This window comes from Falco cherrug, chromosome 1, assembly GCF_023634085.1.
Source record: "Falco cherrug isolate bFalChe1 chromosome 1, bFalChe1.pri, whole genome shotgun sequence".
NCBI classification, from domain to species: domain Eukaryota; kingdom Metazoa; phylum Chordata; class Aves; order Falconiformes; family Falconidae; genus Falco; species Falco cherrug.
Window position 1 is genome coordinate 95,161,494 of NC_073697.1, and position 135,483 is coordinate 95,296,976.

At 48.8% G+C, this 135,483-nt stretch overlaps 3 protein-coding genes across 10 annotated transcripts; 1 reads left to right on the top strand and 2 right to left on the bottom strand.

Annotated features, from left to right (window-relative positions):
* Positions 1 to 17,188: 17,188 nt before the first annotated feature.
* On the bottom strand, positions 17,189 to 53,335 carry RPH3A (rabphilin 3A). 6 transcript variants are annotated; one of them, XM_055696445.1, is made up of 21 exons: positions 53,225 to 53,335; positions 43,978 to 44,209; positions 43,432 to 43,446; positions 42,470 to 42,613; positions 33,451 to 33,580; positions 33,088 to 33,174; positions 32,399 to 32,564; positions 31,930 to 31,971; positions 29,542 to 29,694; positions 28,100 to 28,192; positions 27,870 to 27,929; positions 27,596 to 27,799; positions 26,469 to 26,548; positions 26,036 to 26,110; positions 24,748 to 24,857; positions 24,005 to 24,131; positions 23,420 to 23,476; positions 23,052 to 23,203; positions 21,090 to 21,171; positions 20,479 to 20,575; positions 17,189 to 20,108 (listed from the first exon to the last, which is right to left on the bottom strand). In XM_055696445.1, exons 2-21 carry the CDS (start codon positions 44,052 to 44,054, stop codon positions 19,978 to 19,980), a joined length of 2,082 nt encoding a protein of 693 aa, XP_055552420.1. In that variant the 5' UTR covers positions 44,055 to 44,209; positions 53,225 to 53,335; the 3' UTR covers positions 17,189 to 19,977. The 6 variants fall into 6 exon arrangements, with proteins under 6 accessions (XP_055552420.1, XP_055552426.1, XP_055552410.1 ...); XM_055696451.1 differs by having other exon boundaries at positions 43,978 to 44,177; positions 53,225 to 53,328; XM_055696435.1 differs by lacking the exon at positions 53,225 to 53,335 and adding an exon at positions 50,093 to 53,166.
* Positions 53,336 to 88,178: 34,843 nt separating this feature from the next.
* On the bottom strand, positions 88,179 to 118,957 carry PTPN11 (protein tyrosine phosphatase non-receptor type 11). Of its 3 annotated transcripts, XM_055708768.1 has the most exons (17): positions 118,829 to 118,957; positions 113,646 to 113,768; positions 112,591 to 112,693; positions 112,286 to 112,480; positions 110,904 to 111,096; positions 109,561 to 109,677; positions 108,957 to 109,070; positions 103,850 to 103,946; positions 103,156 to 103,235; positions 102,871 to 103,029; positions 99,498 to 99,629; positions 98,447 to 98,601; positions 97,656 to 97,723; positions 96,823 to 96,974; positions 93,099 to 93,211; positions 92,771 to 92,872; positions 88,179 to 91,720 (listed from the first exon to the last, which is right to left on the bottom strand). In XM_055708768.1, exons 3-16 carry the CDS (start codon positions 112,596 to 112,598, stop codon positions 92,803 to 92,805), a joined length of 1,653 nt encoding a protein of 550 aa, XP_055564743.1. In that variant the 5' UTR covers positions 112,599 to 112,693; positions 113,646 to 113,768; positions 118,829 to 118,957; the 3' UTR covers positions 88,179 to 91,720; positions 92,771 to 92,802. The 3 variants fall into 3 exon arrangements, with proteins under 3 accessions (XP_055564743.1, XP_055564733.1, XP_055564723.1); XM_055708758.1 differs by lacking the exons at positions 112,591 to 112,693; positions 118,829 to 118,957 and adding an exon at positions 118,441 to 118,635 and having other exon boundaries at positions 92,775 to 92,872; XM_055708748.1 differs by lacking the exons at positions 112,591 to 112,693; positions 118,829 to 118,957 and adding an exon at positions 118,441 to 118,635.
* Positions 118,650 to 123,206, top strand: RPL6 (ribosomal protein L6). Its single transcript, XM_055708777.1, has 7 exons — positions 118,650 to 119,103; positions 119,820 to 120,086; positions 120,180 to 120,278; positions 120,720 to 120,863; positions 121,880 to 121,928; positions 122,327 to 122,511; positions 123,011 to 123,206. Exons 2-7 carry the CDS (start codon positions 119,820 to 119,822, stop codon positions 123,161 to 123,163), a joined length of 897 nt encoding a protein of 298 aa, XP_055564752.1. The 5' UTR covers positions 118,650 to 119,103; the 3' UTR covers positions 123,164 to 123,206.
* Positions 123,207 to 135,483: the final 12,277 nt, after the last annotated feature.

Below are 135,483 nucleotides of genomic sequence, written 5' to 3' on the forward strand. Positions count from 1 at the left end.
CTTCGTTGAGCGCTGGCTGATAAATGAGCTGGCTGCTCCCCCGTGCTGTGCCAGGCCATGCCAAGCACTGCTGTGTCAGAGCAGCAGAAGCTGGAGATGGTCCTTGCCCTCCCTGGGTGTGATTTGCACTCAGGATGTCGCTAGATGGGGAAAAGATGGGGCAGAGCAAGGCAAGCCCAGCCTTGTTCCTGCTTGGAATAGAGAAACCCATGAAAACCTTCAAAAATCCTCATTTTCACCTCGTTTCACCATCCTACCCTGACAGCTCCTGGGGCACCGCTGGTTCGGGGATGGAAGCAGAGCCAGGACAACACCATCATGGGCAGATAGTGGCTCCATCAGAACCAGGATGGTTCTGGTGATGGTCAGTGATTGCTGCTGGCAGAGTGATTTGCTTTGACCTCCTCTTCACTGGCAAGGAGCATCTGAGGGCTGGGACAAGGACAGAGGGATGGCTCCCGTGGGCCCCGTTTTGGAAATTAGGGCTGCCACAGGGATGGAGCAGCCACTCAGCAGAAGCGCAGCTCTCCTCTCCTTCCCTGCAAAAGAAACAAGCCTTGCCTGTGCCGTCCAGAACCATTCCCCTTATCTCAAAGGTGGCCATCGTATTTTATCTTTATTGTTATTATTTTTATTATTATTACTACTACTACTACTATGCACCTGGCTGGCAGCAAAGCTCGGCAAGGGCTGCCCTCCTCAAAATAACGCCTGGGAGACTTCTGCGGGTAATTTCCATCAATGATAATGCATTGAAGGGAGAATAAAGTCCATAAAGTCCAGATCTGCTTGTTCCTGTCCAAAAGAAAATTACTATTTCAGCCATTCCCCAGCATGATGAAAGCCAAGGGTAGATCACAAATTAACCCCTGGTAAAATGCCCAGTGCCGGCGCTGGAGAGGCGAGGTGGCTTTCGAGGGTGGCCAGGCTGGCAGCAAGGTGTGTGCTGGGGTTGAAGACTAGCACAGGGGCAGGACAGGGCAAGGGACAGCATGAGGTCCCCAGCATGCACACAACACTGCCGCGGGGCCGCATCCTGCCCCAGGCTGGGCAGCCATCCTGGTTCTGAGGGAGCCACTATCTGCCCATGATGGTGTTGTCCTGGCTCTGCTTCCATCCCCAAACCAGCGGTGCCCCAGAGCTGTCTGCTGCAGGCTGCTCACACCTGCCTAAGACCCGGCACAGCCAGGTACTGGTCCTGATCCCAGTCCTGCTCCTGCTCCTAGTCTTGGTCTTGCCCCTGGTCCTGCCTTTGGTTCTAGTTCTGTCCTAATCTTGGTCCTGGCCCTGGTCCCAGTCCCATGAGTGTCCCACCTTGGAACCCACAGGGGAAGCAGCTCTAGACATTGCAGCAGGAAATTCCCATTGGATATATGGAAGAGACCTCATCCCCATGAGAGCCCTGCAGCCCTAGGATGGGGACGCTGAGGGCAGCTGAAACGCTGTGATTTTGGGGCTGGAAGGCTTTTTTGGGGCTGATGCGCGGCAGAGCTTGGAGCCACTCACAGCTTTGCTTTACACCAGCCCATCCCCCAGTGCCCATCACAGCCCGAGCTTCTCCCCACATCATCTGCCGTTATTATCGCTTTCTGCCGTTCCTGTTTCCTTGTCGGTGTGTTACGGACGAGCTGTGCATACGCTGGCAGCTGGGTATGCTTCTCCCCGCCAGTAAGAGTGAATTAATTGCTAGTTTAAAAAAGAAAGGAAGGAAAAGAGAAAGAACTTCCCAGGCAAAGCAGAGCCCACTGACCAGTGGAAACAGGGCTTGTAAGGGAAAGAAACACCTAGATCGAAGGATGGATGTATTCTATATATATGTATATAGATAAATGTGTGAGGGCCAGAAGCTCTGTGGTGATGGCACCAGTGGCTCCCTGCTGTCTAGTAAGGGCTGGACTCATGCCACAGCCTTGCTTTCCTACCTACACTTATTTTCAGGAAAAAAACCTGGATTTGAGCTGCCTGCCCCTCTGCTGAGCTGGCTGGCACGGCGGGTGGGAGGGAGGGACACATGGCCACCACTGCCCCATGGTCCCCAGGCATGGCAGCATCGCTGCGGGGGCCTGCAGAGCCCCACAGCTCTACGAACAGGATGAGGTCCCAGGGGCTCCCCGGGGGGGGGGCGTCCCCTCCAGCCTCCCCTCGCCACCACTGGGCTGCTGGCAGTGCCGGATCCGGAGCCCACGGTGTGCTCTCCAGCAAACCTGCGCCTGCTGCTCCCTGGCCAGAGGGCTGGCAGCATGCAGCCTCCCTGGCCCCAGCCGATGGCAGGAGATTACTGTAGCTTTGGAGCAGACACGTGTAATGGCTGTGTCCTAGTTTTTGAAAGCAGAATCCAGCATTAAAAAAAAAAAAAAAGAAAAAAAAAAAGCCACAGTTGTGGTGAGAGCAAATATAGTAACTCGCTCTCACACCGGCTCTTCTGGAGTGTTACTAGCTGTAAAGCCATACCAGGGTCACATCCTCTCAGGCTGCTATGTCCCCGAGGAAAATGGAAAATTATTTGTTTGTTACTACTTGAGAGACCCGACTCTCTGGCAGCAGAGGCTCCCAGGAAGGCACAGGGGGGCTGCGCTCTCATTTTGGCATATCTTACCCAGGTTGCCCACCCCAGCTGGGTACCGAACACGTACCGTGGTGGCTAAATCCAACATCCTCACCAGGATGCCAAAACCAAAAGAATCAATAAAAGCCACTTAATAACCAGCTGGCAAAAGGGAGCCAGGCTGGCGAGGACTGGCAAATGCTGCTGGGTGCAGCCACTGTCTCCCCAGCATCACCCCCCGGGATGCTGTAACTCAGCCGAATGTGGATTTACTGCCTCTGCTCCATTATCACCAATCAATGTAACAGTTATTAGTTAATAGGCTAAAATTGTCGTTCTAATGTCCCAGATCTGCATGTTACAGCGTGGCTAATTGGTACAGAACTGATTTGGGGGGGGCTTAATGAAAATGTAAATTCAGGCACATTAATCAAACAATTACTTCATAACCACGAGACAGACGGTGCTAAACCTAATTAAGAAATAAACAAAGTTAATCAGTGAACAGAAAACATTTACTAATCATATAGATACATTGCAAGAAAGAAATAATAGACAATAATTTATTAAAGATTCCCAAACCTGCTCCTTTTCTTAATAACCCAGTGCTCCGGCTTCCAGGAAGCACCACCTCGGTTTTATTAAAGCATTTGTTCTGCTTTAAGGTCTACTGGGCACCAGAGAACAAAAAATATATTACCCTGCAAGATGAATAATTGCATCAATTTAAAAATAATAGGGCTGGGGACTGAACGGGGGTGTGTGGGTGACACCTAACGTCGAGACCGATGCATTTTGGGCTTAATTATCAGCAGTTAGTGCTTTTCCAGCTCAGAAGTTAATTCCGATTCAGACATAAGAATTGCAAAAAGACATAAAGATGAAAGCCGGTGGCATTTCTCTTTCCACTGCCTGTTCATAGCTTCTTGTCAAAACCTGCTTGTCTGGCACAATTTCTGTACGTAAATGGGAATATTTCTCCCCAAACTTCCTTCTGCCCCATGCTGATTCCTACTGCAAAGTGATCTGAATGGCTTGTGGCATCGCTGTGCTTCCCACAGCCTTGCAAGACCGTGCTGACCTTGCAGGGCTCCCACTGCTGACCATCCCAGGGTCCAGCTTCGCTCTCGGCAGGAGGGGACCACCCTGTCTCCCCCCAGCCCCCCATGTGTGCCAGGGAGATGGGACGGGAGCCACCGGCACTTGCATCCTAGCGGGATGGAGGGATCCGTCCCAGTCCCCACATGGGAGCAGGGCTGCTGTGACGTTTATCAAAGCTCTTCCTCGAAGGGGGGGGGGGGGGGGGGGGGCAGAGGAACACAGGGAGCTGTGGGTGTGATTTCACGCCCCATGCAACATCGCTGCTGTCACGCTGGGGCTGGGGAGAGGGTTTATAGGTTTTCACAGCAAACTGAAAAGGAAGGAAATCTGTGAAATATCACTGTTTCCCAGCCAATTGCTGCTCGCAGGATGCATGGGGCTGCCCCGGTTGGGATTCATCACACCCACCAGTGCCACCCAGGGGGTCCCCAGGGCCCTGCTTTCAGCAGCCATCTACCCAAGGGAAAGAGGAGGGCCTGACCCACACCCCAGCACTGCTTTTTGGGGTGATCCAGTCTTTCTGGGGCTGCCCCATGCTGGATGCACACAAGCCTTGCTTCTTAAGGCAAGGTGAAGCCTGCCTGGGAAAACCTCTCAGCTCTGCCAAAACCACTTCTGCATTTTCTTTGGCCAAAATTTTTCCCAAACTTCAATATTTGTGGTCCCAAAGCTGCTTTTTACTTTCCCCTTTGGCCCTGGAGCAGTGCAGGGATGTGGTCCTGAGGTTTTATCCATGAATCCCTGGGTTGGGCAGGATTCTGGTGTTCACACCCTATTCCTGCTCCCTGGGATGAAGGAGAAGGGTGGGATGGGGTTGAGCCCTGGGCTCGGGGGGGGCTGTTAGCAGACCCCAGCACTGCTTTTGGTGCCCCCCTGACCCCACCACCACTCCTTCCACTTGCTTATTTTGTGTCTCTCTCCAGAGCCATTATTAAGCCAGTTTCCCCCACAACCAGGTTAAGCTGTTTATCAAAAGCCTCCATCATTAGGTTAATGATTCTCAGCAAATTTCATACACAGCCCGGTTCATCCAGAAAATGGAGCCAGTGACACTGACAGCTCAATCAGCTGCAGGAGGGATGGCTCCGGAGCTGCGGGGTGCTCGGCACTGTTACACCCCCATTTGACACCTCACCACATGCAACGCACCCATGTGTCGCTCAGGACACCAGTTCCAGCTCCATCAGCACATCTTTGCCGTGCAGAAACAGACCCACTGAGGAGCAGGGATGGTTTCTGTCCCCTCCATCCCAGCCTGGCACTGGGAATTTTACTCTGGCACATGACTTATCAGATTCGGAGGCATCCCACTCTGTTTGATGCCACGGGGATGGCTGTGAGTGAGGGTTTTTGACCCCACCACCCCTGCAACTTCAAAGGAGCATTGTAACATGGCAGGCGTGGGGGGGGTACCGCTAAATGGGGGGCATGAAGCAGCTTTGCTTCAGCTGCAACCTCTATACTCTTGCTTTCTTGCTTCCCAGGCTCTCCCACAGCCGCTGCCTCCTCACAGGGATGTGACTCCTGCCTCTGCACCGCATGATATTAGGAGCATCCCCCCCCCCAAAGCCCCGGGCCGGGAGGAGCCCTGGAAGAGCAGGAGGTGGCAAAGGGCAGGGATGCTGCAAGGACAACCCAGGGCGGCTCAGCTCTCCTCCATCACTGGGGGCACCTCTTGGGCTGCAGTGACCAGGAACTGGGGACAAGGTCTATTTGCCCACCCTGAGTGCTCCTTGTCGTTCCACCACCTCATGCATCATGTCCCTGAGGCCACACCATCAATTACATCTCATAGCAGGCAGCCAGGAGCAGATTTGCTGTGCCAGCACCTCATCCTGAACCATGCAACTTGGCTCCCAGGGCTTCAAAATGCAGTTCAGTTCTTCTGGGAAGGGGACATGCCCTGGGGGTCAGGGTGGCATCCGTTGGGTGGGGGGCAAGGATTCAGTGTTCAGCTTTCTGGCCCCAAACAGCAGCTGCTGTTGCTGCTCTGCAGCGCTGGCCTCATTGGCATTCTCCAGCGATGCTGCACACCCGGCGGGACCGGCAGCCGCTGCAGAGCCTGAATTATTCAGCTCAAGCAGGGCCCATTTGCTGATGGAGCAAGGGAGGACTCGTGAGCAGGACTGAGTGCTCAGTTCCGTCGGGAAGCCGTTCCGTTCCTTGGGCAAGGGGGCTGGCACCCATCCCCGTCCCTGACCTCCGAGCAGATCCGTGGCTGGATGCTGCTGTCATGATCTCAGCAGCAATAGATCCAGGGCACCGGTCACACCTTGCCCTGTCAAGTATCTGTTTAAAAAATAGAAATAAAAAGCTGGAGGGGAAAAAAAGACATAAATAAATTGCTAGGTTTAAAAATGTCCCTTTCCAGGCTAAGGAAAAACAACATAAATAAGTTGCTATGTTTAAACATGACCCTTTCCACACTCATGTAAAAAACTCCCCTGGTACAGATGTTTGCCTTCTTCCACATCACAAATTCATCAGCATTTAAGGAGGTGGTTTAGGTCACCACGGTCCCAATCGGGCGAGGGCTGCCCTTTCCATCCACCAAAGCAGAGACATGGGTTTCCACCCCACCATAGGTCTTGTCCCTTGGTCTCTCCTCCATCCTCTGTGTCTGGGAAGGGGTCTAAGAAGTCCCATGTCTCTGCCAGCCCCCAGACAAGGTGTGGGTCTGCCAGCAGCGCTGCCAACAACAGCATCACCACCCGGCCTCAGGGCTGCAGCATCCAGGGACTGACACATCGCTGTGTCCTGGGGAACAGAGCAGCAGCCACCAACCCAACCCCATAACCATCATCTTCACCCTGGCAGCCCAGACCTGCTGCTGCCTGGAGAAGAGGGACTCTGGCACTGGCTTCCTGCCACCTCTGTGACATTTCAAGTGGCAACCATGAGTTCAAGTGGCCTTGGTGGCATCTGGGCACATACCGGGTGGCCAAACCCCAGTGCTGCTAGAAGTGTTCTCAGCCATCTGATGGGATTTACTGGGACATGCTCATGATGGATGGCACAAAAGGGCTGAAAATCAATCCAGGCATCTGTCGGAGTCTGGCCTGAGCTGCTAATTCACCCTATTGCTTAAGTGCCAGGCAACATCACTCTGGCCCGATGGAGCTGGAAATGCTGCAGCTGGGAAGAGCGGCTTTTAAAACCATTTTTGTCAGCCTAATGCTATTAAAGTGCCTGGGAAGGGAAGAGATGGCAGTGGCTGAGCCTGGCCCCATCTGCCAGTGGTCCCCAATAGGACACATGTATCCCCAGCACCCTGGTTGTTCCTGAGTCCCTCAAGGTTTGGTGACCCCTGGCTTGCAGGGGCAGACAATTCCTTCATGCAAGGACATGTCCCTGAGCCTTTCTCATCATCCCCAGGAGAAGCCCACGGCGAATCTCCTGGCTCGCCTTGCTTTTACTCTTTGGAAATTGGGTTGAGGTGCTCCTGGCTTTGCACTTGTGGAGGGTCCCAGTTTGTGGATCATCTGTTGTCACCTCCGCTGTCACCCTGGGGATGCTGTCCCCTCCTCTGGGGACAGCGTGCAGACAAGGACAGACTGCTCCTCAAACCACAGGCGACACCAGAGAAACTGCACCTCCAAACATCTGCCAAAATTCAGGGGGAGCCAAGCGCTCTTGCTGGTTTTAGTCCTCACTTTTGCAGACCTCCTGCTACGGGGCCAGGGCTGAGCAAGCATAGGGAGGTCAGTGGGGAGCAGTAAAATAATTGGTGGTTTCTGATTTATGCTGCAAGGTTTTTTGAAGAAGCGTAATAAAACCACTGTGAATTGGACATCTCAGGGGCAAAAAGAAGGGAAAAAAAAAGATGACGTGGAGGGAGGGAGCCTGGCTCTTCAAGCACTGGTGGCTAAAGCAAGCTGTTAGGAGGTGTAAGTAGGGGTGATGGTGGGGTCCTCCCTGCACTGCTGGGGCAAAGCTGGAGGTGAGGGGGGGGCAAGCAGAGATGGTACAAGATGGACCATTTCAGTTCAGTCAGGGGAAGGATGTGTGACAGGCGGCCAAACAACGGCCAAGGTGACCTGCCACATCTCCACTCCCCTGCAATTTGATGATTAAACCAACCTCCTGCCAACAGCCTTCAAAGCCCCATCCTGCTGGGCGCTGAGAGGCGCTGGCCATGGGCCAGCCCCACGCTCCAGCACAGGCATGTTACTGAGCAAGGGACACATGCTAGCCCCCAGCTACGCTCCACCAAGGAGCCGCCCTGCACCCCTGGGGTGGGAAACATGTGCAAGGCTTTTTATTACGCTTTTGGCTTGACCCATACCACAATGCCTATGCCACCTTTCACTCCGTCTGTCACCAAAAAGCAGGTTCTGGTTTGGGGTCCTGTATCCCCAGGACAAATGTTCCACCCCAGCCCCAGGGACAGACCAGCATCCCCCTGAGCACAGCTCTCCCATGCCCTTGGATGCAGCTGGTTGGCACCAGAACAGTAATTTTTAACTCTATTTCGGCAAAAGCCCTTGTCTGAATTAAATGTCAGCGCACTCCACCTCCCTCTGCAAGCTGCCTTTCTCCCGAGCTCTCTGCGTAGGATGTTGACAAGTGTTTTCAGTTGATTAGGAAAAGAAGACACGGGAGATGAACTGGGACGAATAAACATTGTACCGCCACTGCTGGAGGCTGCTCCTATGGCTGAGTGGTCCTGCTGTGCCCGCTGCCTCCCCCTCCCCACACCATCCCCATCATGCTCTGCCCCAGGGACAGCCACAGCCCCATTTGCCAGTGGCCGCTTCCACGGGCACAGGAAACTTTGCAGCACTCTTGGTCGCCCCATGGCTGCTGCAGGACCATGAGATGTGGGGCACTGGGAAGGTGTGGGGTGGCCGACACCGTCCCCTGCAGCACATGGGCTCAGCATCCCCCCAGCACTGTGCAGGTCCCCAGCCTGTTGATCAGCATCTTCCCGCACTGCTGGCAGCACCATCCAACAGGTATGCAGATTGCCAGGGCACAAACGCCATCCCCGTGTCATTTTTCAAACAATTAAATATAAAAAGGCCCAAGTGCAGCTCGTATTTCAGTGTTATTGTTGCTGCCAAATATTATCACGTTGACACTGCTTGTAAAACAAAAGCAATCGATAATGTTCTATCTCCAGGAGAGCTGCTTCAGCACAGGATTATCCTCATGTGCACCAAGACATGCTGCCTGTGCCTGCCAGCTCAGCACCGGAGCTTTGCTGTGCACCCCTGTACTGAGGACCTTCTGGGGTTTGTTTTCCCTTTGCTGGGCTTTGGCTTTGCGTTTTTTTGTGGTTAATGTGCTTTGCTCCGTGCTTCTCCTTTCTAATGAGAGCTGCACCCAGCATGGCTGCAGCCCAGAGCCGTCCCTGGGTCAAGATGATTAATGAAGGAGAGCCCACCGGGTCTTTAGAAGCTCACAGGTGTTCCTTTGGCCAGGAGGAAAGGTATTTCCCCAGGCAGGGAGGAGAAGCCATCATTTGGGTGGTCCAGCCAGCAGCAAGCAGAGAGGAGCCCACCCCAGGCACTCCAAACCCCATCACATCTTGCTGCTTTGAGCAAACACAGCCACAAAAAGCAAACTGTTTGCCCATTGCCTATGAAAACTGAGCTCACATCTCTCTGAATTATTCTCGCCTGGCTCTGTTTTCGCTACTATTAAAAAGCTGCGCTTGTGGGAAACATTGTTCCTTTTTTTTCCCAGACATTGTTCCAGACGGTTCTGCTCAAGCCCTGCACCGAAGAGCACACTGGAGCTCGGTGTTCCTCTTCCCTGTGTCCACGCAGCTCAAAGAAGAGGGGGTGGGGGGGTGGGAGGGAGAGGAGGGCTAAGGAAGAGGGCCCAGAGCATGGTGAGCTCTTTCTGGTGCATGCAGCGCACGTACATGATGGACACCACAGGTCCGCTGCATGGGAAGTGTGACCTGTGTCACCGCCGCCTCCATCTCTTGTCTTTGTCCTGACCAACTCATCTTCCCTCCTGGTTGGTGTTGTGGGGAGGTGAGGACCACCTCAGGGTACACCAGAACCCCATGGCACTGACCAACACAGCAGGTCCACTGAGTAAAAGCATCACCCTGCAAGCTCAGCTTTGCAAAACCTGCCCTCCAGGCCGGCCTTAAAAATGAGGGTGGATTCAGGTCTTGTCATGCAAAACAGAGCAGGGGGCAGGAAAAACAGCCCCACATGCTGGAATCATTTTGAGTCCATCCACACACCAAGCCTGGAGAGAAATCCTGGTCTTTGGGAAGACAGCAAGGCCAAGACACCAGCCGTGGGGAGGTTTCCTGGCAAGGGAGATGCAATCTGGGGGGCCCAGCTTCTCCCCACCATGAGAGGAGAGGACCCCCCTCCTGGGATGAGCCCCTGCTCTCCTCATTGCCCATGCTTTGCTGTGCATCCCTCACTCCCCTGCATCACTCAGCGTAGTATCTCCACCAAGAAGTGAGGTATTTGGGCAGCGGAGCCTCTGCAGCAGGACAAAGGGTTGCTTCGGGATAATCCTGAGCCTCCTGCCCGGGATGCAGCAGCTCATACATTAAAAATGCCACACGTATGGATATGGGTGGAAAAAAGGCTGGTGGTTCAGGACTTGCTAGAAACTGCTGCGTGGAACAGGCTGGATTCAGGCACTTCAGGTATAAATACTATATATTCAATATATATAGCCGGTTTTGATCCACTTTCCTCTGGACTGGCAGAATAGCTTTCACTGAGGCAGGTTCTCTTGCCTAGTTTTCCTGCCTAGCTGTCTCAAAAGGCTTGTTTCTCTGAAAACTTCCCAGCTACTCAATCCTAGCAAGTTTGCAAGGCCAGGCCGTCAAATACACAGCGAGAGCAGCAAATGGCTGGGGATAAAAGCAATGCCTGGGTACCAGCTCCAGCGAGGCAAGGGCAGAGCTGGGTGCTGAAACACCATGTCCCCGGGGCCAGGCAGAGCTTTGGAGATAAGGCACAGAGCTGAGACATCCTGAATTCAGCCCCTGGAGATCACACCTGCCTTTCACAACTGAGTAGGAGTCATGCATATCTGAATAATTTGGAGTTTAAAAGGAAAATACTCTTTGTGAGCAGGGTGAATAAAACCCTGATTTGCTGAGGCTCTAGAGATCTTGGCTGTACCACCCAGGGTTTCCATGGCAGGGCTCTTATCGGGTAGATAACGATCAGCTATTCAGCTCTGCCTACCTGGCATTTAATTAATAATGCTGACCCTCATCCCAGGAACAAAGAGGACTGACAAAGACACCCATGAATTTCTTAGGCTCCTTCTCTCTCAAATTCAGCCCATTCTGTTTACAAATACCCTGAATGCTTCTCCTCAATGGCAATTCCCTTGGATCCAACAGTAGCTCTTTTTTCTGGTTGTTTTTGCTTTTCCTGTCCCAGCACTTATTTTCCAGTTTTGACCTGATCAAGATGAGACTTTTTTTGCTTTAACAGTTTTTAGAAGGAGCTAGTTTGTTGAGATTTTTTCACGGCTCTGGCAGCAAACCTGAGAAATCACTTACCTCTGCAACCCTAATGGATTCAGAGCACCTGCTCAGCTCTTTAAAAGCAGAAAACTGCAGTTCCCATCTTGACTCCAGCTCCTTAATTCAGCTCCAAGGCAGGTGCTGGGGTCCTGCTGCCCAGGATCAGATCTGCTCTCCCTGCCGGAGGAGCAGCCACAGCCAGCACCGTGGGCAGCCAGCTCTGCCCACAACCTTTGGCAAGGGGCTTCGATTCACTGCCTAGCATCCCCAAAAACATCCCCAAAAGCTGCCCACCGCATGCTGCCTATGTCACAGGGTGAGGATGCAAAAAGGGGGTTGCGTTACCCTCCCCAGCGGTGACACCCTGGCAAAGCCTCCACCACGTCCTGCTGCTTCTCAGCTCCCATCACTGTTCCTGCCCGGCCCACGTTCTGCAATAAACTGTTCCCAGCTCATAGTAACTCCACCTGGATTACAGTAAAATACAATTTTCCACCTCTGACGCAGTACAGCAGTGTGATGCCAGGGGCTGTATCAGCATGACAGGGACCGGTGTGTGGGGGTAAGCCTCTTCTCATCCCTGCAGGGGCTGTGGGCTTCTCTGGTGCCACAGCATCGATTTTAGTCTTGCAAAGGGTTCTCAGTCAGAATTCTCCCTTATTTGTTCGCTTGCTTTCTGCCAAGCCAGGCTCACTTGCAGCCAGGCATTTTAATCCAAATCTGGTCCCGGTTTTGAGAATCTTTTAAGGTTAACTGTAGTATGATTAATCTAGGCTGATTAGATTAATGGAGGTGTCACCAGGGCAAAGACCAAGTAAAAAGCCCACCTCAGCCTTTGCAGACAGATGCTTTTAGGAACAATGAGCTGAAAGCAGCGGTCTCATTTCCAGCATCACTGCAGGGGCTGTCACAGCCCGATACAGGTACCCAGTACCCTACCTCCAATGCCTGGCCATCCCACTGGGCTGCATCCCACCTGGAGGGGATCCAACCCGAACACCCATGTGAGCACACAGAAAATGCTGCTCATTGGAAATGCAGTCTCCAGGGAAAAGCTGTGGCTCCTGGTAGCTGAGATGAGCCCGGTGTGACAACCAAGCTTTGATCAAATGGTGTTGGTCGGAAAACAGCAAAGCCATGAAACTGAAGCAGGAGGACAATAAGGAAGGTCAGACTTGGATGCACGTTGCTGATTAAATGCCACTTTCCCCTCCCAGCTGGGTTGGCATTGCTCAGGTGGGCTGGGTTTGCAGTTAGCAAGTACAAAATTTTACTACGGTTGAGCCTGGCACTGATCCGGTTCCCACATGCCAGAGGTGCAGGTGCCGTGCTGGACCACCCCAAGCCATGCTAGCAGAAATACCACAACATTTAGTGCATTTGTTGTTCCGATGCTGTCAGCTGGCAGCAGGTACACCTTCTGGGGGCTCTGCCCGTACAAGAAAATAGCATTATGCCCAGTTGATATTCAAGCTGTGATTAATCAAAATACTTGATTCCCCCTTCCAGTTATGCTCACTGTTTGTCTGTACATCCGTTGCTACTTTTGTTTAAGTGCAAGCAGAGTCTATTGGATTTGGGGATTTATGATAGCTGCCAAGCACTCCGCTCTCCAATGGCAATAAGTTACGTTCCTATTATGCGGCATGCAATAAAAAAGGCTGATATTTATTCTTTGGATTTTTCTTTCCCGAGAAAGTCTCCAGAACTCACACAACCACTAAAATGTGGCTTTGTACTTCACAGGCGATGTCACTGCAGCCACCGGTGTGGCAGGGATGTGGCAGTGGCTCCGTAAGGTGGTCAGGAGGAGGTGAGCATCACCTGGGCATCTTCACTGGCCTCTCCCGCTTGGGACCCAACGTTACCCTGTCGGAATAAGACAACCCAAACCCTCAGTTTTCCCCAGGGAAAGGCTTTGTGTGGACTCTCCAGACCCCCCCGCAGACTGTCTCCAGCCCCACCGCTGCTCATAAATGGTTCTGCAGTGGGCCAGTAGCCCATGGGAGATGCTAGCCCCAGCTTTGTGCATCTGAGTGAAAGAATAACAGTTTATTTTTAGGCTGAGCACCGATGAGATGAAAGCCATTGATCTGAGCTCATAATTACATTGTTATCTGTGCCCTACAAGATAAAGAGATTTCTAGCTGCAGGCTTTTTGAAAAGCTGGGCTTGAAAGCGGATAGAAGAGGGATTTATTTAGTTGAGCTGCTCTATTTTTTAAGTGAAATGTTAAATAGTAAAAGAAGTTTGCTTTTATTTATTTTCTTTTTTTCTCCCAGAAGATGGAAAGCCGAGGAAGGTTTCTGTCCTGCTCAGTGCAGCAGGAGAGCCTCAGTGCCCTCCTGCCACCCCAGGATGATGTAGGACATGTTATGAGAGTGCCATAACATGACCTTTTTATGAATTATACCCCGAAGAGATAGGTTAGAAGAGAACACTATGGGATGCTGGCATGATTTGGGTCACTGAGTGCTGCCATGACCTTCTGGAGCGATGTGCATCTTGGAGAGGAGCTGCTTGGCCATACGCTGTATTTTGCATCTCCCACTCCAGGAGATGAGCAAGAGCCCAACGCTTTGTCAACATCTTCAGCCTGGTGCTCGTTCAGCCGGAGAGGTCTGCTCTAGTTGCCAGTCCGGCAGCTTTTCCTCTCTGACCATACTGGCCTCTCTCCAAGACCCGCAAGGGACCTGCTTCCATGTCAACTGCTTAGCGTGCCTGCTGTCACCCATGTTTTACAGCCCTCTCAATGAAGAGCAAATCTGTATTGATTTCAGAACAACTAGAGCTGTAAATTACTGGTCATGACTGGCTTGGCCAGTACTGAGATGAGAATCTATTGATTGCACCGAAGGTCTAAATCTAATTAGCACGCAAGGAAACTGGTTGGAACAGCAGAACGATTCAGATGTTCTGAGATGTAATTAAAACCGTAAAGCTACCTACAAAAGCAGAACATGCAAATAATGGTCCTGATCAAGCGCAATTTGCAATCCAAGGGCTTCCTTTTCAGAGAGGCTGAGAAGAAAATGGGAGCAGCAATATCAATCAGGGGGAACAAAGGATCCTCTCTCATCCCCATGGGTTTGCTCAAAATGCCTCTTTCTCTCTTTTGAAGCCTTTTCCATTCAGGACTTCACAGCCGACCACAGCTGGCTCTGCCTTGCCCACAATTAAACAAGGCAGCATCTTAATCACAGGGGATACAGGGGATGCCAGCTCCCGTCCTCGGCTGGAACTGGGTGGCTGCTCCACTGGGACCTCTTGGCTGGGACCCTTCCACTGGGACCTCTTTGCTGGGACATCTTCTCTCACTGCTCACTGCACCAATGCCCAGCAGCCACAGGGAGGAAAAATCGATGGGAAGTTCTCATGCTGAAAAACACTAATAAGAGGGAATTAAAGCTCGATTTTAAGGCTGCTAGACACCTCTGGGAACTATTTTTTCAGAGGACAAAGACCCAAATATTTTCTGCCACTAAAGGTTTGGAAGAGAACAAGTGTTAACCGCTTTAGCGGCAGGAAAGAGGGGGTGCACTTGGCCCCGCTGTTCTCAGCGTATCTGGTGATTACGGGGTTTTGCTCTTTCTTCCTCCCACCCCACCTGAAATACCACCACTGGCTGTCACTGGGAGCAATCATGCTTACAGCTTCACCCTTTCTGGAAAAAGACCTATTTTTCTCTGTTGAAGCCTCTTAGCATCCAGCATGACATAACCGAAGAGCTCTGTGCCCATTGTCCTCAGCGGCCATCCCTCTCCTTGCCCTCTGAAGACATGCACACGCAGCCTGCAGCTCACCAGGAGCTAGTGTCATTTCCCCCCTTTTCTTTGGAGTTTGCCCCCAAAGATGAGATCACCCCAGACAGTTGAGTCACTGCTGTGTACGTTCAAGCTCTGGTTGTTTTCCTGCCAGCATGCATGAGAACATGAGGTCTTCTCCTGAGCAGCGGGAGAGCTCAGGGTCCTCATTAAGAGCAGCGCATACAGTTGGCAGCACCCAGCAATTTTAAATATCTTGGAGATATTCCATGCCAGTCCTTGCTCCTGGCATGCAAACACAAATCCTCTTACACAAACACTCCAATTACCACAAGGAGGTATCTAACCTGCCATTTTGACCTATTTGCTCCAAGATGGGTCCAGCTGGCCACCAGTGGCTCAGGGAAGGAATGTGGACCCTGGCTTGCAGGTCTCTCCTGGGCATTTTTTTCCAAACCAACTGCAATGCACTGTGATGGCACCTCAGTGCAGACATTTCAGGAGGCTTTAACTGCCCAGAGACCTCTCCTGAAGAACCACCACTGGCCTGGCCTCAGGGCAACCGGGTTAAACCTGCAGCATATGGGAGCAGCCATGGGGATGGGGCAGCTCCTCCACCACCCCAAGACTGTCACCCATCAAGGCTCAGCCACAGCTTGCATGAAGACTGCATATGGGGGGGGGCACCACCACGATGGGTGCTACCGAAGGGGTGAGAGGTCCCACCACCAAGACGGGTGATACTGAGGGAGTCCCACCACCGGAGGGTGGTGAGGGGACACTAGGTGGTGGGCAGCCTTCCGGCACCTCCTGCCTGCGCCATACCTGGAGCATCAGTGACATCTGCTGCTGTCTCTGGGCATCGGCGCCAGACCCACGCAGCCACTCTCCAGTGCTCGGCTCGGTCCCCACGGGTCCTTCCTGGGTACATGCAGGGTGCGGGTGTCCCCAAGAGACGAGGCCACCACCCGCAACCCCCTGCCCAGGGCTGGGGCATAACCCCCATGGAGCCACGCCTGTTGCCATCCCATGGGCTCCCACCATCCCAGCGTGTCCTTCCCCAATGATCTGCTGGAAATTGAGCCTAAAAAGCAATAATAATAATAATAATTTAATAAAATATATAAATAAATATATAAATTATATATATTAAAAAAATATAAAAAGGAAAAATTTTTGCTTGGGTGGCTCAGTGGCCGGAGGGTGCGTTTTCCTGCAGTGGTGCAACAGGAGCTGCAGCTAAATGAATCCCAGCGTGGTTTGGGTTGGAAGGGACCTTAAAGACCACCTAGTTGCACCCCCCTGCCACGGGCAGGGACACCTTCCACCAGCCCAGGTTGCTCCCAGCCCCATCCAGCCCGGCCTTGAGCACCTCCAGGGATGGGGCACCCACAGCTGCGCTGGGCAGCCTGTGCCAGTGTCCCACCACCCTCACAGGAAAGAATTTCTTCCTTATATCTGATCTAAATCCGCCCTTTTCTAGTTTAAGACCACCTCCCCTTGTCCTAGGGCTACAGGACCTACTAAAAAGTCTGTTCCCACCTGCCTTACAACCGCCGAAGTACCACTGTAAGGTCTCCCCGGAGCTGCCCGTTCTGGCTGAACAAGCCCAGCTCTCAGCCTGTCCTGGTGGGAGAGGGGCTCCTCCTCCTCTAAACTGGGGAGAAGGGCTGGGGCATGAAGAAAGGCACCAGGAGGCTGGTTTCTTAAGGGGTGGGTTTGCTTTTTGAGGGGACCCACAGCACCACCAGAGAAAAGCAGCAACCACCACCATGTGCACCAGGATCTCCCCCAGCAGCGTGGTCCCACCACATTTGCACCCAACAAGGCATGAAGAGCGGGAGCTCACAGCTGCCTGGGCTGTGCACAATACCCCCACGATTTTAACCCAGACTATTCACCGACACTGACATCACCTCCCTTACCCCCAGGGGTGCAAAAGAGCCATGCTGAGCTCTGCAGAGCTGAGACCCCTCCCCACAGAGAAGGGGTTGCACCCTGCCCTCCCAAACTCCTCAACATCTTGAGACCAGCACAACCACCCAGCACCCCCAAGCCCAACACAAATTCCCACAACCAGGATGTCTGCCCACCCCCACCAGCCCACAGGGTTCACATTCCCACAGGGAATGAAAGAAGCCAAAAAATAGATTTTTTTTTTTCTTTTCCAATAGTCTCACTTTATTAGCTACCACATCAAGAGAGGATGTTGTGCTGCATGCAGCGGAAGACTGGAGTATTTCTAGTTCCTGTGTAACATTTCCTTTTTCTCTTAATAGTTGTAAACTGATATTTTGCTGTAAAATCACTGCATGCAAGTTTGAATGCAAACAGCAGTAGAAGAGGCTTTTTTTCTTTTTTTTTTTTTTTCACCATTCCCAATCCATAGTGCATGCTTTATTTACAACAAAAAGAAGTCATTCAGGGCAAAAATTACCATCAGAAAAACTGAGAAGAGGGTGGCAGAGACAAGGACTGCGGTTTGCACAATACCAGGAGGGAAATTGGCAAGTTGCACTTTATTTTATGGGTGCAAAAAGATGATTTGAGTATCAGTTGTCTGAAAGGAAAGCAGGCTGAGCAGAGAAGGTCAATACCGGACATGGGTAAAGGCAACATTAATTTAATTAGTCTGCAAACACAGAGGAGGCTGGGCTGCTGCAGGTCTGGAATAAATTAAGGGATTTCTCAGAATTTTTTTTTTTCTTTAAGGTAATTTCATCCCCAGCCACACATTTCCCCAGCACAGCTTGGCAACACACCATGCCCAGCTGCTGCTCCAAGAGATATAGGCAAGGTGCAAAGGTTTTGGCCAGGTCCATCACTCTGGAAGGGATCATAGCAGCATCCTACAGCCGAACCACCTCTGCCCAGAGCAGGGAGTTCTCAGGCGTGGCTGTGTGGGATGCAGAGGGAAACAATCCGAAAGCAGCAGGTTGTTTCAGTCTGGGTTCTCTGCACAGCCTGCACCGAGGGCAGTGTGGCTCAGGGTCTCTGGAATGTTGCACACTTACTGGTGCAGAGTCAAGAACTGCACAAAAGAACGGGGAAAATTTCCCAGAATGCCCTCTGCTATTACACTCTTCTGTGCATCATGCCCCGAGCAGCTCCCGTCTCGGTGGCCGTGCCACAGGATGGAGCCTGGGATGATAAAAGAGCTGTTCCAGCTCTGGTTGAGTAGAGCAGAGGATGCACAGGCTGGTTTAGGTTTGCTTTTCCCATCCATGGTCCAAGGATGTCTCCTGGTGGAGAGCAGGGTGCGATGAGCTGGCAGCATCCAGGCTGGGCTAGGGTGGGGAAAAACAGATTTTCTTGGATGTGCAACCCTGAGCTGGGCTGGGCAAGGGCTGCTCTGCAGCAGGAGCATTGCTGAGCAGGCAGAGAGGTTGGCATCACACAGGGACCTTAGCATCGCTCAGCACACAGCTGCAGGAACCACAGCCCTGCAGAGATGCTCGTTGCAAGTCAGCGCTCAGAGCAAGCTCTGCTGGGGGATGGGGGGGAAAGAAATATTAAAAAAAATAATATCAAGAATAGGAAAATAACTCATCCAATTCAAAAGAAACAGCTCTGTGGCACAGCTGAATTGAGAACACGCCACACGACAGCATGCCAGCAGATGACAGGAGCGGTTGCAAGGGAAGTCATGGGACAACAGCGTGAACCAAGGGGGCTGAGGTTCAGGTTTCATACAACATGCGCAGCGTGTAGCTGGCCAACAATATATTCCAGTAGTGCTTATTGTGCTACTATCAACATCGCAATGCTTGAAGTTGTCCAGAGACAGCGAATGGTACCAAACCTGATCAGCGTCAGTCTGAGAGCATTTGACGCTCTCCTGCTATCGAGAACAAAAACACCTCCAGATGATCATTATGATCCTTAAAGCGCAGGTTGAAGACAATGGTTCTTGTGCAGACTTGCAACAAAAACAAACCCCCAAACCCCCTCCCCAAACAAACAAACAAAAAAACCCGCCCAAAGTTTGGAAGACCTCTAACTGTTCCAGCTAAGTTCAGTATTTGTGGTATTTTAAAGCAATAATCCTTGCACACATCAGCTAGTTGGTGGGAAGTATTTTCTCCCTTGGCTTCCCTCCTGCATGTGGTACGGCAAAGGGTTGGCAGCAGGGTAGTCCGAGGAGGGCCCAGGGGCTGCCCTTGGGGTTCGGCTAGTCACTACTACGCAGCTGGGAGGTGAGGAGGAGGTAGTCATGAGCTCGAAACGTGGGTGGGCTCCTACAGCAACAGAGCGTGTGAGTTCCTGGGGCGAAAGGAACCGCACATGGTGGCTGGAAATGAACACAAACCAACCCCAATCTCTGGTTCCCTGTGAGCGCAGAGCGGCTCCCTATTTCACCTTCTCGTTACTGTGTTAGTGGTGGATCTTCTCAGCAAAGGATGGACCACAATATTGCTCAAGTGTACCAAATCAGAACAAAAGCTCAAGCAGGACTCACAGGATTACATCAGTGACACAGGCTTTAGCCTAATCACAACAACACAGATACCAGGCTATAGTTACGACCCACACTAAACAGCTTTTTCATTATTGCAACTGAGGTATCGATATCACACAAGCAGAACGGGCTGATGCTCCGACACCAGCACTGAACCCCCTCTAGGCTGGACGAGAGCATGGCCGGGCCGGTGGCCACACATCCCGCTGGGAGATAAAGGAGCCACAAGCCAGTGGTGATGGGACGAGCCACACGAGCGGAGGCTGGAGGAACACAGAGCATCACACATACACACACACAACGGGAATGCTATCACTGTGTGCGTGAGACTAGTGAGAAAGAGGAACAGTCAGAGGGTAAATATTGCTTGACAAAATTACACATCAGGATAATTCAATGACAACCCCCCCAAAAAACCAAACCAAACCAACCAAAACCCCAAAGGAAGATAATATAAAAGATATGGGTTAGTTTTCAGGTGGAGGTGAGGACAGGGCACAGAGGATGCTCGGAGGAGGCAGAAGTGTGCTGCTGCCCTGGGACCAGAGGCGTGTAGCAAGGCATGACTGCGCTGGAAGACGGACATCAGAGATCTACAGGGGCTTGGCAGAGGATGGGCCATTTGGGGAGGTTTGGGCAGTGGCTCCTTTTAATCACTGGCAACGTGGTTCTCGTTTTGGAGGGTGTGCCAGCGTTCAATCTTCTTGTCCTTGTTCTTCAAGCATTCGTACCAGTGTTTCAAGCGCTCCCCCTTAGCCGTAATGCCGAGCTGACAGCCGCCTGGAAGAAAGGGAGAAGAGGAGACATCTTATTCAGGGATGATGCTGATGTTCCAATAAATTACTTCCATGGGGACAGACCCCACGTTTGTAGCATTCCTTTCCACCTCCTGGATTTAAAATCTCATGGAAATGAGCAGAGGTGCTCTGCCTGCACGGAAGACCCCATGGGATGCTGGAGATGGGGCAGCACGGTGAGTGCACTGTATTTGGTGGCCTGATAACAAGCACCCAACCAACTTGCACAGTCCCATCTCAAAGCTCAGCCTGAGGCTCCTCACAGGACAGGCAACCTACGCACCCCTCCTGTACAGCCAGCACTGCATTGGGCATCAAAACCATACCACAGAGTGCAGAGACTTTCAGCTCACCGATGTAATCATTCGATTTTCCGATGTCGTAATCCCAGACAGAAATGTCCAGTGACTTCTTGGCCAGGTCGCTGTGTTTTATATCATAGAAGAACTCCTGCAGGAGGAGAACACCCACGTCACACCAAGCACCCCAGGAAAATACACCCAGAAAACTGCAGTTAAGGAATTGCAAGTGATGTCTCTGTACAGCCCAAATTCAAAATCCAGAGAGAGGATAATTAAAATACACTAACAAAGAGCAAATGCTCCTTTCCCTGGGGCACTTGTCCTCCCAGGATCACAGCATGCTGCACAAACCCCTAAGCTGAGCTCATCCCCTGTATCTAAGCGAGCACTTTGCAGGTGTCCCACCAAAGCAGCACCACCCGCAGGGACCCCCAGGGATGCTCATCCCACCCACGGCACTGGGGTGACATGGAGCCAGCAGCACCAGAGGAAAGTCCCATAGCAAAGCCATTCCCAAAACATTCCTGGGCACAGAAGGGGAAAGGAACCCAAGCAAGGATCTGAACGTCAGGGAGTTTGTCTTCAACCTCCTCCATCCAACATAGTAATTAGCTAAGCTGATTTAATAATATATATAAAAAATAAAATAGATCCATCCTTACCTCATTAAACTCAGGATTCAATGTTTTCTTCTTAATCTGTGTCTTGTGCTTGGCCTTTTTTCCCATGTCAGGTTTCAGCCAACTGGGGGCAACAGAAAACAGCTCAAAACTCAAGTTCAAGAACAGTGTGAGCTTATAAGGTAAAAAAAGTGAGGTTTGGGGCTAGAAAAAAAGCAACAGAAGATACTTATTTAAGTGAAAGAAATTGTTTACCCACCCTCTCTTCCCACTTTCTAAAATGAGCTAAAATAAATGTAAAACCAGTAAAATCCTGAATACTTTTTTTTTTTCTTTCCCCCTCTTGGATTGCCAGACAAGACATGGGAAACTAGGTGCCGAGCTCAACAGAAACCGCTCTGGGAGAGCATCTCTTGCTCAGAGCGGCTGGGTAAGCTTCAGACACCAGAAAGCAGCGAACCCTTGATGTCCTTCCAAACCACACACTGGTCCCAAGGTTTTTTCCCCACAAGCCACGCTAAAAGAAATGGTTGTAGGAGTTTTATGGAGAAAAAGTGGGTGAACTCTGCATTTTGCTGGGGAGGAACCTGCCAAGGCAGACGGCGGGGAGCAGCTGAAATGGTCAGGGCATACAGAAGATGAGCAGCTGGGCTGGACAACAGCAGACGAGGGCAATCACAGGGCCAGTCACCCAGTCTGGCCACTGGAAAAACCAGCCAAGAATGTGTGAATGCGTCCAGAGATGGGGAGAAGTATGGAAAAAAAAATAATACAAAATTAATCCATTAGTGTTTAATACCACACAGACTAGTATACTCAGCCGAGGTAGGTTCATCTAGCAAATGTGGGAAAAATTAGGGGCTCGGGCTTTGCAGCCTGGCTGCAGACCCAGAACTAAATTGTGGAGTTGGGATTAATTAGATCTGTAGTAGAAATTGATTTAAAAATGGAAAGCCACCATCTTTTGTTTGTTGAATGGAAAATATAAAAAAATAAGAGACACCCTGAGAGGGAAAACTACTCTGTTCCACTCAGCTGCAGAAGACGTGCAAAATGTTCAACGTAGGATTTATTGAATGAGTTTTAGGGAGAACAGAGGTTTTTTTCTGAAGGCAAAACAACCAGCAACAAAAACTACAACCAGGAATGGCTGCAGGGTTCTCTCCATGTCACAGTTTATGAGGTTCGAGTTCAAACAATCTTATCCCCCCACTGTTGGCAGGAGCCACCCGACAAGCGCCGCTCCCCCATCGCCTGCCTCCGCAGCCGAGCGTGCCGACGGGCGAGATGCTGCTGGAGGAGACCCGCTCCATGTCACAGTAAGGCATCGCCAGCGCCGACCGCAGCAAATACCACTGTCTGTCTTAAGCTAAATTGTTCGCAGCGGGGACACGGCATGGGACAAGGACAGGCAGGGCAGGGTGATCCCAGGTACAACCAGCACGTGTGCCTGTGGGGCAGCAAGGGGGAGCACATGCTCCTCGTCATGCGTGGAGGGACATTCAAGCCACCCCTGCCCTGCGGCCATGGTGGGTCAGAGCTGGAGAGGAGGACCTCTTGGCCTCCAGCTCCATGGGACAGGTGGGCAGGGCGATCCCAGGTACCCCAGGTACAACCAGACGTGTGCCTGTGGGGCAGCAAGTGGGGCACATGCTCCTCATCATGCGTGGAGGGACATCAAGCCACCCCTGCCCTGCAGTCAGAGCTGGGGAGAAGGACCTCTTGGCCTCCAGCTCCGCGGCTATGAGATGGCTGTTGGGTCAGTGCATTTGGGATGGACCTGAGGGCTGGGTGAGTCACTAACTTCAGCCACGGCAGGGCTGTTACCACCTCGCGCAGGCATCGCTGGTGGGCAGCTCACTCCAGCATGAAGCCTCAAAGTGCTTGGAAAACGCTGTCCTCTCTCCAGGGGTTTTGGAAGGAGATCTCAGCTACTGCTGAAGGACAGCGGGTGGCCCCACGACCACGAGTCACCGCGCTAAGCCACCCCCAGCCCTCACTTACAGTTTAACGAAAGGGTCTGAGTATCCGTTGGCATCCATAGCTGCTAAATGCACGCAGCGTACGATGCCGACAATCAAGCCGCCCTGCTGGGTGCTGTACATGAGGGACACAAGGATCTTCCCACGCTCCTCCACATCCCCACCACGGTCTACCTGCAAGGGGAAGCAACCAGAGATGGGGACGCAGGGGCTGAGCGAAGACGACCGTCAACTGCAGAGCAGATGAGGCAAGATGGACACAAAGGAACCTTGTATCCCCATAAGGGGGGTGGGGGGGTGGGGGGGAAGGAAAAAAAAAAAAAAAGGCTTGTATATGAGAGGCAATGGATGAAACATGCGTGGAGCCTGTCATCCTCCAAGGACTCTTACCTCCTCTTCGTACAATGCCATCCCACGGGATGAGCCAGTTGTTCCAGCACGCTTCATCTTGGATGGAGAAGGGAAAAAAAGAGACTGCCATGAGTTACTGCAGCTGGGAGAGGCACCGTCCCATGGCAAAAGCATCCCTGGGAGCCCAGCCCTGCTCTTTGGCTAGAGCCAGGAGTGGAAGGGGACTCAGGTACGTTCACCCGCTCCATCAACCTTCATCTCAGAAGACTCAGCACCTCACCTGCAGCACTGGGAAGCAGAGCTCAGGGATGGAGCCACCCACCCTCTCCCCCTCAGTGGACACACACATCAGCATAGCCCAGTGACACCAGCAGATCCACAGCCACCAGAGATGTCCCCAGAGTCACTTCCCCTGGCTTCCCACCACTTTCTTATCCTTGACCTTGACCTTGTCACATCAGCCCAGGCATGGGTAGGAATCCAACCCCTAAAAATACCAGTGAGGTCAGGCGCCTACAGCTCTTGGCTGGTTCCAGCTCCAATCCCATCCCTAGCTCCCTCCCATGCCATCTGTTAGCAGCCTCAACATTAATGGCAGCAGAAAGAAATTTCAGAGAAACTCACTGGTATTACTCTCTCCAAGCAGATGTTGAAGTTCTTTTTCTGATTGGCTTTGAGTTTTTTCAAGGAAACTCTAGTTTCTCCAATAAACTCATTGTGGCCAAATTTGTCTTCATCACATACGGAGATCCTGAAGGGAACAGGAGAGGTGAACATCGACCATGCTGGAACAGTACCTGACTCTAGAGCACAAACCCACTCCTGCAGGGGCACTGCTCAGGGAGTGAACAAAGCAAAGCACCACCAAAGCCTCCATCCACCTGGCTCTTCTCTGACCACAAGCAGTCAGAAAACCAAACTTCTGTTTTGTCAGAAAAACGAACATTTTTAATATACGCTCTGCGATGGGGCAAGAAATCAAAAGGTGGAAGTTTCCCGTGGACAGAAAATGCCAAAAAGTTTTAGAGACATTGAAATGTTTTGCTGGGATACTGTCAAATCAGGCATGGATACACAATACATGTATCTCTGTGCTGATAAGAATAATAGTAATGCCAATAAATTTAATATTATATGACAGGGTCAAAGCATCTTTGCTTCTCTTCTTAAAAGGAACATTAAAATCAGCATGTTCATGTGAAGCATGTTGATTTTGACCAAAAATCCTGCATTTCCAGGTGCCCTGTCAACACCTGCACTTTGTTGCCCATGCCCTCCTGAGGAAGGCTGGCTCTCGATGCTCTGGGCAAGGATGCCCACAGTCCCCATCCCACTGCACCATGGGGTACCCCAGCTCCTCTGCTTGCCTGAGGGTTTTCCTTTGCATGTCCTCATCTGTGATGCCGTGGTACACCAGGGTCTCGTTCCACACAGGGTTACGGGTGTTGCGCAGCGTCTTCGTCCTCAGCTTATTTGACTACGGCATGAAAACATGGCATAATTACACCCAGAACTCCTCCGCACCTAAATTCCAGCTCCCAGCAGTGGACTGTAAATTAGATGCTCCATCACTTCTGGCTCACAAGAGGTGGTTTGACTGGGCTCTGCAGGATGTCGCCGCTGCCTGCTGAGGCTGTCGCGCCAGTGAGCCATCAACTTCAGGTGAGCATCACCGACCCGACAAGGTGGACCTTTATGCAAACACCAGGGACTCAGCCGCCTGCAGGGGTGAGGGCAGCCTTCACCCCCGGCTTTTTACACTGTCTGGGGTCTGCTCCTTCAAGGACGCTTGTACAAGAAAAAGTTGCACAGAGCAGGCTGTGCGGGGGCTCTTGTGGTCTAAAGGAGATGCCAGCTTGGGAAAAAATGAGTTCTGTCACTTGCTCATGTTTCTTTTGCAAAACACGTGTGCAAAATACAAAAAAAAAAAAAAAAAAAAAAAAGAAAGCTCAGCAAACAAGAGGGCAATAGAAATCAAAGCAACTCCCAAGACCACAATACCTTGATTTATTCTGCACAAAACCAGAAAGTTCCTGCACATAAAGTAAACGTGTCAATGGTTTTATTATAATTTTTTCCCCTTCTTTCACCCTTAGTTCCTCTAAGCAAAACTCTGCTGCAGGAAAGAGCTCAGGGGCTGCAAAGCAAGGAGCCAGCACCCCTTGGGCACTGGGCTAGTGGTGATCATCCCCCTCCTCCAAGGTTTCCCCACTGAGATCAGCTTAGCTGGGCTGGGGAGTGAGATTTTCAGGGTTTTCTTTTAGAGGGGTTTATTCTATGGTTATTTCTTTATAACTGTAATGAGAACATGCTGCAGCTTCAAAGCAAACGGATCGTTCAAACTCTGGTAATAATTAGATATTTTTTTGGTCAGATGTTTTGTGATGCCTTAACAGTGTCACCTCCTCTTGAGCTCCCCTCCAGCCCTAAGCAGATCCCTGTCTGCAGGATGAGCTGTTCCTCAGGTATGGGAGAACATCTGCAAGCATCATCACTTTTCAGAGATACCTCCCGGGTCAAATATAGCAGCAGTGAGCAGTGGCACAGAGAAATCAAGTGGAGAAAGTCTGACACAAGGAAGGGACCTCAGGGGGCTTTGAGGAACCTCTGCTCCATCCCCAGCCCCAAACATGCCCAAACCAGGTAAAGCCTCACCTTGCTGGCTCCAGGCAAGAGGTGCAGTTTGACATAGGGATCTGCCAGGCCATTTGAGTCCATTGGTTTTAAGCCCTAAAAGATAATAAAGAAAACGTGGTGCCTGAACCCTCCTCAAGCAAAGCCAGGGAAGAGAAAAAGCTACTCGTGAAGCAACTCAGTAAAAAGAAGAATGTGTTCAGCAAGCCAAGAGCCTTGTTCTCTGCCCCAAGCAGGCATGGGTACCACGATGCATTAAAACATCAGACCCACTGGAGGAAAAGCCCCACAGACCTTCCCATCCAGGAGCAGCTGTGCCAGCGGGGCTGGGCTGGGTCTCCCAGGGGAGCAGCCTCTGCCAGCGGCCACACTGCTTCCATCCCATGGCCCCAGGGGAGCTGGGAGCCAGACAAACTTAAATTGGTGAAAGAAGGGGAAAAAGAGGACCGCTTACTTTGGCCTTGATGAGGGTGCAGTGCAGGGAGCTGTTCTCCTGGTCGTAGAGCAGGCTGAACTCCAGTGCTCCCAGCGTGGCTGGCAGCGAGAGAGAGAGGAGGAAGAGTTGGAAATAGGACCTCGTTAAAAACCCAGCCAATAACTGTGTTTAATCAGCCCTGATTAGGAATAATTAGAAAGATTTGCAGTTCAAATGTAAAAGCCATGTGAGACTGCGCTGGCATCAGCCACGCACAAGCCCAGGCAGAGTCACGAGCTGCAGCCATCGGAGCTTTGCAAAGGTGGAACTGCCCAGGGAGGGCAGCCTGGGGCTGAGCTGACTTTAATATTTGCCAGGCAAAGGAGGACGTAACCCTAAAAACCCTTCTCAGGGCAATGCCACCCCAGGACCACCCTGAGAAGGTGTTCCACCATGGGTGGCCAGCATCTCCCCAAGGCTCGGGGACTGGCCCCCGTTTTGACTTGTTGGACCCCAGTTCAGCCTTGTCTTCACGTGCTCACCAGGAAAAGATCACAGGGATGAAGAGTTAGCACAGAACCTCAGCTGAGCCCATCTGCTCCTGCCTGAGCAGGATTTCTGCACCTGCTCCCAACCCGGAGCAGCTCTTCCCACCCTGGGTGGGAACAGGCTGGACAGGCAAAGCACTGCCCTGCCACAGGCACTCGCCCTCATGCAGCAAATTCCCTTTGAGGGAAGCAGATGCCTGAGCACCAGGATCTCAACAGCATAAAGGCACTGAAGCCACCAAGCCTTTCCTACAAACAGCATTTCTTGCAGCGAACGATGCTCTGATGGAAAGAGGCAGCCGCCTCTGGGACTCAAATTTGGAAATGGGAAGGTTGTGTGAGCACAGAGCCTAAACCAGCATGCATCAGAGCTCAGTAATTTTGTGTAAAACAGACTGAAGATCCCACGAGCTGCACTGAACTGATTGAGCAGGGACAGCCTGTGAGACCCTGTCCCAGCAGCCCCACAGGGAAGGAACATCCCCCAAGGACTCTCTGCCAGAGACCCACGACCTTATGGTGCAAGTCACGGTCCTGCAGCAGCCACCTCCCTCAAAATCCCAGGTTTCCCAAAGAAACCACTCACTCCCCCTCCAGCTGAGCACCCCGGGTACATACTGCCTTCATCAGAGTCATAGCTGTTGGCATCCTCCTCCTCTTCCTCCTGGGGTGGCTGCCGCGGCGGGGCAGTGGATGCCGGCGGGATGGTGGGGGGCTGCCGGGCTGGCCTCTCCTCTCTGGCAGAGGGCACAGTGTAGCCCCCTCCTCGCTCCTCCCTGGCAGCGGCACGGGCCAGCTCCGGGGGTCCCAGTGGCGGGCTCGCTGCGAGAAGGACCCTGTTAGCCCCCGGCACGCTCTGCTCCCCAGCCCCTCGCAGGCAGCCAAACTTTACCTTGTCTCTCCGGGAACCGGCTGGCTGCCCCAGGACCCGGTCTTGCTGCTGCCGGTGGCGCTGGGGACAGACACAGCATTACCGGAGCATTCACCTGGGCCATGCCCTCCATCCCTCTCCCACCCCAGCACCAGCACTGTCCCAAGCAGGAGGGTCTCCACCCATGGCAGGGCATTGGGGTGTCCCCCCCAGGAGCTGAGCATCCTGGCCACATCCCCATTGCATCCTACCTGGGGGTGCTGCTGGACCAGGACCAGGAGCGGGGCTGGCAGCGGCTGGTGGGGGTGGCCGTGGGGCTTGCAGGGAGTTGGTCCTCTTCACGCCTGCAAGGAGAGCGGGGGGTCAGCAATGGTGTTCAGGCCCCGGGGGCTTTGGCTGTGGGTTATAGCTGGAATCAGCCAGAGGCAGCAGGGAAGAGAGAGGTTTGGCCGATGGATGGAGGTGGCCCAGATAGCAGCTCAGCCCTGCATGCTTTTGGGGAGCAGGGTGCAGCCCGGGCTGGAGTAGGGAGCATTGCACTAGGGGGACCCCGTGCTGCACCGATCCACCTGCAAAAGGGAAATGCAGGAGGATGGATGTGGTTGTGGCCAGGCACTGGTCTGAGCTGGAAGGTGAACAAACCCATGAGCATCACTGAGATGCCCATCACACCCTTGTCCCCCTGCACACCAGGACTACTGCTGCATGGCATCCCCCCGAGATGCACGCACATCCCACAGCAGCAACGGGGCACAGATGCACAAGGGTTACCCACCCAAACACGAATTAAAACACCAGCTCCCCCAGGCAGCCCCAAACGCCCCTCTCCAGCTATTACCTGACTACCCTGTCATTGAATATTCCTTTCTTCCCCGGGGAATTAAGGACAACTTGGACATTTTCCAGCTGTTTTTAGCTTCACCAGTTAAATTCACAAGCTCAGCTCCTAGATGAAGAGCGGTCTCTGCACGTGCCTCCCCTTCTAGAGACACCTGGGGAAGACTCAGGCACCACTGCACCCTGTCAGCCACCCGTTTGTGTCACAGCCATTTACAATAGCTTGCAGCACATAAAATTTTCATGAAACAAGAAATGACATCCCCAGCCAGACCCCTGCCAGCAAAGCACGGGCTCCCACTGGCGCGGCTGCTCCACATCTGCTCCTTTGGCAGCATTTTGTGGGGCACATGCCTGCCCCAGCAGCAACGGGGTGGGGTGGGGGGCACAGCAGCATGAAAAATGCTTCTGCTTCAGGTCCCAACTCAGTTGCATTTCATCTCTGCTTAAAATTGGCCTGGTAAGCACCGAGCCCACTCCTCCCTTCACTTACAGCTCTTGTATGGTGCACGGGGCTTTTCAAGCTCATGTCCTTTCACGAGCCATAAGATGCCCCTCTTAGGGAAAAGCACGCAGGATCCTGCCTCTCCTCCCTGCATGCAGGGAAAGGGATGGGGATCCCCCTCCATGCCTCCCCTTGATCCCACCAACACCCAGGACCTCCCCATCAGCAAACTCCACGGAGCAGTGTAAAACAGCAGGCGAGTGGCGTGGGAAGCAGGTGCCAAAGCATTGCAACATGAAATCCCTCAGCATCACTTCGTGCTGCTCATCGAGCGGAGACAACCCTGGTCTGGCTGCTGGCTTTGCAACCCCCAGCCCTCTCTTCCCAGGCCCGCAGAAGCACCGCTCTCACCAGGGCTCCTGCTGACCCCGCTCTCAGCAGCATAGTCGCGGCCATCGGTGTCCCCGCCAGCGTGCTCGCTGCCGCACGGGCCCGGCCTGCCCTCGGCCGGCTTGCGGCCAGGCACCACGTAGCTCCCCCGGGCAGCCGCCGTCGTGTCACTGCCTGCAGGAAGAGGGATAAAGGCAGCAGTGATGCTGGCACCCTGTCCGCCCAGTCGTCCCCTGAGCCAGCAGGGAGAGGAGCTGCTGGGGTGATGCCCAGCTTGGGTACCAGCAGGAGGAGAATGGGTATGGCCACTGCAGCATCACCCCCAGAGCACTGGGGACTGCCAGCCAGCTGCAGGAGGGCTTCACACCATCAAACCTGCACACGGTGGTCGCAAAAGCCCAAAGGACATGGCAAACCATGAGGGCACTGGGACACACGCAAGCGCCACGGGAAAACACGGCCAGAGGCATCCATCAATTGGTCCTCAGCACCCATCAAACCCCTAATGGCATTACAGCTCCATGGTCCCCAGGACACGAGGATCACATTTTCTTTTTGCTGATCATCTTCCATTTATTAGCGAGACAACGGTGACAGCTGCCTTTGCCTCTCACTTCCATCCACCCAGCAGCGGCTGTCCCAGGGTGCCAAGACCACTTCGCGGTGATAAATTGCAACCCACGGATGTGATGAAAAAGGTCTCTGTGCTCACCTGGCTTGTGCCAGAGATGCCAGGTATAAATCTTTGCTGTGACATAAATGGGATTTTTACCCTTGGCTGGGCTCTCAGGGTCGCTGAGTGCAATGAGAAAGTGAAACGCAACAGATTGCAAGTGGGGAAGAAGAGGGGGGTAAAAACGCTACGATGCTAAAGAGGGGAAAGGAGGGGAAATGAGCATCCACAACCGGGAGCCCTGTGGTGCAGAAATAGCGATGCAATAAATAATTTTCCAAAAGAGCTTTCGGAAAATCATGGGCACGTCATGAGCATGCTGATCACCAGGAGGGACCTGCGGAGCTGACAAAACTTCGCCAAATTACAGATGAGCTGGTGGCTTAATAAAAGCAGCCTGTTGCAGAGCTGGGAAGCTTAACGGCACCAGCTACCATTGTGATTAAATAGTCTTAATTAAGTTGTTTCCCCAACTGCTGCTGCACGGAAAGATGAAGATATGACTCGGCACAACCTTGCCGAGGCTCAGCCGGAGGCCCCCACTGGCACTTTGAGCTGTAGCATGGGCCGAGCCTGGGTATCCCACCATGGGCACAGGTCCATGGGGCTCCCCCCAACCCCACCCCCCCCAAGACACACAGGATGCATCCCCACTGAGATGTTGCCTGCCTGCAGCCTGACATGGAGCAAAGCCTCTGGCAGCCGAAATTGGAAAATCAAACGCAGTGCTGTTAAAACCTTCCTGCACACCAATAGCCAACTGGGTTATCACTGTCACAAGAGACCCTGGGTAAAGGAAGGGTGGGACGGAGAGGACCGCTTCAGGGGGGTTGTGTCCTCAGCCCCCCACAGCTGAGGAAGGGGAGAAGAAGGGAGGGTTTGCAGGTGCTCCCACGGTAACCATCGCCCAGCTAGGAGCAGATGGCGTTGGGTCAGGTAACCTCATCGCCTTGGCACTCCGATGTTGAACTGTGAACATGGGAGCTTCTCACTCAAAATTAACTCCCAGTGACACGGCCGGTCTGGCAGCACCCCTATCCCTGGGCTCCTGCTGGTGCTGGCAGCAGTGCCTGGGGTATACGGTCCAGAGCAACGCAGGGCATACGCGAGTTAGAAAGATGAGCCCTGGCGAGGAACGTGGCTTTGCCCCTGTAAGCAAGAGGCACCGATGCTGCTGCTTACCGCAGCCCCCTCAGCCGGCATTGGTATTAAACATGATGCAGGCAGAGCCTCAGTGGGCTGCAAGTGCTGGAGGGGACAAAGTATAACCATTCAAAATAAAAATAAATAAAAAAAAAAATAAAATTGCTGCTGCATCCTTACCTTGCTCTGCTACCCATGTACAGCACAAGCCTGGGCGCAAAGCCCCGGCACCAAGAGCTTTGGGGGGGGAAACATGGACAAGCGCCAGCCCCCCGCAAGCTGCCTAAAATTTCCACGGGAGGTTTTCCAAGGATTGCCATTAACTAAGCAGAACACCTGCCAATCAGCAGCAGGAACCACCACCTACGGAGGCAATTCTGCTCGGTGCGGCATTCCAGCCCAGGCGTGCGCGGTAGGTGGGGAAGCCCCAGAATAACTCGGTCCCCGCGCTGTGGGTGGCAGCAGCAAGGAGAGGTCCTGCTGCAGCCTCCCGCGGGAAAACACCGCAGGGGAAGGAGAGAGGGAGAAAGGGAGCTCAGCACAGGTGGCACCCAGGCAGCGGCACAGGGGAGCGTGCGAACGCTGGTGCTTACCATCGGCGTCCTGCTCAGCTGGGGGCCTGGCGTCCGCCTGGCCTTGGGGGCACAAACAGAGGGAGAAGCGGTGAAGCTGCAGCCGGCCCACCCCACCAACACCATCCCAGGATGTGCTGCCACTCTTTCCCCACGCTTCCTTTTTTATTCTGATTTTTCCAGGCTACTGCATCACCGTGTTCATACCCAGGCACTGCATGAACCCCCGGCTGGGCACCCCAGATTCCCACCCAGAGCTGCTTTGCTGGAGGATGCCCCTGCAAACCAGCCCACACTGACTGGGACAGCCTGGAGGAACCCTCAGCAGGCAGGGAGGGCAGCGGGGCAACTCCTGAGCCCTTTAGAAAACAGGCAGCAGGTCCACGACTGCTCTGGATGCTCTTTGCTAGGGTTTGCCCTTGCAAACGATGGGGAGAAGATCCAACGCCCCACCAGCAGGACCCTTGCCCTGTCACCCACTGTCACCTACCTCGGGTGGGCGTGCGGGAGGGGAGTTTCACGTCCTGGGCGGGCAGCTCCGATGGGCTGGGCTCACTCGGGGCTTGGGGGCCCTTGTTCTTGCTGACAGGCATCGGCTGGGGCAGCACTTGCTTGGGCAAACCCTTGAAGAACCAGGCACCGGAGCGCTTCCACACCTGGGGGGTACAGGCAGAGGGGTGGCACCCACGTCCTAGTGGGATGCTGGGTGCAGACCTGGCAGTCTCTGTCCCCCACTGCATCGCTTGGGTCCACCTCCAGCAGGCACCCCTGTACCCCCCTGCTCTGCAGCAGCCCCATGGCCCATCCTGCTCATTAATTAAGTCTTCAGCTTTTGCACACTGCAGGTAGCAGGGAGCTAATCTCTGGCCAAAATAGCCTCTTCAACCCCAAGACTTTGTTTTGGTTTGTGGTGGGGTTTTTTTGTTTTTTTTTTTAAATAGTATTTCATATAGGAAACAAGATCACCCTGTAAGAACCAGGCTCTGATAGCTGGGCCAGGTTTAGCAGTGTCAGAAGACAAAGCTGAAAGTCCCTGGGAGCATCCCCCAGTCTGCAGCTGGTCCCACCTCAGAGCTCTGGCATGGGGACAGTGCACAGGGTGAAACCAAGGGCAGGGACCGCATCCCTGCTCCCGTAAACCCCCCAGGGCAGGGGAAGCACAGGGGCTGCCCCACTCACCTCCCGCTGCTCGCTGCAGATCTTGCAGAGCCAGATGGCATGGGGCCGGCTGTTGGTGGTCTCCACCCCACACTTGGTGCAGACGTTCTGCAGAGAAAGGAAAGTGCTGGGTGACGGTGGGGGAGCCGTGGCCACCAAAAGCTCCTACTACACCAGCACCTTAAGGAGAGCTGGTTAACAAGAGCCCTCCCGGCACAAACATTAATGATTGCAGAACCCCCCCAGGGATGCCCCCTCGTGCGGAGGAATGCCAAGCAATTCAGGATGCACCGAAGGACCAAGGTGCCCCTTTTTGCACCAGGGAGCAAGCTGTGTGGGTCTCGGGGGGCTCACCCAGCGGTGGGGCACGGGGAGGTGCCTCACCTTCTTGCAGTCCTCGCAGACGACGCAGGCAGATCCCCGTGGCCCCAGCTGCTCCCCGCAGAGGATGCAGCGGTTCACCCCATCCCCCAGCACGCTCCGGCGCATGTCCTCCAGCCGGGTCATGAGTCGCCTGGCAGAAAGGGGACGAGGGCTGTCAGGAAAGGCACCATGTGGCCAGGACGTGGGGTTCCCACTCCCAAGGATGGCTGCTGTTTGATTATTGAATCATTGAATGGTTTGGGTTGGAAGTGGCCCTAAAGATCATCTGCCTGAAAGGAGGTTGTAGTGAGGTGGGGGTCAGGTTCTTCTCCCAGGTAACAAGTGACAGAACAAGAGGAAACAGCCTCAAGTTGCACCAAGGAAGGTTTAGATTTAATATTAGGAAAAATTTCTTCACCCAAAGGCTGGTCAAGCATTGGCACAGGCTGCCCAGGGAGGTGGTGGAGTCACCATCCCTGGGAGTGTTTAAAAAAACACGTAGATGCAGTGCTTGGGGACAGGGGTTAGTGATGGACTTGGCAGTGCCGGGTTAACAGTTGGACTTGATGATCTAAAAGGTTTTTTCCAACCTAAATGATTATATGATCTCACTCCAACGCCCTGCCACGGGCAGGGACACCTTCCACCAGCCCAGGTTGCTCCCAGCCCCATCCAGCCCGGCCTTGAGCACCTCCAGGGATGGGGCACCCACAGCTGCGCTGGGCAGCCTGTGCCAGTGTCCCACCACCCTCACAGTAAAGAATTTCTTCCTTATATCTGATCTAAATCCGCCCTTTTCTAGTTTAAGACCACCTCCCCATGTCCTAGGGCTACAGGACCTACTAAAAAGTCTGTTCCCACCTGCCTTACAACCGCCGAAGTACCACTGTAAGGTCTCCCTGGAGCTGCCCGTTCTGGCTGAACAAGCCCAGCTCTCAGCCTGTCCTGGTGGGAGAGGGGCTCCAGCCCTGTGATCGCTGCTCCTTTTCCTAGTGCAGCTTCCAGCAGAGCCTCTCCTCTTCCAGCTACAGGAACGCAACCAGGGGAAAAGACACATCCCAGGGGATATGTCAGAGTATTACATTCCCCTATAGCTTTGTAATGCATGACTATTAACTTCCGCTGGCACTGCCAGAGAGCAGATACCAGGCCCAGTGCCCGCATACACACATGCATAAAATCCATCAGAGCCAGTGCCTTCGCACAAAGTGCTTCGGCATCAGGGAAGCGGCTTTTTCCCCCCACACAGAAAGATTTCCACCCAGTCCCAGTGACTGCTCAGCGAAGAGCTGCAAAAGGAGATCTTCAAGAGCTCTGGCAGGAGGACTGAGCGAATTAATTTTCTCATTTTCTAAGGAAAAATATTGCATATAATTTACTTTATGGAAATGCTTAGCCCTTTGAGTGAAATGCAAAAAGCCCACTGGAGAGCAGGCTATAAAAGCACATCTGTTTCTTGCAAAGGTAAAAAAAAAAAACAAACCAAACAAAAAAGCCACAAAAAAACCCTCCACAGCTAAGCAACTTCTGAAAAACCAGCAGCGGCAAAAGCAGTTTGTAAAGCAGGAGCAGGAGTGAGCTGCCTGCCAAGCACCCGAGAGATGGCGGCGAGCTGAACGCTCAGTTAACCCAGAATCCTGGCCCTAAAAATAGTACTAGAAGGGAGAAAGGATGCATTATTTATGCCTTTCAGTGAGGAAGGAGAAGGAATGAAGAAGGGAAGGAGAAGACCCAAGCCCACCAGAGAGAGCAGCAGCCCCCTCGCCCGCAGGGCTGCCATCCGCTCCCACGGCAGCCTGACCCAGATCTGACAGAGCCACTAACACAGCACGTTGTAAAAACCACCCGACGTTTAAAAGACATTTTCCTACATGGCTGATGACAGCTTCAGATTTATGGCGGCTCCGCTGCCAGCACCTCTGAATTGCTCATAAACAATATATGAGCTCCCCACTACATCGGGGGCGGCTGGTCTCCAGCTGCTCACCGGACGGCCGATGTCCCATGGACTGCGCATGGAAAAGCAGCGGTGTTATTGTACACGGGTGCTTGATAAGGGAATAGCAGCAAGAGGGGAAAGAAAAATAAAAATAAAGCATCTCGAAACATGCAACTTATTACAATGCATCGTATACTCTGTTGGAAACTCACTGCAGTCAACAAGAGCATCTCGAAGCCCTTGGTCAGGCACTGAGTCAAGCCCAAAGGCAGGACGCAGCTCCATGACTCAGCGTACGTTATCCAACCAAAGCCATGTTATTACAATATCTCATTTAGGTGCAAGACATCAGCCATGCTAAAACCTGCTGGAGAATTTCCCCACTCCTCCCCACGCAGGGGCTGATCTCCTTGGGGTGGCTCCAGCATCCTCAGGGCTGCCGATGTGGAGGTGCCTCCTGACAGTTATTAACAAGCCTGCAGCCCGTTTCCAGACGGGAAAGCTGGCTGGGCAGCTAGGGGAGCCAGGCAGAGCCAGCCGTCGGGGGAAATCACTATTTTCACAGCTACAATGTCACCAGACAGCAGATGGGCGAGCTTGCAAGTCCCTTCTGTCTTCGCCACCTGAAGTTTCAGCAGCGACATGACCACGGGCTCTCTAAATAGAGCAAGTCTTCTTCTCATCCTTTTGTCGAAAAAGAACATCCTCAGACCACAGCCCTTTAATGCCTTTCCACCTCACTCTTAACGGGGAAGCTATCTGCTAGCCTAACTCCCTGCTCCAGCGTTATTCCCGAGGGATGCCACTGTCTGATCCTTGCCCTTCAGCACCTGCTCACTGCTTTGCAGATGATCCATAGGTGATTTCTTCTGACAGAATAAGTCAGTTGCTAGAGCCACCATACGCCCTCGGTGCCTTCCCAAGCTCCGCAGCCCATCCGCCCTGCTGCAAACACGGAGGTCCCAGTGATATCAAGAGAGCTGCATCATCCCATAAACATCCGGCCAGCAGCCAGCAGTATTCCAATTAAAACCTGGAAACTGGCTGTTTCTCAAACATTTCTTATTTAAACGAAATGAATCACACCACGGTTGTTCCCAGCCCACGTCCCACCACATGCCACGCAGGGTCTGCATGAAGAACCCCCAGCAGCAAATAACCAACAGCGTCCAGCTTCTGTCGCAGCATATTGCTCTCACCTCAACAGGGAAAACATTCCTGGGGCAAAAACTTTTATTTTCCTGGCAGCAAAGCACATGTACAAGCCCCAGATCTTCTGCAACTTCCCCCCGCCCCCGCTGTGCTGCAAGAGCTCTGCTCCAAGAGAAGCAGCTTCCAGTTGGAAATCTGCAAGCCCAAACAAACTTATTATAGAAACTAGAACAAATGGCACAATCAAAAGGAAAAAAAAATAAAGAAAAAAAGCCTTTGCATTTCAAGAGATTCATTATTTAGCTGCAAAATCTTTCCTAGTCTCTCATTTACCAGAAGCAGCTCCTTAAGAGATTTTTTTTTTTAAACCAGTGGAAGAGCTTCAGCAGTCAGTACACACACCTGTGGCACCGGTTTCAAAAGAAGGACATTTGCCTAATTAAAACATCCATTCAAGCCAGAGAAAGTGGGCTTTTTTTCCTGATTCAAACCCCAAAAGGACTGTATAAAAAGTTAAAATTTAAGTCCTGGCGTGAACTTGGCAGAAAGAGGGCAGGACCTGGGAAAGGGGGTATTGCACCAAAACCCATGGGCTGGGAAGCTCCCGATTAAGGTGATAACTGGGAGCAAAAAGCCCAGGTTTCTGTTTGACTCCATCCAGCACCACCCCACACACATGCCGGAGCCCCATGCACGGGCTGGCCTCCCTCTGCTAACCAGAAGGATGCTCTGCTCTACCCCAGGTAGCAGCCAGGAACAAGCTTTCTGCCTTCCCAAAACCTTTTCACTCCCTCTCCCCTATATATTGTTTGTTCCTCATTTTTATTGCACATAAAATAGCCATCCACCTCATCCCCATCCCTTGCACTCTCTAGGATGACAGCAACATCTTCCTTACCATGATGTGCACTTCAAAGTGCCCATCCCTCTGGCCTCTGTAAGACTAACTTCAAAGAGCAGGAAATATGCCTCGAATTGTTATAATTAGGGGGGGAAAAATCAAGATAGAAATAATTAAAGCCAGTGGCAGGGAGCTGGCCAAGCCCAGCGCCTGGGAGCATCGCTGCTCCCAGAGACAGCCCTGCAGGGAGGGAGAGCATCCGTCATCTGCCAAAGAAATACGTATTAGTCGCTGATGGGAGCGAGATATAAGAACTGGGTGATACACTGTATCTGAAATGCTTACCATGCACCTGAGATGATAAAAGCAATGGAACAGTCCCCTGATAATATAGCATCTGCCTGGCCCCATAAATACGATTTGGGAAAGGAAGGTGAGCAGCCCTGGGGCTGGTGGGAGACCTCCCCTGCCCAGCAGCCCTGGCACAGGCAGGGGAAGGTCTGGCATTTGCAGGAAGACCTGAAAACATCTCCCATGATTTTAGGCATGCAGAGGGTCCCACAGGGATGCAGCGAAGGCTGAGGGACCACCTCAGGCTGGGCTGAAGCCTGGGTAGCACAGGCAATCGCAGCGCTACAGCATCGGCATTTGCTCTTGTGCTAGGACCAGAGGGATGCAGAGGGACACGGAGAGTCCCTGGCGTTAAGAGCTGAGGATCTCAGGAAACAAGACTTAACAGCGGGGCAAGCACGCAAGAGCGCGTTGTGTTTAAATATTCATCGCCACTCTGCAGAAATGAATGGCTAAAGATGCGCCTAATGGGTTTTAAATCACATCGGGGAGGACATTTAATGCAGCAGACTGAACTGCTGCACCAGGGTGGGAGAAGGACCTGACCTGCGAGGAAGGACCTGATCCGGGACATCACAAGCCGGATGCTCCCCAGCCCCATGCGGGAAGAGACTCAGCCATCACTTACGTGGCAAAAAACCTAAGTAAAACACAAAGGAGGTCACAAAGTGCCTCCAGAATTAAGCCCTGACTTGGCTCCACGGGGAAATCATGTGCCTTAAAGGGCTGAATATTAAATGAGGGCTAATTTTAATGGTATAAAAGAGAGAAGAAAAGAAGCCAAGCTACAGATAAAACATAATGAAAACCAGGATGAAAAATGAGTAGCATTTTTCTTCCAAGTGCACAGGTAAATCAAAGTAAAGCATCATTTGAGCTTTTACAGGTTGACTTTCAAAGCTCATCCTCTGCTGACAGCCCTCACCATGGAGGGAAGATGCTCAAGGAGGCTACGGGGATTCATGCATCCTGAAGTATCCCACTTCATGCTAGTGCATCACTCCAGGTCCTTGATGCCTCTGATAATGTGTTAAAGGAGGGTTGGTATTTTGCAGGCTCATCCCAGTCTCAGAAATGAGAAGAGGGTGGGATTATTTTTTTTTGGGGGGGGGGGGGGGGGAGGGTGGGGTGGGGAATGGACACCAAAACCACACAAAAATTCAAGAAGCACATGAGCAGCCTTCTGGCCATGAATTAACCTCATCTGTTCTAGAAGCTGGCATCTCAGGAGACATTTCTGTCTGCCTCCAGCAGAAACCCTGCCCTTCCTGGCCCCAATTTTTATTTTTGTGTTGTCTGAAGTCGAGAAAGAAAATACGAGACTGTGGTCCCCAGAGAGCATCTCTGCTGCTGGCCACCGAGGTTAATGACTTAATCCCCTGTGACTTAAACCATCTGCTCCAGCATTATGCACGTGTCATCCCAGCAATAAGCAGCCAAATTAAAATGCAATCCTGTTTGATAGCTGGTCCTCTCTGAGGAAAGGTGAGAGGCTGTGGCCCATAGGGAGACTGTCATACCATCGCACTTTCAGGGGGGACTGGAGGGAAGGGAGTACCTGCAGCTGGACAGGGGCATGGCCAGATGCAGGAGTGATGCGTCATGTCACCCCTGGGACAACCGGCTCCGTGCCGCAAGGCTCTCTCCAGAAACAGCAATTTCTAACTTTGGATGATTTAAGATATTTCCTTCGATGCCGAGAGCACGATGGACCTCATTAGGCAGTGGAGCAGACTTGGTGGGTTATTGATGACACCCAATTATAGGTGCATAACAGAGTTAATTAGTGCCTGCAGGTGCTCCTGCATCAGCTGGGAGGAACAGGCTCCTCACGACTGCAGCCAGAGCATCGCCACCGATAGAGCTAGCACAGAGCTGCCCCAGCGACCCCCCAGGCATGAGCCCAGGCCAAGCAGGGAGGGAGAAGGGAGGAGAACGGATCCATCCCTGCTGCAGCTCTGCTCTGCCCTCCGGCTTTCAGCCCCTGTGCCCCTAAATTGGCCCAAGGGATTGTCCTAATCCCCAGGCAGTTGTAAAGCCCTTCATCAACTCAAGCTTGACATGCATTCACTGTATCACTGTCTAAGATGATTTCAGCTCCTGTTATCCTTCTCTGTGCTATGAGACAATGACCCAGCCAAAAAAAAAAAAAAAAAAAAAAAAAAAGAAACCAACAAAAAAAAAACCCCACGCCAAAGTGTCTGTGTCCTACAATCCTCATCAGCATCCAGATCACACATCCCGCAGGCCTCCATCCACCCCTGGTGCTAAAAATACTCTTTCGCTAGATTAATTTGAGCTGGGTTTGACATGAAGTCTGATTCCACAAACATCTTCTCAACAAGCAGCATCGATCTGTTCCCACCCTGCCCTGGCTGGACAAGGTAATGGGCCTGTGGGATGGTGAGTACAGGAGAGGGGACACGAGAGGGCAGGAGATGGATGGCACTAAGTCAGGAAGGACTTCAAGGCACGAGGAGGATCATTTGTAGCCAGCACCCAGCTGTAGGCTTCGTGATTGCTCAAGTATTATATCTAAAGCGCACACACATCCACTTATTAAGATGACCTCAAGTATTTACCACATGTTGCTCCTTTAGAAGGCACTTTCACTTCACAGATATTCCATATATTAACCTAAACCAGGTTTTTCATGGATTTTGCTTCTTTTTTCCCCTCCCTTACAGGAATAGATAATCCCAGAAAATCGGGCTTTCCAGGCACACCTCCCCAGGGCAGCCTGTCCGAGCAAGAGACGCTGTCACAGCCGCTGCATCCCTGCTAGAGGCCAGCCTGGCAAACCCGGATTATTTTATAATAGAAGGAACTATCCTGGATAATGTCCGAGCAGCTCCTGAACAGGCGATTCTGTACGAGACTGATATAGACGCTGTCCCATATTTCTGTAGCTGCACATCCTACAGCTCTTGTTGTGCAAGCCAACAAACACAAAGGAGTTGGCAAGGCTCCTGCTACGCCTACGCGCAGGAGGCAAATCAGCTGTGACTGCACATCCGCCAGCCTTCCCCTCCTCTACTCCGAGTACGGCACCAAGTCCTCTGCTTGGCTTTTTCATGAATGAGGATGAGGAAACCTCCTCCGGCTCGGCTAACGGAGGGAAAAGGGAGAGTTGCTGCAGGTTTGCGAACAGCTGCAGGAAGGCACAATGGAAAAAAACCACCAACAAAACAACACAAAAGACAAAAAAATAACCCAGCTCTCCCCCACTGCTAAAGCCAATTGAAGCATAATCCAAAAAGCATCACGTTTGAGAGTAATTCCTACTGGGCTGCAGATGGGCAAAGCTAGGGAAACACTGCTTGTAGGCGCTTTCAGGGAATGAATCACCACCATTCATAGCTACTTTCACCTGGTTTCCACCAGAAAGCTGGGAGAGGGAAGCATGCCACTTTGTCACACGGGGTGACATCAGCCGAGGAGCACCCTGTGCCCATATCCATGGGGCACATGCTGAGCCCGGGCAGCACAAACACCACTGGCCGGGCAATATCTGCCTAAGCTGCTCACAGACCCGCTCTTAACAAAGTCTTTCCACAAACGAGGAAATAAACCCACGACTTATGAGGCCACGTGCTGCAGCCACCAAGGGAGACTGCGTGCTGCAGCCGGAGCACCCTGTGACCCGCACTGCAAATGCACACTCAATATTTAAGGGTTATTAAGTAGCCGGGTTGATGGATTAAAGCTCGGGCTGTGGCATGAGGCTTTGCGGGCACAGGCAGAACCTCTCTGCATCTCACTGAGCAGCTGCCCTTCAGGGCCCCACGCCTGTTTGCTGAGCAAAAGTCATCCCTGAGCTATGAGAGGGGCTTTGACGTTCTGCAGGGGAGCAGAGACCCTGGTTCTGCCTGGCTTTGAGTGCATTTCCTGCCAGAAGACGGGGGGGTGGGGGAGTAGTCAATGCTTAAGCTCAGCAAGAATAAAATGCTCCTCTGCAATGAAAAGGCATGATGCCTGACAAACAGGATTATGGGGATCCCCTCTGGAAAACCATCCCCAGCAGACCAAGTCAATACCTAATGATTAGCAGTATTTCACCTGGCACGTTTGCCCAGGCAGGGCAGAAATGCAGTAAAGGCAGGCACTTCTCACCCTCTGCTCCACGCTGGGTGCATCGGCACCAGGCGTGCCCCCAGCACCCCCCATCAATCATGGGTACCCCACTATGGATGCAGCTGGGGCAGCGCCAGCCCCCCCCAGGAGCTGGTCCCAATGCAGGGCCAGCCCGGGGGCTGGGCATCACTCAGCCCTATTCAGGAGGGATTAACCACTGGGACACACGGATGGAAGGGGCGATGAATCCATCTGTGTCCTCAAAACAAGACAAAACAACTTTCGGTGAGCTGTGGCTTTGCTCGTGCTCATGGCTGCTTGGGTTCTGGACCGGGCAAGCAGCTTTATGAAATGAGATGTTATTAATGATCCCTTCTAGACTGGAAGCAGGGGGGATCAACGAGGCTGTAAATTCTTGGTCCAGAACACAGCGGCACACCAAGCAGCAGCGGCACACGGAGCAGCTCCCTCCCCTGCTCACAGGTTCCTCCTGGCCAAGGACCAACGCCAGCTCAAAAAGATCCCCCGCAGGCTCCCTTTCAGGAGAAACACTGCAGTGCAGTAGCTGCTGGCCAGGAAAGCAGCCAAGCCAGCGCTTTCCCCCGCGGGCACCGGCAAGGCTGGGGGTCCCTCCTGTCCCAGCCAGCATGGCAGTGCCAGTGCCACCACCACCGCCACCTTACCCGATGCGCTCCTGCTCCATCTCCTCCATCTTCTCGGCCCGGGCGATGACTCGGTTGATGATCTCCTTCTCCTCATCCGTCAGCTCCTCGCTCTTGCGCTGCCGCTCGGGCTGGCCGCCCCGTGCTGCCCAGCCGGTGGGGAGCCTGTGGGGAGAGGGTGGCCAGGGCTTCGTCCACAGATCACACGTGTGCATGTGCACCACACCTGTGCGTGGGCAACCGCCAGGCACCAATTCCCAAGCCAAGGAGGAAGGGGTACGATACCACCCCATCCTCCAAGCTCTCTTCTCACAGGAAGCCTGCAAACCTCCCCCACCCGCTGGGTGCAAGCTCTTTCTTCCATTTGGGGTGGGTGTGTGTCATATGGAAACACTTGTTTCATAGAAAAAACAACTCTGCTTTTCAAAAATATTCTCATTATTTCCATCTTCAGCATCAACAGACACAGTTAATTTGGCACCCTGCTCTCCACCGTGTAACACAGGCTTTGCCAGCAAGCTGTGGTACCGGGGCTGTGGCCACAGGAATGGGGGGTTTTTTGGGTACATTTTAGCAAACATGGGAGTTTTTCCTCTCCTAACGTCATTTCCAAAGATCCTTTCACACAGTGAGCACAGCCTGGGCATCAGGCAGCTTTAACCTGGTGACACGGTAACGTCTGCCACTCAGCCTTGTAAATTAGCAGGTGGCAGAGGGGCAACGCTAACGAAGGGTGCAAAAGGCAAACACTCCTCCCCCCCTCATTTTTCTGCTCATCTAAAGACCTTTCCTGGGTCTTTTTCCCTGGGCTGAGCAGACCTGCACAGTCTTAAACCTTAAGTACATTAAAACCCTGTGCAACACTTCCCAAACTTAATTACTTTTTTCCTTGCATCCAGAGCAAGGTTTTTCCTGTTCTCTCAAGACTGTCAGAGTAGCAAGTCAAGAGCAGTAGGGCAAAAAAAAGCATGCGAGATACTTACTGCTCCTTCTCGCTGCTGGGAGGCACAGGGAAAGAGAGGGAACAAAGATTAGGTGAGAGAAGGGATGAGGACAGCTCAGCCCAGGCAGTCAGTGCTCTCCCTGCCTCAGGGACAACTGTCCCCAATGGCATGTCCCTCTCCATGGACGCCTGGCGCTCCTCCAAGGCAGCGTGGAGCATCAAGCTCCAAACACGAACTTCACCCAGCCCCTGCATCGCCCAGGCACCCAAAACAAGCAGCCACCCACGGGTGCTGCCACCACCCAGCCAGTTGGGATCTGCCATGTGGTGGGATGCAGCACAGCGCTGTGTCAGAGGGTGTCAGGGCAGATGGACAGGGTTGCTCGGTGGCACTGGGATGCGTGCGCACCCATGGGTCTGTCCCTACCACCTTCTCAGGTGGCAACAGTACAACACAACCCCATCCAACCAGCACAAACCCAGTTCCCAATGTCCCCAGAGGAAGAACCGGGGTGGCTGCACCCGCATCACCTCCCACCCCCGGTGGCTCTTATTCCTCCCACAGCCCCCAGCCGCCTCCTTTCACCTGGTCCGGAGGGACATGGTCCTGTCACTGGGGCACATCCACCGGTCAGAGCTGCCACCCACCACTGCGTCGGTCATTGCTGGCTGCTGAGGGGACGCGGGGACACACGAGTGCGGGCACGCTGGTGCTCCGCCGACAGGCGCTGACTCGGCACACAGGGGATGTCAATCACTTTGCTCCGCTGCCAGATCACAGTGATGCTGATGGAGGTAACCCAGTGCTTTCAGTCAGGCTGGAAGGAAGATTAAAAAAAAAAAAAAAAACCACAAGCAAAAAAACCCAAAAATCATACCAGGCAGGGCTTCATTTTTGGCATTAAGAGGAGTGGGAGCCGGGAGAGGAACAGGAATGTCACTTCATTCTGTCTTGATATTGCACACAAGACACAGGAGCCTACAACCACCGCCCTCCCAGGAGGGCAATGCAGCCACACTCGGTGTGGATGTAATTAATGAGATACCCGACCTCACGTTAATTACAAGGCTTCAGAGCTAGGAGGGAAGAGGAAGTTTCCATTTCAGAGAAAGATCTACAAACTAGGAAACTTCCTCCCCGTAACCCAGCGTGTCTCACTATCCTCCCCCCAAACCACATTTCCTCTGGAACAAAACTCCTCTATTTTCATTTTTGTTTAATAAAGTTTTTGCAAAATGAAACTGGGAGAGGCATTGAAGGACGACGTAACAACAGGAGCCAAACACAATACTCTTTCTACCCATCTACAAAAGATTCATCAAGAAACGGACCTTTTCAGACCTTTCTTCTTTCAGCAAAACAGACTGCTTTTATTAAAAAACAAACTGATGTAAAATTCAGAGCCTGAGTGCTAGTTTATTCCCATTTTCTGGAGGTGTTTTTACCCCACCACCCCTACTCACTGCATGGGGACAGAGACTGGGCAGCAAAGCCCAAGCTGACACCCAGCATCACCCACAACACAGGGATGGATCCAGCCATCCCATCGCCTTTTCTGGAGGAAACCGGTGTTTTTACACAGGGTGAACACCGCAGGCTGAGCAGTGTCCCCAGTCAAGGGCAGGACAGGATCCATCCTCCTGTGCAGCCACTCACCCCAGCACCGCCTGTGGGGTGCAGGGAGATGCTGCCTCTACACCATGAGTCACTGTCACACCTGGACCACTCTCAGGATGGTCCCCAAGAGCAGAAAGCGCAGCTTGCGGGTCCACAGATGACATTGCCCACAAGATATCACTTGCAAAGGGAGAAGCTCAGGTTGAGCATCCCTTTACAGCCATTAAGGTGAAAATAAAAGAGAAGAGGTAATCCGTCCACAGAGGCTTGGCTTTGCTGCAGCGCTGACTAGAGCACAAGGCATTGAGGAGGATACAGATCACCCCTTCGTTACTGCTGATGGGGGAAGTTTTTGTTAGCTCAAATGCTTCCCACACATGGGATTTCCCCCTGCCCATCTTCCCCATGGAGCTGGCGTGGGGTACCCGCTGGGATCCCCCCGCAGCAGCAGCCTCATGCCTGCATCGCTCACAGCACCTGCATTTGAATTGCTTCCTCCTCCTGCAGCAGAACTTAAAAAAAATAAACCCCACAAAAACCCAAACCCCTCTGCAGAGCCTGGCCCACGGGCAACAAAGCTGCTCCCAGCCCCGGGGCCATTCATCCTCCCAAACCCGCTGCCCTGGAAAGATGCTGCCCCAGATCCCTCCCTGGGTGGAAGGGACCACTCAGCCACCCACATCCCGCTGGATCCCAGCACTGAAGCCAGAGCTGCCAGCAGGTTCCAGTGAATCCAGAGCTCAGCTCAAACCCAGCAAATCCACCTTTGCGGGGCACAGAGCAGCTCCAGCTCTCAGCAAAATTCCAATGGGGGCACCGGTGAGTTTATCCTGGGGAGAAGATGGAAAACGGCAGCTTGTAAAACTGCCCCACTGAAATCCCAGACTCCAAGCAATGAAAAAAAAGCATAACTTTCCTAGAAAGTGGGAAAAATATAATTCCCATCCTCCACTATCTTCTCTGCAATATTGCAAGGGTTTCTCCATCATTCTCTGAAGGGTTGGCAGAGGTTTTGAGACTCACCTTTACTTCACTAATAACTTCCAAAAATACATACGTACACACACAAAAAAAAGTGAAGCACACAGGGTAATTAGTACTCTTCTGGCTCCACACAGCAACTATTCCTGTGCCAAACCAGAGGGCTCTGGTTGACAAGGTCAGTTAAATAATCAAATTGTTCACTGAAGTCCCCACCGTCACCTCCACAATCTGCACTGCAGCACCAAACTCCTGCGGGGGCTGCAGGGTCCGGCTGCGGCTGGGAGCAGGGGGGCTCGCGGGGCTGGGTGCAGATTTCATGGGGTACCCAGGGAGGAGGAGCAGCACCATGCTGCCAGCAGACACTTGTGGGGAGATGCGTGTGGATAAGGGGCTCTCCCAAGGTCACACAGAGCAGGAGCAGCTGCCCCGGCTCCACAAATAAGGGGGAAATCCCTGGTTTTTTCCCCGAGCGAAGAGTGTAGGGCGCTCACCATCACATCAGCCAGCGGGAAGGAAAACTTCCACCAACTAGAACTTTCTGCTAATAATAGAGAGGCCGCAGGTGTTTCACTTTGTTAAGGATGGAGAAGAGCCCGGGGACAGCTCCTGGAGGAATACACAAGCCTTCCCAAGCCTATAAATAATAGATTTTGAAGATCTACTTTGCATTTCTTCCAGCAACTACTCTCGCTTGTCCTAAATGCTTGGTTCTACATTTTTAGTGCACAGTAAAGAACAAAATAACAGCTTACGGTGGCTTTTTCCCCCCACCAAATCCTTGCTCGCAAGCAAAAGGATGTGGCAATCCAAGTCATAATCGATGGGATGCAGCAGCATTTAGTTAATGAAATGGAAATATCCCACCCTAGGAGGATGCCAAGCCCTTCTGAGGCTTGGCTGTGCCCAGAGGGTCGCGTGACCTGCTCCCCCCAGGGCTGCCGCCAGTGGGGATGCGAGGAGCCCTTATCCCCACGCTGTGCCGGCTGCTTGAGGTTCTCCGATGGCAGGCGGAGGTCGGGAGGAGCGAGGCGGCAGCTCCCACTGGCGTGAACGCGGCGCATCCCAAGCAGAGCCAGGAATAGAAGCAAGGTCTTAATTTCTGGCCTTAAGGAAGAGCCACATGACTCTAATCACACCGCTCCATTACTTCTGTATGACGGAGCTCATGAATTTGATCATGCCTTAATAAAAAAGGGATTGAATGCCTTCCATGAATCACTCTGCCTCTCCCCAAGCCGCCGGCGCTGTCGTCCCGTGCGCAGCCACCGCTTGCTCCAAGCCAAGAGGTGCCGATTCACAGCCCCATTGCCAGCACCCAAAGTCCGGCAGACGCAGCATCAGGTCCCCCTCACCCTCCAGCAGCCCTGGGCAGGCAGGGAAAGGCAGCAGGAGCCCCATGGCACGAGCCCATCCTGCCCCATGGGCACCAGGAGGAACCCGGAGCCACCACCCACCGGGCATCTGCAAGGAGAGACCATTACAGGGCTACCCAAACACGCTGGTTTAGCCATCTGGAAAGAACATGCCAGGGTAGAAAACAGGAAAAAAGTCAGTATTTTAAAGACTCCCAGCACAATAATCAGTTTTTTTACGGTGAGCTCAACATCTTACACTTGGCGGTGCCTGCAGAGATCATCTCCGCCAGCAAAGACACTGACACAGGCAACCTATTTCTCCAGCCTTCTCAGCTCTGCAATGCAGCTTTCTTAAATATTGAATAAGTCTGCTGCTCTACACCACCTGCCAGTGCCAATGATGAGGTAATTTTTGCATTGACAAAGCCTAATGCGATTAATCTGGTTTGAAAGAGCAGGTTTTAGAGCCCGACCATTCACTCGGAGAAACACACTTGCAGAGCATTGGCAGCAGCTTGTTATTCACCACCAGTAGCTAGACCCCAAACAAATAACCCAAACTGCTGCTCGGATGCCAAGTGAGAGATTATTTCTGTGTGTCAACACCAAACAGGAGGTTTTGAACTCGAGCAGATCCAAACACCATCCTCCATCAGGCTGATGGAGTTTTCATGCCAGCTGCAAGGCCAGCCTGGCCATGGGAGCTGGCTTACACTCCGCAGCGGGGCGGTGGAGCTAGGGAGGGAAAAGTAGGGAATGAGCACCCAATTTCCTGACGGGCTTCCCCAGCCCCATGCCCAGGGAGAAGGGGATGCATATTTTCGGGTGACAAGGACCCAGTGGGACCCTCCAGCTGAGTGATGGGAAGAGAAAATGCAGGAGAGGGGATGCACCGGCAGCCCCAGGATGGGTACCGTGCCTCCCCACCCAGCATGCACACACATCCCCAAACACCATTCTCAGCTGGAACTCTCTCCCAGCTAGTGGGACCACATTTGTCACCACAAGTCCATCAGGGCCAGATCCTGCCCTCCTCCATGGCTCAGCACCAGGGCTGGTGCCTGGCACACAGGAGAGCTGTGCAAACCACAGGATACCCCAGGTCCCCACCGGACACCTGGTACAGACACTGTGCACCCCACGTCTGGCTCTGCCCCAAGCATCTCCCAACATTCTTCTTTCCTTTCCCAGGAAAAAAAGAGTTTGCCCAGCACAGGAGCCACATACACACCACAGCATCCCCTATGGTGTACATATGGCTATAGGGGCCCCAGAGAGCTGGCCCAGCAGACAGCAGGGTGCTCATTCCCTTCAGGCCAGTCAGGATTTGGTACTACTGGATTTACCTACAGAGGCGGGGGAAGGTGTAAGTAGCCCCAAAATATCTGCCGAGGCAGCTGTGTAACGCTGCTATACAATCAGCAGATCAGAGAGAGGGGCAGGAAGGCAGCCCAGTTTTGCCGGAAGGAGTTTTGGTCCCTCGAATCTCAACATCCCCCACGCAGCCAACATCCACGCTTTGTCTCATCTCACATGCAAATAATTTTAGAAAGTTCAGGCAAAATTGGGCAAGCCGCTTTACGGATGGTGCTTCAGGAAACAGCCCACATTCAAGATTTTCCTAAAAAAAAAAAAAAAAAAAAAAAGGCAGAACAGAGGTAGACCTCAGCTGGCAGAAACACACCTACATGTCAAACCGAAGCTGCTTGGCCTGGACCCCCACCCAGACAGCCGGAGAGGGGCTGGGACAGCAGGACAGCCACCCCATGACTCCAGGTGTAGCACAGAGTGACCCACAGCCACGGCAGCACCCACTGCCCATGCTTCCACAGGGACCCACATGTCCCAGCCACCCAGCAATGCTGCTCCGGTGTGAGATGGCATGAGGTGGGATCAGACTCCAGGGTGCAGAGCCCTCCAGCCACGCTGTGGCAACACAAGGGCCAGGGGTCCTGGAATTTCAGCTTTTGGGAAAGACCTGGAACCAACAAAACAAACCCGGGGTCATTGCATCCTTCAGCCCCATGCCAGACCCTTACAGGGAACCGAGCAACCTCCTGGGCCAGCTTGGCACAAGTGGGTTAATTAAGGCTAAATATGGCCCCACAGGTCACCGATGGTGAAGACCACAGTCCACAGGTGGCAGCGATCCACAGATCTGAGGCATACAAGTAACCCAAAGCAATGAAAGTCCTGGCCATCCTCTGCTGCCCCGATCCCAGCGGCTGCCCCTGGGAGCCCACCCGGCAGCACCCTGCCCGCAGCACCCATCCACCCAGCCCCATGACACACCAGGACGGGACCAGTGTGGCATGGCATGGCACACTGCTCAGTGGCACAGGACATCCCCCCCACGCAGCACAGGAGCCCACGGGGCTCTCCCAGCTCCAACACCCTCCAGTTAAACCAGGGCTGGGAGCCCTCCCGACTGCAGATGCCTTTGGTCTGGCCGATGCCTCTGCCACCTTTAAATTCACAGAAGGTGCCAAGAGATTCCTTTTTTCCCCTCCCCCTTAATTCCCAGCTCCCTGTCATCATCCAGACAAAGATCCATCCCAAGGCAGCTGAGCAGCAGTGCACAGTCAATTTTATTTAAGCAGCACATTGACATTTCCTCCAGCAGCTCCTTCACAAACTAAACACTGTTATGATGCTGTCACAAGGATTTACTCCCGTTGATTAATTGTGGGAAAGACAATGGGAGGGGGGGGGGTGAGAATCACTTCTAGATTTCTATGACTTACCCGTGGCTGCTGGAGCTGGGGGTCTCCGGCCAGGCAATGTCCAAGCGCACCCCAAGCCTACTCGATGCTATGAAATGCAGCGATGGCAATGCTGGCAATGCCATCGCTCCTCTCGCCGCTGCAGAGCTGCTCCGAAGGCTGCTTAGCAACAGATTGCTGCACCGCTCCAGCACACCGATCCGGGATTCATGGCCAGAGCCACCAGGATGACCCAGCCCCACCAGGGATGCTAGCGCAGGGACCCCCCACAACTACCCCACAACAGCGGCAACAGCTGAAGGAAGTTTAGCGATGTGAAAAGGCTGGGAAGTACCTGCCAGCTGGCTGACACACAGCGTGCTCGGAGGCAGCAGGTCCTGCTCAGTGCTGGGGGTGGTTTCCCAAAGGCAGCGACAGTCCCCACAAGATGCCCCAGCAGCGGTCAAGGACCACAGCATCGCACTGCAGGAGCGATAGCTGGGGGTGGGCACGTGCCCCATCCCCAGAACACAACCCTGGGTGGAGGATGCTCAGGGCTGCCAACCTGCCCTCCTTAGGGGTAGCAGGGATGCTCAGCCAGGGTCAGAGGAGCCACAGAGAGCCAGGCACCCTACAACAGATCTATGCGGAGGGGGTCCCCCTCAGCACCACAGCCTGACCCTCCCCAACAGCCACAGAGAGCCCAGGCACCAGCAGAGAGGAGCATGCAGCCACCCAGCTCAGCATCTGCACCACCCAGAGAGATGCTGGGCTCCCAGCTTCCCCAGTTGCTACGTGCAGCTCCTTCCTCTCCTCATACACCCCCACTAAGCATCTGGTCCCACACAGCCAGACCTGCCCCCCACCACTGAGGCACTGGACCAAAACAGGAGAGCCTATACCCACCTCCGGGTGCTGGAGGAGAGCGATGCTGCTCAGACCCATGCAGGTACAGACAGGGATGGAGGCAGGGCATCTTCTGGCATGTGAATGTTATAAACCATCAGGTCATTAGCCCCAGCCACTCCCCAGTCTCCGGCTTAATGAGGATGGGGAAATTAATCAGGCTGGCCTTGGGGGCACTGCCTTGGGGAGCAGAGCACAGCCCTTGAGTGCTCTGGGACCACCTGGAACGATTTATCACCAGTTATCAGTAACTGGCAATGACTGCAGTGACATCGTCACCTGTCTGCAGGCAGGAGGAGGGCACTGGGCCGGGGGCCACCAGTGGCACAGAGGTTCACTGCTGCCGGCACAGCCCCGGGTACCTGCAGCAGACACAGGGGACCATCTCGTTCTCAGGTCCCAAAGAAAAGTCCCTCAAAACTTAAGCACAAAAAGAGACTCTGGAGCTGCAAGTCCCCTCACCCTTTCTCAGCAGTTTTTCTTCCCTTGCCCCTTCCAAAATCAGGGAACACTTAATATCGGCACCCACCCACCCATGGAGGTGCAGCGGAGTCCCGTAATGGGCTTCTGGGTTCTACCCTCACCACAAAGGGTGCTCCACACAAAAAATATGTGCTTTTGCCCCCATTCAGCATGCTTTTTGTCTCTCCTCAGGAGCCAGGGCAGTGCAAAAGGAAGACTGCAAAGGAGGAGAAAGCAAATCAGCAAGCTGGAGACAGTGCCAAGCAAGGATTTGCACCCAGATGGGTTGCTCCTAACAGGACTGGTGGGGCCGATGCAGGAGGTCTTAGCTGGAAGCCCATCCCACAGGCCACACACACAGGTGATGCCAAACAGCCCCCACTGCATCGCCTGGATACAGCACAGCTCTGCCGGGGGCGGCTGGCGCTCGCCCAGTGGCAGGGCTGCTGCGGACAAGCATCGCCCACCCAACGCTACTTTCCTGGGGGATGCCAGAGCAACCCCCAACTTAGCATGTGGGGCTCAGACCCACGGCTCCACGTACCCCAGGCTGATCCCCATGGAAGAGCTGAACACAGATCCCCTGAGTCAGTCCCTACAGCAAAAGCAAGCAGCTCGCTAAAACCCTACCAGATGAATGATGCATCATCAAATAAAGCCCAGTATCACAACATTAACAATATTTATTTTCAGGCTAAGCTGCAGCCTGGGCTTTTGATACCAGTAATTAAAGCAAATGGTTCATCTGTTATCATCTTTGCATCCCTGGAGCCAACTGTCCGTGTTTTGAAGCCCTGTATTATCTTTTTTTTATTATTATTATTATTATTGCAGCCTCCCGGGAAGCGGGGATCAGACCGATCCGCACACACTTTTTAGATCCCAGGAGCGGTGTAGCATGGACCAAGCCCAAAGCAGAGCCACGTCCAGGGCAGCCACCTCGCTCCGAGCTTTACAGCGGCGAAACGAAGAAGTGTTAATTGCTCAGAGACAAATTGCCGCTCCAGTTTATATCTGAAACCAGAATTAACGGAAAGACACCAGCAAAAAAGATAATCAGGTCCCTGCTCTGAGACAACCTGTCCTGGGAGCAGCGGTGTGAGGCAGCCTCAGCCTATTTACCGAGGCGGCTGGGTTTGCCTCCAGGAGGTTTTGGGCCATGAGTCCAAATGGCTTTTCATGCCTTTTGCAACACTTTTGTCTGTGTTGGGAAAGGAGCAGAGAAGGCACTTGCCAAGGCCCTTGAGCCAGCCCTGAGCGGGGCAGCGATGCCCTCTCGCAGCCCTAACGGGGAGCAGAGGACCCGGAGCCCCCCCGCAGCGCATCCTCGGGGCCAGGATGCTCTCTGCATCCCACCGCTGCTCCTGCCCAGGGAAGGGGCTCGGCTCCTGCTGCCGCCGCAGCTCCCGCTCTTCCCGCTCCGGGACCAGGGACAAAAGCCCATTTCGGGGGCTTCAAACCATCCCCCAAATGCCCCAACGTGCTCCAAAGTTGCCCGCCCCCGGCAAAGTCCAAAAGCACCCCCCAGCGCGACCCCCCGCCTGCAGCGGCGCGCCGGAGGGGGCTGCCAGCTGCGGCCGCTGCCCACGGGAGGGGCGGCCGCGGGGGGGGCACCCACCGCCCGCACAGCCCCGGGGCGCCGCCAGCAACTTTCCCCGGCCGGCGAGCGGGGAAGCCGAGCACCCCCGGTCCCGCAGCCCGAGGACCCCCCAGGGCCGCCCCCCGCCCGGGGCAGAGGAGCAGCCAGCCCCCCGCCCCGCTCCCACGCGTGGCTCCAGCGCCGGGGGGGCCCCGCCAGCCCCTTACCTGGGCCGGGGTCCCGCCGGGCCGGGAGCCGCTGGGCGCTCCCCCCCGCACAGGGCTGGGCGCAGCGCGGCTCCGGCGGCAGCACTGCGGAGCGGGGAGGGGGGGGAGGGGAGGGGAGGGGGCAGGGCCGGCCCCGCGGCACCGCCCGCCCCGGGGAGCCGCCCCCGCCCCGCGCCCGGCCCCTTCGCAAAGCGCGGCGGTCCCCGGCCCCCCAGCCCCCTGCTGGGGGGAGCGGCAGCGGCACCCCCTCGCTGCCCATCCCCTCCTCTTATCCCATCCCCATCCCTCCCCTCTCCCTTCTTCCTCCACCCCAGCTCCCTCTCATCCCCATCTCCATCCCCATCCCAATCCCTCTCCCACCCCCAACCCAATCCCTTCTCCCACCACATCCCCATCCCCATCTCCCTTTCCATCCCCTCTACCATCTCCCATCCCCATCCCCTCTCCCATCCCCATCTCCATCTCCATCCCAATATCCAGCCCTTCTCCAATCCCCATGTCCAGCCCCTCTCCCATCTCCATCCTCATCTCCATCCCATGCCATCCCCATCCCCTCTCTCATCTCCATCCCCATAACCATCCCCTCTCCCATCCCCATGTCCAGCCCCTCTCTCCTCTCCCATCCCCATCTCCATCCCCCCTCCCATCCCATCTCCATCCCCTTTCCCATCTCTTATCCCCATTTCCATCCCCTCTCCCATCCACCCCATCCCTCCCCACCGCTGGGGGACACAGCACTTTTTGCCCGCCCCCCCCATACACACATTCTCTGACACTGGCCTTTGGGCATCTCCCCGTGCCCTGGCCGCAGCACCCCAGCTGCCTGTACCGACATCTCCCCACTCACATGTGGGGGCCCAAAGTGGGGCAGACTCTTCCCTCACACAGCACCTGCAGCATCACCCAAAAGCTGTAGGAGCTGCCTGCCCACCCAGGCTCCCCTGACTGGGGTTTTGGCCCCCGCACTCAGGTTTAAGCGGCACAGGGGATCCCACACTCCTTGCCCAGATTAACCCTAAAGACCCACCACAGCCCCACAGAGAAGCGGGGAACTCGCTGCCTCTGGCCAGGCTCTGCGGTGACTTCAGCACTGCTTGGACCTTCAGGAGAGCACTGATCCTACCTGCTGGAACAGTTACTGCAGGGAACAGGGGTAATCTCTGATGGAACAGGTGATTTATTGCACAGAAGGAACTCTGTTCCTGAGCTGAAGCACCCGTGGCTTCATAAGCTGCAAGGGGCAACAGCCTGAACCCACCCCCCAGCACCATGCTGCACCTCCCAGCCCGAGAGCCCTGACCTCCTTCCCCCTGCAGCAGGGACCGCATGGAGGTGGGGGGGGCTCAGCTCACAGCCAGGAGATAGAGCTGGGCTGGGACGGAGCCCAGCTTGCAAATGTGCTTTTGTACCCAGGTCATCAGCTCCAGCAGCCTCTTTTTATCCGCTCTTGATATTCCAGTGGGGAACCATAGCACCTTTGGGCTTTTGTGACTTTCCAGAAGTTCTCCTGCCAGTTGCTCCTGCATCATCTCTCACCAGGCAAAGCGAGGTGGATGGATCATCTGCCAGCAGGAGGGGATGGAAATCAGAGCTGGCCTGACACTTTGGCATCAGCAGCCAAAGAGGGAAAATTAATAAAAAAACTTGATAAAAGGATGCTGTGAGATGAAGCTGAGGGGGGTGAGACATGGCTCTGGGCTGCCCCTGCAAGCAGGAGGCTCACAGGGCTTTGAGCTACGCTAAGCCACGGCCAAGGATGCCATGCCTGAGTCGGGGCGGGGGGGGGAGGAAAGTTTCTCATTCCTATAGCTGGATGTCACTTGTATAAAAGATTTTTAACCAGTTGCAAGTAAGCTTTTCATGAAAATCCATATTTTTTTTTTAAGAAATCCCTGAAGAGACAGAAATCCTTGAAGGATGGAGCACGTTCCTGCCTTCAGCAAGGAATGTTTTCTACCACTCAAGGTTGAATGTTGATTGGCATTCATCTAGATGCTTGATGGACACCTTCTTCTCTTTCAGACTCAACTATGTATTTTTATTTAGCGAAAGTATCTCTCACTTATGCAAAGTAGTTGGAGAGATGAGCACAGTACTTTCAAGCTGATATGTCTTGTCACCTTCCTTGGAGAGTCTCAAAAAGAAGCAGAAATTTGAAAATCAGATCTAAAACTCGCTTTCCAGAAAGGAAAAAAAGCAACACCTGCACTTCTCTGTTCTGAATACCCAGCACTTTCACTCCCCTTTCTAAGCCCATTTTCTAAAATAAAAGAGACAGTCGGATTTTTGTGGAATTATAAATACATTTTGGCAGTCTGGCATCTCTGCTGCAGCAGATCAAAGCATGGAAGTTTTATTTATTTATTTCCTCGCAGGTTTATTTTTATGATCGCCAGACCTCTAATTCTCAAGAATTTGTTATATTTCCCCTTGTGATCTGACTCAGCACGCAGCAAAACGCCTGGTTCAGCCCCAGAGCCATCCTGCCTGGAGGCTGGGATGGAGCCTGTCTGCAGCGCTCGACCGCAGCACTGTGCCCCGGCAGCCCCTGCCCGCACGCTCAAGTTCAAGTGCAGAGGCAAAAATCCTGGAGGTTATTAGGGCAGCGCAGTGGTTCCCTGCTGGAGGCGGCAGAAGCCCAGGCTGGATGCCCCCAGCGCACTGCTGTATCAAGCAAGCCTCCACCCTGCGGTACCTATGGTCTTGGCTTTATTACTATCGGCAATCCCACTGATTTCAATGGGAATAATTGAGGAATAAAACCAAATTCATGGCTACAGACAGCCCCAGGCATCGAATCAGCACCAGAACTAGACATGGAGATGTCAGATCTGGGCTGTGCTTCACCTCCAGCCATCTCCCATCCTTGGCTGCAGCTGGTGCCAGGGATGGAGCTGGAGCTGGAGCCCAAGATGGAGCTGGAGAGGGATCCGGGGATGGAGCTGGAGCACTTTCCTCCAGGGCAGTGTGGCTGATGGCAGGACACAGCAAACATGGCTGCACCAGCAAATTAAAGCATCAAAAGCACAGCACGTGCCATACTGCTGACTCAGCTATTGCCACCCTTGCACTGCTGCTCAGCTGCTCCAGGAGAAAACCTCTCTCCTTCTTTTATAGCCCAATTAGTCACATCTAATTGAAGTGCTGGACAGGAGATAGGGAGTGATGAGCCAGCGCCAGGCCAGGATTATCCCTCTGATGTCTGCAGAGTTGGGCAGTCCAATGGAAAAAAAAGAATATGAGCTTTTTTTAAACATTTTTTCTTCAATATTTTTAATTAGCATTAAAAGTGTTTTAGTGGAAATCTATAAACTCTCAGAGCTCGAGCACACAACAGCTCTGAATAACAGCTGCCGTCGCTGACTCCGATACAGGGGAAAATAAACCAGGCTCACATCGAGCCCTCCCCTCACAGCCACAGCACGGCTGCAGGAGTTAAATTAGCAAGATTGATGGCAGCTCGGGCACCCAAGAGAGCATTTTTTTTTGCTTCTGTAAATCACTAAAAGCTGAGCTGCTCTCCCCACAAGCTGCCTGGCCACAGATCCCGATGGATGCTCCTAGGAGCTCCCCAGGACGTGACAGCAAGAAGTGCACACCAGCTGCATCGTAACTCACCGCCGACTGCCTCAGCCCGTGCTCTCCACCGCACTCAGCCCGAGTGGTTTGGTGCTGATTTAATTGTTTGACATGCGAGAGAGATGGGAAAGGACCCACCACCCGACACCCAAAATCCATAACCAGCTGCCCAGTGCCGCTCCTTGCTGGTAAATGATGTTTTGGAGAAAGAGCTGGAGGAGAAAAGAGGGAGAAGAGGATGGAGAAGGGGGTGATGGGCACCAGCCCGAGCTCTCCAAGCTGTAGGACAGACCCTGGCAGCTGAAACCAGGGAGTTTGTGCCCAGCACTTTGGGGAGCAGAGAGTTTGCACCTACTTTTTCAAGAAGAGAAAACACCAAGCCAAGATTCAGGCCAGAGCAGAAGAAAACCATGCCTCGGTCCCTCCCCAGGGACCTACATGGGACGCAGCCAGATCCACGCTATTTGATTTATACCTTATCCCCCTCCAGCCCACCCTCCTGCCAGCTCAGAAAATAACAAGCAAAACACAAGCCAGAGGAGACATCATCAATTAATCCCCTTGATTAAAGTGCAATAATAATAGTAATAATAATAGAAAACAAACCAAAACCCAAACGTTATAAAGGAAAGGAAAGCAAGTTTTCCCCCTTGTCGCTTGGTTCGCGTGACAGGGGGTCACAGGGAACCCAGCTGCTCCAGGAGCTGGTGATGGGATTTGTTCTTCTGCAGAAGCAGTGGCTGGAGAAATAAAGGAAGAAAAGCATCTTGTGAGGATGCTGGGACAGTTTTAACCAACATCTGTGCCTCTCCATAGCATGTCAGCCCTCGCCAGCCCTGTCCCTGCCAGGAAAGCGTCTGTACTGAGGGGACTTCAGCATTCCACTCATTCCAGGTGCCGGCAACCCTGGGAGAAAATCCCCCTCCCCAGCCCACTTACCACCTCACCCCAGAGCCATCAGGTCCTGAGGAAACCCACAGGGACCCCAAATCCCTCGCCAACACCCCCATCTCCCCTTCCCTCAGCCCCCACAGTGGCACGGGCAGGACCCAGACCCCCAGCTAAGCCCGGGGGCTTAGCCCACGGTCCCAGCAGTGATGCTCAGCCCCAAGCTCAGCAGGCCCAGCTCAACCATGGAGGCAGCTCATTACACTCCTTTAATAAGATATGTGCTAGTTTTACATTCATTTTTCAATTCTGATAACGTTCTGTCCTATAAAACTGCACTATTATCCTTGGCGAGGTGAGGGGAAGAATATATTTCCTAAAAGACTGCCTGCATTAATTTTTCAGTAAGTGCCATAAAAGATTTAATCTCCAGCTCCTCTTTTGTTAATGGGATTAGTATAACTTATTTACTGATTTAATTAATTGGCGTGCCTTCTACTCAGCTGAGTACAGCATTTCAGAAACTTACTCTTTTTGGCTGAGGATAGCTGTGCTTCATTTCATTTTAGAGACTGCAAAGAACACATACCTGTAGGCTTTGAATGATTTATATTATTTCTGATAGGGTGCATTAAAAAGAGGGGAGGAAGGAGCTTTATCTCACCTTCCACCCATGAATGCTGAGCATCGGCTCTACCACACCATTACCAATATATATTCAGTAACAACAGTTGTCACTGTTGCTAACACCCTCCGGCACCGGGATGGACACGGTCCATCCCACAGCGGTTGGAGGGACCTGCTTGCATCCCACCGGCTGCATCCCTGCATGCCCGGCTATGCTGCACCCTCACCCAACAAGGGGATTTATTCATTTACCCACCTCTCATCCCCTCTAACACCCAGGGCAATGGTGCTTGGGAGCACGGGGTGCCTGTGGAAGGGTCCCAAGCTGTAGCCCTGGGGCTGTGGGACCAGCACGCCCCTACACCTCTCCCATCGCTTTATATAGGTCACCCTGTGCTCGGCGGCACGGCAGCCACACTTGCAGCGGGGGAGGTTGGACTTCACACTCTTGCTCTCCGAGCTGCTTTTCTAGGTCACCAACCCACAGCGGTGTATTAAAATAGAGTCTCTCCACTTCCCATTTCCCACGGCCGTAGGCTGAGATGCCTGTGCTGTCGCAGCTGCCAGCCAAAGGGGAAGGGGTGCAAGAGGGTGGCTGCAAACCCAGGGGCTGTGCGCACCCCATACTTGCTCCTCCAGGCACCTGCAGCGATGCACGGTGTGGGCTGGGGGAGGCAATGCTGCACCCCCAGAATAAGCAATTCCAAGGGATTTAGGGGATGCAGCAAGATGTGCCCATGCATGGGGACACCGCCAAGGTGGGTCAGGGAGCAGGCCCAGCACCTGTCCCTGGGAGTGATGCTGTCCCCACCCTTGGCTCCCCATGGCACTGGGTCTCACCTCCGAGCCCCAGCCGGTGATGGAGGATAACCGCCCCATGCCAGGCTTTATATAAAGACATAAGGGATATCAGCCCCCAGCTCAGCCTGGGAGGTGCAGCCTCCAGCAGCAATTTTTGTTCAATCTGCAATAATTAACTCACAGCAAATAGCGACGTCCAGGCAGGCAGCCACATGCCAGCCGCACAGAGAAACCTGGAAACACTCCGTGGTGGAGAGGTAGGCTGCTCCACTTTGAAGCAGAGAAGCAGCACCCTGCTCTTATCTTGCTCCCCAGCAGCTTCCAAATGGAAATTTTACACTGGGAAAGAAAAGCCCAACCTGGCAGCAAGCAGCAGCATGCAGGTGTCTGCTCATTCCCCAGCCTGACTCCAAGAATATCTTCCCATTCTGCCAAAACACGTGGGCAGATTTCAGCTGATGGCTCCCCCATCACTCCCCAGCCAGAGGATCGCACGCAGACCAGCAGGATGGAGGCAGAAAGGCTGCTGGGGCGGTGGGGATGGCAGCGCTGGGTCACCGCAGCACTGAGACACCGCAGGCACCACGGCTGTCCTCGAGCCAGACCAATGGAATAAATAATATTTGGTCTTTTCAAGTAGTGGTGGTCATGACTGCTGGTCATTAACCTGCCCAAGAGCTCCCTGGCAGGGCACATGGGGTCTTGCTCTTTTGGGTTCATTTGTTATTATTTCTCTTCTCTTTGATTTTTAGAGGGCTCCTTTTCCTGCACCCTGGATATGCTGCCCTGCCCCTTGTTTCAAGATGTCAACCCAGGCAGAATCAGAATATTCCCTCTTATGAGAAAGGAAAACAACATTTACAATGCCCAAGGAGCCTTGCGGAGGCATTCCTATAGTGCTGCAGGACCGAGCATCATCCTCTGCCCCACCAGACCCACCATGCCCGAGGGCTGAGGTCCCTTCCCAGTGCTGGCACTGGCGCTGTGGCTGTGCAGGGCTATAGGGCAGCAGGTTTGGTGGGGACCCATCTCCATGCCATATGTGCTCCCTTTTCCATATGAATCCACAGCAAAAGCCTCGACAAGTCTGAACGCCCCCAAAGCTCTATTCTTCACATGGCAATCGAGAGGTTAAATCAGCACGTGTTACACTCACACGGGGACGGAGCAAGAGGGGACCTTTTCCAGCAAGTGCAGCTTGTTTAACAAGCTTCGAAATCAATACTGTCGTCAAGTCCTATCCAAACGACAGCCTGAGCGAGATGCCGCTGCAAAGGGATTTGGCTGTCAAGTCTTCCCAGCACGGAGCGATTTGCTGGGGCCGATCCCAGGAGCAAATCCCAGTCCGACAGGGAGCCCCAGGGGCTGTGGTTTGGGTCCCTGGGGAGCACCAGCTCAGCATCCCCTCTCACCCATGGGACACGCTCAGCCCAAAGCCACCAGCAACCATCTTATACAAAGGGCTGTTTTCCAGCCTGTTTTATTTCCCAGCAAAGTCTGCAAGATATTGATCGCTACTCGGGCCGCTGCCTGGAGGTAATGATTTGCTTTGAAAAATTAAAGCAGCAGCAGCTGAGTTTCTCATGTGACATGGAGAAGGGGTTGCAAATGGAAAGGTTGCTTGGCTGGTAGCACGAGGCTTTAACTCGGCAAACTGGCTGGTTGGAGCTCCCAGGACACACGGCCGGTGTATTTACAGCTGCTCCCGCTACCAGCGTGCCCTGCTTTGCGAAGAACCCCAGCATCCATCCCTCATCCCATGCCCAAGCCAGGCAGCAAGCTGTGCTAAAAGCAGCCTGCTGAGATGCTCCGCTCGCGCAGCGAGGACAAGCAGCTCCTTGCAGGCGGCTGCAGAGTGAGCTGGAGCCTCTGCAAATCTCCCAGCACCTGGCAAGGGTTAAACCTGGAGTATCACTGCATGAATATTCTCACCAACACCTGCATCTCATCCGAAGGGAAGGGAGAGGAGAGTTTTTGAGATCTGCCAGAACTAGTTGCTTTGATCTTTAGTGCTGTGGAATCTTACTGCTGCTGCTTAAAGGAAAAACAACCTCTGAGGGCTTTGATATTCTCGAATACACAGGCACTCAGAGAAAACAGCAGGTTGAGAAACAATGCCTAGTACTTAACGTGTTTTCATGCTCAATTCTGTTAACCTGGACAAAGAAAGTCCTAATGAAAAACACTGGGTTCAACCTGAGCCTCCCCCGCAGGAAGGTACTCGCATGATTCCTCTTCCAGGAGAAATGCGCAGAAGGTCAGAGAAAGTCACCCAGATCAGACCAATAAATACAAGTTACCCATCACTGGGCAAACTGCCATCGGTTAGTTGAGATCTATAGCTCTGAGGTTTCCTACCGAAGAGAAAATGCCGGACTCATGACCCAAGAAAGGGGCGCAGTGTGGGAGCCACGTACTGAAATCTATTGCTGGGCATCCGCCGGCCGGGCAGACACACACGGCCAACATCCCTCCCAGCCACAACAGCAAGCGATTAATTTTTGCGTTGCTTCCCAAGAAACACCTCCCACATGGGGATTTCCAGGCTTTGCCCTGACTCTGGGCAGCATCTCCTCAGTCAAGTGGCTGCTCCTGCTATAATGCTGCAAACACGGATTTTCCCAGTGCCTCGGCAGCAGGGATGATTGCAGGCAAGAGGGTTAAGGCAGGACACAGACAGTCTGAGCTCAGCACTTGGTTTGACAGATCTCAGTGGATCTCGCTCCCCAAAAGATGCTCCAGCATGATGCCACCAGCGCTGGGCTGGCCATCAGCCACGGGGTCACGGGCAGCACCTTCCCACCGTGCACCCCAATGGAACCACAAATGCACCTTCCGACCCTGACCTGAATTTCCATGCAAAACCTGACTGCAATTCACAGTTCTTTCCCGGAGGATCAGATCTGGGTGTTTTGGTGAATTCGATCTTTGCTTCAGCAGATGCAGCCAAGGTCAGAGACGGATGCTCCTGTCCAACTATAGCATTGGGAAATTAAAAGATAGAATGAACACATTCTATTTGGACCAAGAAATAATGAAGGAAGTGCAAGTGACTTGGCGATAGCTACAGCCCATGCCCAGCCACAGGGATTTGGCTGGAGGCAGTACTTGGTCCTTGGAGCAGCCGGCAGTGCTGGGAGAAGGTACCCTGTTAGTGCCAGCTGACAGATCAGGAGTGACAGCGCAGAGCCCCACTGTTATCAACCTCCGCACATCCACAGAGGCCAGTGAAGATTCATGAGCCGGTGCTTCCAGGTAAGAAGCTGACCCATCTCTGCATCCTCGTGTGCGAAGTGGGAGATACGGCACAAAGGAAGAAATTCAGCCATGAGGAGCAGCTGCCTGGGGCTCAGCAGGCAGGGCTTCCAGCGAGACCTTCAGTGCCAACAGCACCAAAGGCTGGCACCAGTGAAAGGATGGCATGGATTAGCTTTGTTGCAAGAAAAACTACCTCCATTCTGGGTTTTTTTTCCTTACAGAAAGCCAGCTTTGAGCACAGCAAGGTACCACCCAGGCTTGCACGGAGCAGGACAGAGAAGGCATCACCACCGTTCGGGAATGCTGCTTGATGCAGCTGTGGGGCTGGCTGGCCCCGGTCCCCGTGCCCGGACCACCCCATCGCCACAGTCAGGAGGGATTTCTGAAGTGCCTTCCCACACTGCCACTGGAAAAGTGACAGTCAGGGCTGGCCTCTCACTAAATTAGTAGGGACAAACGTGGTGCATGTTGCAACATGCTCAATCATCTGCCCCAGCCTCCAGCAAAGCCCACCTGAAATATGGCTCGTCTGCACCTGCAGCCACAGCTCCCTCAGGTGCCGGCCAGTAGCTGCCTCTGACCATCCAAGCACCCTCACAGCTACTCATCTCAGAAACATTTGTAAAAATTATTTCTCTTCTAGAAACAGATTAAAGCGACCTGATTTCCAAGACTGCTCAGATGCACCTGCATCCGTTAAACAGACTCTGCTATTAGTTATTCCCTGAGCTCTCCATCCATACGGCTGTGGTCCACACGGCCACTGCTGGCCATGTCCCACTGCCCTTCAGCCCACTCCTCTCTGCTTGTCCCCACAGCCAGTCTGAAAACATTTGCAGAAGGAAGAGCGGGATTCCTGGTCATGGCTGGATGCGGCTGCCTTTTGCCTGTGATCATGGGAGCAAGAGCTGAGCAACTTCTGCCCTGCTTGGGGAGCAAAGGGAGTTGCACATCCTTAATCTGCCTTCAGCCAAAAGCAGTGGCTGGCTCTCTGCGGCCGTGCTGCAGCCCGGCATCCCAATGACATCTCAGGGACACCTCTACCACAGCTCCAACACGTGGCGGATGGTGCATCCTGATGGGTGGCCTAAATCTCTCTCCACATCCCCCTTTGGCTCCAGCCCATCCTGGCCGCGGGCAGGAGGTGACCCAGTTGGGAACACACACATCCCCCCAGAGCCTCAGGGCTTTGGCAAAAGCATCCCCAGTGCCAGGTCCTGCACCCATGCCTGGCTGCCTGCAAGGTCCTGGTCAGGGCTGGAAGGGTGACAGCCACCACCTCATCACAGCAGCATGTGCCCCTGCACCTCCAGCATGGTGCCAAGTCTGCATCCAGCCAGCATCCCTGGGGCAGACACCATGCCCGAACAGAACCAGCCTGTCCCAGAGCTGCCTCCTCTTAAGACAGCAGGAAAAAAAGACCTTAAAATAACCCAGAGTGAGCTTATCCCCCTGGACAACCCCGCCGCAGCCTGAGTCCGCAGGACCGAGCCTGAACTTCCACACAAAACCTGACTGTGTTTTGGAATTCAGAGGATCTGACCTGGGTGTTTTGCTGAGTTGAAGCTTTGCTTCGGCAGCGGTGCTTTTCCTTATCCTCTCCTGCGGGCTCAGCAGGGCCATGTGCCCTGGCAGCACCCTGCGTGGCTTCCCCTCGCCATGTCCCTGGACCCCGGGGTGGTACCAGGGACAGGCAGGACTGAGCAGCACATCTGGGCTGGGTGGCTGCTGCCAGCACCGCCGGATCAATAACAGCCAGCTGCATCGTTATGTGCCTTTGCAGAGAAATCAATTGGTTGTGCAGGACACCGACCAGCCTTGCACCGTGGGACAAAACACCTCCTGATTTATCCACCCCAACAGGTCAAGGAGTGAATCCAAGCCAGCAGAAGATGGTGCACGCCCAGAACTGGAAGTCAACCCCTTCTGCAAGTTCCTCCACTTTTTTTCTGGGTTCTTCTTGTCCTTTGGCTTCTGTGACTTCTGAACCCCCATACAAAATGTGCCAGGGAGCTTTCCCCACGTGAGAAATCCCGTCTTGCTGCCGGCTTAGGAGAAGGTGCTCCCCAGCCTGTTCTTGGGTGGGCATTCAGGCACAAGAAGCCCCTGGGGTCCCTCGTGCTGTTGGAGCGGGATGGGAGGCGCTGGGCAGGTCCCCGCTCCCACCAGGCAGCAGCTGCTTGGGCAGGGGAAAACCTTCCTGCTGGGAAAACAGGGAAGGAAAGGGAAAAAAAGAGGAGAGGAGGGGGAAAGGGGAAAGGGGAGAGGGAAGAGGGGAGGAGAGGGGAGGCGAGGCGAGGCGAGGCAAGGCAAGGGGAGAGAAGAGGAAAAGAAGAGGAAAAGGAAAAGGAAAAGGAAAAGGAAAAGGAAAAGGAAAAGGAAAAGGAAAAGGAAAAGGAAAAGGAAAAGGAAAAGGAAAAGGAAAAGGAAAAGGAAAAGGAAAAGAGGGGAAGGGGAAGGGGAAGGGGAAGGGGAAGGGGAAGGGGAAGGGGAAGGGGAAGGGGAAGGGAGAGAAAGGGAAAAGCAAAGTAAAAAGAAAAAAGAAGGAGGAGAGAAGGAAGGAAGAAGAAGGAGAGAAGGAAAAAAGAAGGAAGAAAGGAAATGGTGCATGTCTGTGGGCAAAGCACCGCTGCAGCAACCACAGCACCGTGTTTCTGTGTTAAGCTGGCCACAAGCAGGGGGGGTTGCACAGACCAGCAGTGGCATTTTGCGATGTGTGGCATTAATTAAACACGAACTTGTCTTCCCATCTCTGTGGAACGGGACCGAAAGGCAGGGGCTGGCGCTGATGACTTGCTGGCTGCTTGCAGCAACCTGCAAGGCAAGAGCTCGCCTTTCCCTTTCCTTGATTCTTGGAAAGAGCTCTATGATTTCAGCCTTAATATTTTTGGCAACAAAAAGTGACAAACAGCTGAAAAAGGAGGTCCTATCATAGGAAACACCAGGCAGCTTGAGCACAGAGCAACACGACCAGCCTCAACCACAAGAAAAATTGGGCTCTGAGTGTGTTTGGAGTCGGGCAGAAGTGGCGGCGGAGCGGGATGCCCGTGGCCGGGCGGGCGGCAGCGATGGCTCAGCCAGGATGGGAACCACCAAACCTGCAACCACAGATGGCTTTTTCACATTTTTGTACCCACCCACTTCCCCAGACATGGCTTTCTCTGAGCCTGCAGTGTCACAGAGACCCAAGAAATGCCCAAATCCCTTTCCAGGACCCCTGGTGCTGCAGGTAGCCTGAAAACAGCTTTTCTCCCTCTTCTCCCAGTGCCTGCCCCAGGAGGGAAGCGTGGGGCCAGGCTGCTGTAGCCTTTTCTTTTCCAGGGCTGTAAATCCTGACACAGAGCTTTTTTTCCCCCTGCTTTTTACTGTTTGGCAGCCATTCAGGTTGTATTTGTGTTTTGGCTGCCAGCAATGCAGCATTTACAAACCTGCCCTGGATTTATCTGCTGCAGAGTCGGTCACTAAATTAACAAATAAAAAAGTTTGGGTTGGTTTGGAAATGGCAATTTTATACCACCCGAGATGCACGCCGGCCCTCTCCCACCCACAGCCCGCTTCTCCTGCCTCAATTCATTCCTCTTTACAGCATCATTCTGCTTCAGTTTCCCCCCAAAATGGATTAAATGCACATTTTGCTTTTCCTTCCTCCCTCCCAGCAGGGAGCAATCCCTGCAGACCCCGTGCCACATTCCCAGGAACACTTCCTTACAGGTCAGAGCCCCCTCCAGCCCTCCTAATCTTGGGGTTCCCCTGGGAGACCACATGATACCACAGACTTCCCCCCCAACAGGCCATTTCTGTGGGGTCCTGAGTAGATTCTCTAGTGTCTAGTAAAGACTGAGCACCTACTCCAGCATCTCTCTGGCAGACACGTTTTTCCCCTGGCCTTGCTGTTTAAGCACACCAACTTGCAGGAACTTAATTATCTTTGAAACTTTTAATGCTTTATCAGGTGTCCCAATGGCTCACATCGTGCTGGAGGGTGGGGACATGGTGGCAGGGCAGTCACACAAACCTGTGTTTTTGGGGAAAGCAGGCTCAGGAAAGATGCTCTGCAGATGCCCTGTGCTGCCACTCGGGAGGGTTAAGCACAATGGTTCAATTAGCCAACTCCAGCCCTGAAACACCACAGGGAATCCCAGATGGACACACTTTGTCCATTTGCAGGTATCAGCTCATCCCTGCTTGGTTTGGCTTGCAGGAGCAAAGCCGGAGCTGGAGACTTTGCACCCAGCAAGGCCATGGCAAGCAGTGCCAGCTCACCCCACATCCCACCGTCCCGGCAGCACCCCACGGAGCCCCAGCAATGCTTTTCAGTGCCACCATGACCCAGCTCTCTCCCTGGAGCCCAGCTCATTGCCAGCACATTTTGGGTATCCTTCCCTAAGAGCATTCCCACCAACCTGTGTGCCGAGGAGCAGATAATGGTGATGCAAAGTCACCATTCACCTAATGCCAGTAAGCAGTGGATTTCAACCAAAAAAGGGGATTTTCTGGGCTCCCCAGGGTCTCATCATGAAGTCAAAGCCCAGCCCTGCACTCACCAAATTGGCACCCTAGAAAAATTCTTGCCCGCTTTGACAGTGAAGGAAGAAGATTTATACAGAGAAGATAAAAGCTCCTGTCTCCTTGCCACCAGCACATTCCTCTATAACACGGATGCATGTCGTGTGTCGGCCTTGGGATTAATGCCAGTTATTTAGATCACCTCCCCTCCTCCCAGGTTTTTCTCCATGGGATTCAATCCAATCGATCCCAGCTGATGCACACCATTTTTTTCTGTGGCTTCCTCACAGTAATGGATTTTTGGAGAAACGTCATCGCAGATGGGGTGAGATGGAGCCCACGTCACAGCGCAGTCCAGGTGCAGCAGGACCCTGTGGGGAAAGGCTTTAAGGTGCTGGTGCACATGGTCCCCATCCCTGGCAGTCCCCTGGACAGGGTAGCAGGACCACACCAGGACAAGTCCCCAGAGGACGTCTCTGAAGGATGCTCATCCAGCCTACTTAGCAAGTGGGAAGCCAAAAGCATGAAGACACCCGGGGCAGGTACTGCTATCAAGTGCCAAAGCCATTCCTGAGGGCTTTTCCCATGACAGGGATGCTCTGCTCCGCTCCTCAAACCAGCAGAACACAGGGATGGTTTTGGAGACATCGCTCCTTCCTCTAGACACAGAGGCTCTGCATCAGCATCACACCGCACTGATGGCTCCTGCTTCATGTCCTGCACTCACTGACCACATCCCAGTGGGATCCAGCACCACAGAAAGACCAAGAAGCGCTGCTGAACCAGAGATGGTCTTGGCACCATCCTGCAACATCCTCCAACAACCCCTGGAACACAGCCGTCCCCACTGCCGGCTGAGCCGAGCCAAGAGGTTAAACACAAACTCATTACCCGCCCAGATTCAATCTCTTCCAGTGATTTAGTGCAGTGCTATCAAAGCTGGCTTATAAAAGAAAGAGGTTTCCTTTCAAGAACTGTCAAAATGTCATTAAAACAGTGGCCAGTAACCCCCAAACCAGAGGGCTGCTCAGGCCCTTGGGGCAGAGCCTCCTGGAGCCATCGACACTGGGCATAGCTTTTGGCCAACCTGTGCCTATATTTGCATTTAAGAGGTTTAATTGTTCCATGAAAGAAACCAGCCAGCACTATTAAGCCTAATAGAGAGAAGATCAAGCTCAAATGCAAACAGTAAAGATGAAATTTAGGAGGGCTAAATGCTCTTCAATTCCTAAACGGCCAGGACAAATAGAACATCAATAACCCCCATCGAGCTGGCAAGAGGCAGGATTCTTGCAAGGAAAATTGGTGGCTCTGTTTTTCTGATAAGAGTTGATGGGGACAAGCCAGAGGAGATGGGGACTTTGCAGGGAAGATCAGGATTTTGGTGCATTAGCCTGCAGGATAGAGACCCAGCCAGATCCACTTCTTCTTAGCTAGAGGGACTGGCACAGACTGAGGCAACCAAAGACGAAGCAGCAAGACAAGCTAGAGAGCATGAAGGTGCTAGCAAAGCCTGAGCAGTGAAGGTCCAAGCAGACGATGGCTCTGCCTGTGCCCCAGAGCAGAATGATGTTAAGTATGTGACATCTCAGCTTCCCCAGCCCAGGAGACCAGAGACCTCCTGCATCTCCAGCTAATCTAATTCCTAAAGTCTCCTCTGAACTGCCAGCTCCTCGCTCTCTTTGCCTCGAGGGTTTACCTGTGAAGGCTCCCTCTGCACAGCCATGGCCCTGATGGCTGGAAGAAGAAAGTAGGTTTAATTCTGCCCCCATTGCTCAGCCAGGTCCTGATCTCTCAACACCAGCATCAACCCAAAGCCACCACTTTTTTTCCCTGGAGCTACTCCTCATTTACATCAGCATAATTGATATTCTGCCTCGTTAGGTTTTAATGCACAACTTTGAGAGCTTACTTAAAATTCATTGAAGCTTCCCTGCTCAAAAGGATTTAAGACCTACCCCTGCCCCCCCCCCCCAAAAAAAAAAAAAAAAAAGAAGTGTGTTTGTGGAATTCTGCAAAGCCCCGAAGACAGAAGGACCGAACGTCTCCATCTGCTCCGCAGTGCAGCGGGAGCAGGGCTGTAGTAAATCAAGACAAGGGTGATGCAGCGATCCCTCCCACAGATGGCTTCGGCAGCCACCGGTGCTCCTCTCCTGACAGCACAGGTGGTGGACCTGGAGTGGAAGAAACCCCTCCATGAGCTGGGAGAAATCCCTGTGCTTCTTCCCAGTGTCCCCCAAACAGGGAAAGCCACAGCTCCGGGCTGGCAGGGGTGGACACTGCCCTGATTACAGGCAGGGAGATGGTGCCTGGGAGGTGCAGGGGGACAAGCGGCCACTTGTCTGCTGGAGCATCCCTCGGGCAGGGCTTTGAAATTAAGCTGTCAGAGCAAGGACTGCTCCGCTGGGCAGGATGGACCTTCCCCATCACCCAGCTGATGACTAGAGCCAGCCAAGCCGCTGCGCGCCAAGCCGAGCTCAACAGGGTCCTGCACTGCCGGCACCGGGAATGGGACACGGCGGCAAGGACACACTTCTCATGCCACGATGGGGACCGGCCACCCAACACCCTCACCCAGCCGGGGCTGCTCAGAGGTGGGAGAGAGAGGAATAACCCCCAGTGCAGCAAAGCAGCTGGCTGTGGTTTCCTTCGGCACTATTGCTTTGAGGGTTTATCCTTTCGGATACCTCGTTGCAATAAAACCCTTCCCATCCTGCTCTCCATGGGACACATTGCAGGAGGGTGGTGAGATCCCCAAAGTGCTGATCCCCGACTCGCTGATCAATAGGGAAAAGGCACCCAGCGGGGCCGCACATCATCCGGTTAAAACACATGGTGGAACGAGAGATCCTGGGGATTTTCCTCTCTCTTTTCCCTAATTCCCACTGCATTCAAAATAATGTTCCAGGAAAGCTGCTAAATTTTCCACAATCAAGAAAGACAGGACAACAAGCAAGAGGGGAAAGCAAACAGGGTTCTTCTGCTGTTTGATTTTTCCCCCTTTCTTTTATTCCCGCCCCCCCCTCCTCTTTCTTTCCACTCCCCCCTTCTTTTTTCCAGCCTGTGCTACCACCCACCCTGCCCCCAGCACCTGGCAACGAGCAGCTCCCACAGGGACACCAAACACAACCAGTGTCGTTATACATTGCCTCATCAGCCTGAGGACAAGTACAAATGCTGGATAGAGTCAGCTCCTTTCAAAGGGGATGGGGTGGGGGACGGCTCTCCCTTGCCACTGGGCTGGGTCAGTGTGATTTTGGGGACACGCGTCGGGCACCGGTGCTTTGCAGACTAATGGGGCAGCCTGTCTCCAGCCCACGGGGAGCAGAAGTTGCATCTCCTGGTGACCAGGACACCTCTCATGCCCTCCAGCCATCAAATGGGGGCTTAAAGGTTGTAGCAGAGGTGGGTGAGAGGATGGAAAAAGAAATTTAGAGGATGTCAAAACCCTGAAGTACTGTTACGAACTATGCACCTTGCTTCCAGCCAAACCGCCCCGTGAGGCTGAAGCATTTCTTCCTCCTCAGCCTTCTTCCATCCTCAAAAGGAAAGAAAAATAAGAGGGGAACAAACCAAGTGCATATTTCAAAGCAAATCACTTTAAAAGCGCACTTAAAACTCTCGCAGCACAGTTTAAGAAATGTAACACGTCCTCTCAAAGGAGATGGGTTTTTTCCCCCCATAAAATGATCCACTAACAGCTTTCCAAATGCACCACATGAGAATAATCTAAAGGCATAAAAACTCTTGCCAGAGGCAGATTCTGTAGGATGCACTTGTCAACAGCTCTCCTGCTGTGCCCGCACCCCCGGGTACCCGTACCCTGCGCTGGGGAAACCGACCACGGCGGGGCCAGGGCTGGGGATGCGGCTGTGGGTGCCCCCCCAGCCTCTGGATTCGAGGTTGGCTTCTTGTGCCGTTCCCCCTTCCAGAATTTGCACAGCCATCGGCTTTCCAACGGGCCCAAAGGGAGCCCAAGGTCCAGCACCACGAGCCCCAGGGCTGCTCCCAGCAAACACAGCCACTGCAAAGCAACAGAGATCCAAAAAGCAGATTTAAACGGAGGAAAGCAAAAAGAGCATCAAGGAGCAGCACAGAGGCACCACTTGTGTTTTAAGACCAAGTTCAGGTAAAGACTGCTCGCCTTGCTCAGCTCTCTCAAGGCAGATAAAGCAGCAGAGAGGTACCCGCAGCCCTCCCGCAGCTGCCTGGAAGGATGCTGGTTTGGGCATCGGCTTTTCAAGTTGCATTTGGACACGTTCAGGCCTGACCTGGCAAAGTCTCGCACACACACACACACACACACACACACACTCTCTCCCTGTTCTAAAAAGGCTAAATCTGGAGCCACTGGTGAGCCCAGCCAGCTAGGAGAAAGAGTTTAACGGGAAGGAAAAAAAAAAATATCTGAGAATTGGACACTGCTTAGGGGCATTTCTTTAATTATTTAAAAAGCTGCAGAGAAAGAAATTCGTAAGAGCCTCGCTAAGAAGGCAAGCATAATCAGGCTTTAAAAGTTGATTATTTTTTTTTTTAATACAGTCTATAGGACTAGGTGGTTGCTAGCAGCTAAATTAGAAAGTGAGCAAAGCAACGAGAGCAAAGCAGCGCTCGGAAGAAATCCGTGGTCACCGCTGTCAAGCCCGATCAGGTTAGGTACGGAGAAAGCCAGGCAGGGGTGTCAGCCCCCTAATCAACAGCTGGGGTGGAAGTGCTGACAATAATGCAGCGAAATTGGGTTTATTTAGTGTGGAAGAAGAATAATGAGATGATGTATTCGTGCCATAGTATGATGAGGCATTTTGTATTGCAACACGAACTATAATAAACCAATAAATAGAGATCATTAATGCCAAGCTTTTTAAAAATCAGCAGGATCTGGAGCAATTGAATCAAAGAGGTTTGAAAGAGCTGGCCAAGGAGTTATTTCTAGATATGTTTTTTTTCATTTTTTATTTTCTTTTTAAGTCCTTTTTAAAAAGCTACTTTAAATTACAGTGGTGTTATTTGTCTCCTTGTATGTTAAAACAATCCATGACGTCTTCCAAATCGCTGGGCTGACATTGAAGCCGAGCAAAACAAAGGAAGACCTGAAACAGGACTCACTTAATGAAGAACTGAAATTTAATTAGTGCCAATCAGCACACACTTATGAAAAGCACATTTCATTAAAACCAACCTGAGCTTTTTCTGAGATTCCAAAATGAGTTTACCAACGCGACAGGGTGCTTGATTCAGCTGCGGGTGACATTTTGATAAAGAAGCTGGAACAATATAAAAATCAACACCAGAACCTGTTCAATCTCCACACAGCTGGTTAACACACGGCTGCCCAAATGTCAGGCGAAGGAAGCAATCGCCACTGACAGGGATGCTCTGACAAGCCATTAAATAACGAGGGCTAATGAACGCAGGGAAAGCAGCTTTGCAGCTAGGGTAATACCAAAGCTCAGGCTAAAAAATTCCTTCTGGCTCTAAAAGCCATTAATACAGAGGGGTGGGGAAAGGGGAAACATCTGGTGAAAACAGGGTAGGGGTTTCCCTCTCCTCCCACCCTATCTGGATGCACACGCACACTGCCGCGGCTTCAGACAAGGCTCCATCCTCAGCGCAATGACTGTGCCCGCTGACGGTTATTTTCCATGCTGTGTTTGTGCTTCAGCTTTTATTCCTCTCCTGGGAAATCAGTAGCAAGCTCTGCAACAGGCAACAATAAAAAAAAAAATAAAAAAAAAATTAAAAAAAAGCACTTATTAGGACAATCAGAAAAGGAAAGTGCTGGAAATTGGGCTGCGTGCCTCATCCAAAAGCCAAATGCAGGCGAGGCTTTGAGCGAGGACAGCACAGGAGGATGACAGGGATGCTGCCGATGCCACCCGGCGTGGGGAACAGGTTAAACTGCAGCAAGGCAGGAGGCTACCAACAGCCCAGGGGTTTGGAGGCTTTTTTGGTAGCTGCTAGGTGATGGCTGGACAGCCCAGGGGTTCCATATAAGCCCTGCACCGGGCACGGGGCACTTCTCGCCCTGCAGCAGCAGGAGCAGGGCAGGACGTGGCAGAGCAGCTGCTTTGGGTCCCAGCTGTATCGGTCCCAACCACAGAGGGCACAGGGCTTGCCAAGCCGCACCGGGGCCAGCTCGCCCTTCTTCTTTCACCTAAACTGCAGGTGCGAGGAAGCCTCCTCCTCGTGTGTGGAGGTTCCCCAGGGGGCACCAAGCTCTGGGCTTGGGGACTTCGCTCCTGGTGAAGCAACGACCATGGTCACTGCCCAGGGACGGACCCACCACAGCCCGAAGCGCTTGCTGCCCTCTATAGAAGACACCCTGGCTGAGGTTGCCCTCCATCATTGCTAATTACTACAGGGACCCCCCTGCACGTGCACATGCTCCTCTCCAACAACACCTCCAAAGGTAGGAGATGCCGAAGCCCAGAGCCACCACCCTGGCCAGCTGCCACCCCCGTCTCCTTGCAAAGTCCCTTTGACGCTTTACAGCCTTCACCAGCGGGGAAGCCACTGCTCTGCTCAGTGCAAGCAATGCATGAAACGCCGGCTGCCACCCTGTGTGGCAGAGGGGGAGGAGAGCGGTGGCTGCAGGGCTGCCCTGGGGACAACCAGCAAAACAGGGACAAAAGCACGGCCAGAGCCCCAAAGCTGGGGGGAGAAGCAGGAGAATCTCGCATCAGTCCCAAGGTAACAGCCACACAAGCCACGTGCAGGGGCTGCCAGAAGGACCCAGGTGGCTGGGGGTGGACAGAGAGGCAACTGTCTTGCCTGACTTATGGTGGCCGAAGGTGACAGGGAGGTTTGGGGGGTTGTGGGAGGAAGGATGGGGGCGGGGAGCTGCAGGGAGCAGCCAAGTGTTAGTGCAGAAGGGTGAGCACCCGGCTGAGCCCTGGCATCCATTTGAAATCTGGTGCCTTTACACCACCCGGGGAGCAGGTTTTCTCCCAAAGGCACCAGCACGTTTGGGCAACCAGCTCCTGCTCTGCGTTTGCCCCTGCAAGCCTGCGAGCAGCATTGCAGGGAGCAAAAAAAAAAGCAGGTCTGTGCTTCTGGGCATGTGGAGGCACCTTCCTCCCTCCCCAGACTCCGCTCCTCTGCAAAACCTTCACGCTCCTCTGCAAAACCTTCACATCCCTGATCAGGCACAGGCAGAGAAGCAAACACTCCTGCCGGTGCTGATGAGCCTTTTTCTCCCCAGCCCCGTGCGCTCCTTTACCTTTGGGCAGGGATAATAGGACAGCCTGAGCCAGGCGCCTGCTGCAAACGTTACCTCTTCGGAGAGGAGGACAGGGGGTGGCTGCCGTGCTGTGGCTCATCAGTGCTCTTGTCTGGTAGGAGCTGGGACAGGAAAAGGAATTAATCCTGAAAACTCAGCTGGTACCTTTGATTTTAGGGGGGGCAGCGGATGCTGCAGGACTGCACTGTGCAAGGAGCAGCAGGGACCCATCAGCACCCCCATGGTGATGCACCCCGTCCTCTCATCCCTCCTCAGGGCTACCTAGATGTCGATTCCTGGCCCAGAGACCTCTCACAAACCAGGGTTGATTTCTGCCCGGGATGTGCGAGCCTCAGGTTGTCAGTAACAATGAGCACATCTCCTCCCCTCCGTGCTCCCAAACCGCTATGGCCACAGCCAGCCTGCTCGCAAAGCCCAGACACTCTCATCGCACCTCCCTGGGGAGTTTTACACTCAGACATGGTCTTCTGGGTCATCTCCAGGCTGCAGCCATCAGTGGTCCTTCCCCGCTTCCCCCTCCTCGTCCTCCTCCTCTGGCAAAACCAGGAGAGAGGAACACAAAGGACACATGGCACATCAGGCACCTGGTCTGATGTTCAGAGACACTGAGGCACCAGAGCGAGGGCGTGAGAGGAATCTGGTGAGATGAGGCCTCCAGAGATGACTCAGACCTGAGGGAGGATGCTGAAGGATGCGCATTATGGGTCTCCATCCAGGCACTCTCACTGCAATGACCCATAAATACGCTGTTTATTCCATCACTGCTGTGTTTACGTGCTCTGCTTTCACCGGAGGGATGCTCCCAAGGAGACACTGAGCTGAATGCTGCAATACAGCGAGTCTAAGCAGAGGATGTGGCACTGAAGCAGAAAGCCACGTGAAACTGGCCAGCAACCATTTCCTTGAGGGGACGGAGAGGAAGCACATGGGATGTTGCCAGTGCTGGACCACCCTGCGAAGCAGAGGGTCTCAATTCCCAAAAGCAGGAGCATCCCTCCCATTAGCCCTCATCCTTCTGGATTTGAACCTGGTGGGACACAAGGCAGAGACCAGATGAGCCACATCTCCATCCACTGATCCCTTCTGGGAACTTCCAGTGCTTTCCAGTGACCTTTCCCACCCCCTTCTCTCCTGCCGGAGATTAATCATAGCCCCTGAATAACAAACTCGCACCACTCTCCTTCAGTGTAAATTATTCCAAGTTGTCTTCTATACATAAAGCTTCCTCCAGCTCACTGTATTAATCTATGCAATTAATTAGGCATTTGCCAATTAAATTTTAAGCATCATTTTAGTTTAGTTGAAGGAGGGGGGGCAAGATTTTCTGTTTGGGGGCAGGGAAGGACAATGGAAAAGTAAGTAAAGCCCTAATGATGGGAATGATTAAGGACAGCCTGACAAGCAGGCCCTTAGAAGACACGGATCTGCAGTCAGCCCCGATCACACCTCTCTCATCCCTAATGAAAAAATAATCATCATCACAGCATCATTGCAAAGTCAATAACTTTAATACAGTTGAGAATTACTTCCACTCGCTTCATCATCACATATCCCCACTGAGAGCAAGCGGAGCAAATTCTCCAGCTAGAGAAAAAGCATTTTGTCCTCGTCTTTCCTTCAGGGGAGGAACCTGACGTGGCTGCAGGAGACCGTAGCTACTCAGATGGTGAGCAATTGCTTTCCCAACCAGATGAGTTCATGGGTGACCGTGGCTGGTAAGAGCTTTTGTCACTGGGTGAAACATGTTCTGCTCGGCAAGGTACAAACCTGTGGGCTCTTCATGGACAAACCCAGCCCCAAGAGCCCCGTGGGAGCAGAGAAATCATCCCATTTCCCCATCACCCGTGGGTCCCAAGGATGCGGGGTGCCAGAGTGATGCCGTCTTCCCTTTTCTGTTCCTCATGAGCTGCTAAATCCATTCAAAGAAGCAACTGTCACAAACACCACGCAGGCATGCATGGGCCACTACCACAGTGGAAAACTGAACCAGCTAGGGAGGATAAAGCTGATTTGAAATCCAGACATGTAGCTAAAGACAACGCAGCAGCAGCCCCGGATCAAACCCACATCCCTCAGATTCACACTCCATCTCTCATCAAAAGCTCCCCAGGCTCTGCTAAAGGCAATTAATTAGATTCACCTTCCCAGAGAAGATCGGCACCTTTTGTTATTTTCAAAGAACAGGGAGGGTGTAAAAAAAAATAAATTAAATTAAAAATCACAAAGCAGCATTGCTTTCATCCACATTATTTTAAAAGGCAATTATGAAGGATAATCCTCTGAAAAATTACACAATGGATTTCCACTAAAGCTGTTCTCGGGTCCCCATCGGTCCAATGCCGTGGGGGAGGCATGTGTCCCTGCGGCTGCTGGTGGGGTGCTGGCCTCCCCTTCCCACCTGCCCAGCCCACGCTGTCACAGCTGCTGCTTAGATTTTCCCCTTTTCCTCCAATTTAGAATAGAATATTGGATAAAGCACCAATTAAAAAAAAATAATAAAACAAGCTGCGGTTTGTCTTGGGTTAAGCCAAGGTTTTCAAAGGACATTACCCCAGCCTGTTGGAAATCAGGAACAATGAAGCTCTGCGGCAGTCTCTATTCAACGCCTTTGAAAATCCCAGCTTTTCATCTGGGATTGAGCTGAAAGCATGAGGAGTGCCAAGGGATGGTTTCATCCCCGCGCTGTCACACTGCCTGCTCAAACAGGGCCACACGCACTGCCAGGGCAGCATCCCAGCTCATCCATCCTCCTGCCGCAGTTGCAGCTCCCGGTTTGTGCCCTGTGGGAGAAAATTTATTAAAATCCAAACATCCATTAGCAGGACAGAAAAAGCACCCGGGTAGACCAGCTGGCCAGAGGGTTGGCTTTCTGGCTGCTGAGCCTGCGCTGCTCAGAGCTGCACCCCACGCCTGGGAGAGGGAAACAGTTTAGAGATGAGGTCTGGAGCTGGGATTAGAAAACAGCTATTCCTGGGAGAGGGGTGAGGAGGAAAAACAGGGTTATTGATCCATTACAGTAAGTACTTTGGATGTCTTGCTGCCAAGTCCTGCTGCCAGCAGGGGTTCTCCACGAAATCCCTCCAGATGTCCTGCTGTCCACACGCTCAGCCGTAGATGCCACCCACAGCACGCTGCTGGCAGCAGCTTCCCACCTTTCTCAATAAAGACCATTCTCAACAGGGGCACTCATAAAGACAATACCCCAGAAGCCATCAAGTTGCGGATGAGTTTGACCCACCCCACGCACAGAACGACCCTCGCTCTTCCCTCCAGGGCTGTTATCCTGACAGCTGAGTGTGATGGAGGAGCGGTGGCTTGTTGGGCTGCTCGGGGCAGGTACGTTCCCCCCACCTCGCCCAGGAGGGCTATTGCTATAAAGTAAAACCTGACCCAAATCCCGTCATTTCCAGGAGCAGACAATCATCTTTGTGGAAGTGGCCTCAAGCCGCGCACAGCCCTTGACAAACACAACTGCCTGACTCGCAGCTAACTCCAAACTTGGCATCTGCCCTGCCTCCAAAGTGCTGTTTGAGACAGATTTCAGAAGAGCCAAGTGTTTCACTATGACTGACAGGTAAAGCTCAGGGCTGGTCTCAGCAGCATCTCCACGCTGTGAGCTGGAGAAGAGACGAGATGCGACTCAACACGGCTCTGCTTATCCAGGGCTCCACAGCTGGTAGCAATAAGTTTGCAAACGATCCTAAAATCCAGCCCCAGCCCTACAAGAGTTCAACCAGCATCGCTGGAGAACAGTCACCCACCCAGAAAGGCTCATGCAGCACAAGAGCAAAGCTGCCTTTACAGATCCCATCACAGCACAGCAGGGCAGACAGCAAGCCCTGCTGGAATGCCACGCTGACCTTTACAAACCTGATTTTTTTTCCCTCCCATCTCCCGCTCTCCAGTCCTGGCTGCAGCCAGAGCAGGACATTCATCATCGTTTACCTTCAGGACTGCAGGAGGGGACCAGGGGGGAGTGGGAAGCGGAAGGGCGCTGCAATTAGACAGCCACGCTTGGCACTCATGGTCCCGTCTCCGCTTCCCATTTGTCATCACAGAAATAATAAGAAAGCCAAGCCGGCTGGAACGATCCAGCCTCTTCCTAAAAATATGCACCCCTGGCAGTGACTTTATTGCTGCCAGTTCAAAGGCAAAACACAGCGCAGCCTCTGCTTTCCTGAGCTTCCCAAGATACGTCAGATAAATGCACGGAGAGGACTAACTGCAGTGAGTCTCCACCCTGAAGCACAGAGCCCACCATGGCACCCATGGAGAGGGATCCCCCCCCCGGACCCTCGCTGCAGGCTCCTGGAGAGCGCAGCGATGAATGCCTGCTCCTCCGAATGGGGGAGGTTAATTACTGTGATCAAAAATATCCAGAGGGAAAAACGTTACACCAGATATTACCAATTAATCCAGAAATCTAAACAGCACAATTGCTGCAATTAATAGGATCCTACACTTGCACTAATTACCAGTCTGTGGGAGAGGCAGCTGTGCTGGGAGGGAGGGGGGTGTCTGCGGAGCCGCCGGAGCAGCAGATCCCAGCCCCAACCAGGGATGCTACAGAGGGTTCCCATCTAGAGTCGTGCCAAAATAGAAGTGGCAGAGGTGACTGGAGGGCCTGAGGGGGTCTCCTACCTTGGAAGCTACACCAGGGTGCTCAGGGCCTTGCACAAACCTCATTAAACCCCCAGCAAGCCAGACCCGCTCACGGTGGCATCACTGCATGTTCCCAGACTGGCGCGGGTGTGCCGTTCTGCTGCACTGCAATCACACAGGCTGTAAACCAGGAGAGGAGCTGACCCTGTACCCAGACTCCCCCCCAGCACCAGCCTCCCCAGTTACCGTGGGCTGCAAATCCACACCACAACCATGCCAAGGGTGTCCCCGTGTGCCAGGATGGTCCTGGGGAAAGTGCGGGGCATGGAGGACACCGCGTCCACTCCTCGTCTCCGGTGGCCAGCGTAGGAGAAGTTACCTCTTCTTATTGGTTTAGGAGTGTTGAAAACACAGGAACACCAAGCAAAGTTGGATAAACCAGGATAAACCCCCAGCCCAGCACCCTTCCCTTCCTGCCCTACCAGCCTAGCTCAGGCACAGCCTCATCCCACCCCCAGCAGAAAGCAGAGCCGCCTCTCCTCCTGCCAGCACGTTTAAGGAGGAGGGAGGATCCTGCTTCCTCACCACTTTTAGAACTTTTAGCTCCTTTAGAAAGGGGGTCCTCTGCAGAGAGCAAATGATCCCCCTAACAGCTGCTTTGTTCTTTAAGTAACCTGTTGGTCCTTACTCCCAGCATGCAAATTCAGCTATCGAGGGCAAGGCGATGCAATATAATAGATGTGATGTCAAGAAAAATTAAATCAAATGTCAGGATAAAATTCCAGGGGGGAACATACTTTTATGATTCATAACGCCAACCAATTATCCCAGTGACAGGCTGAACGGCAGTATTTTATCATGCCTAGCAGCCTAGAAAGGGAGTTGTGCAAATCGGCTCATAAAAAGATCCTTTAACAAACTCAGCGGACGTTGTAATGATCACTACCACACACTTCATTTTTCAGCCTTAAATGACAAAAAAAGAAACCCTGGCACTCGGGGTATGCCGCAGCTGATGTATTCCCAAGAAAAAGCAGCTCTGCCAGGGAAAGGCTCCAGGTGCCCCATCCGCTCCGGTGCTCGAGATCTCTCCTTTCTCCCACCAGCACCTCAGCCATCCATCCTACAAACACTACAGATCTTTTCAACAGCTGACATGCTTCATCGCTGCTTGCTTTGGGCACCCAGACATAAAGCTGAGGTTACATTTCCATCAGAAATACAAAGTAATTTAGTATCTGAACCAGGTACGCAACATCGCCCTTGGCGATGCCTGCCTCCAAAATTACATCAGCCAACATGATGCAGCGGGGGACCAGCCAGGCACTACGGCCAGACACAGCAGCAGGCGAAGCAGCGTTAATACAGGCTATTGAAGCTGAATGTATTTTGTTTATACACAACATTTAGCCCTGGTGTCTCATCAGCCGGTGGAGCAGAGCGTGCTGGAAAGGCGGTGGCAGCAGCCAGCAGCTTGATGGGAAGCCACCGCACCGAGGCCAACCCAGGAGATGACAGCAGCAAGCCCACGCAGCCGCCGGGTCAGGCTGCAATGCAGGACACCCTCAAAAACCCTCCAGATGCCAAGGTTTTATGTACAAAATCCAGCATTCAGTGCAAAAATGCATGCAGGGCTAATGGTAGTTATCAAAACCCAACAAAAACCTCGGCATTTTTTTTTAATCCCTGGCACAACCACATGGAAAAGCAAAGGAAAATCTCTGGAAGAAAAAAAAGCTTCCCACACTGGAAGTATTTGCCTTGCATGGAAGCATTTGCAAGATCACAGCTTGAAGTGCAATCACATGAAACGGTTATTTGGTAGGACCTACCAAATACTTTATACTTCAGTGTCCTAAAGCATGGAAAGGAAGGAGGTGGTTGCACCTCTGCCACCAAAGGTGGAGGCATTTGCAGGAGCAATCACCACATAATCCAAGGCGGACCCACAAAACACCCAGCCCTGCACCGCAGTACTGCCTCTGTCCAACAGAAGGAAAAGCCTGGGGAGAAAAAGAGCAGAATTTTTCTGGCTCAGAAAAAAGGGTATTTGGACCAAGAGATGGAAAAAGAAATTCCACCTATTAAACCAAACCCACCACTTGGACTTGGACGCTCTCACCAGCTGCTCTTCCCAAAATGGCTCTCCCTCCCCCCCCCCAGAAAAAAAACTCAAAGGTGTGCTCAGGACCTCCCTCTGCACTAGGGTGGGGAGCCAGGGACCTCCTGGGGGGCTCAGGGCTCTGCCAGTGCCCAGGAGCCCTGCCTGGCCTGGGGGAGATGGGCTGGCAGACAGAGCCGGGTGGACCTTCACTTGGCCCTTGTCTGAGCTACATGGACCTTTTCCAAATGAGCAGGTTAAATATTTGCATCCTGGAGATACAAAAGAAAAACCAAGCCACCACCAGCCGGGTCCCCGAGGAAGAGATTTCTGACACTTTCCATCCCTGCTAATAAAATACAATTCCTGGCTGGTCCAGGATTATTTTGGAGAGGTGTTTAATTGGCTCTTATTGCGGTAGCTTTCCAGCCCCCTGCCAGGACGGGACAGTTAATGAAACAGGCAGCAGCTGCTCCCGCTCCACTTCCAACAACAACAACAGGGTTGTAGGAGGCAGCATCAAGCCAACGGCTCATCGGCCGCTGCCGCCGGCACACACGGACACCCACCCAGCTCCCCCACCGCTCCTACGCCGTCACAGGTCTTACAGCAAAGAGATATTTTTGCCTGTTCCCAGCCTGCGCTTCCCTCGCCAAGCCTGGGGAGGACGGCACAGCCCCATCCCCGGGAGCCCACGCTGTCTGTTCCCAGCCCAGGGCCCGCTGGAGCAGGAGCGGAGCCCAGATGGTGACAGGCTGCCCTTTGCGCCGCTGCTGTGTGTGACGGGGCCAGGAGCATCCCTCCTGCCTCGCAGGGTGACATCCACGGGGACCGTTTCTCTACCAGAAGCCAAAGCAAAGACACTGACAACCCAGGGCATGGGAGCCATGCTTACAAAGCCCTGTTCCACACCAGGATGGACACCCCCATAGCACGAGCCAGCTTTTTCAGCAGGTTTTAGCACCGTACCCCCAGCCTTACGGCCACCCACAGAGGTGCTCCCACCATCATGACCCCAGAGAGACAGACCTGGGCTTCCTCCGTACCCTCCCAAACAAGCACCCACCCCTTCCAGGGGCTGGCCGGCCTCAAGGGTCACCCCCTGCCACCATGCAGGAGCCCCCAGGCTGCAGCACAGAAGCCCCCGAGGACCCTGCACAGGCAGGTTCAAATAGGACTGTTGATGCTGTCCCACTGCCACATGACACAGCATCCAAATGGCCTTAAAATAAACTTCCCTTCCTTTCTTATGCATGATTAAGCTTCCTCCCGAAAGCGCGTGTGCCTGTGCATGCACGTGTGCATCCACACACGCACGCGCTCTTCACCGCACCGGCACCGTAGGCAGCAGCACGCTCATTATGTTTTAAATAAAGCATTTTTAAAATCTCTCAGAATTTAGCAACAATTGCCATGGATACCAATCACTGAAATCCCTCTGTTACTATGGCAACACCTTTCCCATCCTGCCTATTTATCCTGGAACTGACACACCATTTATCGTGAGTGATAGGAAAAGAATTTGAAAGCAACCTTCCCTAAGTGCATGGAAGCATAAAAATCCTCAGTGAGGAAATAACTATTAATAGAGATAAAACAGCTACAGTGCGTATTAGCCCCAGACTGATGGCACACGGGGCACATTTTATGCCTGTGCATCACTGCTCAACACCGAGGACAACACGAGCAAAACGCAGCCTCCAGCAAAAGGGAAGGCAGGCAGGGTCAGTCAGGCTCACTAATGGAGAACACACCAGGTTTTTTGCACGTTCAAGGCGCAAATAATTAACACGAGAACCCGTAAGAGCAAGACTTGGTGATGCAAAGGGACTGCGGTAACCGCGCTGCTGCGGTGGCACAGGGATGCTTTAACAAACGTTGCTCCCAGCCTCCCCAAAAGCCTGGGGGTGATGCTCGGGGTGATGCTCAGGGCTCGCAGCGAGCCCTCGCCAGGTCTGATGGCACCAGAGTACGAAATTACCTCCTCGCTCCAGCAAAGGGGCTTCCAGGGGTGCAGAGTCGGCAATGCAGCCAGGTGAACCATACATAAGTGCCTCATGCTAGCTGCTTATGATGCCCGCTGGGGTAATATTCAAGAGGCCTGAAACCTTCACAGTATTTATTTTCACAATGCGTCTGACAAGTCAGCACAGTCAATTATTCCCTGCATCTCTGAGGGTCAAACTCAGCAGAGCCGGAGCCTGTCAATGAATTAACTCAACCCATCGCCCAAAGCACTGAGAAGCTGAACGTGTTAAGCACAAAGCAACTCCTGCAGTCTACAGCTACAAGCACTCACATGCAAGAGCCTCCAGGCTCTTATGCACCAGCAGTCAGCCCATTTGCAGCACAGGCTGGAACAAAGCCTCTCCCCAGCACTTCTGATCCCATGCCAGGGCGCTGAGAAACACTCAGCAGCCGGTCAAAGAAAGGAGAGCAAGCCTTGCAGAAGGAAGCCCACCACCCCCCACAGCCCTTCTTCCTACACCCATCATGAGATCTAGGAAAAAAGGCTCCAAGCCCCTGGGAGGGAGATCACTCCCAACATCAGTCCTCCCCTCACCCTCCTGTCCTACAGCTTCAGGCACAGGGATGCTGACCAGGGGAAGAACAGCAAACACAAGGCAAGTCCAAGGTGGCGGACAACACAAGGACTCCATCCTCAATTTCATTCCCCGAGCTGCATTACCATTAAGACTAGGTAATCCATCCTGAAGGGCTTCGTGTTCGAAGGGCAAGGCATAGCTATGGGCAGTGGGACCTCAACCCTTCCTTCGGGAAGGATGGAGGCACGCACTGTCCCAGCTAACCACCCTGAGGACACTTACTTGTCTCTGCAGGGTGACAGCAACACAGTGGCTCCATCCTTTGGGTTTCATCAGTGGCAGGCAGAGTATTTGGGAGAGCAGCTTCCTATTTTTCTCGTGCCTCTGATAAAAGCATCATGATCCAGACCCAGTCCATCCAGCGACCTGTGCCTGGGAAGAGCAATTTGAGGCAGAGCCTACTGCTTTTCCATGTTATGCAGAAATGCACCTCTGCAACGGAAGTCACCACTCCAAACCTTTTGATTGATTCAGCTGAATTTTAGGAGAATATTGTCCGGACACTGATATTACTACACAGATCTGGGGCTGGGAAATGGACCAAAGCTAACAGAAATTCAGTACAGCCACCGGTGATTTGTACAATTATGAGCTGCTATGAATCAATAGGTTAACTTTCAGACAGATCCCTGTGGGAGAACCCTTAGAGATCGATTTCAAATTTCGTACAGTATCTAGCCAAATCTCTTTATTAGGGACAACAGCAGTCTCTGAATCACAGGAACGAGAAGGCTGAAGGCTACGCAGAGGTTAGTGCAGGACACCTGCAAGGACAGCAGCACGAAGCAATCCAGCGTAGATGCTCTGGCTGTACTGCATTTCCCTGAGCTCATGAGCCATGAGGAATGCGAATTGACTGCAACGTGCAGAAAGGCCGTTAATTACAATAATGCGAGTCACTGCAAACATCTGTGATTAACAAGAGGACACCAGGAGACTGAAGGAAGGGGAGCGGAGCGCAGCCCGACACGGCACGCCGAGTACCGCAGTCCAGACGCGTGAACATCAAAACGTGATCTTGATGCTGTTGGGGGGGAAAAGACTTGCGAAGCGCGGAGCTTGCGGGGCTCAGAAGTCCAGGACCGTTTGCTGTTTGTACAAAAGCCCACCCAAAGAATACCCCAATTAAAGCAGCTTTCTGCTACGCTAAATTAGGACAGTACTGCAAGTAGGATCAGCGGCTGTCAAAGGATGCCTGAAGCACTGGGAAGGCAGCAGGAGGACGTGTCCGTGTGCCGGGTCTGTATCCAAAGCACAGGCCCCCAAGGGATGCTGATTCCCACGGGAAGGCCAGTGTAGCCAAATACATACAGACCAAGCCAGGATTGCTGCAGCCAGGCAAGAGCCGAGGTCTTAGCAGAAACAGTGAGCACCATCAATCTTGACCGGCCAGCCTTCGACCTGCTATTTGGGTTTTTTCTGGCTGCAATCTTTAATTTTATGGATCTGTATATCCCACGTATATTTACAACTATGAATGATAGCTAAAGGGATATAAAGCGCTGTATAAGAAACAGAGAGGAATCATGTCTAAGTGGTCGCTTTTTCAAACTGCTTGATCTCACTTTATCCTGTGCGTTTAAGGTTTTGTGTTTGTGTCAAAAGGTCAGTGTCCTTTTGAAGGAAGGGAATGGCTCTGTCCTTCTTGGTGGCTGGACTGTGGGTAGCAGGTAATTAACACGAGAGCCTGTAGGAGCAAAACTTGGTGATGCAAAGGGACTGGGGTAACTGAGCTGCTGGCACAGGGATGCTTTAGCAAATGCCACTCCCAGCCTCCCCAAAAGCCTTGGGAGTGATGCTCGGGGCATGCAGTGAGCCCTTGCCGGGTCTGATGGCACCAGAGTACCACCACTTTGACATGATTCCTCTCTCCTGTTTCTTATACAGCGCTTTATATCCCTTTAGCTATCATTCACAGTTGTAAATATACGTGGGATATACAGATCCATAAAATTAAAGATTGCAGCCAGAAACAAACAAACAAACATAAACTAAGCTCAGACTTAATACTATTAAATAAAAAGACCAGAAGGAATCACTGCATCCTCCAGCCTGATTTTCAGCACAAGAGAGACTAGGGAGTTCCTCCCCCTCCCATTTCACATCCAATGACACAAATCAGGAAACCAAAAAAAGCACCAGCATAAGAATCCACAGATCTTTTCTCTATTAGGAGCGAACCTGCACAAAGTCAAGAAAAACAGTGAGTTGTCAAGATGACACACACTAAAAACGCAGCAGCCTCTCCAACACTTGGAGGCGTTCATCGGGAGAGTCGGTGGGCTTTTTTTTTTTTTTTCAAATCAAACATTTTGATCTGTGAATCGCTATGCTGCCTTACTCTGTGGCGAAAACAGGAAGCAATCAGCATATTAAGAATCCTTTGAAGCTATCTTTCCCAATGATTACAAAAGAAAAAGAGGAAAAAAAAAAGAAATATATATACATACACATTTGCGCCTCAGCTCAAGGCAAAGGAAGATTTCAGAGGCTCGAAGCACAAGCACCATGCGATGGGCTCAAGGATGATCCCAAGCGAAGGGACTAGCACATGGAGGCTTAAAAAGCACAACCAGGTGCAATATACAGGTGACACGAAACAAGAAGTGCTACTTGATGATACAAGAGAACCTGATTTGCACCAGCTCTGCTAGGAGAGATGTGCCAGAAAGAACATTTTCTTTGAAAGCAGCAGATCGGCCGATTGAAGGATGCCTTCATTTTTCCTGACCCCTTCAGTTCTTCTTGTCACGGGATCAGATGGTTCAGAATACACCTAACTTAAACCCTAATCGCATTGGAGTTCATACTGAAGAAAAGTCAGCCAAAGTTTCAAGGTTTAACAGAGATAACAGCTTGTCCTTGAGCAATATCTGATCAGCCAGGTTTGTTGACCGAGAGTGCCGGGAGAATAAATTCTGGTCATACTTACCTACACGGGGCAAGCAAAAATGCAACATGGCAGCCTGGGAGAAAGCAGGAGGGGCTGCCAGTGTCACCACATCACTATAAATCTTTGTCAAAGTTCTCAGACGGGACCAGTCCCCAGCCCTCCCCAACCCTGCAACAGATTATAAAACCACTGCTAATACACAGAGATGGATGCAAACTGTTAGAGACATTCATAAAAAAAATAAATCTTACTCTGCAGGATAATCGCCTTAAAACCAAGCTGCTCTACATAGCTACTGTCCTCATTTGAATCCAGCTTGTAGGCGAATCTGCAGAGGCCTCAACCACAGGGCTTTGCCTCCTTCCTGGCATTTCGGTAGATTATCTCTCTGCTTTGCCGTCGCCTTGAGATTAAGCTTGTTTTACTACAAATTCAGCTGATTATTTGCTGTGTTCAACCAGCACTGGTCATGTTGTCTGTGTTACAACGCAGAGCATTTATTTCCTAAAAAGTTGCAGGATGGCACAGCTGCATTTTTACCACTCGGCCCCGAAAGTAGGATCAAGGGGAGAGCTAGCTAATGCTTAGTGGAACCTTTCCTCGAATTAACAACCCTTCTTATGTTATATTACAAAGCCATTCAGGCTCTCTAGTTCCTGGGAATCAGTAACAGCAACAACATGTCTAGTGGGAACATTCCCAACAGCTTTAAGAAAAAGCCGTATTGGTGGCCCTAAAATTAGACTTATACGCAACACCTAAGGGCACGCATACGCTCTTGTGCTCCAGCCTAGAGAACAGGTAGGACATCACATTTTTGGAAGTATCTAGCTCCAAGTGCTACAGAGAGTCAGAAATTTTGATAGCTTTTGAAGTATGGCAGCAGCAGCCAGCAGAAAGGAGCCTGGGGTGCAATACAGCTCCCTTTCAAAGCACCAGTCCCTCTTTTGAGTTGCTGCATGGTGCTGGCATAAAGGCGTCTAAGGGAACAGCAGAACCCCAAAGACAAATGATGCAAGAGATGAAAGATCTGGAAGGAAGGAGCAGCAGGAGTGAGAGCAACAGCTTCATTCTCTCTCACCACAGAAGAACCGGCTGCAGTGAAGTGCGATGCAGACAGAGAAGGAACAGGATTGCCCTTCCTTTCCCCGAGTTAAAACTGATTGTACACTAGTAGCAAAAAAAAAAAAAAAAAAAAAAAAAAGCCAATCCTCCCTGCTCCCAGTTTTGAGCACATTCCACACCATGTTAAAAAAATATCAGGAAAGAACCAATGAAGGTCAATTATCTGAAGATGGAGTAGGAACGAGAAAGTGAGAGGCAGGAGCACAAGCGCAGGACTCCCGGTACAAGAGCCACCGCGGGCTAACCGGAGAGGCAGTACCTGGACAGCACGGAAAGCCTCCCACGGGGCAGCCAGCTGGCAGGGAGGGTAGGAACATAAACAGAAAAGCTCATATGCATCATATTTACCAAGAGTTTTGCTCCACTGGCTCTCAGGAAGGACAGCTGCTCTCTTCAACAGCATCTCATTCTGCGAGGGGCTCAGCCGTACAGCTCAAACACTATGACCGAGGCAGGAAGATTAGTGGCCATGCACCACCATCCTTTCTGACTGCAGCTGGAGAACAGAGTAACTGACAAACCATCTTAAGAAAATGATTTTTATTTCTTTTTTTTTTTATTATTATTTCTTTTTTTCCCTTTTTTTTTTTGAAGTTCTGATGTTTACAGATATGCTTGTATTTCTGATAATATAGCTTTGCAGCAATAAAAATCACAATGCAGCCAGCAGAGCAGCTGAACTAAGACCCATAAATACCAGCACAGAAAACAATGGACAACCACCAATATTTCTATACATGAACTATTATTTTAATGTCACGTTTTGACAATTGTAAATGGTCTACAGAATGTATGTGGGCAAAAGGCAATAAGTGAGGCTTTTGAAACACTAGATGTATAATAAACAGCGCATTATCAACATTTACATGATTCACATCAAATTGATGACATCCTAAATGTATTCCTTTTAAAGGATAGAAATTTTTCAATAAAATATTACATTTCATTTAATACTCTGGTACAATACTTCATACACTGCAGGAAAAAAATAAATGCAAGGTCTACTCCACCTAATAAGAGGATCCTTTTTCATTAGTCTTTAGTACTGTAACAAAAAAAATAATCACAATAATGTCATAAATAAACAGGCTTGAAATTATTAATAATGTTTCACTATTTAAAAGGGAGAAATTAAAAATTAATTTGAAATAATGAAGTTACGGGTAGAAAATCAAAATCTGACAACACATCCTAGTACCAGCTGTGATTTTTCTCATCCCTACGACAAAAAAAACGAAACAGGTTTTATAACTTCGTTAGCCACATCCTAGTTAATTGTGTTTCAAACACATATCTTAAGAGGAAAAGGTAAAGTTTGGTCAGGATTAATAGGAGAACCAATCAGTCCTAACAACAGTTAGCTGAAATCAAAGTGTATGCTATAAAACATTCAGTAAATGAAGTCTGCAGCAAATTCATGCTGGCATAAATTATTGTGCCTTAGGAGTCGGGTTAAAGTTTCCCTTGTGGTATAAAGTCTTCTACAACAGAACACTTCACAACTGCATCCCTTTTCCATTCCATTGATACAGCAAAAGCTTGTAAATCAATGCTTAAAATTTATTCTCTAAAAACTCACTAGAAATACATGAAACCCACATTGACTTATCTCCCCTGATCCAAAGGACATTTCTCTTTCTTGCTTCATCTGTCATAAACCCCAGCCATTGCTTAAAATAATTTAAAAAAAGTTTAAGAATCATCCCTCTCTTGCCAGTGCACGAAAGGCAGACAGATTTTATCTTGCAAGGTCTCCCCTTTGGTATTCAGCAGGGCCTAACACCTCAGTTAAGAGAGGAGAATTTATTCACAATCTTTCAGATTCTGTTCCCCCCTCATTGACATTCTTCCACCGTATGCTCCCCAGGATTAATACACATTCTGCAGTAAGAATTCCCTGGTTACAAGAAAAAAAACCAAACAAAAAAAATCCTACAGTGGCATGTTCTAAACAGCTAAAAGAGGTCATAAGAGGCAATTTTATATTGGCCATGTAACCGATTGCTGCTTATACAGGTCAATCTTTTAAGACACATCACATTAACTGAGTTCATAACTGAGTTCAGATTCATTAAGGATCCTTCTCTCATTTCTCTTGACTTTTCCCCTGACTTCTCGGTTTGGTACAGAACAGCTCCAAACCTGAACATGCGTTCCACCTTGCTATAACGTATGAAGTGCAGAATTTATCTAACTCTGCACTAAGTTTTAGACTAATATTTAATCGCTGTCAATTGCTCTATACAAATACCAACACTTACAACATCCCTGTTTGGCAGGATGAAGCTGTAAATAGGGACAGGAGAGAAAGCAGGCAATGCAGAGTAGGTATCTCACTACCAAATTAACAGATTTCTTGCTCGTCATGACTAGAAATTTTAGGTCTAGGAAGGGCGTAAGTATTTATGACTAGAGTATAAGGCTATGACATTAAAAGACATAGTATGTTATGCTGGTGACAGGAGTTAAAAAAAACCAACACCAAACCCAAAGCATCAAAAGACAGAAAGGACAATAGGCAAAGTAACAAAATTCTGCTTAACATTTAAAGAAGCACCTTCATTCAGTTCAAACAAAATGTTCAAATATTTGATTTTGCAAAGCACTCTCAGGAAAAGGTAATGTAATCTCCCACTTAACCTTTCACAAAGCTGCATTAATTACATTCCAGGCTCTAGCATAATTTCACCGGTAAGGCCAACAACCCCACGCCGTCGGCCCTGCGCCCCTGCATACAGCAGTGTAATGCAGTGCTCACCATCCGCGCCTGCTGTATGAAAATGGCAATAATTCCTCAACACCACTTCAGTCACAGAACCACCTCCCCTAAACACAGGGAAAAGATGTAGGTAAGACACCACCGGCCCCCACTGCCAGGGACCGATCCTGCCATTAATGCACACACGCAGCTGCTCATGGCTTCAAGGGGAACTTCTGGTCCAGATAATTGGCCAGAGCAAACGAAGTGAAGAAACCCAACTAACTGGCAGCTTAACAGCAGTTCTTCCTTCTAGAGTCTCTAGAAGAGGACTTTGTCTCATTGACAACAATCAGAAGTGGTTTCAGGTGAACGGGATTTTTAATCGCATCAGGACAGCAAATTCAATGCAGCTCTGAAAGGCACTTCAGGTGGAATGGTAATAAACTCCTGCCCGATGAAACAAACCAGGACAAGCCTGCTGGCCTCGCTGCCCGTGCTGCCCTTTTCAACTAAGGCAATTTGAGTGGATAGCTAACTTCCATGCACTGCTTTCCCCACAAAACTTGAATTTAGCCACTTACACTAGCATAAGGCCTTACTGAAAAAAAAACAAGAGAAGGCTCAACAGCTTCCACCTCCCCCAGCAGAAGGGGAAGAGGGTAACCTTATACTAAAGTAACAGCCTGCACAGTGGGTTTCACTTGTTTCACTGTTTTTAATATGCTGTCAAGATGTCATCATGCAACTTTTTAGAATACCTTAATTCTACAAGTTCAGTCTCTTACTTAATGAAGACAGACAAATTAACAAAGACAGTGTCCTCACAAACCACTAGGCCACTGTGTCTTTTGAGAGATACAGTAAATTTCTATTTTGGGTAGAGATCATGTAAAAGAAATCTTGTTTGATGTAAAGGCTACCTTGCATAATTACTCAAAAATAGCCCATCCAGCCACTCAGCTAAGTTGCGATCAAAGCCACCAGTTATCACGAAAAGCACCTTCATATCAATAACTGCTCACCCCTATGAAACTCAGTCCGAGTTTGAAATGTATTAGGACTAATTTTACCATGTAGCTGATTCTATTCACGCTGGTGATCCATTGTTTTCAAACAATCAAGTATTGTTCCCATCAGTATTTTACATCAGTGTAACGGATTTATCCACATCATTGCTCTCCCACCACCCCAGCCCACCCCACCACAAAATAAAATCCCACAACGGCTCAAATAAAGGAAAAAAACAAACCAACTAATAGCCATACTGTGAAACAAAAATACTATTTAAAAACCAAATGGATGACAATCCAACAGTTTGCGGGATTCAAAACTGTCTCTACAAAGTAGTTGTCTACATTGTAGAAAGGATTTCCGTTTATTTGGAAAATGAGCAATTGTAAATCAGGTACTGGAGAGAAGAGATATAAACAATCTTTAGATGGTCTTAAGTTTTGCCTACTGTTGAAGGATTAAAACCGTAAATAAAAAGGTACCAAGCCCTCAGAGTTCACCGTTCATGTGAAGCTTCTTCCATCTCTTTCTTGACCTTTTTAAAAACCATATTCATTTCTGGGAAAAGAAGGGAGAAGAAAATGAAAAAGTATTTAGGAAAAAAAATCCCCAGCAGTTATTTTTTATTCTGACATTATACAGAAGTACTCGGTTTTGACATAAAAAACCCTCAGACTCAACCAAAAGTCTCAAACCCTGCTTATAAACTGTGTGGTACTTTGGCAATAGAAGCTGAGATCGTGCACAAACTTGGAGAAGGTCCCTGGACATTTAAATGGATAAAACACATTTACAGTTACCAAATGGAAAAGGGAAAATAGGATTTCTGAGGTCTTTAAAAACACAAGAGGGAAAGATGACAGAAGGCTTTAGATTAGAATCCAAAAGAAGTTAATGACTAAAGACACCTTAAATTCGAAAGTATCCCTTTGCTGTATTTACAGCCTATTAACCAAAGTATCAGATAAATTTATGAGCTAATAGCCTATATACATACACAGTTGTCTGATTGCAAGAACAAAATTATAACAGATATTTAAAATACAACGAAGAGAATCTACAGGCTTCTCTCCAAGCAAAAGCAAGGATTTAATTTTTACTAGTAGAACAACAATAGTACACCAACTGCTCACACCACACAGGCACAGCAGTAGCTTTGCTCATCACGTCTTTTATGAGGCTGAACATGAGATTAAGTGTTCTTTGAATCGCTTTAGCTGCACACAAATCCTTGTCGTCAACCAAGAGCAACAATCACTTTTAAGACATGGAAAATTTAGGCTGTAGTTGCTACTCATCTTTTGCTAGCATGCAGAATTTCAGTCTCCTCAATAATAAAGACTTCCAACTTACATCACTGGTGAGTCAGGACACGAGAACAAAGGCCAAACTACCAAGCTAATATTCCACATTGTTTCGAAAAGGTAGGCATAGATGAAACTCAATTAGCTTCTGGAATTTAAACATCCTAAGGGGGATAGATTACATGTGGTTTGGGCATTAGAAAGTCCTTCCTATAGTTCTTCTCACAGTTTGGTTTTGTGTACATTTTCTCCAGGCACCACAACTCCAGGCTGGACATGCACACTCACTCCTGAACACACGTACCTGCCTTTGCATGGAAGTCTCTGTACATCTTCTCATCTGAAACTTTTTTGCTGTTGCATCAGTCCCACATTTTCATATACTCTAGCACTATCTTCTCTCATTCTGAAATGAAACAAATATTTACAGTCCAAAAAATCTAGTTGGAGAAAACCCTATTTGTACACACAATGTAATTCAGTGACAATTTATTTTGTTCCATTTATTTTAAGAGCAAAGCAGAGAGCAACAGTCTAGGGCAGTTGCTGTGATAACTCGTTCTCGTTCAAGGTCTCTGAAGATTAGTTACTACAGTTCAAAACTTACACACTAACAACAGAAGCGAACTTACTCTGGACACGTTGGAGTTGGGGTACAGGGTGGAAGAGGGCTCTGATCCCCACCTGTCTGGTCCGATAAAGAATATTTAATGTTTGTGTATTCGTGACCTTTTCTCTTACTCTTCTGTGAAGCAAAACACAACAAAAAGCCAGAATATGAATTAGTAATAGAAAACAATCACTGAAGCACTGCAGAAATTACATGTGTATCTAACTGTGTATGGTTTTATTAGAAAGATTTGGCTAAGAGGAGAAGAGAACTCAGTTCTGTAGGTAACACACACAAAATGGATAAGACCTAAAGATTGGCTGTAGTTATTGGTTACAAGACCTAAGAGCCCCACTTTTCAGTATTCCCCTTTCCACTACAATCTCCAGCAGAACATACCAACCTTGTGAACCAGCACTCATACGCAATCTTCATCTTACTTGGCAGAAGAAACCACACTTCATTCTTTAATAGACAGTATCAGCCAGTGGGCTTCCCACTGACCTTATTTCCAGCTTGGAGATGTGGCCAAATGAGTAACAACGTTGTTTGCAAGATCTCTAATAAAATAACATCTTAGCCCATTAGGTTTGATATAAAAAGAACCCAAGCTGTTATTTGTATTCTGCAGCATATGTTACAAGCTGCAGCCAATCGTGCTGGCATTCATCTAAAGCTACTGAAGGCTCCAGCAAGCAAAGCTACACTAGGAAGGAAAGGGGATACGGCTTTCTCCCTTCTCAAGACAAACGTTCACAACACACACATACAAATTAAAGCCTCACTTTAAAGTTTTAGAGGGTAATGGGTTTTGGGGGGGTGGGTGTTTGTTTTGGTTTTGTTTGTTTGTTGGTGTGTTTTTTTTAAAATGTTCGAACAAGTACTAAATAACTGGCCTGAATCGATCTCACAACAGAGGCTGTCAGAGGCTCTGGGGAGTTCTGGCTGCTGAGTTTCCCTTAAGAACGCTCTGTATAGCAATGTACGTTGAAGTTTTTCCAAGACAGCCTTCTGAAACTTGCTCAACTTGTTCTGTTATTGTACTGAACTTCTTCCCACTCAGCCTGCTACCTACTCCTGACAAATCACTTTCAAATAGACTACCAGTCCAGATCAATTACCTAGAAGGTGAATGCTAAGAAAATAAGGTTTAAACAAAACACAAAGATTCAAACTCTGCTGCATTCTACAGTTATGGCTACACAACTCTCACCTGCCAATAATATTCTGAAGCCCAAAATTAGGGCTTGATTTCCACTGCCCACTCCCCCAAACTATGTGATGATTCAAGTTACAGATGTACTGTACAGTAAAAGCAATTCAAAAAGAATCAGTCAGTTCTTCTATTACTTAAGCTGACTGAAACAGACAAAACAAGCCAAGAAAAAATAGATATCTGGCTTCCCTTCCTTCTGCTTAATTCACTGTAATTATCCCTTCTAATTCAGAATAATAGAAATGTGGTAAGAACTACTTGTTTCCTAGATGTAAGTGAATATACACATTTCCACAGGGGAAAAAAAGAAAAACCACTAAAACAAATTCACTTTGCTTTTCTTCTACACTTGTAAGATGACAGGCAATATTTAACACAACACTTAACTATGAAATCTCGAGGCTCTCAACATTGCAGTGGGAGAGGGAAGGCTAGCAGAGCAGGGAAATTCTTTCCTGAATACAAAGAAAAAGCAAGCATATCTAGGTGAACGGGGGCAGCTATTCACATATCCACTTCTTCAGTCCAACTGGTCCCAAGTTGGATGACAACAGGCTAGCTAACATGACTACCTAATTTCTTATCGGAGCTGCCCTGTGTTCACTCAGATTGAAAAGCAGAGAGCATGACCTCATATTGTTTCTTACAGAGGTGCCCCAACGGACTTCAGGGTTTTTTTTTCCAACTTCCATTGTTTGCAACTGCAACTAAAGCAAGCACAGAGAAGAAAGTTCCTGAAGTTAGTTCGGGAATGAAACGCTGTGTTTTGAAAAACTATCTTATTGGGGTGAAATTCAAGTGTTCTGCACACCATTCTACTACTTGGCCAGTTTTTTTTCTGTTCTATCAAAACATGCTTTGAAGCGTTCACAAGTTTTTTTTCAGGATATTAGTTCTTACAGTTACCACAAAGCTTTGCTTTTGTCTTGAGAAATTCTGTATTGTTTTACTCCTACAGCTGCCACTAGCCCTAGTTATAGGTCAAGGCCTCCTGAAGTAAATCAGTGTGCCATTTCCAATTTCTTAAACTTTCACACCTGTGCCTTCTGGGCTAGTAACAGAACAGAGGATGAAACACCACTAACTGCACCTCATCACCATAGGAGAAATACACTGCTCCAAACAACATCAAAATACTATCCAAAACCCATTACAACAACCAAGAGAGAGTTCCAGATCTGCTTGTAAATGGCAGCAGCAGAAAGAGACCATATTCAAAAAGCTGAGGATACAAGGCTTGCATAATTACAGACAGAGATATGAAGCAGCTTTAAGGTAAAGTGAGACAACAAAGCCAGGAAAAAAAGTACACCTGAGGGATTTCTTGTTCCTCACTTTGTGTCTAATCACCATCACAGCACACAACAGCTGTCCTGGGGAGAAGAATAAAGTCTCTCTCCTCTCTGCTGAACAGCACATCTACATCATGTAGGCAAATATAAAATAAGCTCTGCCACACTCCAAAGCAGCTAGAAGCCACACAAGAGTGCCAAGCCCAAGCTGGCACACTCCATCTCTAAATAGGGATAACATCTCACACCTGGCGCTGCACTAACCACACAGCTCCCCACATCTGCGTGATCAGTTGTGTGGGTTTATCTCCTTCTGAGCAACAAGCCAGCTGCAGAAGGAGAGAGATTGAAATTCTGAAACAAAAAGATAAAAATCCCAGATGACGAGGTTAGGGCAGCAAACGAAAGCAACAGTGAGTAGAATGTCAGTTCTTTATTACAAAACGAGGTAACTTCCGTAAAACACTGTACAACTTGAGTGCAATGAGTTCTTAAACACAAAGAGTAAGATGAAGGTCTTGTGGTTGTCACCACATATTCCAAAACTTTTCTCATCTTACCACACCAAATCACTCCTCTAACTGCTTTTTGTTGGACGCTGTACTGCAGGATCTCCGCACTCAATCCTTCAGTCCAATATACTTACCTCTTACTAATAAACATGTAATTTAAGACTCCAAAATTGGCATTACAGTGACTAGCATTTGAATTTGATTATCATACTTTAGAAACAGATTTGAAATGTCTTTAAAACAATGGAGTACAAGGTTCTGCACTAATTAAGAGTGTCTTATCTTTTATTCTTCTTGCACAGAAAACCAGATAATATGAAAGAAATTTGAGATCTGGGATGCAGGGACTGGGGGACAGGAAGGACGGGAACCCATACATGCAAGAACTTTCATGGGAAGTAAACCAGCACTAGATACAGTCATATGCAGAAGGCTCTCGAACTGCTGATTTTCTTATGCTGCCAGCAGCCAAACACACTGCTGGTATTTTACAGTTTTCTAATTCTACCTGATAGTTCAAGTAACTCATAAGCATAATGATTTGAAACACGGGCTAACTTCTCTGAAGAGGGTTAAAAGGTTACAGACCCAGCCTCTTCACGATGCATTGGTTATACAATCAGCAATCATGCCTCCAAAAGTCACAGGCAGCAAATGAGCAACTCTGCTCTATGTTCAAATGATAACGTGTTCCTATGTAACATTTTATACTTAGGACAAATATACCTGCTCCTCTTCAATTCTGCGCTGTAGCGTTTCAATGTAGTGCTGTACTGCCATGTAAATAAATCTATACTGTGCTTCTGTCTGAACCATTCCTGACCGCTGTGATCTCACCATCTGAATGGTCTTTGGAACATCAATATCACAGTCCACACCTAGGGAGAATCACCACAATGTTAAGAACAGTAAAATAAACTGTCTTTGGAGGAGAGATTGGTCTCATATTCCAGCAAAACACAGTGTAGTTGAATCATCTTGCAATAAGCGAGATTGCTAACATTTAACACTGAGAATTCATCCTTGACTACTAATACCCAGATCTGTAGAACTGTAGCGTAACATGGAAAGCTGTCCTGGAGGAGAAAACTGCATCACTTCCACTCTTTCAAGACCACTTTAAAATGCAACCTAGCTCAACATACGTGCTGAGTTAGTGTTTATGGCAGTTTATGCATAAACACAACACTGAAAACAAGTTACTCGAATTCAGCATGCATGAGTACTTCAACAGCCACACACATTAATGATTTCGAAAGAAAAATAGAAAAATAAATAATAATAAGAAAAATATTATCAGACTCCTGGCTAATCCTCAGTTGAAGGTGTTCATTATGCTGAACTGGAGCAGGGTTTCAGCACTTTGATTACAGCTAAGTTAGGAGGAATGAGAGAGTCCCTTCTATGCCAAACATACACACCTAGTTCCCTTCTATGCCAAACATACACACCTAGTTTGTAGCATCACTAGAATCTCTCTATTCTGCCAACACTCCCGTTGTTTTACCATGATGTATCTGTCAACATCCCACAGGAAAATAAAAGTGGGGGGAACCTACCTTTTTCTCTGATTATGTCAATAAGAATATCAATCACAATGAAAGTTCCTGTTCGCCCAATCCCAGCACTGTAAAAAGGGGGAAAAAAAGTTAATCGCTTTTTTCTTTCTGAACAGACAGCAAAGCAGCAGTCCAAGTATGAGTCTAACATCAAGAGACATTAAACTTCCAAATTATATCCAGTTAAACCAAGCTACACAGTCAAAAGTAACTAGAGACCTATTCAACTTAACATGGAAGAGACAAAGTCATAACAGCAATTCTGTACCTCAGCATTTATTAATGTCCTTGAATAAGAAAAAAAAAAAAAATCAAACTACAAGGTCAGATCTACCATTTATAAATGTTACAAAATGCATCTCATTTATAAGTCAAGACCAAGGGGAGACTACTCACAGGAGGTGGGATGGGATACTATAATTTCCATGATCCTACACCTGAAATGTATCTAGCCAAGCCTTCTCACACACCTTCTCATAGAAGTACTAAAGAAGTACCACCTTCTCATACAGCATCAGAAATTCTTATTCATAAAGACATGCGTACTCAAGAAAGCCTGCTTTGAACATAACCGTTTCACACCTATCTAGGTATAACCTTTGGCAAAACAGAAAGCACAAACATCTTGACAAATCCAAGTCTGAGTAGTTCTCAGGGAAAGCTGTCATCTTTTAAAGTTTTCAGCTCCCCCCACCACAAAAAACAACCCAACAAACCAAGCCAAAAGGGATCCAACAGAACTCCACAAGTACAGACAGTAGTAGCAGGAGAGGCATAGTGCATCACCATACCTGCAGTGGACCACAACTGGTCCTGCATCAGAAATGCTCTCCTGCTTATGGTGCACCTCCTCTAGGAAGTCTAGTACACCACCAGGGTCACTTGGAACTCCATGATCAGGCCAAGTTCTGAAGTGATATTGCCAGACTGTTCTCTCTGTGTTCCCCTGGAAGGAAGATGCCAACACATGAAAACAAAATCCTTCAGATCAAAATTCAGCTAAAAGCACTTATGTGGCAAAGTTGAATCCAATCAGAAGGTGGCATATCCAACCTGCTGCTCAGTATCCACAGCACCACAACTCTTATAAAGAAGGAAACAAGTTAAAGAGTTCTTCCTGGCCTGACAGGTCAATCACACCACCTGCTTCCTCAGCTCCCTCTTTCTCATGCAGTTGTTTCCAAGAACATTCCCATCTTCAGCTTTAGAAGCCATAGCAAAGTCCCGTCTGGGGGTGACCAACAACAAGGGACTTTCATCTGTCATACTCATCATCAATACCTAGTGGCACTCACCTTACACACTTCTTTCCACTCAGTTCCATCCCATGGACATACTAATCTAATACATCCTGATTACTTGCTTCTTACACAACTCATTTTGCACCCTGATCCAAACTGGTTCTTAACAAGAAAATGCTATTTCCACACTAGTTAACTGTTTCCCTCCTCATCCTTTGTATTCCTTCTCTTAGGTATTCTTTCTGCATACTGGAACCACACATAACCATTTTCTTCTTGTGCTACCATCTCCATGAAAGGGAGCAAATGCCTAACTAGACTTAAGTGTCATTACTTAAAAGCATTGTCCCTCTTTCCAGATTTCCTCAAAGCCCCGCAGCTGTGCATCTTCTGCCAAAAAGTCCTTAGGTATAAGGATCTTCAATTATCCCAAGGACAAAGAGAAAGATGTATGGAACTGAATCTGAGGCTTCAAAGAAAGAGACAGGGCTCAATTTATTAATCTCTTAGTCCTTTTATTGACTGCAAAGAAACAGTCTATTTCTGCACATTTTTTGTGATCTGCAACCTAAATTAAAAGCAAAGTTACTAACATACTTACCTGCCCAACTTTAGAAAGCTTAAGTTCTCTTAGTGTGTAATCATGTGCTGCGCTCTCCTTAACATTCCTAACACGCATAACACCATACTCCTTCAGGGAATATTCATCAGGCCAATACTTGACACACTTACTCTGCAAGATTTAAAACAAATAAATAAACAACATTTTTAAAATGGAGCAAATCAGTAAGAAGAAAGTCTGGTTAGTAAACTGATTAACAAACATTTCTGAAGCTTTCATTCCTGAATACATGGAGAACAATCACAAGCGCCAACTGGACAGCTAGCTGACAAGGTAACATGTTTTAGGGGGAAGTTTCTCTTCCCCACAACAAACACTGGGTGATTTCAGACAAACAAGTACAGGCAATCTCTCCTTTCAGCAGCTTTCACGATCATCTTAGTAACTGCTTTGCCTTGATAGCTTCAAATCCCAGAGATTAAAACACTGTTGCTTGTACCTCCACCCAAATACTTTCAAAATACTGAGAATTTCCAGTGGAATGCTGTAGACTTACAGGCTATTCTACTACCAAAACACAACTGGCTGCAAAATAAATACAAGTCAAAGGTGTAAGGCATTTTTAGCAGAAATGAAACCTAGATGCTTGCTTTTTCATCACGTAGAGCAGAAAGGGCTAACACAGCTCTCCAATTCAATCACCAAAGCAACAAAGAATCGCTCCCGGTGGCAGAGGATTGAAGCCTTGTGTGTCTATAGCTTCTGAAACACAGAGCTTTAGGTGAGCTACTTCTCTCTTAAGCTTATCTTAGATGGGATATATTCCATCCACTGAGGAAAAGATTCACCTATTACTACTTTGATTTTGTTCTTGCGACAGTTCAGGAAAGAGCAGCTTCTGTCAGCCCGTGAATACGATACAGGTCCACCCAGTATCAAATGAGAAATTATAGTGGGTATACAGGTGCACCTTCCAGCAATAACAAATGCAGACCAAACACCAAGTACTACAGAGAAACATTTCCTATTTGCAGTTACTGCTGCATATTTATGACAAAACAGCAACAAGGAAGTTCCTTCTGCCAACACAAGACAGAGTAAGAGATGATTGAACACATGCTTTCCAGCCTACTTAGGCAACAAGATGCTTTCCCGTTACTTTTGCCCTTCTTTCCCTGTCATCTCCAAAAGGGTAGAAGCTAAACTGATCTTAGTATATGTCAACATAACTTGCAGTTTCAATACAGAATTCTGAACATAACAGCAGTTGGTATGGCAGGTCTGAACAGTAACACATGATATTAAAATAAGCTTTAATCTGATAGAGGGGATGCATATATTATTGGCTTGATGGACTGCCTCCAAAACACCACTATTTTAATTCTAAGTATTTGCTGCTTCTACAGTGCATGCTGAAGCATATTCAGAACTCTATGCAAATCCAAGATGTTTCTAGTTCCTCACTTCCTTAGGCAATGTGCTCTGGAAGTCATTTCTGATGCAGAGGTTTCTCTCCTTCCTGGAGATCTGAAAGCATCTTGGCCTGAGATAAAAAGCTTTTATTTTATATCAGGACTACTGTTATTTGCAATTCTTGAAGAAGTGAAATAGGCATCTCAAGAAAACAACAAAAAACCAAAAATAAAACCAAAACAAATAGGAAAAAAAATTAATGTGTGCAGCACTGATTAAGTAATCAGACCTTAAGATGTTCTATACAGCCAGAGCACAGAAAACAGGCTTAGCAAAATTTAGAAAGAATCGTGGAGAAACTGCAGAGGAGCACAGCCCATTCAGAAGGTTATTATAAAAAAAGAAGGAAAAAACCAAAAAGGAGGTGTATTCAATTCAACTCTTCCAAAATAACCCCAGATTTTATTTCTCTTCTTCCAAGAGAAAGATCTAAAAGGAAAGTCACTGGAAAGAGGCAGCTTCTCCCTCCTTCAATGCATTGTTAGGAAGGAAACACAAATCATGGCCCTTTATAAGGTTGGTGAATGGGCAGAAGTTTACAAAGCCTAAAAAAATCCACAAGACAGAGTCTAATCGTTTCTACAAACACCACCAGTGACAGCTTTGACACCTACATTAGGAAGAGAAGCCCATGAAATCTACTGCTATTTGTCTGCAGTACTGTTCACAAAGCCTCTATTTTTGTGGCAGTGGTAAGGAACCCCTGCAATTATCTGTCACCTGCAGAAAAATATTATACTTTCAATTCAATTTTTTTCAAAAGTGATGCTCATCTAACAAGATAACAGCTTTCCAGTCAGAAACAGATCATCAGATAAATGAAAAAGGTGGACAATGGCATGTGGAAAAAGAGAAATTTATTTTACCAAACAGAAAAAAGATCAGAAACAACACATTCGAAAGATAAAACTATACTATACACAGAAAGCAGCATGTGACCATTGCCAGAATATCGGTATTCAACTATTTCCTATTCTTTCCTGCCATGTGTCATTAGAACCCAGTAACAAAGTAATAGCCTCAGATTTGCCAGAAGACAGTGAATAAGATAAAATCTCCGTACTTAAAAGGTAAAATGGAGGTTCTTGGGATAGACCATTTCCTCTTTACAAAATTACAAGATCCTTTGTATCTTGGGATACAAAATTTCGTCTTTCAGAGCATTAGATACTGCCAGAGCAGTTCACAAGGGAGTTGCAGATCACTGAGGCTGAACAGGCAGCTGTGTTCACACAGAACAAGTCAGTCAAAGGCAAGGACCTGACTTCAGGAATAAAAGTGCTAAATCACACCTGGCTGGGGGATTCCTAACCAGGTACAGTTTCAGCCATAATCACTGGCTCAGCACATAAGAATGTTACCAAATTCAAGCACAAAAAGTAAAGTCAGAAGACAGAATAGCATTCTAATAGTCTAGTAAATGTGATTCAAATAAGATGAATCTGGGGCAACAACTTTCACATGATATTGTCATTTTTAGGTAAGAAGCAATATCATCTACATTCATTCTTATAAAGTCCCACAATTATACTTTTCCAGTAAAGTCTATACAGGCTTGGTAAACTAAAATAAATGGCAATACTTTTGTTGAAGAAACAGAGAGTTTACCCCTTAAAATACGCAGAATGCCTGTTTGGCTGTACCTCACATTCCAGTGCCTCATACCCTGAGTAATTTTAAGATACACGGATTCACATTCAGTAGCTAAAATTTAATCAGTCAGCCCTTAAAAAAGGGACATCTGATGTCTTTTGAAAGTACACCCTCAATTCCCACAGGCACCAATAAAAAAGGACACTCAGCACCTTCCAGGTCTCCAAAGACAGTTGTGGCACACCAGATTTCAGCATATAAATCAATATAACCAAGTCAATTTAGTCCTTACTTGCATTCAAATGTCATGACCTTTCCCAAGGCCAGTTTGAGGGTCTGTTTTTACCTTTCCTCTTTCAACTTCTTTTGTTGTCATAACAATAACTCGAGAATTCTCCTGGAACACCATCCTCCAAAAGTCATTCACTGTATTCTGCAGGCAACCTTGAGTAGCAATGTAGCTTTTTTTTGGCTTTGAGTTGTTGCACTTGGTTTCAAACTCAGGCTGGAGAAGAAAAAAATTAACAAATGGTGACAAACCCTTACAAGACTAACCTGGATTTAGGTAAGTGTGTTGAAAAGTAGACATGGGCTGTGCCAACAAGGCTCCTATAGGTAGGAGTATACTCACCATAATAATATTAGCATTGATATAGTCTGAAACAGGTTCATTTGGATCACCATCATGTAGAACAACTCTGGTATGGTCAACTGGAAGAACATATATGAATGTTAAGCACTTGAATCCTACAGTTATGAACACACAGCTATTTTTAAATATCCCACAGACAGGACCATTTCTTACTGCTACCAGAAGCTATTAAGTTATCAAACTTCATAAATTAGTGGCTAGAATATTTAACCTTTCCTTGTTTGCCATTTCTTAAAACAAGCGGCCAATTCATAACAAGCTAGATCAAAATAAGTGTTCATGCCTCCTAGTAATTCATGAGTGCATGGACAGTCAAGCACTAATCAAGGCAAATGGCCCCTGGATTTGTACCACGCAGTTTTGTACCACAAATTAATCCTCTTAAAGTTAAGCATTCCAGTTTGCTGAATAAGTTTCGGGATTTGACACTTTTAAATGGAGATGAAGATAAAAACAGTATTTGGGAATTGAAATATTGGTATCTACAAAGTGCATATGTTCGAACACAAATTGGAAATTGCATGGGCTAATACTGACAACATAAGAGGGGGAATTATCAGTAAAGAGAAGAAAAAGCAGGGTGGTGCTTAATTAACCCTGTATTTACAAGCTAAGAAAATAAAGCAGAGCGAAGCAGCAGACTTACATTATAATGAAAGAAATCAATACTTACAGGGTAAAATGTTTTTGTATCTATTTTTGTTTTTGTTTTCCTGACGCTGACCTTCTTTACGACTATAGAGAAGTTTGCATTCTTGCTGCTGTAAAGTCTAAATGAAAACAGCACAAACAACTAGTCTTAATAAAAGCAGTATGGACTGTTTTACCATCATCATAGCAATCCTTTCCCACAAAAAGGATAATACTCGATTATAATTCCAGAGAGTCAGAGAGAGAGGTACTGGATTTCTGCATTCAGACTTCGTACAGCATTGCTTCCAAGGTATATTATGAAACACTGGAGAGTGAGTGACAAGGCAAACTATTTTCCACCTAATAAACACCTATGAATTCAAAGCTTCTTTAAACCAAACTATAACCGGCAAGCCTTCATGATACTGTTCTGACCAAGCAGACCCAAGCTGCTCCCTCAAAGCTTTCAGCTGTAAAACACTGCAAGGAAACTGGTAACAAAGGACCACAACAAAATTTTGGCTGCAGAAATCCATCCATCTTAAAAGGCACCCTAAATAAACCAAACACCACAAGCAGCATTCTACAGAGCTTGTCCAAATACACTTACGTCTTTCTCACCAAGCATAAAAGTTAGGAGTACTACTGCATTTCTCCTTTTCACTGAATCAAGCTGGTAAAGGACTGAAAGGGCATTAGCACCAATACAGATTAATAACTAATGCATTTAAAACATTGCCAACCTGCAAAGGAGTAAAGCACTTTGTGATCCAGTGCTTCTCTACCTGAGCTGTACCGGATTCCTCCAGGCCTTACCAGCCTTCTTCCTCTCCTTCAGCTACAGCGAGCCTGTAGTAACACCACTAGAAAGCCCCCGAAACAAGTCAGATTACGAAGGCTGTGTTACATCAATGCCACATGAGCAAATCCTTGCAAGCTGCAGCCAGATCAACTCAAAACAACCAAAGAGGAGGAAGGAGCATACAGAAAACCCAAAGCACATCAACAGAAGCAACTGTATTTAAATATCAAGCACGGTGAAAAGCCCTTCAGCAGTTAGAAGCAGAATATTAGGAAGATATTACTGTCTGTTCCCCAAAAACAAAAGTCCACATGGGAATGCTACAGTTTTTTCAAAGATATGGATGAGACAGGAAAAATGCCCATGTACAACCCACCACCACTGCCACGTACCACTTTTTAGGTGCTCCAATTACTGTCTCCTACCAACACATGACCACTTCACTAAACCAGTACAAGATTTTGCACAGACCTCCTCATATTACACTGTTGGGGGAGGAGGGGGGGCATTAGGTAACTACAAACAGGGTTATCCATAAACCATCCTAGTGCAGAAACAATACATCTGTGTGGGGACTTCTCCTGTTGGCAAGGAACTAATTTCTCTGCATCTGGTTCACAATATGACAGGGAAAACAGCAATTGCATACTTCACAGCCATGCTGCTTAGTAACAAATCTCCCTACTTGCAAAGAAGCTGGAGGACGAGAATCTCCATGATGTTGTTGTTCCAAGTTTTAATCCCCAAAGCAGTATTGGCCTGACTAAAAGGAACACTCAGGTTTTGGAAGCTGAGGTATTACCACCTTTAATACTCTTGGAGAGATTGCTTTTTCCTTTAAAGCTTGGGCAGGTCAGACACTTGCGCACTTCTTTTTAAGTCTGCTATTGTTACTGCCTCACTTAGCGACCTTGGTCAATAAGGCTCATCCCGGCAGGGAAACCAAAGAACAAAAGCAATACAGGAGAGCTGCAAGGTTTCATGCTTGTGAAGCGAAAGACAGAAAGCACATCCCCATAAAACATTGCTTGTGAGTACCAGCAATGGGTGAAACTGGGCTTTGCACTAGGTTCACCTCTTGCCACGCTGCAAGACTTTCAAGTGCCATTATCACAGAGCACCCTTACCTAATATTAACACTTTTGAGTTTCAGCCAAGTGAGACGCCAAGCAAAAGAACTGAAAGCTAAACTTTTCTAGCAGGTTAAAAAATGGAAACAATTAAGTGTGTGGAAACCATAGCTTCAAACACATCTTCACTTTCATAGTTAATTATTATTGCTTTGAGCATCCCTGAGGAGAGATCCATGAGCAGCAGCGACTTCTAACAAGCCCATTAAGGGATGTACACAGTGTAACAATAAATCTGAAACATAGTCCTCAATTTCACAACAACATCCAAGCATTAAGCTCACCAAAGAGCCATTTTTCAGAAGCAAAAACATTACAAGGACTGTCAACATGTCTGTCTACTAGTTCATGGGACAAGAGGTACATTCTTAAATATGCCTGCAGACAAGTAATTTATAACTACCATCTGGACTGCCAAATCATAAAACAGCACAGGCAGAGATCCACAGACAACCTGGAGTTTGTCCCCTGCCACCAAGGCTGACAGCTATAGCTTACCTGAGCTGAATGAAAAAGCATGACACTAAAACTGCTACAAGATTATTTCATTTCCAAAAAACACAGTGCAAAAAAATAAGTTTTAGCACTGACCTCACTAACAGCAGTAAAGGGGAAAGAGAAATGGAATGTTTCACAAGTACAAGCTTTCATTTCTTACATTTACTTTTTCTGCAAGACTTCTGGCTTGCTAGCAAATACTCTTCAGGGAAGTCACAAGACAGGAAAACACCTTGCTTCTGAAGGCCAACCGATAAACCCATTACAAGACAAATTCATTCAAAAGACCAGAGGTCAGAAAAGACATCATAAGGGTCAAGCAATAGCTTAGGTGTATTTTGACAGATCAACAATCCATTCCTAAAATGCACCACACAAGAGTGCTTCCCTCAATAAAAACCAAAAAGATTTAATTCACATAGCTTCTAGTAAGCCAGCACCAATTACAAGAAGAGCAAGCCAACAGGGCACACTTTTTCCTTTTCATGCCCTCTGAATAAAAGTAAAGTATGCTTAGAGTCTCCAGGGAAGCCAACAGACACCTTTGGCTTGGCTCACTTGCAAAGGCATGTTCAGGCCAAACCACACAGTGATGACAGGCACAATCACAGAATGGGTTGGGTTGGAAGGGACCTTAAAGATCATCTATTCCAACCCCCTTGCCACGGGCAGGGACACCTTCCAATAGACCAGGCTGCTCAAAGCCCTGGCCAGCCTGGCCTTGAATGCTTCCAGGGATGGGGCACCCACAGCTTCTCTGGGCAGCCTGTGATGGTACCTCACCACCCTCATATCTACCATCCACATGACTGTGTCATGTTAATGATAAAGCACACCACTAATTAGTCTTTGCCAAAAGCAGTTCATTCCCATACGCATGTCCCAGCCATTAGAGTAGGTGTGGCTATTGCTCCTGACCCTTCAGGCCCCACGCCAAAGTTCACATGTGGAATTCCGCAAGAAAAACGATTCAAAGGTTGGGGCCAGTTTACCTCCAAGCAAGGTTCACAAGCAACAGATGAGAACTGCTCCCCAAGGGATCCACCGCTCTACAGTTAAGGTAAAACAGAGTCCCAAATCCTCAGCAATGGCCAGAGTAACCTTTGCTGACTTGCCTCCCCTTCCAGGTGGGGTTTGGACCATTCAGCAGTCCAGCATCAAGGACTGTCCCCCCACACCGGGCCCAGGCGAAGAAAAAGGAGAAAGCTTAGTCCTCATTTTATGATTTCCCCACTGACATGACCTCACCTTCTTATATTACACCTACATTTGTAGTGAAACACGTTACCTCTTTGGTAAGAGTCTTTTACTTTTCATGGATTCCTTTTTCTCCTCCTGACAATAATCACAGAGCAGACTGGACAGTACATTTAGCTAATGTATAGGTCTGATCAAAAAAAGGAGTTTCTTCAAGAACAACTGCTTGAAAATCTGTCACTACTCAAGAAGTTTCTCAAAATAGCCTTACACAGCCCAAATCAGTCTCTGTCAAAGATCAGGACTTTCCAGTTTCCTGTTGCCATCTGCTGGTGGCATTCCCGACTCCACTGTGGTTTTCTTACACCTGTGTGGTATATAAACCAGCCCATTCTATTTAAGACAACTTCCAAACTTTTGGCTATGGCCATCACATGCATGCAGCTGTTAAGCAACCCCAGTTGTCAGAGACGGGTTAGGACCCAGGCTAGATGCAAGTAGTTTGGAATGTGTTAGTTCTAACACTCATGATTTGCTCTACTTGAGAAATTAACAGTTTCAGCCATATGCTCTTTCAAGCATAAGTAGTTCCCTGAAATTGTTAGGATTTCAAAGAAGGGGAGAGCTGGGCCAGCACAGCTATGTTACACATACCAGAGGTGCACAGGCAAGACAGAAGGAAAGGCAATGCTACTTTCTGGGAGGGACATGGAGTTTTGGCTGCAGGCAGAAATGAAACAATGAAACAAAACAAAAATAAATCTCCAGGAGTCCAGGGAATACATATAATGTATGAATACATATAATGAAGCAATGTTGCTGTATCTCAGAGTTTGCTACTGCTACAGCCTCACAATCATTTTAAGATCCAAAAAAATGGCTATCAAAAAGCCACAAACTCAAGGGCAAGAGCATTTACAGACAGAGAAATCACACTGACGTTTCCTTAAAGCAGTGGTACCCAACCTCCTAAAACACAGCAGTGCGAATGAAAAAACCATGGGCAATTCCCTTCATAAGCACAATGCATCTGACATATTCCAACTGCATCAGATACCACTACTGGACTGGTACTTGGGTCACCAAGAGTCATGTAGGCTAGGAATTGGTCCTTGGCCTCCAGAAATGTTAATCCAGCCTACAGACCTCTTTCTGTCCATGTGAAGACAAGGAACATGGGAACAAACCCAATTAATCATCCTGGTGGGCCAGATAAGAGTAGTAAGGTGCTCTCACGATGGGGAGGATATTCAGGAGGGATTGTGCTATGTACTGAATGAATAGCACTAAAGAACTTAATTACCTATCAGAATCAGGAAAAAAGGTAAATATTTCAATCCACAAGAGTGGAACTAGTAAAATTTTAACACACACTGTACCTGACACAGGAGATGGGAGCAAGAACAGGGATCTGAAGCAATGGAGGAGGAGATAAGAAAACGCCAGGAAGGCAGAAACAAACCTAACTTCTTTGTAGTGTAGAGATTTAATACCATAACACTTGGAAAGTAATGAAGTACCTCAAATTCTTCCCAGAAGCCCTGCTTGACTTTATCCGTAGTCTCTGCTAGCTTGCTTAGCTCTCGCACTCTGCTTTCAATCTCTGCAGCATTAATACGGGTAGTATTCAGAGGCTAAGAAAGATACAAATATTAAACAAAGGTATAACAAGTGACAACTGTGAGAAGACAGCTAAAACACAAATTCTAGGATCCAGGCATGTATTTGGACTGCAAAACTTTATAATTCATACAATGAAGGGCAGTGAGAGTAGACAGGAAGGGGGCAGGGAACAAATGCTTTAAGATGAAATCTCAGGGTTGGTCTTCGATACATTAAGTTGTCTCATATCTGGACTAGTCCTGCAGTCCCTATGGACCACAATGAAACCGAGAAATTCTGCACGCATCAGAGACACAAGAGTCTGTCCCTTCACAGGCACATAAGAAATTGTTCCCATTTAAATGACTGACTTCTTCATCCGGTTCCATGAAGTTTAGTTCTTCATTTTTGCGTTATGGAAGAAAAAAACCTCATGTCTCTCAGAACATACAGAAAATCCTGCACTTCAACAATATATTCTAAAGGTAACAAAGCTTAGTGGTGTCTTCTCCATTCACTCACCTGCTTGAGTTGCAATACTGTGCCCAAAGTTTCTACCATAGGGTTCTTCTTGTAATGTTCCACTAGATCTGTCAGAGAGTCAAATTTCTCCCCTCCACCAACATCGTATTTTAGATCCTTAAAAGACAGATGCTTATCAAAATAAACACGCTTCATACAACGACATCTACACTAACATCATCTTTACACTACGCAACATACAACAAATTATCTCCAAAACAATATGTAGAAGAATCTAGTAAGACCCTTCTGCTAAGGGATGGTAGAACCTTAATAAAAAGAAACACACATACAAACTATGGAGGAGGGCATTTCCCTTTTTGTCATCTAATTGAAAATCATTTTATCTGCCTTTTCAGGAGGGCTGATTCCTTCTGAACTGAGGTTCAGTCAGCTCAAGCAGACTACCTGAGCTACATGATTAGAATCCAGGGAATAGCTTTATAAATCAATTCAAATTCCTAAAAGAGTGTCATTGCCTCCTGAAAGGCTGGTATTGACTGGCATCACCCCTATTATAAGGAAGCAGAGCTGAGTTATTTTCCTCCATGTCATAACTACTACTAGTAGTTAACTGCAAATCAAAGAGGTTTTCTTGAAAAAAAAAAGAAAAGAAAAAAAAAGGTAGACATTCTGGTAGTTTAGCTTTTAGTCTTGATAAGCCATTTTACCTCCAAAATACTTCTATTACTGCATTTTAGTTGTTTTTAAACAATTAAGTTGTTGCACTGTCTTTTAGGCTAACAGAAGAAAAAAAAATGACAAAATCAAAATCTTTTTTTTTTAAGAGCAACCCATGGACGTATATGAAAATATCAGAAGACTATAATTTAATAATACTTCAGTGAAGAACTAACCTATAATAAAATCAAGGTTCACATTAAGTGTTCCTTGGATTCAATATGCAAAATTTTCACAGAAGGTTGATCATCTATCAGGTGCAACTTTATAAACTGACAGGAGAAAGACATATTCAGATAGATCTCTATTTGTCCAATTACTTATATTTTTATATAATTCATCCAGGAGACTGCAACTCACTTAAGAAGATTCATGAACATGAAAGGCTCCATCAGCAGAGGATTTGAGACAGACTTCTGATGCAATCAAAAGCAAATCTATTAGAAGGTACTTGACAGCATAGTATAGTACGACATGATTCAGTCAGGCAAGCAGTCAAAAAAAATAAAACACTTATAGATGATATATAGCACACCCAGTACCACAGGGAAAGGGGAAATGTATTCAGCTCTCTGCAGTGAGGTGCAAGATGGCCCTCCTGTTAGAATAAACCCACTGCCCATGGAAGTAGCCCTGTTAAAGAAACTCGTGCTTCATCATACCTGGCAGTGAATCATGACATGTGTCACTTTAGACTTTCCATCATTACTCTCTCCTTTATCATCTCCTGTCCGGACAGAAAGAACAAAGTCCCCAGGATGGCTTTGACTCTCACGCACAAGAAAGCTTCCATGTTTTCCTTTTTCTGTTAATAGTTTTTCAGCTTCTCTTCCAGAGAGATGCCCATGAAACCACCTTTTAAAGTAAGATAATAGACAGGTACCCTACTTGTCATTCCAGCCATGTCTGAATCTGCTTGTTCTAAATATTACATATAAATATATTATAGTATATCAATATATTGTTATATATAAAAAGTTTATGTACACTAAACAACAATGCACTGGTCTACAAAAGGCTCAGTTTATAAAAACAATTTTTAAAAATGCCTTGGAAGCATACATGTACATACACATGAGTGATTACAGAAACACTTCGAAGCAAGCACTTCCCTAAGCGCCGAAATCTGCATGTCACACAAGCTTCAAATGAAGCTTTGATTTGGAATCTTTACAACAATCCAAATGGACTCCTTGGTGTCCAATAAACACAGGCTTACACTGCAACTGTTTCTTCAGTCAAGGCATTTATTCTTCTTTTATTTCTTTCATAAGACACGCTTCCCTGAAAAACCTGGGAGAAATTATTTTTGAGACATTACCTTTCCATCACATTAGGTACTGGACAGGATAATCACACCAGTATCATTTCTTCAAGAAACATGGCCAAAAAGGCAATAATCCTCCTCACTACTGTTAAATACAAGCCATTCTGAGGAGTAAGAGAACTTGGTTTAATATTCTTCCTTAGTTTTTGACTTCTAGGAACAAGTTGGTATCTACTGGCCATAGAGGTTTATTTCTGACATATGCATGCTTCCTGAGTATATGTCAGGTCTTAAGTCCCAGATCCTCCTCACCAGCCATGTCCTTAAAACATGAGTTGGAGCAATCTGAGGATGCTCATATCATTCACTTTCTTACACATATGCTCACTGCTGGAAAAATCATATAAAGTTATGCCCAGAAACATACCTGGTAGTTCCTTGCAGTTATAACAGCTCCAGGCAGCTTCAGGAGAACTTCTACAATAAAACGTTCTCCCAGTAAAAATAAAGGGAACTATGCTCTCTTTTTTATTATTGTGCACACCAGGAAGAATGCTGAAGAAAACAGGTTCTGAGGCTTGGATTGCTTTACCTTTTAGTCACATTTATTAGTCTACTTTGCAAGTAACCTTGTGGAAACCAGCGGGACCACTTTTAGCAGAAGATAGCGGCCACCCTTTCATCAAATGGAAGCTGATTGTAGTGCTAATAAATGTATGTGTTTACCCCTATGAAGAAGTGCACAGACACTGAGCTTTTCACCACCATTTCTCTGACCTTTCAGATGTAGGATCAGCACAGTTCAGTGGATATTTCAACTCTATAACATCTCCATTCTTTTCCTTGAGCTGTCCATGATGTTCCATATAATACTGGACTAACTCAGCCAATGTAGCAAACTTCTCTCCTCCATAGAGGTCATAGTAGTCTCCTGTGTTCTGGATCTTGATGTGGGTGACAGCTCCAGTTCGTCTAATATTTGAAACAAAGGGAAGAAAACAACCACACAAGTCAGCTGATTTCTAATCAATCACTTATATATTTAGCGTTCTGTTGTCCGAGTTAGAGAAATCCATACTTACATTTGCATCACTTTCCAACTGAAATATTGCAGAATAGCTAAGCTAGTGCACCTCTGAAGTGTGCTTCAGCCACATTTCAGTGGCTTGCAAGAAGGGGAAGTGTCTGTCCAACCGTCAGGAAGAATAGGAAAAAAAGAAACTTAATTCCGTAATGAAGGAATCCTTGAAGCCAGTGTAAGCTCTGCGGCCTCAAGATCTCCAATAGAAATCCCTCAGACCCCCAAGAACTGCACACACAAGCACAAGGGCAGGGGGGAGGGGCGGGAGAAGAATTCAGCATTCTCAAGACACCCATCAAAGCCTGTTTGCTCCTTTCCCTAGAATTTCACACTAACTGCCAAGATCTCTCCTTCATTAAACAGTTGCCTCTGCCTGATGCAAGTCATTTGCTCCCACAGCCTCTAGTATTAATGAAAAGCAGCTCTCTGAGTGTCCCCTTCTGTTCCACGAGGCTCATTATCTCAAAGGTATCCAAGCAATTCTTATCACCAATTCCACTTTTCCCTTTTCCTTTATCTACTTCCTCTTGCTGTCCTTTCCCCATCCCTAACCACTACACATACAGCGTCAGGGGACAAGTGTTACAAAAGGCCCATTTTGGAAGCTGGAAAAGCACCACCATTGCCCTTAAAAACTTGCTGACTTTTCCTGTAAGAAAAGAGGCTGGATAGCATTTCCTTGCACATGCTTGATCAGTAATTCTTATAATCTCTGCTACTTTCACATGGTTACCAAAAAGATTACTTTTAAGGGGCTAAAAGTAATGCTTTTATTAATCTATTTGTGCTTCTCCTTAATGTTTCTGTGTCTCTGCAGAATCAGAAATCACTGCCCTCCAACCTACAGTTTCCTCAAGTTGGGTAAAAGTATTTAAGAACCTCTTCAGGGAAAACGGGAGAAAAAGAAGAGGGGGAAAAAAGCAAACAAACTAAAAAGCGATCCGTGCATTCTTTCATCTCTACAAGTAGTTCATCTACACCTCTTTCCCCACAGAACAGCATCAGATGAAAACCCTTACCAGTTTGGGGAGAAAGTCAAAAGACATTTACACTTACCTAACAGAGAGCGTGAAGTCTCCAGGGTTACTTTTGCTGGGCCGTGCCAAAAAGCTGCCATCCACTCCTCTCGTTAATAGTAGGTTTTCTGCCTCCACCCCAGTAATATTTGGATGAAACCATCTATAAGAGGTTAGAGCGTTAATAAATAAATAGAATAAATAAATAAATAGAAGATCATCACATGAAAAGACTAAACAGAACAATCCAACAGCTTCAAAACCAGGAAGTACTGAGTTTTGTTCCTAAATGAATAAGAATTCCTATCTTAACAGAAAGCATAAATTATTAATTTCATATTACATTGCAATTTTATGTATTGGTAAGAGATGCTTTGTAAGCGAAAGGGCTATACCTATACATACTCAGACTGCTTGGATTAAAATGGTATCAAAGGTATACAATGTAAAGAGAGACCACAAGTCATAGATTTCCCTTACTACAGGTAGACAGGACACACAATGAAACTGAAAGACAATCAGGAAAACCACTTAAAAACAAAACAAAAGTGACATCTGACAACATTTTAAAGTTAAAAATTTAACAAAACCTCATGCTTTAGGGCACAGGCTGACCACCAGCTGATGCGGGTCAGGCAGGAACTTCACTTGTGGACAACCTATTCAGTTGCCCAGTCTTCTTCCACCTTCCTCAAAAGAATGTGGTGCTGACCGCTGCCAGATGCAAGAGCACTGCTCCGTCTTCTAACTACCATGGCAATTTCTCTGCTCCGAATATATCCCGCTTAAATACAAACACCAAGGAATCTCATATCGATATTCACCACCCACAAACAGCCTTCCGAATGACTAATGTAGTGCCCTGCCAAAGGAGAACTGTATATGGTCTGTATCTAAGAAGCTCACTGTCCCCACCTATGGCATTAACTTTTGAGGGACTTACTCTTAGCCATTCAGTTAACACATCTGCGTTTTCTCTTATCTATAATCAAGGATTTTTATTGCACTCTTGCAGTACTAAACTACATCTCTGTATTCCAGATGAAAGGGGGTTTTAATAAGGCATGATTTTAGAAGACAAACTTGGAGAAAAACCAAAACCAAAACCATGCTACCACATAGTCCAGGGACAGAGGTGAACACAGCCACTAAGAACTGTTTTAGTGGCTTTGTCTGACTTGTATTTGGCAATTAAAATATCACCTTTATTTTTCAGAGTTGTCATAAATCAGACAGTACGCAGGTCACAAGTGAAAATGCACATCTGTACGTGCAGAAAGAACACAGACTACTCCTCTTTGTACCCGAGGTTCTCTGTTTCTCCAAAGTAAGGCAAAACATTAAGGCTAAAGACTCTGCAACTAATCTCATTACAAATATGAGTGCTGTATCTAAAAAAAAATTGAATAGCATTTCTGATCATTCCTGATACAGTCAGCATTTCACGCTAAATTGCTAAAACAGCAAAACATGAGGGTGCATGTCTAAATTTAGGGTTATTATTTCAATTGTTTCAGCAGTTCCTTCTGTACTGAAAAGTTGACAATATTCCTACCCAGGCCTTGTCCAGCCTATTCTCTTAGAAATGGTTTCTCATGGAAACATTCTGGAGAGTTTCAGAGATTCTAGAATATCCAGACCTCTAGCAAGTCATTCAAATTGGAATTAGGATTACTTGTGTAGTGATTCCATTTCAGAAGTAAGTGACTCTTCTTGTCAGTCTTGCTTTTCTTTCTAGTTAAGGATATTCTGCTTGCACCAAGCAAAACTAGTGACTACTACCATATCTTTAACTGAAGAACACCACCAACAAAAAAATCATCAAACCTATGCAGCACAAGTCATGAAAAAAAAATTAAAAAAAAATATTTTCAAGTTACTGCAGCAAATGGGAACAAATTAATAAATAATGTTACATTTATCTAATGACTACTCAAAGATCAAGAAAATTTCTGATTGATGCAGCCTCACAAAAGAAACTGCACAAGCATCAGTACCTAGGATGAACTGAACATTAAATAATGTATTTCAGAATATAACAGGTTGGTCTGCAGAAGCTGATAATATATTTACCACACTTCCACCCCTAAAATATCACTTCCATTAGGAGAAACCAAAAAGCAAACCAAAGAAAAGTGCAGCAACATTTTAAACAGTTTATAAGCTTTTTGAATACACACAAGATTCAAGAGATACCTTTGAAAGGTTTTGAATTTATATCAAAAATGTATAAAAACCCAAAGGAGAAATTATTGGAATCAGCCCTACAGATTTATTATATAGTGACACTCCATAACCTTTAATTAATATATCTCCCATATCTTATCCTAAACCCTAATGCATCTGGAAGTAACTGTACACAAGTTGTTAAAAGGTGTAAAATAACAGAAAAAACCCCAATAATTTAATGAACAGACAGGACTACAAATAACTTGTGCTTAAAGGAGAGGGTAAAAAGATAACAGGTTGTTTAAAAAAAAAAAATCTCACCCCCACATACACATACGCTCCCACTAAAGATGGCAAAAAGTCAGTAAGTATAGCAAAAGAAAAGCTACATCTGGGAGACCGATGCAGCTTGTTGCACTTTACGTAACTTTTGTTCTAATGGTAACTTGTACTCCTGCTCTCTCATCTTTGTATTTTTGGCTTTGAGTAGGAAGATGCATTTGTCAGCCACCCCAAATAGAAAAATGGGGGTGTTAGTGATCTCTGTTAAATGGTTCCGGACCGGTGATCAAGATCGCTTCATTTGAAGTACTGCCATCACATGTGTGCTTTTGAACCTTGGTGGCTACATCCCTTCCAAAACTGGAGGAGAGAGCAAAGGGGACTGCAGACACAGATACCAGTAACATAACCCCTATAGAGGACCTTCTCTTACGCTGCCTTTTATAGGGATGGAATGCATTTTAGACTTTTTTTTTCTGCTTTCCTTCTCCAATCTCTATTATGAGCAGGTGCAGAGGCTATCGCAAGCAAAGGGCATCACAGCCAATAAGTACAATCAAGAAAGTAACACAATGCACACAAACCCACACTCTAATTAAACTAGCTGCCCTCACTATGCATGGAATACTCCTTACAGCAATTCTGAGTTGGGGGGTTCAGCAGCATAACATTCCAAGTCTCTTATTAGTTTACAGTAAGATGAAAATGTTGGCAGAAAAGTAACCAGTGACATAGCAGAAGTCTCAATTACAAAACTAAGGGGATATCAGCTGAGCAAGACACCTTTTGATGAAAAATAACACATGGTAGGAAATACAGCCTCAATACAATTCTCTATTTTTTTAGCATAGTACAGAAAACAGCAGGATTTTTAAGTCCTATATTGCCAGCATATTTCTCTTACCAAACTGAAGAGAGAGAAGAAAAAAAATCAATACATTTTTCCATACTGTGACTGGGCTTTTCTAATCACCTTTTCAAGACCAGGAGAGATTAAATCAGTTCTAAGTCTCAACTGTCACAAACACAGCATTCAGGGAGGCAGTGACTGGTAGTTTAATTACTCCAATTAGGCTCATCAGTTTCTATTTCTCATCTTTTTTCAGCCTCCTTCACAAGTTACAATTTAAAGTTCTGAGCAGAATATGAGGATTACTCCCGATAATGAGGAAGTTCACAAGTGTTTCCAAAAGGTAACTTTCACACATCTTCCGACGTGCGAGTAGGGACATGCAGAAAACACAATATATGCTAGAGATCCTCCACAGGCTTCCGAAGACCCCAAATCCAAATTCAACTATAAATGGCCACAGACTGAAAATCAACCCATCTAGTTTCACCATCTTAAGCAGAATAAGGAAGAGAAGAGCCCAGTGTTGAAGAAGTTATACTTTAATTGATATTACTTAAAGAGATGTATCAAATTTCAGAATTGGTATGTTAGATAATAAAATAACAGTCTTTTTCGGTTTTATGACAGTAAGTCCTTGTAAGTCTTAACATTTACCTTAACCTCAGCCCGAAAAGGACTGCTAACACAGACAAACATCAAAATACATTAAGGACAGCGAGAAGCTACAACAAAGAAACAGATTCAACTGTTTATCATCCTGATTTTTGAACGCCACAGGGTTTTGAGATCAGACCAAAAGAAAAATAAACGAAGAGCCCAGATCAGGTCAGCTTACCAACACTCATTTGAAAGCTGGCTCGCATTTTAATTTCAGTAACATCACTAGCGCTGGACTAGAGAGAGCAACGCGAGCCTCCCTGGCCTGGGATACTGGACCAAGAACTGAGTGGGATGCCAGGTGGATAAAATTCATCTCCTAGCTCCGGTTCAAGTGCACATGCTTGGCACAGCCACCCGCACCCCCTCCCCCGGAGCCAATGTTACCGTGGCAGCTCTGGGCTCTTCACGGCCGGCGGCGGACCCCGAAGCCATCCGGCTCCCTCGCCCCACCGGGCCCCCAGCCAGGCCGGGGAGGGCGCCCCGGCGCCGTGCCGCGCCGGCTGGGCGAGGGTCCGCCCGCCGGGGAAAGCCGGGCGAGGCGCGGGGAGCCGGGCCAGCCAGGCCCCGATTCCAGCCGAGGCGGCGGCTGCGGCCCCACGACGACGGGAGCGGAGCCATCGCACCCCAGGAGCGGGCGGGGAGAGGCGCAGGGACCGGCTGCAGGCAGCCGGGGGAGGGCTGCCCCTGCGCCGCAGCCGTGGGGCGCGGGAGGCCCTGCCCGGCCAGGGAGGCCGCAGGGAGCAGGCCTGGCCCAGCGGCCCCCCGGGAGCCGGCGCTGCGGGGCCCGGGCGCTGCGCACCACGGCGGCAGGCGGCCCCCTGCCCGCCGCCCCCTACCCACGCCGGGCTCGGCGCGGCTCCCTCCCGCTCACCTCCGCGATGTCATTTTCCTCCCGCAACACCGGCGGGTGGCGGTGCGCCCGGCCGCCCCCCTCGACGGCCGCCTCTCACATGGGGGGAGCCCCCACGGCGCGGGCCGCGGCCTTACGGGCGCCCTGAAGGGAGCGTGAACAACGGCCGCCTCAGGCCCCGGAGGCGCACGGAGCGCGGCGCGGCCCGCCCTGCGTCACCCGCCCGCGCCGTCATCGGCCTGCGCCGACGGCCCGGCCCCGCCTCCACCGGCCCGCGGCGGGGGCGGCCTGTCAGCGCCCCCGGGAGCCGGCCCGTGCCGCCCAGCGGGCGCTGGACACACCCGCCACCGGAGCTGCGGGGCCTCGCCCCGCGAAGCCGGGCAGAGTGGGGGTGGGCGCGGAGCCTTACCTCGGCCGTGCCCCGAGCCGGAGACAGGGTCAGGCAGCGGCAGGACAGCGAGCTCCGCTCCCGGATCCCCGGGCCACCACACCGCCCCCTCGGTGCCGGGATGCGGGTGTCCGGGGCTCCGGCCCGCCGGCCCCTGCCCGGGTAACTGGGGGCTGCTCCGGGCCGGGCCGGACTACCAGTCCCAGCGTGCTCCGCGGCCGGCGCGCTGACGTCAGACGCCGCGCTCTCTTTAGGCCGCTTGTACCCGGATGTAGGTCCCTTTCCCTCCCCGGAAGGTAAGAATGGCGGAGCGGTGGCGGGCAGGGCTGGGACCCGGCGGGCGGCATCCGCTGCCATCTGCTCTCGGGTGGCTGCGCTGGGCGCGCGGGCTCGGTCTGACGCCCTCGGGGAGACGGCGATGAGGCGCGGGCGCCTATATGGGGGCGGAACGGGCGGTTTGGTCGCCTCCGGACAGGCTAGGCCGCGGCTGGCTGTGGAGGCCGAGCAGGGCCGTGACCGGCAGGGCCGGAGCCTCTCGGGGCGCGCCGGTGCCCAGCGGAGAAGTGGGAGCAGGGCTGGGCTGAGGCCGCAGCTGGAGGCTTCGGGGGGCCGAGCCGTGGAAGGCCGGCGCAGCCCCGCCGTGTGGCGGGGCCTAGCAGCTCTGGCTGAGCCGGAGGAGGCCTGAGTGCCGGGCGGCTGAGAGCAGCCTCGGGGCGGAGGCGGCCTCGGCAGGTGCTGGTATTTCCCGGGGCTTCCTGCTGGGGAGGGTTTCGGTGCACCCGGCGAGCTTGCAGCTGCTGTAGCACAGAGGAGCGTTCCACGTTATGGATGGGCGTGCAGCGGGCAGAATGGTTTTTGACTCCTGATCAGCCACGGCTGTGAGAGGTGGTTGACAGCTATTAGAATGGCATACAGGATCAAGTTCTGATTCTTTAATTTTGTTTCTGTGATTTAGATGCTCCTCTGCGTATCTTGTAATAAATCATAATTTCTGTTTTATTTGCATCCACAGATGGCGGGTGAGAAGGCGCCCGGTGAGAAGAAGCCAGGCGAAAAAGCGCCTGGTGAGAAGAAGCCAGGCAAGAAAAAAGCTGCTGAGAAGAAGCCAGCTGAGCAGAAGACAAGCCAGAAGGAAGCAGGTGACAAGAAGAAGAGGGTTAGGAGGCATCATGCCAGCCGTAACCCTGTCCTGGCCCGAGGTATCGGGAGATATTCTCGGTCAGCCATGTATGCCAGAAAAGCATTGTACAAGCGCAAGTACACCGCTCCGGAAACAAAGGTAGGACAATAAATACGGCATTTAAATAATCACAATATTCATGGTGATCTTGGTTTGAAATGTCATTATGTTTTCCCTTTTCCTTGCCTATAGATAGAAAAGAAAAAGAAAGAAAAGCCACGTGCAACCATCACCAAGCCAGTGGGTGGAGACAAGAATGGAGGCAGCCGTGTGGTTAAAATCCGCAAAATGGTAAGGAAAAGAACTCGGATGTTTGCACTTTAATGCTGTTAGGTGTAACTGTTGACTAGGTGATGTGCCTCCTGGTGCCGTGCTTCACTGAACTGTCAGCAGTTATATCCTTGAGATACAGACCCAGCGACTGTCGTTCTTGGGGAGATGCTGGTCATTTAGAAAACAGCCAGTAGGCACAAGTGGGTTCTTTTCTGCCGTTTTGTGTTGCTGTGCTGAAGCAGAAGCACGTGTAGAAATACAGAACTGGTCTGAACTTCCGCTGCTGCGTAATTTTACAGAAGATATTCAGTGTGTTCTGCTGGTTGCAGCAGAAGAAAAATCTTCCAGAAGTCATCTTTAGGGAAACAGTATCTCTTAAGAAAGAAGGAATCTAAACTGTAGTGAAAGTTTTCTGTCCTGTGGAATACAGGGTAGTACATTGTTTTCCTCTTCTTCCAGCCCAGGTACTATCCCACTGAAGATGTTCCTCGCAAGCTTTTGAGTCACGGCAAAAAGCCCTTTTGCCAGCACAAGAGGCGGCTGCGGGCCTCTATTACTCCAGGAACTGTTCTGATCCTTCTGACCGGCCGTCACAGGGGCAAGGTAATCGGGAACGTCCTTCCTGTTGACTCTTAGAGTGGCTTTGCAGCATTTCTGTGCTGAAATTGTTTTGACTGAGCTGAGGTACCATGAATTTACCAGCCAATTTCACAGGATTCTACTCAACCACTAGATAACAAATCTGCAAATCAGTTTTCCTGTGAATTGTCTAGATGCTTTCCCTTGTCTTTAGGGAAAACAGTCCTATGAACTAATGTAGAACTAATGTTCTACACCGTGCTGGAAGGCAAACAGGCTAGTCCAGTTGCTTAGACAAAATTAAGGGAGTCTTGCTGCAATGCAGAAAAGATGTAGACTTGTGTCAAGCTAACTTTGCACTGCAGAATAGCAGAGGCGATGCCAGTTTCTTATTGTTGCAACAAGGACCTCAGACTAGGTATTGCAAAGGAAGAATTACATTTTCAATCTTGAACTAATTATCAAGGTAACACTTGATTGTTATATTAAGATGTGTCTTAGTCTTAATGATGTTTACTAATAGGTCTTAACTGACATCCTTTATTTTCTTTAATTTATTGGCTTTAATGTCCCGTTACTTAAAAGAATGCTGTTCAAAGGAGAACATGACCAGAAAGATTAAAACACAACTGGGGGGTGGCTGTGACAGTGTGATATGTTGTGGTGCCCCTCTTTATCTTGTTTTTATCTTGTTCCTGCCTTTACCTCATACAAAGAATTTGGGTGACAGGATGGCTGTCTTGTCATCCTGTAGAATAGGCAAAGATTAAAGAAATGTACTAATTGGTTTTGCTCAGCCTTGAATGATGAAGCATGTGGAGAGCTGCGATCTGTCATAGGTGAGGTAACTGTGAGAAATGTCGGTAGTTTGGCTTAGGTGGTGGTTACTTCTCAAGGCACACTGTTGCACCCGTGCCTGGATGCTTTATCGATGCTGACACGACACCAGTGACAGGCCGAGGTGGGATGGTCCTGGTTTGGTTGCAGTATTTGAGAGTGCTGGGACCTGAGGACTGATGTCACATCTCCTCTCTTTTCAGCGTGTTGTCTTCTTGAAGCAGCTTGATACTGGCCTTTTGCTTGTTACAGGTAAAAAAATATTATAAACTGTGATGATTTTTGTTTGGGGGTGGGGAGGTGGATTTGGGGATTTTAAGTTCAGGTTTGTCTCTGGTCAGTAGTGCTGCAGATCCTCCCGCAGGTGGTATGGCACATCATGTGTTCACGTAACTGCGTGGAATCACATTTTGTTTTTCCAGGGAGGTGAATTAAGCTTCAATATCTGAGTACTTGGAAGAGATCAGGAAGCATTTGTTGGCTTTTCTAGAGGCTGTGATGAAGGGCTTTGTGGATTGTTCAGATTCTAGATGTAGGCATCTCTGGAAGAGACTAGTCCTCTCCTACACCACAAAAATCCAGTGTAAAAGCAGTGGTTGTTCCCAGGAAAGCTAACCTTGTTCTCTCTTTTGTCTTTCCTCTGCCTTTAGGACCCTTGGCTATTAATCGTGTCCCTCTGCGTAGGGCCCATCAGAAATTTGTTATTGCTACATCTACAAAGGTTGATATCTCTGGAGTGAAAATTCCCAAGCATCTCACTGATGCGTACTTCAAGAAGAAGAGGCTGCGTAAGCCCAAGCACCAGGAAGGCGAGATCTTTGACACTGAGAAAGAAGTAAGAAGCGTGTGTGTGTGTTTTTTCCATGCTTTTGTTAATATAAAGCCAGGCTGGAAAGAGGAGAAATACCATGAAACAAATGGACAATTGAATTTTAAGTGGTCCTCAAAGTGAGGTAATTTCACTACAATTAATTAATACAGCAGCACTGAGATAAACCCCTTTAAAATTTGGGGATTCTTTTCTGCTTGAACCCTAGCAGAACAGCAGCAATGATTATTCCAGTTAAATATCTTTTTTGACCGAGAAACACCTTTAGTGTTTTGATCCTGCCAACAGCATGCTGCTGGCTCTGCTATCTGCAACATAAGCCAAACAGTGGCTTCAGTTCTCTCTGCCACCTCCGGTCTCCTACCACCTTTCCCATATTTAGAACAAATGGAGAAATAATTTCTTGAAAATGCCAGACTTGGGGTTTGCCCTGAATTTTGTCATCTCCGTAGAAGAGTCTGAAGTCACTCTGCAGGATTTTAACATTATTCTTTGTACTTTCTAGAAATACGAGATAACAGAGCAACGCAAGTCAGACCAGAAGGCAGTGGATTCGCAGATCCTTGCACGAATCAAGAAGGTGCCTCAGCTCCGTGGGTACCTGCGTTCTACATTTTGTCTCTCAAATGGAGTCTATCCTCACAAATTGGTGTTCTAACTGTTCTGAAAACACCACATTAAATCTGAAGGGAAAAAAGCAAGGATTTCTGGTCTCTTCATTGCAATCCGTAATAGAACGTGTTGCATAAATCTTGCAAGGTGTGTTGTTTAACAGATAAGCCTGTGGCATGGAATTCTGAGTGGCTGTACATAGATACTAGAATTTTGAGTGTATAAGGTTTTGGATTGATGGGCTTTGGTGTTTCTTTCATTTGGGGTTTGTGGTTGTTGGCTTTGGTTTTTTTAACTATGTAGTATAAAAAGGAAATCGGTATTCTTAACTATGAATGAGTTGGGGGGGGGGGGGGGGGGGGGCGTGGGGACAGCACAACATGCACCAAACCCCAACAGATTTTCTTTCAGTAGTAGTAGATAGGACTGCTGGATTGACTGATATGGAGAAATAATGTGAAATGGGGATAATGGACATGGATTGTGATTGTATGTGTCTGCGCACGTCATTGACTACCCATCAGGACACACTGCAGAATAAAATCCAGCCCCATGTCTGTGCTGGCCTATTTCTCTGCACCCTTACTGTGCTGAAACTAGTGCTTCAGGTATCCTGTGTAGAACCAGGTCTTGGCAAAGCAACACCGCTAAATCAGTAACTCATTAGCATTTTGAAGCTTGTGCGCAGATTTTTTGAAATTGTATTTCTGATGAACAGCTTTGATCCATCAATAGCCACAAACCTCAGCAAATACAGCAACATTTTGGGGTGTTCCAGGAGCTATGATTGTGTTTTGAATTGGAAACACTGGGAATACTCCAGAGTGTTGCAGGGTAACATCATCCCTGGAACCATAACAAAATTTGGAATGTATGTGTCTTCGCAGGCCCTTTTTTTCCCCCCTGTTCTTTGTTTATCCATGTGGGATGTAACGCTTTCAGTCAGGAAGAATACCACCTGCTTAGATCAAAAAGCAAAAGCGTAACAAATGAGTTAAGAAACAGAAATTGTTTCTGTGAAAGGCAAGTATTTTTCTATCTGGGATACTTCCAGAGTCTCAGCAATTTTCCTACCTCAAAAACTGGCAGAAAGTGAGTTGAGAAAGTTAGTCGTGTCTGTTTTCTTTATCTGTTGAGGTCAGTTACCAGATACCTGGAAGAGGATGCTTGGGCAGTAATAGCTCTGCTCTTACAGAAACTGAGGATGTACATATTAACAAATCTGGCATGCTTGAGCTGTTTCTTAGCCAGACTTATGCAGGAAACAAGGCTTATATAACTGCACCATCTGTCTTCCCATTAATTCTTAGCTGAAGGTAGCCAATGGGGTCAAACTTGACAGGGAGTAGAGATTTCATAAAAGCTTCATGAAAAGGGGATAGAAAAAGGAGTAATACAGCCCTCGCTGAGGTAGAAGCTGGCATGTCGTGTACTAACCACATTCATTGGGAAGGAGGAATCGGGCTTCAAGTGCTCCAGAGCCAACAAAAAAACTTGGACACCAGCAGAATACCTGGCTTTGTGGTTGTCCTTAGCTGAGGTGGCTGGTGTACATACTGCAGAAGTATTTACCGCTGGTTTACTCTTCCACATTCTTCCTCTTGATAACCAACATATTAGTGTGGTTCAGCAGAGGGAGCCAGTGAATAAGCTGTGTCCAAATGCAGAGCCCGTGGCCAGCTCGTGTTGCTGCCTTGCGGTGCTCCTAGAGGATGTTCCTTATTTTTCACTGTCATCGGAGCTATGTCTGTGATGAGTTACATCTTACGTCTTATGTGGTTTGGTAAATAATAGGTATAGTCAGAGGTTTCTTAAGTTGATGTGAGGTTTTGCTGCAGTGGTGGGACTGGCCTGTTAACATAAATCAGCTCTAAAAAGAGAGAAAAATGTTCCATGCATCTCACTGCTAGTACTAAGATAAGGTTACTGATACTACCAGAGAAAGATCTTAACCCTGTATCCTTAGGAAGCTCACTTAAAGTAAAAATTGTATGTGGGAACGCTTAAATGGGAAAAGTCCAAAACCAGCAAGGAGATTTCTGGGTCAAAATAGTTTGTAGCAGCATGTGATACTGCAAAGTCTGGGAACAAATTTGGTCATGCAGTTGCAGTCTTCAGAGGTACTAGTGCTTCCATCGTTGCCTTCCCCTCTGGAATGGGGAAGTTGTAGTAACAAAATAGTCCTGTGGGCTGGTCTGAGCATAACCAGACATTTAGATAAAATGGTATTGTCAATAATTGCTGATTGCTCTGACACATGCCTCATTTGTGTATGAGAAGATATGAAATGGTACTTGGAACCATTAACCTTGTTTACTGAAAGGAGAGGCTTTGTCTTCCAGTGTGCTGTCAGGAAGTGATTTGGTAATTAATTCAGTTATCTTAATAGGTCCTGGTATGGATAAATGGCCTCGTGTGCTGCCATTGCCTCCCTCGCCCCAGCCCTGTCACTCTGACAAGGTGGTGACCAATAACATAGCCGTGCAAGGTGGGGAGAGAGAGGGAGGAATTAATGTTTTCTTGCTGGTTGAGATCCCCAAACTGAGTCACTGTGGGACCAGATGAATGTTGCTGTCGGCACAAAGGGGTGTGGGAGCAGGCCTGCTTTTGGGGGTGCTAGCTGTTAAATTTTAACACCAAATCATGCCTCCACAGTGCTGAGCAGCTCCTCGGGCTTTTCTGCAGAAAATGGCAACAGCAAAATCCCCGTCTTCCGTAAGGAGAGGCAGCCAGTGGACAGCTGGGATTTGTCTTTCTCTTAACCTCTAAAATATTTTCCCTGAGTCCTGTGAAAGCTGGCTTTTCTTCTGAAATGGGATGAAGGATGGAAGAAAGGAAAAACAAGGACTGTACAGATAGCCAACACAGAAACAAAGTGAATATTCAGAAGGATTTTTTAGTCTAGATAATACTGTCCACTACCTGAAAAATACTTCCATCACATAAAGAGCTTTTGTGTGTGTTCTCGCTGTCCTGCAGCTTTTCTCATTCTGAGCATGTAAACAGTTCTGCAGTCCTCGCTAGCTGAGTCATTGCTTTCCACTGTGCATCCCCCACAGAAGAAGCTAGAGACATCCAAAGCCTCAGTCACCCAATCAAAAGTGCTGGAGATGTGCAGGTCCAAAAATAGTGACAGGCTCAACCACAGCAGCACTTCATTAGCATGAAATGTGCTCTTTGCTTCAGCTGCCTAATAAAGTGATATGTAATTATAATAAAGCATCCTATTGAGAGGAAAGATAGAGGGATGTTGGCTTTCTCAGGGAATTGGTAATAAGATGCAATGACTTATCTACAGACACCTATTTTTACCTATTAGCTGCCTCTGTGAGATGACCTGATGGATTCAGTCCAGCCCAGAGAGGCCATGTCCTGACTGCTGTGGTGGCCAGCAGTCTCAGGAAGGCAGACAGTAGCTTTGCTTCTGGCACTAGGATCCTTAGGAGAAATGAGGCTTATTTGCAAGACAAAGTACTTAGGGAACATTAGCTTTGGTATCTCAGGTGTGAGACTTGGTTTTAACCCTAATTAAGAGAAGACACTATGGCTGGAGCATGAAGGTACTTTTACAGGACAACCACACACACCATTTTCACCAGGTGTTGAGGAAAATATGCCAAATGTCCAGATGTCCAGTGATCAGCTATCCCATTCACCTATGCTATAGAATCATAGAATGGTTTAGGTTGCAAAAGACCTTTAAGATCGTCAAGTCCAACTGTTAACCCAGCACTTCCAAGTCCATCGCTAAACCATGTCCCTAGGCATCACTTCTACACATCTTTGAAATACCTCCAGGGATGGTGACTAAACCACTTCCCCAGGCAGCCTGTTCCAATGCTTGACAATCTTTTTGGAGAAGAAATTTTTCCTAATATCCAATCTAAACCTCCCCGGCACAACTTGAGACCATTTCTACTTGTCCTATGGCTTGTTATCTGGGAGAAAAGACCAACCCTAACCCCACTACAACCTCCTTTCAGGTAGTTGTAGAAAGCGAGAAGGTCTCCCCGAGCCTCCTTTTCTCCCAGCTAAACAACTCCAGTTCCCTCAGCCACTCCTCATCAGACTTGTTCTCTAGACCCTTCACCAGTTTTGTTGCCTTTCTCTGAATGTGCTTCAGCACCTCAGTGTCTTTCTTGTAGTGAGGGGCCCAAAGCTGAACGCAGTGTTTGAAGTGCCTTGTCACACCGGGGCAGCCGAACCTTTTTCTCCCAGCATATTTACACCTGGTCCTGGCCCTTCCTCTCCTTGTGGTTCACAGAACTGTTGCCACCCGTATACCCAGCCTCACTTCTGCAAAAAGGCATTCTGGATCTCCCCACAAGCTCAATAAGGAATAAATAGAATTTGGGGACAGTTTCTTTGTCTTCACCACCTGGAAGAAGCTCTGCTTTAGCCTCATAGAAGATGCAGGCAAGATCATCTGAGAGACTTCACAGAAAAGAGCTGGCCTAGGCAGCCTCCCTCTAGTAAGTGCAAGGGAATGCTGATTCCCATCACACTTCAAGCGATTCAAACATTAGAAACCCCATCCAAATGGATTTTACTAACAGAACTTGTTCCAGATTCTCTGCATATTCTTTCAGTACATTTTATTTCTTGTCTTTCAGTGCAGAGGGCTTCCTGGTCTTTCCTTGTTAAAATCAACTGGGTTTTAAGATCAACACTGTTTTTTACAGTTTTCTAACTCCAGGTGAGCAATTGCCCTGCTCAGTTTGAAACTGGGCAGCAGAGTTCTACCCTGTGAAGAGTTCTCACTGTGAAGGATGTGTTAATGAGGTCTCCTCAAGTTCCACTAAAGTAGGAGCTCACACTGTTTTCCTGTGGTGTTCAGGGGATTAAGCAGCATACCAATCTACAATTATCAGTGGCTTCTATGATTTTATCAGCTATTACATTGTTACAAGACAGACCAAGCTTAGTCTAAGAGATCTAGAACTACACAGGAGAGTTAGAAACTCCACTACACTTTCTTCCATCATTATCGTCCTGAAATAGTAGGTCACATAACTGACTTAATCATATAGGTACAGTATTATGAGCTCCTGCTCCTGTTCTGGTTTGGAGGCAGCATCTGAAGTTCCCAGTGACCTGCGTGGGATGTGAGGATGCCGGAAAAGCAGAACTATTTATCTGTTAATTTGATTTCTCCAGCTCTCCTGCATTACAGTCTGCACTAAGCACTTGACAACTCTTTGTTTAAGCAATTAGAATAATTAAATCCGTATTTTTATAAGGATCTTATTCATAATAGTTCTCACTGGTTTTTTCCTCATTGTTCAGGAAGCCACTAATTGAACAAAGCGAGCCAGTCCCACTGGCCGTAGTCAACGTTTGCACTGAGTCATGGAAGAGGGTTGGTCTGTGATGGTTACATGTGGAATTTAACGTGCTTGCCAACAACCAAACATGACACTTCTTTCATGTTTAGTTGCTTTTTCATTGTTTGTTGTTTGCAGATTATTTTTTTTTAGATCAGACCAATTTCAGCCCTCTCACAGATGAAGAGTCAAAAAATGTTTTTGTCAGCTGACTGACTTTTTTGGCTCATTTTATCCTGGTTTTTCCCCCCATTATTTCAATGTTTATCTTTCTCAGTGGAAATGACTTTACATGATAGATTGCACACAGAGCCAGCAACTTCTATGACCTAACCATGGTTCACACTATACCAGACATAAATACTTGCTAGTAGTAATAATGATAAGGAGAGAGGAAGCATGGTAGTCAAATACTACTTGAGATTAAAGAAATTAAATTTTTTTCCTTAGCTTTATTGATTTTCTGTGTGATCCTGAGCAAGCAACTTAATTTCAGTGAAGTCAGTGTTCATATACCTGCAGAACAGCAGTAACACTTTCTCATACCAGTTCTCAAGAAGTGTTTTAAACTTAGAATCATAGGATCATATAATCGTTTAGGTTGGAAAAGACCTTTAAGATCATCAAGTCCAACCATTAACCCCAGACTGCCAAATCCACCACTGAACCACATCCCTAAGCACCGCATTTACGTGTTTTTTAAACACCTCCTAGGCATGGTGACTCTACCACCTCCCTGGGAAGCCTATGCCAATGCTTGACCAGCCTTTCGGTGAAGAGATTTCTCCTAATCACCAATCTAAAACTCGCCTGGCACAACTTGATGACATTTCCTCTTGTCCTGAAAAAATTCTGCAGACATACAATTTATGATAATGCCCTAAAATACATAAAAGAGTAAAAAGTCTATGCTTGGATGACACTGATGGGGCCTGATCCATTATTCTAATCTTCCCCTACTAAGATCATATCAATATTTAATACTGAAAAATAAAAAAGTTGTGTCATGTTGAAGACTGGCAGAGGTGGCATGAGGAACAAACATTTTCCTATTCCTATTTTTCAGTGGTAAAGTCGTTTTTCACAGAATGTAGTCCGTTACATTTGTACAGGACAGTACAGCTAAAAGATTTATTCTCTGGTAACATTCTGTGTTTCTGCATTTTGTCCAATTAGTAGTTCCTAGCACTTTACCTGCAGATTTTTTTTCTAATGATCCTAATAAACCACTTCTCATACTTCACGTACACTGAGCACATTGGCTTTGTGACACCCAGCAGAGGTAAAAACTGCCATTATAACACTGAGAAACTGTACACAAAGGTAAAATGATTTATTCAGTCCATTGGAGCAAGTCAGTGGGATGCAGAGAACCACACCAAGTAGCACTAGGAAAGGCTTTAAACCTCAGGAAGAAAACAGGAGACTAAAGCAGAAGCAATTATATCTTCATCTATTTTGTCAGGCCTACTTGATATCGAGGTTTTCCACTCACTTGACAGATGCACTTAGGACGTAATTGGTTTTAAAATTAGGGCTTTCAGATATAACCATGTGCTATACATGGTATCCTACTGTTCAAAATGCCCATTTTCACATGAGGAAATAAAATACAAAGATAAAATGTACTAAACCAGTCCTAGGCGCCAAGCTTGATATACAAAGGAGGAAGGTTATTTTTCAGAACAAGGAAATATAAAGGCCCTAAAAAGAATGATGGACCCCCAAAATGTTATACTGGAGATGTTGAGGTAAAATCGGTATTCAAATTACTGGTGTGAATGTCCTGCTAAGCTGAAATGAAGATCTGTTTCATGGAATTCCATAGAAAATGGTGGGTAACCATAACTGTTTCTTAAAATAAACACAAAAACCCCAACAAATGCCCCTCTAGAATCAGAGAACTGAAACAATAGTAACTATTACTCAAATGACAGGCACAGGGCAAAGCTTCTGTGCATTGCACATTATTCACATGGCTTCTCTCTGGATTGACACAGAAAGTGCAAAAAGGGCATTTGAAATCTGGAGCTTTGTGTTTGTGTGAGAGAAAAAAACAAACATGCACATACTAGGAACACAGAGGGACAAAAAGGAAACTGCATTTTGCGACTGCTGATGCAAGAGAAAACTTTGAGAGTGGTTTGGTGTTGGTTTTTTTCTTGTCAAAATACTGGCTTTGGTCAAAGCACTGTGCACAAAAATCTGTGGTTAATTTAATCTAACATTCTAAGAAAAAGACTTTTTCATACTTTGTAAATAAGAAGGACTTCATCAAGGCAACATCTAGCATCATCATGTAACTGTCTTCTAACACAGGCAACCCATGAATCTCCAAAGTGGCTACCAGCTTGAATCAGAAAAATGAAAATAACACAAATAACATCACAAATTATGTGGCTTGGGTTTACTTGAAAAAACAGATGATTTCACAAGTACCTGAGAAGGGTGTCCCAGCATGAGCCAGTCAGTGCAGCTGTCTCCTGGGGATTTATAAGAATTCTCATTAGAATTTGTATCATTCTTCCCATCCTGTCACCCCAAAATGCAACTTTTCATGTCACTCAATTGGCCACTGTGCCAAGCCTGGTTAGGTTGGATAATCAAGCCTAAGAAACGGATTATTTTGTGTGTTTGTCATGCTCAATCAACAGCCATATGACAACCATCTTGAAGAATGAGGACAATACACATAATATGGTCACTGTGTTGCATGTGAAAGGCTAGGCTGATGCTGTGTTTGTGAACCAATAATCTAATGAAGGTGGTGATACTGGTATAGTCCTCCAAATAGTCAGTTGGCTTTGGATGACTGACAGATAGTGCTGCTTTCAATTCTTCCGTTGATTGATTGCTCATGGAGTTATTTTAGTTGAAGGGCAATTAACCGTTCTTCATGGTTTATCTGTAGGCTGCTTGTGATGTTGTTCTTTTTAAAGAAACACTGCTATGTTGTTAAGCATCAAGTCAAGGGTTTACAAAACAATTCCAGAAAAGACTGACTTTTGCCTGTCAATACCAGGATTTCATTAGCACTTGACATGCCGCTGCAGCATTCATAAACTCTACAATATTACAAGTGAAGAAACTGTCCTACCTGTAGCAGCATGAAAAGATTTTCAACCATCCTGGCTTCTTCATCTTGGGGCCAGTCCATCACAAGTCTGTGGAATGATGAATTATTTGGCCTTTACTGGTTTATGCCATCTGGCTGTAAGGAACAGAGAGAAAAACAGGTGAGTCATAGTGAGCATAAGAAGACTGCACCTCTCACAGAAATCAGCAACATCACTAACAAAACCACAGTAGACATCTTTATCCTTTTTTGTTTGTCTCACTCATATTTATATCCCGTCTAGTTGTTCACTCACTGTGACTTTATTGTATAATGGTTCTTACTTTTCCTTTAAAAGTAGATTATTTGCTGGAAATTATAGAAAAGAGATACTGGAAAGAACAGTAGAAATGCTTCAAGAAAGGAAGGAAGGAGAGGTAAGCAGTATGGGAATAGCACCTTTGGAGATGTGGGCACTTACAGCTGCAAAACACCACCATACAGAGAGAAAAATTGTTCTCCCCAGAGGAAAGGGCATTCCAATTTGCGCTGCATGGTTTCAGTTTTCAATTAGTGGCTTTCAGTTTTAAGTTTGTTTTGAATGCCTGTCACCATTGAAGAGAAAACCAGTACAGACTATAGCATTTTCTTTGGCCAGGGATTCACTGACCTGGCTTCCTTTTCTTAGGAAAAAGGGTGCTGCGGTGCTGCAATGCCTGTGAAAACCTGCTAATTAAGACTTCACAAGATATTGTATCTGATTTGTGAATTTCAAGTAAAGGAGAAAGATAAAAAAGTTCAGAAGCCACCTCATTTAAAATTCTCATTTAAAAACCTGCTTTGACTCTTTTCTTTGGTGTCCTGTTGTTTCAGCCTCTCTAGTCACTGTTACCTCTTTTGTAACACCCTTACAAGTTATCCTCACTTAGAGATGTGCTTATGAAAGGCAAGTCATTTTTGGATGAATAACATGTAATGAGTTGTGGGGTTTATTCCCAATATTGCTAACTCGGCATGAGTGACTGAATAGACATTTTTGTTAGGATTGGCATACCTTTATCTAAAATGTATGTAAAGACTCAGCTCTAGCCTTTTGTAGCAAACAGCTGCCTCAGGCCTTTCATTCTGGATGACACCTACAAAACGTGGCTGATGGAAGCAAGCTGGCAAAATTCTGCTTTTTGCCACCTTTGAGTAATTCCTCCATCATTCAGTCCATCACTACTTCTTTCTGTGGACAAGCTATTACATGACATTCCCCAAACTGCTTTTTTTTTTCTTTTCTTTTTCCTTCCTGCAGGTCCTTCTGCTTTCTCCCTGACATGGGTATAGAAATTACTTTAAACAGAATAGAAAAAATAGCAAATAAGCTATGAAAACCATCTAATCCTGCACCATGAGATCAGCTAAGTCCCCATCTGACCCAACAGATACTTGCCTAGTGCATTGCCAAAGCCCTCCGTTAAGAGATCCCACAGCCTCAGAAGGCAGTCCAGTCACCCGCTGAACACGACATACCAATGGGAAACGTTTCCTGATGTCTGCCCTCTATCTCCCCAGCTGTAGTTGAAGCCCATGATTTGTCTTGTCAATAGCAGCTTGCTGCTTCTCTCCCTGCTTCATCCCTTCCCACATTTGTTACCATGTATCCTCTCTGCCTTCTCTTCTCAAGACTGAACTTACCAAATCCTTTCAAGCTTTCCTCAGGGGCTCTGTTTTCAAGATGCCTGATTTCTCTCAGCAAGACTTTCCTCAGCCCATTCATGGGCTTCTTGAAACACAGTGATCAGTTCCAAATGCAGCTATCCAAGCGGTGCTTCGTGTTTAGCTTTCAAGCAGTTCTGTTCCGTGTCTGTAAAACATCACAGTAAGGTTTTGTTTTTGAATGAAGCTTACAGCTGCTATGGAATTATAGATAATAAGAAAAAATAAGTAATATTGACAAATTCTTACCAGCCATAGTAATCCCTGCTTTCCACCCACTTATCTATTCATACATTTGATTTTACTGTATTTATTACATATATTTTAAACTCTCAATGTCAAAATACTCCTAACCTTACCATATGATGGATTTAGGCTGAGATATATGAATGAAATTGAACTAGCTTTCCTAGATAGTTTGACTTCCTGGTACTCTAAAAAGCCATGAAAACTTACAATCTATTTTATTCCTAAAGTGTTTGCTGTAACAAATTAAGACTTCTATCAACAAGAAATGAAAAAGCCAAGATGCACTCATTTCAATTTTTTGATTAGTTCTGCTTTGTCTAGAGGAAAAGCATCCTCATCTACAAAGTGTAGCTCCTGAACTGGAATAGTTTGAAATCTGGTTATGTAGGGTAGGCTGATTATTACTGTAGCAGAAAAACACTGAAGTCTGATGCAAATATTTAGACATGAGACAAACATATATTATGGGATATTTATGTAAGAAATGTAAGTTACAGAATACCCATAGTAGTTAATTGCTATATCTCTTGACCTGACCTCTACAATTGATGGGAAATACTTCATTCCCCTAGCATACAAAGGATATGATCACACTGGCCTACCTGTCCTTTCTTCTGACTTTTCATTTACTTCCAATTACCAGCTCAGTTCAGTTTAGTGAGGCTTTGTTGACAATGTAAAAGTTAAAAGAAAAAAAAAAAAAAAAAGGAAAAAAACCAAAAAAACCAAAAGACTGACAGAACTGTCTGGTGTCTGTCAGAATTCAGCAAATTCAGATTGGGTAGATACCTTCAAAAGTAGATATAATCGTCCCCATATTCATGGCTTTGTGCCAGTACAGACCATTCATCCCAAGGTGAGAGTGAAAGAAAGATGTACTGGGAAGCTTCTCCCAGGAATTTTTATTTGTGGTTCTAATGGGATGAATGGGGTATAAAAAGGAGATAAAAAGGTACTAGAACGCAAGTACTATAATTAAAAAATCTCCTCTGTTGCCAGTAATGATACAAATAAGGATAAGTTATTATAAATAAAATATAAGCTCCTGTAGATGTCACAACAATATTTTTCTGCAACACTATACAGACTGTCCCTAAGGAAGTTTTAATAATATGGTAGATTTTAAGAAAATCTACAGCTGGCAGAAATTTTGCCAGTAAATGAAAGCAACTCATCCTGTGAATAAGTCATATTTAACAGAACTTAATTGAAGTAAGAAAAAAATAGAGCATAATGTTAAAACAGATATTTTGAGTTTTCATTTCAATGCGAATTTTATCCAGCATCAAAATTATTAATAAATTATATAAAATAAAAATAAATTATAACAACATATGGATTAAATAAAATCTTACATAAAGTAAAATTGGAATAAAAAGAAAACTGAAATAAGTTAATTGTCTCAAAATGTACTTTTTCCCCTGAAATGTTACATTGCAAATGTCAACATTTCAGCTTTTTATTCTGATTGGGATTAAACATCTTTGATAAATATTCCATATAACTCTGCCCAGTTCTCAGTGAACTTTGAGGCAATGTCTGTGTAGGGCCACCCTGACTAGGAGAGAGAACTCATTTCTCCCAGGGATGTAAGTTTTGTAAAAAACACAGGTCTTGTCCATTACAGCTCTTGTTCGAGTATAAAGTAACATGAACTTAGCCTCCCCACCAACACCCTGAAGCTAACCAGCTAGTTAACCAGCTGCCTAGTTAACCAGGGGCAGATATCCCAACAGCAGAGTGTTGGCGGCCTGGCCAGAGAGAGCTCTTCCCCTCCTCAACACCTGCAAGGACAAGGCATGGTGCTTCCCCACCTTGCGATGCAGCTGCAGCTGCTATCCCCATCCCTCACATGACGTGAACATACTTACCCTCCCTCAGGAAGTCTGATGGCAGGTTTGACAACATTCAATCAGCACTGAATGAACATTTCAGGGAGTCTAATGAATCAGACACAAACCCCAGCAGATCACCACACCCACCTCCTGTAGGAGTCGTGGACAGGGAGTTAACGTCCCGCTCGCCTGGACCCTG

Excerpts from the sequence above, each read along its gene's own strand:
- RPH3A (XM_055696445.1), bottom strand. The coding sequence starts at position 44,054 with ATGACCGACGCAGTGGTGGGTGGCAGCTCTGACCGGTGGATGTGCCCC. Across the intron at positions 33,175-33,450 it reads TCTGCGAGGACTGCAAGAAG|AACGTCTGCACCAAGTGTGG; the intron begins GTGAGGCACCTC and ends CTTTCTCTGCAG. Across the intron at positions 20,109-20,478 it reads AAAATCGAATGATTACATCG|GCGGCTGTCAGCTCGGCATT; the intron begins GTGAGCTGAAAG and ends CCTTTCTTCCAG.
- PTPN11 (XM_055708758.1), bottom strand. Across the intron at positions 111,097-112,285 it reads GCTGATCCTACATCTGAAAG|GTGGTTTCATGGGCATCTCT; the intron begins GTCAGAGAAATG and ends TTACTTTAAAAG. Across the intron at positions 96,975-97,655 it reads TGACATAATCAGAGAAAAAG|GTGTGGACTGTGATATTGAT; the intron begins GTAGGTTCCCCC and ends GATTCTCCCTAG.
- RPL6 (XM_055708777.1), top strand. The coding sequence starts at position 119,820 with ATGGCGGGTGAGAAGGCGCCCGGTGAGAAGAAGCCAGGCGAAAAAGCG. Across the intron at positions 120,279-120,719 it reads TGGTTAAAATCCGCAAAATG|CCCAGGTACTATCCCACTGA; the intron begins GTAAGGAAAAGA and ends CTCTTCTTCCAG. Across the intron at positions 121,929-122,326 it reads TGGCCTTTTGCTTGTTACAG|GACCCTTGGCTATTAATCGT; the intron begins GTAAAAAAATAT and ends CTCTGCCTTTAG.